The 143,522-nt window shown below is 32.4% G+C and overlaps 15 protein-coding genes, 1 long non-coding RNA gene and 1 pseudogene across 20 annotated transcripts in view; 8 read left to right on the top strand and 9 right to left on the bottom strand.

Annotated features, from left to right (window-relative positions):
* Positions 1-4,303: 4,303 nt before the first annotated feature.
* LOC130811267 (uncharacterized) lies at positions 4,304-5,997 on the bottom strand. Its single transcript, XM_057677494.1, has one exon. It carries the CDS (start codon positions 5,447-5,449, stop codon positions 4,910-4,912), a length of 540 nt encoding a protein of 179 aa, XP_057533477.1. The 5' UTR covers positions 5,450-5,997; the 3' UTR covers positions 4,304-4,909.
* Positions 5,998-16,750: 10,753 nt separating this feature from the next.
* On the top strand, positions 16,751-18,725 carry LOC130811266 (uncharacterized). Its single transcript, XR_009041148.1, has 2 exons — positions 16,751-17,050; positions 18,387-18,725. It is a non-coding gene; the product is annotated as an uncharacterized LOC130811266 (long non-coding RNA).
* A 9,868-nt stretch (positions 18,726-28,593) lies between these two features.
* On the top strand, positions 28,594-39,120 carry LOC130811265 (E3 ubiquitin-protein ligase BRE1-like 2). Of its 4 annotated transcripts, none has more exons than XM_057677491.1 (20): positions 28,594-29,002; positions 29,106-29,370; positions 31,214-31,375; positions 31,472-31,559; positions 31,688-31,918; positions 32,075-32,242; positions 32,378-32,571; positions 32,689-32,772; positions 34,143-34,262; positions 34,331-34,517; positions 34,593-34,753; positions 35,083-35,154; positions 35,294-35,370; positions 36,622-36,816; positions 37,489-37,561; positions 37,681-37,767; positions 37,870-38,007; positions 38,082-38,284; positions 38,474-38,636; positions 38,729-39,120. In XM_057677491.1, the coding sequence occupies exons 2-20, from the start codon at positions 29,266-29,268 to the stop codon at positions 38,858-38,860; spliced, it is 2,640 nt and encodes an 879-aa protein (XP_057533474.1). In that variant the 5' UTR covers positions 28,594-29,002; positions 29,106-29,265; the 3' UTR covers positions 38,861-39,120. The 4 variants fall into 4 exon arrangements, with proteins under 4 accessions (XP_057533474.1, XP_057533475.1, XP_057533473.1 ...); XM_057677492.1 differs by having other exon boundaries at positions 28,810-29,002; positions 32,117-32,242; XM_057677490.1 differs by having other exon boundaries at positions 28,810-29,002; positions 32,066-32,242.
* Positions 39,121-39,457: 337 nt separating this feature from the next.
* Positions 39,458-40,162, bottom strand: LOC130810922 (uncharacterized). The gene has a single exon (XM_057677043.1). It carries the CDS (start codon positions 40,160-40,162, stop codon positions 39,458-39,460), a length of 705 nt encoding a protein of 234 aa, XP_057533026.1.
* On the bottom strand, positions 40,159-40,752 carry LOC130810921 (uncharacterized). Its single transcript, XM_057677042.1, has one exon. The coding sequence runs from the start codon at positions 40,750-40,752 to the stop codon at positions 40,159-40,161; it is 594 nt and encodes a 197-aa protein (XP_057533025.1).
* A 21,344-nt stretch (positions 40,753-62,096) lies between these two features.
* Positions 62,097-66,898, top strand: LOC130811264 (O-fucosyltransferase 7). 2 transcript variants are annotated; one of them, XM_057677489.1, is made up of 12 exons: positions 62,097-62,553; positions 62,921-63,016; positions 63,441-63,540; positions 63,633-63,703; positions 64,197-64,285; positions 64,401-64,581; positions 64,686-64,814; positions 64,905-65,038; positions 65,140-65,353; positions 65,975-66,159; positions 66,244-66,339; positions 66,729-66,898. In XM_057677489.1, the coding sequence occupies exons 1-12, from the start codon at positions 62,347-62,349 to the stop codon at positions 66,877-66,879; spliced, it is 1,653 nt and encodes a 550-aa protein (XP_057533472.1). In that variant the 5' UTR covers positions 62,097-62,346; the 3' UTR covers positions 66,880-66,898. The 2 variants fall into 2 exon arrangements, with proteins under 2 accessions (XP_057533472.1, XP_057533471.1); XM_057677488.1 differs by having other exon boundaries at positions 62,918-63,016.
* A 2,762-nt stretch (positions 66,899-69,660) lies between these two features.
* Positions 69,661-70,095, top strand: LOC130810920 (uncharacterized). The gene has a single exon (XM_057677041.1). It carries the CDS (start codon positions 69,661-69,663, stop codon positions 70,093-70,095), a length of 435 nt encoding a protein of 144 aa, XP_057533024.1.
* Positions 70,096-72,696: 2,601 nt separating this feature from the next.
* LOC130811263 (thylakoid lumenal 29 kDa protein, chloroplastic) lies at positions 72,697-80,896 on the top strand. The gene is made up of 10 exons (XM_057677487.1): positions 72,697-73,004; positions 76,431-76,515; positions 76,594-76,628; positions 76,768-76,833; positions 76,963-77,003; positions 77,269-77,399; positions 78,306-78,412; positions 78,551-78,688; positions 80,005-80,139; positions 80,506-80,896. Exons 1-10 carry the CDS (start codon positions 72,789-72,791, stop codon positions 80,614-80,616), a joined length of 1,065 nt encoding a protein of 354 aa, XP_057533470.1. The 5' UTR covers positions 72,697-72,788; the 3' UTR covers positions 80,617-80,896.
* A 674-nt stretch (positions 80,897-81,570) lies between these two features.
* Positions 81,571-83,326, bottom strand: LOC130810918 (probable galacturan 1,4-alpha-galacturonidase SALK6). Its single transcript, XM_057677040.1, has 4 exons — positions 83,180-83,326; positions 82,747-83,067; positions 82,149-82,664; positions 81,571-81,840 (listed from the first exon to the last, which is right to left on the bottom strand). The coding sequence occupies exons 1-4, from the start codon at positions 83,324-83,326 to the stop codon at positions 81,571-81,573; spliced, it is 1,254 nt and encodes a 417-aa protein (XP_057533023.1).
* Positions 83,327-85,828: 2,502 nt separating this feature from the next.
* Positions 85,829-87,467, bottom strand: LOC130810917 (probable galacturan 1,4-alpha-galacturonidase SALK6). The gene is made up of 4 exons (XM_057677039.1): positions 87,321-87,467; positions 86,897-87,217; positions 86,287-86,802; positions 85,829-86,083 (listed from the first exon to the last, which is right to left on the bottom strand). The coding sequence occupies exons 1-4, from the start codon at positions 87,465-87,467 to the stop codon at positions 85,829-85,831; spliced, it is 1,239 nt and encodes a 412-aa protein (XP_057533022.1).
* A 5,497-nt stretch (positions 87,468-92,964) lies between these two features.
* LOC130811262 (probable galacturan 1,4-alpha-galacturonidase SALK6) lies at positions 92,965-94,803 on the top strand. Its single transcript, XM_057677486.1, has 4 exons — positions 92,965-93,137; positions 93,344-93,664; positions 93,746-94,261; positions 94,512-94,803. The coding sequence occupies exons 1-4, from the start codon at positions 93,000-93,002 to the stop codon at positions 94,749-94,751; spliced, it is 1,215 nt and encodes a 404-aa protein (XP_057533469.1). The 5' UTR covers positions 92,965-92,999; the 3' UTR covers positions 94,752-94,803.
* Positions 94,804-95,472: 669 nt separating this feature from the next.
* LOC130811261 (serine--tRNA ligase, chloroplastic/mitochondrial) lies at positions 95,473-101,071 on the bottom strand. The gene is made up of 10 exons (XM_057677485.1): positions 100,570-101,071; positions 100,218-100,366; positions 98,540-98,633; positions 98,305-98,453; positions 97,873-97,965; positions 97,105-97,284; positions 96,755-96,921; positions 96,432-96,566; positions 96,248-96,341; positions 95,473-95,920 (listed from the first exon to the last, which is right to left on the bottom strand). Exons 1-10 carry the CDS (start codon positions 100,799-100,801, stop codon positions 95,654-95,656), a joined length of 1,560 nt encoding a protein of 519 aa, XP_057533468.1. The 5' UTR covers positions 100,802-101,071; the 3' UTR covers positions 95,473-95,653.
* A 1,371-nt stretch (positions 101,072-102,442) lies between these two features.
* On the bottom strand, positions 102,443-110,177 carry LOC130811260 (cytochrome c oxidase subunit 6b-1). Its single transcript, XM_057677484.1, has 5 exons — positions 109,921-110,177; positions 103,981-104,295; positions 103,778-103,860; positions 103,612-103,693; positions 102,443-102,864 (listed from the first exon to the last, which is right to left on the bottom strand). The coding sequence occupies exons 1-5, from the start codon at positions 109,945-109,947 to the stop codon at positions 102,811-102,813; spliced, it is 561 nt and encodes a 186-aa protein (XP_057533467.1). The 5' UTR covers positions 109,948-110,177; the 3' UTR covers positions 102,443-102,810.
* Positions 110,178-113,149: 2,972 nt separating this feature from the next.
* On the bottom strand, positions 113,150-115,668 carry LOC130810916 (probable galacturan 1,4-alpha-galacturonidase SALK6; annotated as a pseudogene).
* Positions 115,669-130,373: 14,705 nt separating this feature from the next.
* LOC130811259 (serine--tRNA ligase, chloroplastic/mitochondrial-like) lies at positions 130,374-132,409 on the top strand. The gene is made up of 5 exons (XM_057677482.1): positions 130,374-130,790; positions 130,974-131,140; positions 131,329-131,463; positions 131,554-131,647; positions 131,975-132,409. Exons 1-5 carry the CDS (start codon positions 130,662-130,664, stop codon positions 132,239-132,241), a joined length of 792 nt encoding a protein of 263 aa, XP_057533465.1. The 5' UTR covers positions 130,374-130,661; the 3' UTR covers positions 132,242-132,409.
* A 711-nt stretch (positions 132,410-133,120) lies between these two features.
* On the bottom strand, positions 133,121-134,954 carry LOC130811258 (probable galacturan 1,4-alpha-galacturonidase SALK6). Its single transcript, XM_057677481.1, has 4 exons — positions 134,769-134,954; positions 134,240-134,560; positions 133,643-134,158; positions 133,121-133,383 (listed from the first exon to the last, which is right to left on the bottom strand). The coding sequence occupies exons 1-4, from the start codon at positions 134,904-134,906 to the stop codon at positions 133,144-133,146; spliced, it is 1,215 nt and encodes a 404-aa protein (XP_057533464.1). The 5' UTR covers positions 134,907-134,954; the 3' UTR covers positions 133,121-133,143.
* A 7,499-nt stretch (positions 134,955-142,453) lies between these two features.
* LOC130811257 (VQ motif-containing protein 9) overlaps positions 142,454-143,522 on the top strand; it is a 5,460-nt gene continuing 4,391 nt past the window's right edge. Inside the window, exon 1 of the mRNA XM_057677480.1 lies at positions 142,454-143,418. Coding sequence (XP_057533463.1) covers positions 142,656-143,408 — 753 coding nt within the window. The 5' untranslated portion in view covers positions 142,454-142,655 and the 3' untranslated portion in view covers positions 143,409-143,418. The remainder of the gene's footprint in view (positions 143,419-143,522) is intronic.

Genomic DNA, 143,522 nt, shown 5'->3' with positions numbered 1-143,522 from the left:
TGCAAATATTTAAGTTTCTACTTTATTAACCATAATTTTTAGACGAATGTACTACTTTATATCAATTTTGCATATTTTTAATAGAACTATTAACAAAAAATTAATGATAGGAGTATTAATTTATTGCGTTGTATCTTGTATGGTTTAAATAAATTAGATGTACAATTAAATTTATAAGGATTTATGAATTATATAACATGGACATATAGCGAAAGTGAGGCGGATATAAAATGTGTATAACCCATGATGGGTATACACAATTGATCATAATGAGTGAGGATGAGTTTAAATACATACCAAGTGAACAAACGTGATATGAAAATTTTACCTGCCACGAATAATAAGTATGAAAATTTTGGATGTATGAGTATGGGGAAGAATATATCACATCTAGTGCATCTACAGACCTATTTTACCATTCTTAGTCATTATATTTAACCTTTTTATATTCATGCCAAAAACAAATTAAAAAATAATTGGAATGAAATACATTACCATCACCACTACGAAGTCTAATTTGACCAAATGACAACCTGTCCTGTGTCTTAAATTTTTCCTGGCTGTCTATGTTAGACATATTCTTATTTACAACTTGTGTACCATTTCCCTAACCCCTCTTTTACTTCCTACTTCTTAATTCCTACACACATCCATGTCACATACTACACAAAAGTTCTTTCACCATTTCCATTCTTTAGTCCTCCCACATATTCTCAAAAATTTCCTTGTTAGTATCTACGTTTTATTTAGCTTGTCATATTTGTAAATAGTACAGAAATAAAAAACTTCAGTGTAATACATTAAAATAATAAACTATTTAATATATATATATATATATATATATATATATATATATATATATATATATATATAATAAGAGAGAAAATATAAAGAGTAAAAGTAGTTGATTATATTCAAAAATAAAAATTAAGCTCGTTCAAATTCTAAAACGTATAAATTATTTTATCTATGTAGCATAATTTATACTGACATATAATTTTCTTTTAATATGCAAATAATAATAAATAAATAGAATTATTCACTCTCTCGTTTCATTATACATCTTTTATATTTTTTAAACAAGATTTAGGAGTTAGCTAGGCTGATGGTTGGCGACGAATTACTTGTTTCATCATACATCTTTTATATTTTGACTTGTAAGTTTCATTTTACAAAATAGTGAAATTTTAGTTTTAGTTATTTGAACATTAAAAAGAAAACATTAAACAAAATAAATATAATCCCTAAACATATAGGAGTACTTATTTATTTATGCTTTTTTATTCGGATTAATCCCTACGGGCTATAAGTAAAGGAAAAAATTAATTTTTTTGTAAATAACGATAATTAAATTATTATTATAGTGAAGAAAGAGAAAACAAACATGTAATTATATTCGTTTAAAAAAATGAAAAAAAAAAAATTGTAATTATATAACTCATGAATAACTCACTTTTTTGAGAGGAAAAGGCAAACATGAAACACCATTACAAATTACTTAACGCATGAATTGTTACTTTAATTTGTTTACTAACGTTGTGAACACTTGACTTTATCAATATTGGAGTATTACATTTCTCAAGTTTGTCATTTTAATTTTTGCGACTATCTTTATATGCAAACATTTTTTGTTTATGATGATATTTCTAATTGTCTTATTTACTTTTTATGTACTTTTTAAATCTAAACATCTCTAATTATAAAATTATAAAAAAATATTATTAATAAAATTTACATTGAGCCGAAACAAAAAATTTCACTTGAATATATTTTAACTTTTAGTTTAAAACACTACAAAAAAAGACAAATTTCCGACTACCCAAAACAGTTAGAAATTAGTCGGTATAGCTCTATACCGACTGAATTGTTTATAGTATTAGTATGATTAGTCGTCTTAGTGTAGTATTAGTATGTAATTAGTCGTATTAGTGTTTTATTAGTATTATTAATATTTCGTATCAGTGTAGTATTTGTATTAGTATATATACAGTGACAAAAAATATCCTTCTTATTTGATTATATATATATATATATATATATATATATATATATATATATATATATTACTACTCGTATTAGTACATTTTTAGTACTTTATCAGTTATTTAGTCGTATTAGTGTTGCATTAGTCGTATTATTGTATGATTAGTATTTAATTAGTCGTATTAGTGTAGTATTAGTATGTAATTAATCGTATTAGTGGTATTATTATTATTATTATTATTAGTTTAGTACTAATATATTATTAGTATGTAATTAGTCGTATTTATTATTATTATTAATATTATTATTAATATTATCATTAGTATTATTATTAGTAGTCGTTTGAGTGTATTATTATTATAATATTAGTTGTATTAGTATATGATTAGTATATTATTACTTGTATTAGGCATCTAATTTATAATAATAATAATAATAATAATAATAATAATAATAATAATAAAATAGTCGTACTATTAAGAATTACATTAAAATTCTTAACACAGAAAGTTTTAGGCACCTACATCTCATCATTTAGGCACCTAAATCTCATCATCTCAAATAGTATTGTTTTACCTTAGTCGGAAAATTTCGACTCAAATTCAGTCGAAAATTAGTCGGAAAATAATTATTGATAAATTTCTCTTTTTTTCTAATTTTAAATTCCAACCAAAAACCAATTCAATAGCAATTTAATCGGAAATTCCGACTAATGCCTGTCAGTCGGAAAGTCAGTCGGTAATTTTCAACTGTTTGGAGTTAGTCTGTGATTTTAGTCGGAAAGTTGTCTTTTTTTATGGAGAAAATAAAGTACTAATTAAGAGTGATCGTGAATAATGTTAAAAAATTAAATAGTACAATTATTTTGAATTGGAGAAATTACTATTCAATATCTATTAATACAAATTTAAGGGTTTTATATAAATACCTACCTCATCAACCGAGGTTTAATTAACATAAGTTTGAACTTGTAAATTTAAATTTGAACAATCAACTTAAACTAAATAAATAAATTTGAATTCATAAAAAAAAAATAATGTCCAACTCATCCAACTCAAATACACCTCCTAATGACATTTTAATTACTTTTTTTGACCAAGCATGCGTAGCGCCATTAAATCATGGTGAGTGCTTATCAATTGAAAAATTGCATTAAAATGTATATATTTGGAACTCGTAAAATATTGGCAACATTTTATCATTATTATTATTATTATCAGCAACTCTTGTATGAGATTGTCTTATACAAAGTTAAGCTTACATAGTAGTTACCTAAATAAAACAGTTTTTTCATTAAATTTAAAAAAAAATTAAAAATTGAACCACCTATATTAAACTATCTCACGGTAACAGGCTTGATAAAAAAAATTTCTATTATTATTATTATCCGCTTCATTGGAATACTACTGTATTATTATTAATTAAATAATTTAACATACGTATACTTTTATGAATTATGGTAGTATTAACATAAACAAAGTTCATGATATCGTAGTCATTTTCAAGATTTTTAATTTTATTATAAATACATTCCTTTCGTTTCTTCTTAAATATTTTAACTATATTAAATCCAGCTAACTTACACCAATATAATATTAGAAAAATTATCCAGAATAATCTCATTTATTGTCTATATGCTGTAAATAATCTCTACTATTGATTATTTTTAAATAACACAACCTTTGTATATTATTTGCTGACAGCACCCCTTTTTATATTTTAACCGCTTACTGTAGGTTTTACCCTACTAGCCGTTACACTCACTTCTTCTTCTTCCCTTTATACTTTTTAGTTGGTCTTACCCAACTCCTCTTTGGTGGTAGATACTTATATTAGCCGGTTAAAATGTGAAAAGGAGTGTTGTCAGCAAATAATATACAAAGATTGAATTATTTAAATATAATCAATACTAGAGATTATTTACAACAAATGGACAATAATTGAATGTTCATGGAGGTAGAGTTTGGTAGGTTGAAGTTACTATATTAATCAAGCTTATTAGTATTTTTATATATAATAAATTAATTATAATACAATTAAGGTGAAGGAATTATAGAACTGCTATAAGTTATTTAGAAGTAAGAGACCACTTGAATTATTTTTATATCTTAAATTAGATATAAAATAAGTTTACCTGGCTAAAGTCATTTCTTAAAAAATTATCATATTTAATTAAATTGAAAATATAAACAAAGTTTTGTATAGGCATTGAATGAATTACAAAATTCAATTACAAATCTCTACCCAAAAATTATTATTATTACTATTATTATAAAAAAATAAAATAATTAATTTACGGATAAAGAAAATAACCAAATTATCTACAAACATGACATCCCTTCATTAATTTAAGCAACCAAAATTTTTTGAGAAACTTGTATAATGTATGATAATTTACAAGTATACCGTATACCGTATACATTGAAGTACAAGTACATAAAATTAAAATAGTAGTGAGATAGTATCTCCTTTTCCCTGTAATTAATTAACCGTAGATTTCCCCCTCCTTTTTGGTATTTTTATACACAAAATGAACAAATAAAAAGATGAAAAGAGCACTAATGTTGACCATTAAACTAAGGAATAGAAGAAGAAAGATTATGAAGTATATATTAACTAAAAACTAATTAATCTAGCTAGCACCATAATTATAATTATTAAATTCTAATTTAACAAACTGATTTTATCACTAATTTAACAAATAGTTGAGCTTAATTATTTAAGTGATTGATTTGGTGAACTAATTTTATCAGCTGATTTGACCGGCTAATTTTGAATATTATGTTGATTCTTGTTGTAAATTACTTCTAGTTGATCCATAGTCAATAACAGCTACTCCATTTAAGAAACATTAGCATTAGATGATTTGACCACCTAACTATAAATTTGTTTGAACAATTTATTTTGCCAAAAACACCTTCAATAATTAATAAACAACCATGGTGCTAGAGCTAGCATTAATCTTTTGATCATTTCTTCCAAACCGAAAAAAATTATCCCAAATTTTACTAACATTATTCTTCTTCTTTTTCATCATTTTCTTATCATCAGGAAATGATTTAAACTTATCATTCTCAGCCGCCATTGATTTACTCTTACTAAAGAACAACCTTCCATTATCCTGATCTTTATTCTTGGCGGTTCGCAAGTCGGATACTATCCGTCTATGGCGAGCCGCCTCGTGTAAAGGAGAAGCTGCTTTAGAAGAAGCGTAAGAAGATTCATAGCTAGAAGAAGATAGTGAGGAAGAAGAAGATGAATGATAATAAACTCGAGCTCGAGCTTTGATCATGGCGGCTCGAGATCGAGAATTATTATTATTTGATGAAATTTTAGAGAGCTTTTCTGATAGACAAAGGGAACAAACACCAGGACATTGACGATGTTTTGGGTGTTTTTTACATTGTTGTTTTCCCATACTTTTTGCTTTTGTTATGGGTTTTAAGGATAGAGATCTTCCCATCATATTGTTCAAGCTTTTTTAATGGGGTTTAGGGGGAAATTTTTTGATTACTGTGTAGGCTGAAGACGTGAGAATTAAATTTAAGACCTTACCTGATATAATATTTGTTTCAGTTGAAATAAGGCTCGATTCTCGAGTTTAGTAAAATTTGATCATGGAGCTGGAAAAGATTAAAGGTTTTTGGAGATAGGAAGGTGAGGTATATATAAGAGAATTAAACTCAGATTTTATCTAGTAAAATTAATATTTGCTCTAACAGAGATAAAATTTAGATTTTGAAATTTAGGAAAATTTGATAATGGAGGAAAAGGGTAAGGTTTGTGGAGATAGGAAGGTGAGGTATATTTATAAGGAGTAGTAGGTAATAGGCATGTAAATTTCTAAGAGTGTTCAAGTGTGTTTCTAAGTAGTTTCATAATATAAAGAAATAGACTCCTTTTCCACTTTTACTTATTCCTTTGTTGTTTCCTTCTACCCTACTTTTTGTGTGGTGTTGGTGTTGATGTGGTGTGGATTTCTTTTTGGTAGGACATTTTGATTTGTATTTTTGGGGGTTTGAGGATTTGAAAGATTGGTAGGTCAAGTGGCCGTAGTTAGAAGGTAAGTCTATATAGTCCTTTTCCTCTAAAAGTATTCTAAATCAAAAAGTTTGACATCGGATTCAAAAAGTATACTAACAACAACTTGTAAAAAATTATTCACATATAGATCTAATATTAGTTTTTGATTATTTTTTTAATGTATTTTGAGAAAGCTATATAAAAAATTTATTTAGCTTCAAGTAACTTATAATCCTTGTCGATAATTTTAAAAAATATATATATATACAATCATACTTATAAAAGCTGCATATAAGATTTTAAATATGAATAAATTAAATATTAAATAGACGTTTATTATGTGAGTATTTGACAAACATAAATTATTCTAGTTGAATCACCTAATTTATTAATTTTTGAAATTTGTAGGATATGATTAGTATAAGATCAAGATTTTGCAGCATTGATTATTTGATGGGTAGATATTTAGAGTTAGGGGACATTATGAAAATAAAGAAGATTAACATTTTATGCTTATAAGAAATTATATCAGTTTAAAGTACTCTCTAATTTACTATTTAAATTGATTTATATACTTATGAATTTTGTTAACTACTCACAAATACTCTTTTCCAAACACTACAACATAATTTATTTTTAGTGATATATATTTAGTGACATTTAATTTAAATGTCACTACTTTATATTTCTATTGGTATATATGGTGGATTTAACGACATTTATTAGACTATTTAGCAGCATAATAAAAAATCATACTAAAGCTTTTTGCGAGATAGTATCTAGTGATATTTCTCATAAATGCCAGTATAACTTATAGTAACAATTACATATGTCACTAAAGAGAAAATAGAGTGTCACTAAATTACTTTATAGTTGAACTTAAAATAAAAACCAATAATTATTACACTAAAAACATAAATTAGTCGAGAAAAATTAATTTTGTTGTAGTGAAATTCATTTTAAAAACCTTTAACTTAACGCAAATATAATTAAAAAAACGTTTAATATGAAAGAGGAGGGAGATCTCTGCTTAACTAATTGTATTAGATGTTTTAATTTTTTTTTTTTTTTTGAACTTCTTAAAAATAAGGATTGAAACTTTTAATTTTAAATAAAATATTAGTTGGATATATAGAATAAAATGAATGGCAGATGTCAGAAACGATATGGAGTGATTTGTTTGTGTATGATTAAACAAATTCTTGAGGAAAGCGTTGCGGCTTGACTAGTAAACCAAATCAATACTCCTATTAAGGTCGGTGTTAATATTCCGATACGTGTACATAGTACATACTTACTAGACTACTCCATAGTCTTCATCTGTTTTTTAATAAAATTCTTAGGGAAATTAAGAAAAATAAATATTTTATTTATTAGATTTATTATTTTATCGAATAATAAATTTGATAGTAAATAAGTGAAAATCATAAATATTAAAAAATATTAAAAGAAAACTAGTGAAAAACATATAAGTACGACAACTCCACAATCAATAAAAAATGTTTTTATGAAGTTAGGGGATGTTTGGTTTGCTAAAATTTCAAGTAGGTAACGAAAACAATTAATGAATACCCTTTTTAGTTGTTTGTTTGATATGGAAAGTAATGGAATCGGTTATCATAGGGTATTGGTATCTGTTACTTTGTTGCTCCTCATGAGCTAGTGGAAACAAAAACTCATCATCTCCCTTAATTGAAAAAGCTTATGAATACCCTTTCTACAACAATAACTAGAAGGATTTGTACATTACTTATCTAAGCTAAATAACTTTTTAAAGTAACACAATTAGTTTCCTTTCCACTCTCTTATTGAATTCCTTTCCCTTTCCACTCTCTTATTGAATTCCTTTCCCTTTCCACTTTAATAAATATACCAAACACTTGGGGACCTAAGCAATATAAAAATGCAAAATAAAGTTAGTAAAAGATATATAAGGACCATAAGCATTATTAAAATATTCAAATAAGTATGTATAAAGTTATTTTTGTCCAAAGTTTGTGATATGAATAGAAAGAGTTTTTGTAGGAACAAAAAATGAAACACTCTAAAAAAACAATGGGAATTTCTTTAAGGAACGGAAAAGAGTATATAATACTTCCTCCTCCTATTCAGACCAATTGTACATTTGATTTTTACATTCTATCTAAAGCACAAATTCAATCTTAATTAAATATCTCTAAGTGTGTATATTTAAAATATTGATAAAATTTACATTGAGGCAAATCAGATAAAATACTACTTAACTATATTTCGACATCTAAATTAAGAATAAAATACAAATAAAGAGTGATCGATGAATAAGTCAAAAAATCAAATGAAACATTTGCTTAGAATTGGAGAGAGTAATATGTTAGTACTCTATTGCCTCTATGACTCTATAGAATAGTAGCAAAGAGAATTTGTTTTAAAGAAAATGTAAAGATTAGACAAATAATTAAAGAAAGAGAATAAATTGTGTGAATAAAATTAAAAAATTTAAAATATATAAATTACTCCTACATTAAATAAAGGTGATGAACCATTATCAAAATAAAAAATAATATAAATTTAATGTAAAATGAAAAATAGAATGTTTCATGGCTCTTGCTAAGTCTATTATTTTTGTTCAAAATCGAGATGTTGAGCACATCTCTAGACATGTAATTTAACAACTTGTCACGTCCCAACTTCCAACGCCTTCGTAATTGATACAAGTAACAGTAGCCAGTTCGTCCCCAAGAATAAGTATATTAAAAATCATTTTTTATAAAAAAAATAATTGTTGGGTGATAATAAATAAAGTAAGAGATTAATACAAGTAATATTACTGCGAATTAGTATTAAAGAGAATATGAAATCGTTTTCTAAAAGTATAAATATTTGATAATAATTAAAGAGATGAATTCTTATAATTGAAGTCACGTTGTAATTGTTGACCATAAAAATAAGTATTAACGTGGAAACTCAAAAATAGTTCGAGTTCTTTATATTTATTCCCACCTTTTCAATGAATTTGCTCTGTTTTTTATTTTAATATGTTCTAAAATTCTAATAAATTTGTGTTATTTTCATTTTGTAATATGACCCAACTACTTTTATTATAATCATATATCTTATCTTTTTTATTTCTAAATATCTCTACGGACCATCACTTTAACCCACCAAATCCGACTTTTTAATTTTTGTGATATTTATAAATAAAACAACTTTATTAGAACATATTAAGGAGTGAGTAAGCGGATAAAATGGCCACCACTCTTAATAAAAAAAAAATGAAAGGAAGAAATATAAATTGTTGATAAGGTGTATCAAGCTAAAAAAATAAAGATCGACAAGTTAGAGATAATATAGCATATACAATGAAATCCAAGCTAAAAAGGAGGGCAAATACTAAGTATTGGAGTTAGTAACGTGAATCTCCATAAAAAATGCTCCTCTAGACAAAAAGGGAGGCTCACCTGCCTATAGATTACAATAATTCTTTTGCAAGCTTAAGCAATTAAATTATTATGTAGATAAACCTAAAAAAAAAATTCAATTTGAACAAATTTGTTGATTTGAAGTTTAAATTATATATAACAAATAAATAGCAAACCTATTGAATTGATAAATAACATTTACTCTATATCAATTCAAATAGTATTCGTAATTTACGTGTTTTGATATATGAATTCATAACTGAAAACGTTGCTATATTAGAGTTTAAGCAACGTGTTGCAAACTCTAATACCACCAAAATCGAGTGTATGAAGTTTTGTGATGAATCAATTACACTTTCAATTAAATCGATATTTGTAAGAGAAAATAATGCAATAAAATGACACATAAATTTAACGAGGTTCACTCAATTAAGGCTATGTCTTCCGGTGTGTAGTATTTCACTTATATTATCACAAAGGAGTTCAAAGAACTCTCAAATTGGAGAATTACAATAGAGAAGAGATACGGCTTTGTGTTTAGGCTTGAGGTAATTTTGTAGATGTATTATAATGGCATATGAGACATCTATTTATAGAGATTTGTACATTAATGAGTATTACATAATTAAGGCTAAGGATTAATGCACAATAAACAACTTCAAGGAGCATCAAGAGTCAAAAACCGAATCTAATGTTCGATCAAGGTGAGGCTTCATTACTTGGATGTCTCGTACAAGAATCTTCACCCTTTAGTCTCTCATTAACTATCATTCATCAAGTCATAATTCATCTTTATTACACCCATGTTTAAGTCTCTTGTTAAATGCTTCATAACTTTATGCATTCAACACCCACTTAAACTCCACATTCATCACACAAATTAAGACTCACACTAAATTACCCTTAGAATTCCTCTTCTATGCAACCACACTAATGCATAGAATTTATTTGGTGCACTCAAGTCACCAATTACATAATAGTAACGTAACTGAATTTTCACTAAATCTATAAAATAATAAATAAGTTTTAATTATTTTATTATTATTGCTAAAAATATTCAAAATATCTACTCTATATCAATTCAATTATTGCTATAAATTATCAATTCAATTAGTTTTCATAGGTTACGTGTTTTGATATATGAATTCATATTATGTAGTTGTATATTCACTAAATCTGTTAAAATGATAAATACGTTTTTATGATAAATACGTTTTTATCATTTACTATTATCGCTAAATATTCAATATAAAACATAAATTTTTTAAATATATTTAAAAAAATATAGTAATTCATATGAAATATTATCTCAAATTCTTAAAATTTTCAATAACTAATGAGTTAACTCAAAATATATAGAGAAATAAATTCCAATGGGAATTTCCTTGGTAGTTACTTACATTCTTTGTCAACTTCTTAGAAATTATTAACCTTATTTGGTTCACAAGAAACTGCAATTGACACATAAATAATTTAGAGTACAATTACTGATACCCCATTGGTGATTAACTTTTTACACTTTTATAAATTGAATATATGTTTTTATTTCATTCAAACAATTCTTTTTACTTTCTCACAAAATAAATCTTTGTTACCAAATTTACTCATTTTTCTTGATTTTCACCTTACTTATACTTGAGATTAATGTTTTGACTTGAGGAAATATGTTTGTGTATTAAGATATTTATTTATAAAGGAAATAACTCAACCAAAAGCTTAAGCTGATGGTTGACCCCAGGATATGTTATATACTCTAACACGCCCCCTCACATAAGAGCCCTTTGGGCTAGAAGTATGGATGCAACACAGGCCCTCCTCATAGCTGGCACTAAATATTCCACTTTAAATGAGGGGTGGTTGAGACTCGAACCCGTGACCTCTTGTCACATTGGCTTCTGATACCATGTCAAGGAACCAACTCAACCAAAAGCTTAAGCTGATGGTTGAGGCCCCAGGATATGTTATATACTCTAACATTATTCGAGTCATTTAGGACAATTTTGAATCAGGTTTTCTCGGTTAACTTAAAATTGACTCTTATATTTATATATTTTTTACATAATTTTAAATTTCTTTTAAAATCAAATTGGAGTTAAATTCTGTTAAATATCAAATGGTTAACTCTATTTTAACACCTAGTTGGTAGAAGCGTCACAGATCACAGTAGCGACTAAGAGTTAGGACGACAGAGCCAACTCAAAAGCAAGCTTTATTGAGACACACCATGCATGCTTAGTTATGCCAATCCATTCAGACAGTTTCCCGACAACTTAAGCACTTTCTTAGAACCTGCTAAAGTACCAACTTCCTCCCTTCATCTCATAAAATTTGTCCTGTACACATTTAATTGGGACAAATTTTATTGCCACCCTTTTGTGCGACTTGTATTTTTTTAAAATTTTTTTTTATTATTATTATTATTAATATTGTGGTTGTTATTATTATTATTATTAAATTATTATTTTTGTTTTAATTATTATTGTTATAATTGATGTAAGAAAGAAAGCATAAAGTTTTATTATTAAAGGAAACCCAAAATACAAATATTGGCTAGATTATAGAAATTAGGAGTTTATAAATTACTCCAATACAGAAAACCTTAGCCAAAATAAATTTTTTTGGGATGATGCAAAACTAATGCCCAAGACTCCTTTTATAAGGAGAAGAATAACAAGCCTTTGTTATTCTTCCGATGTGGGATAATGATAAACATTAATCTTCCAATGTGGGATAATGAAAAACATTAATCTTTCAAGGTGGGATAATGACAAACATCAATCTTCCAATGTGGGATTCAAGACATAACCTTACATTGGAAGATTGATGTTTGTCATTATCCCACATTGGAAGATTAATGTTTTTCATTATCCCACATTGGAAGATTAATGTTTATCATTATCCCACATCGGAAGAATAACAAAGGCTTGTTATTCTTCTCCTTATAAAAGGAGTCTTGGGCATTAGTTTTGCATCATCCCAAAAAAATCTATTTTGGCTAAGGTTTTATGTATTAGAGTAATTTATAAACTCTTATTTTCTATAATCTAGCCAATATTTGTATTTTGAGTTTTTTCTAGTAATAAAATTTTTCTCTCCTCTGCATGTGGACTTAGTCAACACATTGTTGATGAACCACGTAAATTCTGTGTGTTTTGTGTTTGTTAATTTTTATGCTTTCTTTCTTACATCAATTATAACAATAATAATTAAAACAAAAATAATAATTTAATAATAATAATAACAACAACAATATTACTAATAATAATAATAATAATAAAATTAATAATAATAACCATAATAATAATAATAATAATAATAAAATTAATAATAATAATAAAAAAAAAAATATCAGTCGCACAAAACGTGCGACTGCTTTGTGCGACTGTCAGTCGCACGTTTTGTGCGACTGATATTTTTTTTTTTAATTTTTTTTTATTATTATTATTTTTATTATTAATGTTATTATTATTATTAGTATTATTATTATTATTATTATTATTATTAACCGTAATAATAATAACCGTTATAATAATAATAATAACCGTAATAATAATAATAATAATAATAATAATAACTGTAATAATAATAATAATAATAATAATAATAATAATAATAATAATAACTATGATAATAATAATAACAAAAATAATATAAATAAAAATAATTAAAAAAATTAAAAAAAAATGAAAATAAAAATTTATTAACTCAATGGCAAATTTGTAAATTTTTAAAAATCAGGGGCAAATTCGTAATTTCATTAGGAGGGAGGGTGGCGATAAAATGAAAAGGGTGGCGATAAATAATAATGCCCATAAAATAAGTGTATGATTATACTTAGTCCGTTTTAAATTATTTGCAATTTTAATATTGCACTATTTATTTATTATTTTTAATTTTTAATTAATTTTTAATCTAGATATAAGTTAAAATATATTTAAGTGAGGTCTTATTTAATTCGTCTTAATATAAAGATTATTAATATCAATTTTTTTTATTACTTTTATTATACATAATTAGAAATATTAAGAATTAAATTAGTTCATTAAATTGCGTAAATAGTCAAATGTTGAAAGTATTTTGGAACGGAGGAAGTAGTACCCCCTCCAATTCATTTGAGTTGTACTGTTTATTTTTTCACACTTGTCGAGGTAACATTTTGACTTTTAATATCTCTAATTATCCTTAATTAAAATTATGAAAAATTAATATTAATTATCCTTGCATTGAGACGAATAAAAAGAACATCCTATTTGACTATATTTTAACTTATAAATTAAGAATGAATGCAAATTAAAAGGGATTGATAAATAGTAACAAAAAGCAAATGAGCCAACATAAAAGAATTGGAGGGAGTATTTTATATTAAAGTGGAAAAATATTTAGATGAGATGAAAATGTAAATTAAATGTGTAAATAAAATTATAAAAAATGTAGGTTATAATCAAATATAAAAATACGCAAATTTAATTGACTAGAGTAAGATAAAACAGGGTCAATGTTATTTGGAGTAGATCAAGAATAAGAACTCCTATTTCTTCAATCTAAACTTGCATGCACAAACTCAGGCGGTGATATTCAAAATAGAATTAATGACTTGATATTTACTTGAATATCGGATCTTGTAATCAAATTTGATTAGCATTAACTTTAAAAATAAATATAAAATATATATTATATTAATACACACTTTTAAAGCTAGGTGCACTAATTTAATTAGGTGAAATTATGAGCAATCCACCGCACTAGTAGGAGTATCTTTTTATATCAATTGATGATTGTAGTCGATCTGCATTCAGTAGTAGTATAACTAGTTAATAGGAGTATCTGAACTTTGTTTATGTACGGAATAAACAACCTACCTAAGATAGTAGTGACCTAGTGCCTTCGTTTTTTAAAGAAATTCACACAATGAGTATTCATGAGAGTTAAGAAAATAAAATTTTTAGATGATAAGTATATTATTTTATTGAATAATAAATTTAAATGGGAAAATTGAGACCATAAACATTAAAAGAATATTAAAAGAATGTTGGTTGAAAAAATATAAGGATCACAACTATTAAAAGAATATTTTTATAGGGTTAATGGGAAATATATAGCGACCATAACAATATAAAAATGTTTAAAAAATAGTGAAAGAAGACTATAAATATTATTAAAATATTACATTAATGATGAATAATATTAATTTTGTCGATATAAATATAAATGTTTTTAATAAAAACAACAAATAAAACAATTCAAAATGACAAATAAGAACAACTTTAGCATATATTTATTATTCAACAACTACCCATCAAAAAAAATTTAATTAATTTTTTTTAAAAATTAATTATTTATCAATCAATTTATCAATTATCATCTCACGCGGATAACCTGGAAGGATAGATATAGCTTTTGGACATATTGTAGTCTGTAGTGTGTACATTCATAGTACTTTCCCGTAGCTATGGCCTACGCCACTAACCCTACAACTGTCCCACCACCCTCTTAACAGTTTCAAGCAAATTATACTCCCAATTGATTGTTGCATTCTACGTACTGTTTTATTTTGTAGTAGTAGTAGTTTGAAAAGTATATTCATGGCCAACCACTTACAAGTTACAACTAAGAGGGACTATTTTCTTTGTATAAAAAAACTATTATTAGAGCCCCACTTTGATGGGATAAGAAAATGATTATTTTCCTTAGTCCCATTGAAAATACAATATGTATGTTAAAGTCTAACAAAAGTTAATTGAATATTTTAATTTAATCTGAACCTAACTTAAAATAAAGAGGTTTAAGTTGAGATTTTTAACCAATTAATCAAATGGGTCAACCCAATTGGATTGTTTATTAAAAGAATTAGGTTAACGTCAATATTTTAAACCCGAAACTAACTTGTATAACTCATTTAATTAAACGAGTTAATTTCGAGTTAAATCAATAAATATAACCAAAACTTAATTCATTTAATAACATCCTATTTTTCATAATATATACAAAAAAAACAACTCATCAACGAAAAAAATTGGTGCCTAAAAAAAAGATGCAGTAAAGCGAAAAACCGTAAAATGAAAATAAAAAATTTAAATAGCTTAAGGTGCTCAAAATCAGATTGATTAGATTTGTTGTAGATCAAGTCTGGATAGTGATCTTTAACCCAATTAATTAAACATGTGATATTTCGAATAGGACGGGCAACGTCGTAGACCGGAAGTTGCTCTAGGATTAGCTCTCCCATGTGTATTACATCAAACTTATATAACACTCTGGCGACTTGGACTGGACGAGCAACGACATGAGTTAGAGAATTTAAAAGTCATATTAGAGCTTTCGTATGCCATGATGAACTCATTGCTTGCTATTCAACCTTTACGTTGCTTTGTATTATTTCTCTTACGTGTCCTGGTTGTTGTATTTTTTTTGGAACCTGCAATGAAGTTGTCACATTGACAACTAGCAGATTAATTGCAGGTGGGCATAAAAGTGTGAGAGGTGGACCTCTAGGAACCTATTGATATGATACATCAATTTTATTTTTGTCATGAACTTTTGTTATTGTTTAATTTTATTTTAATAAGTACGTTGAATTTTAGATTTCTTTAGTCATAAGTTGTACGTGAAGTTATCGAAGTGTGAATTATGGTTAGAAAAAGTGTTATTTTTGAGACATTTTGTATCTAAAGAGGGCGTTTCAGCAGACCCTACAAAGATGGAAGTTGTACGGAGTTGGTCGACACTTATAAATGTTACAGAAGTGATGAGTTTTTTTTAGCTTGACTGGGTATTACTAGCGATTTGTTGAAGACTTATTTGGCATCGCTCGACATATGACTTCTTCAATGAAAATGGAGAAGAAATTTGAGTGGTCAGAGGACTGTGAACAAGCTTTCACGACTTTGAAAGAACGGTTAACTATGACCTTTGTTCTCATTCTACCTGATTTCAAATTAGATTACTAGTGACGCATCAAAGAAGGATTTAGGATGTGTGCTTATGCAGGACCGCATATCGCATATGCTTCACAACAGTTGAAGACGAACGAGGTCAACTATCCCACTCATAATTTTGAGTTGTTTGCTATAAAGCTTGCTCTCAAGATTTGGCGTCTTTATTTGTACGAAGTACAGAGTAAGAACTATATCGATCATCAAAGATTGAAGTACTTATACACCCAGAGCAATCTGTAACACCCCAAAATTATTAAGGAATATAACTAATGTTATTTTATTTAATTCCAATTTATATTGGATATTATATAAAATATTAATAATAAAAATGATGATAATAATAATAATAATTTAAGTAATATAGATAAAGAGTAAATAGTTAGTTTTATATTTAAAAAAAAAGGAAAAAAAAGAAAAAGATAAATCAAACAAAACAAAAACAAATGAAACACAGTTATATGATATCTCCTTCTCCGCCATTTTCTTATTTCCTCTTCCTACACAGTTATCTTCTCTTATTCTGTTCCTTCTTCATTTTACATCTTCAATCTTTATCTTTTATGATTAGTTTTGTGATCTTACTAGTATAATACTTCACATCTTCAAAGAGGCTAGAAAAAGTTTCTAAACTTTCAATCTTGGTGCGTTTGGGGCTACTTCAAGTGACGATTTTTCCCAAAATTTGATAGTTTTTAATCATCTTTGGTGTGGGTAAGTTTAATCTTCCATTCAATTTCGATTTTGTTAAGTTTTACAAATTAAGATTTATGTTATGAAATTGAATTGGGGCTTTTTGATTAAGGTTCTATGGATGAATTAGTTGTAATGAAGAGTTGGTTATGTGTTTATTAGTAATCTAGATTATTAATTTTCTATCATTTATCTTGAATTAGAATGTAGAAGAAATTTATAAGAAATTTATAAGAATTTCTGGCAATTTCAAAAAATAGGATTTTAAGCAGCTTCTGGGCATTTTTAGCAAAAGTGCTATTTCATAAAAGTTATCGAAATTTTTATCCAAGATAGGCTCGAGAAATGTATAATTTAAATCTTTATGGAAGAAGTTATGCCCATTTTAAGTTTTTGCTGAAATTTCAATATTATACCAGAGTTTTAGTATTAATTAATAAATGAGAGTTGTTTTTATATGGTGAATATTACTTTAGTTATTAAAAATACTTGGTGGTTTAACTAAATTAATTATACAAATAAGTTATGTTAAATTCAAATAAAAAGGTGACATTTCATAAAAATAAAATTAAATAAAGCTCGTTAGTTAGTCAAGTCAAATCTATCATCAATTATTAAACACATACATGTTTATATTGTAGATACCGATTTCATTTTGGAGTCGTATTGATTGTGCAAGTTGGTTTGCTTTAATTTAAAAGGTTAAATTTTTTTTACTCAAATCTTTAATAGTTACGAGAAAAGAGTACAAAGGTTTGTATTTTTCTCTTTTGTTGAGATTGGTTTAAATACTGGGAGATGTTATCCCTCATATAGAAAATGGTTTTTCGAACTTTGAAATCATAGAATAGTTGTAGAAAAGTTATAGATTGTTTAATGTCTTAAAACGGTTGGGATTACCTTTGTGGTCTCTCAAGGAATTGGAACCTTGTCGGGATTATCTTGACGCTACATAATAGTTGGGGTACGTTGATCAGTATTTCGGACTTAGATCTTCTGCTACGATTTGGCCGTTTGTGGGGGTGTGCACACTAAGGATCTTTGTGTAATAGTTATCCAGAGGGCCTAGCTAGCCCAATGGAAATAAAGTTCGTTGCATTCCATAGATTTGACTGGTGATTTTAAGATTTTGAAAGAAGATGATTTTAGCAAAGAAAAAGGAATAGTGTTTGATTTATGAAAATAGAAAATGAAGGAAATGTGTTTTTATAACTTATTAATTTTTATAATATTGTGTTTGCAAAAGTAAATTATTTGTAGGATATATTTAATGTATCCTATTTGCATATATGTTTGGATTCACAGTACGGAATCTAGCTTAGCCTGCTTGGCTGATATTATATGTCGTTATATGCAGGTACCTGAAGGTTAGAGTCGGGGTACGGGCAGAGAGCTACGTCCACTCATTTTGTGTATATAGTTATAATATTTCTTTCCGCCTTAGTTTTATGTATAATTACTATTAAGACTTAAAGGTGTAAATATTAATCTGCGCTAAATCTTTTTGATTAGGTTGTAATAGTTTAACTTAAGTTATGATTTAGATGTTGGTTGGATAGTTTTCTTAGCGATTATTCTTAAAATAATTGTGGAATAACATGCCTGAAATTTCGAGTTAGGAGATGTGTTGGCGATTGAGCTATGTGGGGCTGAAAACATGGAATATGGAATGGATTTTTTTGTTGAAACAAGTTTATATTTTTGACGTCGATGCTAAATTAATATTTTAGGCAGTCCATATTTCAAACGGAACTCTGCCGAAATTTCGGTAGAATTATTATGCAATATAATATAGTTTAGTTACTCGAAATTTAGGGGTATTATACGATCTCATTATCTCAATATGCATCAGCGGCGATGGTTAGAATCACTGATTGATTACGATCTGAGTTCAACTACCATGAGGGACATGCTAACTTGGTTGCTGATGCTTTAAGTAGGAAGTCTAGTCATTCTTTAGCAGCTTTGAATGGTGTGGGAAATTTGAATCGAGAATTTGCTAGATTAAATTTGGAGGTGATACGTGAAGGTGTATTGAAACATCGGCTGAGTGCCTTAGCTATCCAACCTTCGTTATTTGAGGAAAATTTAAGTTCACAAGATAAGGATCCCAAGTAAGTGAAGTTGAAGGAACAGACCCGTGAAGGGAAAGCTGAAGAATTCTGTATTCATGAGAATGGTGGATTGAGGTTTATAGGACGCTGGTGTTTATCGATGGAAAACCGACTTTGAAGGAACGTATACTGGATGAAGCTCACAAATTGAAGTATTTTGTTCACCCTGGGGGAGATAAGATGTATCAAGACCTACAACTTATGTTTTGGTGGTCTAGGATGAAGAAAGATATTGCCGAATTTGTCTCTCGTTGTTTGACTTGTCAGACGCTTAAAAGTGAACATAAACAATTGGGCGGCTTACTTCAACCTTAAGAAATTCAGTGTGAAAGTGGGACGATATATCGATAAATTTCATTAATGGGATTGCCTCGGACGAAGTCGGGTATTGATGCATTGTGGGTAATAGTGGATCGTTTCACAAATTTTGCACGTTTCTTTCCCAAGAACTGTAGGTGGGAGATGAATCAATTAGCAAGGGTTAATGTAAACACATTGTCCGGTTACATTTTGTGCCCCATACGATCACGTGGGATCGGAATACGAGTTATTTGTCACATTTTTGGACATCATTACAACATGCTATGGGAACTATTCTAGAGTAGTATGTAGTTTCACCCACATAGAGATAAGCAGACAGAGAGAGCGAATAAAATCTTAGAGGACATGCTACGAGTTGTTGCCATGGAATGACAAGGGCCTTGGGATGAACATTTAAATCCACACATCTCGAAAAACGAGAAGGCTTGGATAACAACTTTGAAAAAAAATTAATATGTGGACGGGTAATTATGTTTCGCCTAAGATCCAATTCTTATATCTACAAATAATTGTTTCTCTAAATACAAATTAAGAAAAATGTGTATATATATACTCTCAAATTCAAAGTTAATGTTTCATTTGCTTTTTGAACGTTTGTCAATTTGTTAATTCAATCCATAATATCTCTAATTGTGTATAATTAAAAAATTCTAAAAATTTGATGTTAATAACCTTCACACTAAGACGAATCGAACAAGATCTTACTTGATTATATTTGAATTTATAGAATGATTAAGAGTTAAATATAAATTAGGAGTAAAGTGTAAATAGTGTTCAAAAAACAAATGAAATATTATCTTTGAATTGGAGGGATTAAATTACCTTTAAGGAATTGCTTGGATTAAGTATAAATATTTAAGGGTAAAAAAAATCAAACTAGTAAAATAAAGATGTTGATAGCAAAAATCACTTAATAATCCTTGAATTCGCAAAGCCTAAATGTTGAAGAATAGTTATACTTCCGACTAGTGATGGCTACGGAGCGGGTTACCCGGAACCAAACCGCTTGAAACCGTTCCAGAACTGGAACAGTTCGCGACAGGTTTCGAACCGACTCGAACCGTGAAACCGCCGGAAAAAAGTTGCCAGAACCGTGAAACCACCGAAAAAAACTGCTTGAATCGCGGGCCGGTTCACCCGAACCACCGGTCCCTTGGAACCGGAACTGGAACCGGGTGAACTGGCCCAACGATTCCTTGGAACCGGAACCGGAACCGGTCCGGGTGAACCGGCCCAACGGTTCCTTGGAACTAAAACCGGCTCGGCGATTCTTTGGAACCGTCCAAAAAGTAGCCGTTAACTAGCCGTTGTGATTTTTACTATAAATACACATCACTTTCAATCATTTTCATTCATAACTCATCTCTTCTCTTACTCTCTCTACTTACTCTCTCTACTTAATTATTTAATTACGCAATTAGTCTTTTAATTATTTTTTAATTTAGTTAATTACATAATTAGTCTATTAATTATTTAATTATTTCTTAATTCCATTATTATTTCAATATTATCATGTATTCTTTTTTGAAAAAAGCCTCTAAAAAAGTTACTAAAATGGCAAAATCATTGGGAGGTTCTAGCTCCAAAAGAAAGACCACTTCAACTCCGTCGGAACCAACGACCCCTATTGGGATACATAGATCTCGACAGTTATCAACAAGATCACATGAAGAACAACAACAACAACAACAACAACAAAGACAAGCTCGTGCTAAACGAGTCAATTTTCAAACTATCGGTTAGTTTTATAATTTTATTCTTCAAATTGATCAAATTTTAAATTATTATTTATTTATATATTGTGGATTTGTGGTATTTGAGTATGTCTTTATATTTAAATTTAGGTGAAGATGAACCAGTAAGACAACCTTTTCCGGCAATGCCACCTCCTAGTGGTAGAGCTGTTTCACATGTGTGGTCGTATTTTACAAAAGAACCAACCGACAATCCAGATGTTTTCTTATGCACTTGTCAAATTTGTGAAAGTCAAGGAGTAAATCCCTTAGTTTCATATAATTTCACCAGAGATAAATACTTTTTAAGTTTTTATACATATATGATATTCATATTTTATAAATCAAGAATGTATTAAAAATTCATTTATTGTGTTTTGTGAGTACGTGTTAGGTGGTGGTACAGGATCTTTTAACAAACATTTGGCAAAGAAGCATGGAATCAAAAAAGAAACTCATGTAGCAAGCGGCAGCGGGACCACAAGTGGAAGCCGACAGTGGGACATTCCCAGCGGAGGTATGCCTTTTAAATGTAATCGTAATGATATGATTGATGAATTTTCTAAATATGTAATTTGTGATAAATTGCCATTTAACCATGGTGAAAGTAGGGCATACGAGCATTACAATAGAAAAACTTTGCAACAACAATATAGAGCAATCTCTAGAAACACTCTTAAACGACGCACAATTAAGTTATATGAATCAATGCGCTATGAATTAGTAGAAATGTTTAAATCTTTTAATGGTAGGGTTAGCATAACAACTGATATTTGGTCTGCTCCCCCACATTTAGAAGCTTATATGTGTGTAACAGCACATTGGATAGATCAAAATTGGATTATTCAAAAAAGAATAATTGCTTTTGAGGTAATGCTCGAAAGACATACGGGTGAAAACATAAAATACAAATTAATAGAGATATGTAAAGAATGGAACTTGTTAGTTAAGATATTTTGTTGTTCTACCGATAATGCAACCACCAACATTAAATGCATCGAACTTTTGTATAACGAACCTGCCTTTAGAATTATCCTTGGGGGTAGATTATTACACGTACATTGTTGTGCTCATATAGTAAACTTATCTTGCCAAGCAGGTATTAAATTTACATAGTGATGTGGCTTAGAGTTGGACAGGTAAAGAGAAGATATAAGCAATTATGTGACCAATATCAACTAAAAAAAGTGTATTGGTCATTAGATACTCCTACACGTTGGGGCTCAACCCACAATTTATTAAAAAAAGCGATTGATTATCGTCCAGTTATAACACAACTTTATAGTGAGTGTACAGATAGCTATATAAGTGATGACACATGGGAACTAGCTATAGGTGTACAGAAAATATCAGAAGCGTATGAGCACGCAACTAAGATTTTTTCATATGTTTACGAACCAAACGTCCACTTAGTAATAAGTGAATGTATTACTATTTTTTATCATCTTCTTAAACATTCGCATGATGATACTAATACATATTTAAAGCCGATTCTTGCAGATATGATGGACAAGTGGAAGATATATTTTACTGATTTTCCTTTTATTTATGGAATTGCGACAATTTTAGACCCATGTTTTAAGACAAAACTCCTTACTAAAGTAATTAGATTTTACTACCAATCATTAGATCGCCCGCCTAGTGATGTACATAATTATGTTTCAACTTGTAAAAAACTTTTAGCAGAACTTTATGATTACTATACTAGTGTATATAACCCAAGTCGCGATACGTCTAGGCGTGCTAGCGTCTCGACACGTCCCACTTATTATAATTCCGTAATAGCTAACATAATAAGCCAAGATGATAGTTTTGTAGGATCATCTTCTTTTTCACCCTCCACTTCATATTTAGAATTAGATAATTATCTTAAACATGAAATTGACCAAGGTAGCTATAATATTTTAGAATGGTGGAAAGAAAAATCCATAAAATTTCCCATATTATCGAGAATTGCAAAAGATATCCTTGCAAATCCTGCTTCTACGATTGCGTCGGAGTCTGCTTTTAGTGTAGGTAGAAGAGTTTTAGACGAAAAGAGATCTCTTCTTGCTCCACATAGTATTCAAATATGTGTTTGCAAGAAAGATTGGGATCAAGCGGAGCTTTAAAAACAAGGACTAAAGAACGATGATGATCAAGGCGATGATGATCCATGGATGATGATGGATACATCTGCATTATCATTAGGGGGAGAGTCAGCGGAAGCATCTAACCAACCAGATGATGATGACGAAGACAAAAAGGATCAATCGGACAACGATCAATCAACATTCAATAACTACAAATAAAAGGTATGACAAAAAACTACGTAGGCTTTGATTCTTTCGGGATATATAGGCAACTTAGTATTCCTTCGGGTACTAGGTTCAAGTCCATTTTCTCACTCTTTTTTTATTAATCATCTTTATCGTTTAGTAAATATTTTAATAACGATGACAAGCAATGAATTTTGCTAATAATCAAGTAATCATCAAAGGTACGTCCGCATTATTATAGTATTTTTATATTATATTTCGAATTGATGATTAAAATTCAGAAGCGTCGCAAAGAAAGATCATTCAAACATGAGAACACATAGAAAACCATTTAAATTATTTATGTAAGATTTAATTTTTAACACCATTGTTTAAATTTTTTTTGTATTATATGGAAAATTTGATTATAATTGCAGATCACAAAGTTAGAAAACGGAAAAGACCACAAGATCTATCTAAAAGAATTATACGTAATAGATCCATGAATCGATTGTAATTAACTTATAAGACAATTTAATTCCTCATGTTTAAGGTCACCTACAAAGTATTTAAGTTTATTACACAAATAAATAATGTCATATTACATATCTTTAAAAATTATATGTAACCGCCTCGAATTATGAAGGCAAACACTAACTGGAATTTAATATTAATCAAGCGGAAGTTTACTTTTACCAACACAATTAAGGGGTTACTTAAAGGTCAAACCAATATCCTAGTATAATACTTGAACCAAACCAACTCAATATAATGGAAGTCTTAACTGTCCAAAATATAAGAAAATTACAACCAAATCGAAATAAGTCCAAAGTTCAAATTACATCCTTAAAATAGTCTAAATCTAAACTAATAGTCTCTCAAATACAATAAAGAGATCTAAACAAAAGGGGAGTCATACTCCAATTCGGGTTCATCTTCCACTCGCATATCCATTCTCCGTCGAGGTGCCATAGGGGTTTACTCTAAAAACAAAACCATTGGAAAAACATACAAAGCATAGTATCAACAAAAAGGCAGAGTATGAACACACTAGTGTTCGTCAAACAAGTTATTAAAACCTTTTTTATTTGAGTAAATTCATTTCGAAATATGTCTTTTCATTTGATAAATATATTATTATTCAAACCCAGTTCAATGGCTCTATAGTCATTTCAAATTCTCATTTTTCATCATAAATCATAAGATCTCAATGGATCCAAATCAATTTCAAACTCATATCATAAGTTTACATGGGTACTCTGTGAGTCATCCCGTGACTCGTTTGGTAGTCGTTCTACCGTCTGCGACATGTCCGGCAAGTGTAACATAATGGTATTGTGAACAATACGCGCTCAGCATTGGTGAGCCGTTTAATCATGCACACAACATTTGCTGTGGCATATGTACCCGCCATTTAGGTGAAAATATTTTTGTATATAATATATATCTTGTAATTTTTGATAGCATTTGAAAGTCAAAAATATTAACTTTTTCCATATAATAAACATCTTTTATTTGCACATAGCAAAACATACTTTAGTTGCGACTTAGCAAAATCAAATCATAATATTTCCCACATGGGTAAAACATGCTTAGCATAATCATATCATCAAACATAATCTTTGTATTATATTGGGGCACCACTAGCATGTATGGAAATGCATCATAACAAAAAGTGATTAAAGTTCAATACGATTTTTCAAGGAAACCACTAAAATGTTTCGTCTCAATCCTTCTTAAAGTAAATATAACTTAAAAGGGTTTTGAAATTCATTCAAAACAACTAGAATATGATTCATAAGTCTATAAAATCATTATGACAGAAGATTTCATAAAACACTATTTTCTTAAATACGAGATAGTTTTGCCGGTAATAAAATCGATAATTGATTTACAAAATACATATTAATTCTCCAACAAAGCCCAAATTAATCAAGTTATTATAATAGCTTATTTAAAATGAATTTAAGGTTGTCCCATCAGATTATAATTGGTTATGCAAATTTACAACGATCTAACGATTATTTTCGATAATTTAGGTATTTACCATTATTTAAGTGGTGTCTTAAATCCGTAAAATTTATAAACCATCTAAGTTAAACTTATTTTATACTATGAGGCAGTAGGTTATTAATATAATTATAAATTTTTGATATAGGTCTATTTCTACCAAAATTTAATTAACAATATTACACCTTTTAATAAATAAACATTTTCTATTAATTTGATAAATTAGTAAAGAATTAATAATTTATTTTATAAAGTTATACCAAAGTTTCAGAGGTCATATAACATGTTTATTAGGCCATTTGAACTTATAAAAGTCATGTATGATGTTTTATTATTTTGTATAGACATTTTATCGATAAATAGAATAAAATAGGTTTAAAATTATTGAGTCCGAATAAAATATTATAAAAATTATATGATGTTTCAGAAGCTATTTTAAGGGGTATAAAATTTTAAATAACCATTAAAAAAAATCATGTGGGGTATTTTAATAATTGATATTGTTATTTTACCGATAAACCGAATAAAATTTAATTAAGTATATATATGGTCACGAAAAGCCATATAAATATTTGAACATGTATCTACTGTTTATATAAGTGTCTCATAAAAGTTTCATGTCCAAAAAACGTCATTTAGTATTTATTTTATATTTTACCGTTTTCAAACTTACTGATTATTAATAACCGAGTAAAAATTATTAAGGTCCTTAAATGTCAACGAAACCTTCCCAAACTTTTTAATTTTACCTACTGTCCATATGAGTATGTGATAAAAATTTCAAGTCCATATGTCTTTGTTTGATAATTATTTTATATTATAATATTTTACAATTTACCGTTAAACAATTTAACGATTATTCAAAAATCATGAAAAAATTCCAAACTAAATATATTCTGGCCAAATCTTATTGGAGACATTATAATATGTTTTTATTAATTATTTTTGATGATGAAGAGTTCATCTAATACCATGTTTTATAATAAGAGTATTTAACACCTTAAAATCCATTAAAATATCAATTTAACGAATAATCTCAACAAAAAGTATCCAAGAAATTTTCTTAACATATAGCTACGGGAAATTTCAAATATAATCATTTCTTTTAAAATGAATTTCAAATATTTTCAAATTCATATAATCATTTTTATAACAATAATTTCACAAAGTAGTGTTAAACATGTCTTTAACATACAATAATTTATAAGATCAACATGCATGATGCCCGCAATAATAATACATGTAATAAATTATTCCATACTCAGATTTATCATTTTGACATCATTTTTTCAAGATTTAAGAACTTCTCTTTGGGAATTTTCTTGTTCTTAAATCCTTTAAAAATCACCCCATGTGACATACCTCGACTCCAAACCTATATAATTATTCCGTAAGCTCCAACGCGTTCTTAGAAGTGGATCTAACTTCGGGTCTTTGCCCTTCAAGTCTCAACTCCAACTCTTCAACTAAACATATTGCATTCATCCAAAAATCAAAAATAATTTTGGATTTCTAACATGTACTTAACTTTCCCTAGTTAGAGTTGTTAAACTAATACTTGTGATGATTTTAACATATTTGGAGTATACTTATTATGTTGAGCAACATATTTAGTTAAGTCCCATAATTTTACTTGAATCTTTTAAGTAACAAAATTTATATGTTTGTGGAAATACATCTTCTTACTTTCTATTATAGCCGATTTTTATAGATTTATAAGTGATGATTTTCTTAGTTTAGAGATAAAATATTCATTTTATAATGATCTTAGTTTATAGAAAGATTCATGTAAAAAAAATGTTTACATGAACAAGTTTTAAGAAAAACTAGTGGAATAAAGAAATGAACATAACTTACTCTATACTTGGTGGATTTCTTCAAATTTGGTGTCTATGGAAAGCTCTTAAAATGAAGATTATTTTAATGGGAGATTTGAGTTTATAAACATAAATTTTTAGAAGTTTTAGATGGATTTTTAAAGAAGATTTGATGAGAAAAGAATGTGTTTTTGCTAGGAATTGTAAGATTGAACTTCTATTGTGCTTATGGATGAATTTAGGAGTAAAATGAAGAGTGAAAGAAGGTTGATGAAGCTGAAAATCTGGACAGCAAATATGTCTTGATTTATCATGTTTGCATGCTTGTTATGATGGTGTTTTTGGGTAAGAATAAAAGGGGCTTTGGGTAAGAATAAAAGGGGCTTTGGGTAGAGAATTTGGTGGAGTGTGTAAGTGGGTTTTGGGGCTAAAAGAGGGCTAGTATGGCAGCTAGGGGCTGCTGTTTGGGGCTGATTTGAGGTGATTTCTATCCTCAATTTGGTCTAATATGGTATAAGAAAGGTTTATCTAAGATAGTTTAAGGTTTGGGTAAAAATTGTTGTACATGTAACAAGTTATGTAACATGTACTTCATGTTTAAAAATCACATGTATATGTATGAAATATTTAATTTATTCTCAACATGGGTAAATAATGTTTTCCGGTAAGTATTATAATTATCCCGAAATGTTATGGGTAGTTGCTTAACTTTAAGTTTTACCTCCAAAGTTTACGTTATTTGTTACACTTCATAACTACGTTACGAGTTGACAAGTTTTTAATCATCATAGTAATTTTTCAAATTACTACCACCACTAATTAAATTTTAATTAGTAATGAACAAATATATAAAAAAAATTAGGCGCTAAAAACGACTAATGAAATCTCATTAATAATACGACTGTTTCATTATATTTATATATAACTTTATACAAAATACTCCGTGCATTGTATGTGTTCTTATACTAGTAATTTATATTACCTTTTTGGAGTGAATATTTAGAGAAGAACATATAAGGATGGAGAAAACCAAAATCACTTAATAGATGCTAAATTCACACAGCCTAAGTAGAAGGGAGATAAAATTTGTTTTGCTACCCAACGCTACAACACAACGTGATCATCTTCTGATCGGAAAAAAGCAGATGAAGATTGTTTCTATTATGACTTTAGACTTACTATAACACAATATAATGAATATACTCGAGTAATCAAAATAACAATATAGATTCTTGTGTGTTATGTTTCTAAATAGTCCAACTAATATAATTATTAGCCGAAAGTAATCTCTCATAAAAGTAACTCTTACTTATTAACCATTATACAAGAAGTGTTCTATTTCTCCCTCAAAATGAATAACATTAATGTTCGAATAAAACAAGTTAAAAATGCTTAACTCAAACATTAACGCATTATCAAAAATCTAAATAAATCAATTAACCCATTTCATTAATAATTAATATAATCATGCTATATTCTCGAAAAATTAATCAACACATTTAATTAATGGTTACTTAAATGAGTTTTAGGCAAGTTTTACGTGCCCTAGTTAATTGTTCTATCTTTCACTCACTCCTACATTTCTCAATTCTCCCTGCACAACGGATACCCTGCAATTCTCTTCCTTCCTTCCTTCCTCATCCTTCATTCTTCACTCACTTTCATCAATCTCTCATTAGTCTCTTTCTACTTTCCCAATTTCCTCATCTCTATAATTCGAATAAACTGAATTAGAAAAAGGGTTAGTTCTTAAATTCAATTACGTCATCTTAGGTTGCACGAATATAATTTTTCAAGTTTCAATTTTTGATGATTTCTAACCTTTTAATGTGTGCATGCTTCAGGTTTTTCAGATTCAATCTGGGCTGGTCTTATTTTGTTCTTTCTTCTTCAAAATTTATATTGAATTTATTGTTTAATTTGGGTTTTGAGGGGGTTTAGCGTTAGGGTTAGGGTTTTTGGGAGTAGGCTAATGGTGGTGGAGGTTCAAGAGCAGGAAAGGTAATGGAAAACGCAGAATTAGATGAACCAGATAAGAAAAGACCTCATTTGAGCATTAATTCTCCTCCAATGGCTCGCAACTCCATTCTCTCCCCTGATAGCAAATCGGTATTTCTTTCTCTTTTTATCCATGTTCGATTAATATTGATTGAATTGCTTAAAGCTTTCAGTTGTTGGTAATTTGGTTATGAAATAAAAATTAAGAGTTTTCATTGATTATTAGTTGTATGCAATTGTTATGATTTTATGAAGGTTTTTACTTTTTATGCTATGGTAGTCTATATTGTATTGTTTCTTAAACTAGGTTGCACGGAGTTGGGTTCGGTGACGAAAATGGCAAAAATTGAAAATTATAATGAAGCAGGCATATACCACTTAATAAGTGAAAGTACCAAGTATTTTCTGGGGTGGGGGGAGGAATGTCAAGTAAAGTACACTATTTTTTTTTATATAACTTGTTGGTGGGTAGGCAGGCGCTTCCCCAAGAAATCCAATTTTAATGAATGATTTAAAATGGATGCTGTAGTTTATATAAGAGGTGTTATAATGTAGCTGAGTGTATGTGAAATTGAGACTTGAGTTGCAAGGATTGTTTGGCATTTAGATACTGCTACTATATTTTGCTCTGGTCGTGGTATACTATTCCCCAAGATTTGGCTATTGATGTTTGCTTATAAAGAGTTTGATGTTTACCAAGTCACCTGAATCAAAATGGTTGGTTATATTTTGAATCAGGCAGGAGTCTTTTGTTAATCGAAATAAGGCAGATCACCTTTTTAATCTTTGGTATTTTTAGAAGCAAATTTCAGGCTTTGGCTAGTGAATTTTCTTGTTTGATCTGAAAGACAAAATTTTTATTGATTTCCTTTTCCGGAAAATTGTCCTTCTGTGATTTGTTTTCTTGTTTTTATTGCGTTAGAAGGGGTTGTGGTGAGGATTGCGAATGTAAAAGACTAAAAGCAAGATCTTGCACCGTTGCATGTGCCATGTCATGCTTTGCGGGAACAATAATGGGTACTACATAATTATTTACCAAATATAGTGTTTTTCCCTTTCTGATTAGTGAACACTCGCGTGATTTCGCATTGTTTGTGAACATTTGTGTGGTACATGTTATTGCTCACTTTGTGGCCATTGTTGTGTGGTATGATAAATTAAAATAAATGTAGTATTCATTGTAATTCAAGATCTTTAGAATACTTTCTTAATTTATAGTTTAAATTGTGTGGTACTTTTTACATAATTGTTATAAGATTTCAATATGGAAATAGAGTTTAAATGGCTGATATGTAAAATGAAAGACTAACTCCTTTTAATCACATGTGATACCATGCCATTTCAAAGAATGACAAGTTCTTGGCCCATTGCAGAATGGCATTTAAGTAGACGTTTTGTACCTACCTTATTATAGACCAGCCTTTTCCCATCTTTTTTTTCTTTGTATCCCTATTTTCTTGTGATTATACGTCCTGGCTCCCTTGTCTTTCCTGGTGTTTATCTATATGAACTAGATACCCCTATATTTCTTTTACCTGAACTAGACTATGGATTACATGAGCAATGCATGGAATGTATATTTGTTGATTAACTAAAATTATATGTTGATTAAGATCTTCTCGTCACCTTCCAACCTATCTCTCCTTTATGGAGGTTGACTCCAGTGTGGTGCTACCGTTGGTTCTCGTTTATCTGAACTGCTTGCAGCATCCTTCTTGTCCCAATACTTAAATCAATAATCACATAATTACAGCTTCCCAATCATTGGTTTTCTGTTCACAATGCTCCTAATCTTAAGTACCTTAGTAAATGAGGTTGTGAAAATTACTATATGCCAATTAATGCTTAAACTCATTGTCATAGAATTTTGAGATTCTTAGTTGCGACAAGCTTGTCTTTGAGGATGGGAATTTGTCTTAGATGGCATCTATGAATAGCTCTTTGTCTATTGCAGGTTGATGCAGCTGTCCTCCAATACCAAAATCAAAAACTTGTACAGCAACTAGATGCCCAAAAACAGGAATTGCATGATCTAGAAGTTAAAATTCAAGAATTAAAAGAGAGACAATCTTCTTACGATGATATGATAACAACTGTGAAGCACTTATGGAACCAGGTTACATACTAAATTCTGTTAGTTTATATCTTTTTGGATTGGTGTCTCTGCTTTTACTTCTATTTGCTTACGTGGTTTGATGTTCTTGTGATGTAGTTGGTTGATGATTTAGTGTTCCTTGGGGCTAAAGCTGGTGGAGGCCTTGATGTTTTGCAAACTTTAGACTCTGAAGACTTTTCTTATGGTTGTCTTAGCTAAGCCTTGAATCTGTGATCCAACTGAGATTTTTTTGATTCTCACATTGACAATAATTTGAATTCTGCTTAGATTTAATGTTTGCTTTAATTGAAGATTGACTCAAATTCCTTTTAGGTTCAATTGCTTCATGTCCTGCAGAGGAAACTTTTCTCTGCAGTCTTCTAAAAGTTGAATCTATTGGGTGCACCGGGGAAGATAGTGGTGTTGAATTTATTGAAGGTATCCTCGCCCAGCGCCAATCTTCAATTGAAAAGTTACTTAAATGGCTTGAAGACTTTGTTGATGTTCAGAAAAAGAATATTATGACTGTTTCTCAGGAATTACATGAAAGCTTTTCTACAGAAGGTATTAAAGTTAAATTTTGGATATTAATTACTATACAGTCTGTACTTCGGTAGCTGCTATAGTTATTGTTGCATTTGATACCATGAACATTTTCCAATCAAGCACTGTCCTTTTCTTTTTTTTTTTCTTTTTTTTTTACTGTTGTAGATAATGCAGATGCTATCTTTAAGTTGAATAAAGTTGAAGAGATGATGGCAGATGAGGCTAGAAGTCTTAAAGCTGTCATTGATGGTCTACATCAAAAACATTCAATGTATGCTGATAAAATCCAGAGCTACATTCAGAACCAGCCAGCTGATGAAGCTGAGATTAAACATATCAGTGGTCAGTAGGGCTCTCTTCATTTTTGGCCTTTAGGAATGTTCGTGGATGTTGAAATTAGGAGTAGTATGTACTGTTATTTGTTTTATTGCTCTGTTTAACTCTTCTTGTTTCTTCTCCTTCTCAATGTGTTATAAGGTGAGGTAGAAGAATACATGGCTGAGCTTGAAGATAGCAGACGAAAGCTTGTGAATCTGAGAATGCAGAAGAATTTGGTATCTGGGACTTACAACCCGACCTCTGTGGTTGTAAATGGAGCCATGTCTTTTTTGAAGCCACCTGATAGATCAATGGGTCTGCAGGATCTGAAAGACTCAATTGAAGAAGCTGAGGTACGTGGCCTTTAAGTGCATCCTTGTTTTGACATAAAAAGGTGTACACATGTGGCCTGTCTTGAAATTGTAATGTGTATTCATATCAGTTTGTAATAACATATAGCAGTGGTGCAGATATTGGCAGCTGACCGTCTTGCTGAGCTTGAGGATGCACGTGAAGACATTTCAATCCTGTCGAAACAGATGGAAGATGTGGAGGTCTGTTAAATCAAACAATGACTTGTGTGCATAATCAACTTGTTCATACACTGTTCTTGCTAGGTGACTCCTTAAAAATTGTTATATAGAATATTTTCCAAGTGCAACCTAAGTTCATATTTATGGAAAGTACCAAATTTTTTTTTAAAAATCAATATGTATTTATTATTATTATTATTATTAAAACTAGTATTATATATATATTTTCAATTTGCATCCTTTTTCTGCTGAATTGCTTTGGTATTTCCATTTTAATGACCTCTCATAATTGCTGGTTTGACTTCCATTCCTTTTTTGCATTTAACTTAAAAAACATTTATTTGCATTGAGTTAGTGAACCAATTGCTTAAATTCCCCAAATTAACAAAAACCCTAACAAGAACTTTTCTCGCCGCAATCTTCTCTTTTGTCTTACAGCCTAAAAGCTCCCTATCTTAAGCACAGCTAAAAACTCTTCCAGGGGTTAAATCAACTCCATTATTTCATCCGTTTTTCATGTTATCTTCTTTTCCGTAGTTCTTCCCTTTCTTCGTATACCTCTTTCTCTCTCTCTCTCTCTCTCTCTCAACTTTTCGTTCGAGTTTTTCCTTATGTGCTGAATTCCCATTATATCTTTGAATGTCTATTGATATTTGTAAGTTTTCGTGTAGTAAGATGTTGTTTCCCTCATAAATCACTATCTAGTGCGATATTCGAAATCTTAACCATTATTCAATTCAAATAATTGAATTATATGCAACGATTGTTTTTCATGCAACCTTTGATTTTTTTTGATGCCATTAATGATTATCCTAATATGCTATAATTTGCTGGTTTTTAAAAATATAGTTTTATTAATGTAGATGATATTCTCTACAATGAGTAAATTGCTCGAATATATTTTAATCGTTTTGTTTGACCGAAGTTGCTACGCTACAAATCACTACGAATAGGACTTAGGGAGGGAGATTTAGGAGAGATAAATGTTTGCTGTTTTGGGTTGAGTATATTTATATGGGGAGGGGTGTTAATGAATTGGTATTCAAGGTTAATTGGAAAAACTAGTTTATAGAATATTTTTGCAGATACAGGTCAAAATTGGGGTAGTGGTGGTCAAACCACCTTACAGTTAGTTTTGTCCCTAATTATTGATCAAGGTAATAAATTTTAAGTAGTTGATTCTTAAAACTCTCGAGAATTTCTTATGCTAAAAAAACATAAAAAGGCTGTAGTTGCCAACTACCACAGCAATAGCAGAAACTCAAGATGGCTTTAGTTGACAAATGTTTATTTTGTTTAATCTTATCCCGTAAGTATTTGGAATGGACTGTATTTTGTACTTCATATGGATTAAAATGTAATATTGTAATTCATTTGTACATTCATTGCAGAGCGAAATAAAAGATGATAAATATGTTTACAGTTCTCGAATGTACACTTTACTGAATGATCAACTCCACCATTGGAAAGCTGAATTCATGCGCTACAAAACTTTGACAGAATCTTTGCAGGTGATGTCTACTGTTTTTGTAATTGTTTATCTATACGTGTTCACTTGTTCTGATAAGGTATGCTTCAGGCAGAAAGGTCTTACCTTATTAGAAGAGAGAAGGAACTTGAATCAAAAACAGAATCAGCAGAGAATGCAAAAGTTGCTATTAATAAGGCTGAGGCCAGAGTTGAGGAGCTAGAGCTGATGTTACGAAATTCTGTTATTGAGAAAAATGAGCTTGAGGCTAAAATGGAGGAAGCTGTTCAAGATTCTGGTAAGTTTGGCTTATTTGATCGTGGATGTACAACTTTATATCTGTTCACGCTCTAACACCTGAAAGTTTTCACAGGAAGGTCAGATATCAAAGCTGAGTTTAGTGTGATGACCTCTGCTCTGTCAAAAGAAATGGAAATGGTGGAGGCTCAATTAAGTCGATGGAAAGATATTGCCGAGGAAGCTTTGTCCTTGCATGAAGGAGCAGAATCACAGAAGGCTTTGTTAGTTCAAAAGGTGCAGCCCCACAATCTTCTGAAAATATGACACTTTTTGCACATTACTTGGTTGTCAGCCAAGATGTCACTCACTCTTTACTCTTAAGTGCTTCGCTTTCCACATATATAGAAGAGAAACAAAATTATTTGTTTAAGGCTGTAGGAAATACGTGCACATGGAGTTTCAGTGATACTTATGGATCTTAATTTATTAAGTACTACACAGGACAAAATCTTTGTCAAAGAGACTAGGTTCCTATGGATCTATTCCTTTTAAAATAGTGACTAGTATCTTGTACAATTTCTTGAAGACAGGATCTAATGTGTTGTATTTTCCTTGGTTTTTAGACAAGTGAAGTGAAAGCCGTAGGAGATAAATGTGCTCAACAGATGGCAGAAATTAAATCTCTTAAGGAATTGGTGAGTCTTTGTGCGAGTAATGTTTTCTATCATTTTATTGGTTGGGGTGGGTTAAAATGAATTGATGTAGTGATTATGATCATGCACTTTGGTTTTATTTAATGCTTAGTTTAACTTACAAATTTGGTGAACATTGCAGATTGAGAAGCTGCAAAAAGAAAAGTTGGAATTGCAAATATTTGTTGATATGCTTGGTCAGGGAAGTTACGACAATAGGTATGTTGGTGAGAACTTTCGAATTTTTGAAATGCTATATAATTTTATGTGGGATAACTTATTATGATCCGTTTTAGTTTATAATTGTGATCTATGTGATTCATCCTTACAATTAGAAGCGTGCCTAAGGATTGTATAGTTTGTACACCCATCTACATCCGACAACCTTAGGTGCGTGCAACAACTTTCAGTCTAGTACGATGCGAATCCAAAAAAATACCGAACTTGTAAAAATAGATCTTACCTTGAAACAATGCGTTTACAAGGGAGCCCCTTTTTGGCTTGATTTATTGAAGGTCAAGTTTGTTGTTGAGGCTAAGGGGATATTGCAAGAACAATGGAAACACGGTAATATACGTTTACCCTACATAAGTTCTATTAAACTCTGACATTGTTGTGTTACATAGTTTGAGACAATTGCTAGTACATGAATTTCTGGTGTAAAGAGGAAGGCAAGCCTAATGAATTAATAAAGGCTAGTTTGCTCTAGATACGTCTGATTAGTCGAATTCCTATGTTACTTGAACTCGGTTACTGATGTCGGATACTGGTATGTGTTCGGGTGTCGGATATGTCTAAATATTTAATTTTACGCCTAAAATGAAATGTCCAAGTGCCATACTAATGTCTGAGCATAAAGGTTTGGACATGGGTACGTGAAGCAAAATGAAGAGTTCGAGTAATATAGTCCGGTGAAGAAAACCTTTTACTTATTCTGGACACTATTATGATGCTTATGAATATAGAGCTATACAAAGGATACCATGCAAAGGCCTTTTTCTAAAAAGATGGTGTTTGAGTGTTTCCTTCAACAACATTCCATTATCCTTTTGCCACCAAGTGCTTGTCCATTACCCCAAGATGGTGTCTCTTACGTCAACCATAGTTTCAGCACTTGTGCGCATCCTTAAAGATTCTCTTCGTCTATTCTCTTTTTTTGAAGGGTTGTCAATTGGAAATGCTGTTGAAGGATTAGGTTCAAAACAGTAACAATGCCAAATCCTTATTCCAAAAGATTGGGGTTTGATACATGAACCAATTTATCATTCTTAATGGTCGTCCAAATGTTTTCTTCTTCAATATGTTGATGTGAATATGTGATCGATATTATGTGACACTGATTTTTATTTTTTGTTGTGAAGTTGGAAATTAACTCTTACCTCTTGTCTGTTATGTTTTCTCCTGTTCTACTTCACGTGCATATGATATACTTGTTTTTTTTTATGAAGAGTCTGAATTCTAACGTTGTAGAGATCTGATGGAAATCCAAGAATCTGAACGAAGGGCTTGCACTCAAGCTGAGATGTTGAAACATGCTCTTGATGAGCATAATCTAGAGCTCCGTATAAAGGCTGCTAATGAAGCAGAGGCTGCCTGCCAGCTCCGTCTCTCTGCTGCAGAAGCTGAAATTGCTGATTTAAGAGCCAAATTGGATGCTACTGAAAGGTTTGAACTATATACAATTTTAATTCAGGATCTAGTTTGGTAAATTTTGGATTTATATATTAATGAGTTCGAACAATTAGCGGGAAGAATTTAGCAGGTAGAGGTAGAGGTTTTCCCCGATGGAGGGGATGAAGGAGTTTGTACCATCTCAGAGAATGGTATGTAGGTGTAAATTTTGCAGTTGTAACCACCCTCGTCCAAATTCTGAGCCCGATAGTTAGATATTGTAAGATTCTGATGGTAATGGATAGTTAGATGCTATAAAATAGTATTGCATACCTAGAACCAGTGTCACATGATTCACTAATCTCATTGCAAAATGCAACAAAGAAAAGCAAATTATGTTGGTTTTGGGATTTTTTTGGTCATTTTGAGCAAATTGCGAATTATAAAGCAAATCAGCTGTGCATAGCACCCATATGAAGTTTTGTATGGTGAACAGGTGTAGTATTTTGAAAGATTTTGAAGGATGGAGCCTTGCTTCAGATTTCAAAAACAGTTTATCTTGACTTCAATTGACAGAGGCATACTGCAGGCTAAGATGGTACAAAGCAGACTACAAAAATTGAGACTTCCGCATCTAACTTAACGTTGTTTAATTGCCAAGTACTGAATGATTAACTAGTTTAAATATTTTTATCCTCTTGGAATTTACAAGTTGTCTATCTGCAGGGATGTCTGTGAACTGACAGAAGCAATAAAAATAAAAGATGCAGAGGCAGAAGCTTATATTTCTGAAATTGAGGTTCTCATGTCTTTCCTCTTTATCTCTAAAAATTCCAGTAATCAAAGTATTGCATTTGTAGTTAGCTTCCTTGGAAAATGACTTATTTCCCGCCCTCTCTAATTGCTTCTTTTTTTCAGATCATTGGTCAAGCTTATGAAGATATGCAAACACAAAATCAACATCTTTTGCAGCAGATCACTGAAAGAGATGACTATAATATCAAGGCATAATGCTAGTCTTGTCCCTTCATGACTGAATTCAATTCTTTTTTTTTGGTAATTTAATGCATTGACTAACATGCTATTGTGCTGCATTTTATTTATCAGCTGGTATCCGAAAGTGTGAAGACAAAACAATCTGTGAATACACTCTTGTCTGAGAAGCAAGCCTTGGTTAAGCAATTTGAGTTGGTTAATGCGTCGCTGGAATCTCTTAGGGGAAGGATTTCACGGAGCGAAGAGGAGGTTTGCGTCTGTTGTTTTTTATTGTGAATTTTTTTTAGGTTATTGTAATTAAGAAATCATTTAATTATTTGCAGATGAAAACTATTATGTGTGAGGCCTTGAACCATTGTCAGGAAGACAGACACCTTATTGTTAGTCTAGAGAGAGCAAAATGGGAATTGTTGGATGTCGAGAAGGAGTTGAAATGGGCGAAATCTGCTCTTACTTCATCGGAGAAGGAATATGAGCACATTCAAAGGAAGACTGCTGAAGTCCAAAGGGAATTGGACATCGAAAGGTAATAGCATGGTTTCTTAATCCTATGTTGCACATGGTATCTTAATACAAATTTTCGGAAGTATCCTCTCTTTTTGTTAAAAAACCTATCTTTAAAATTTTTTAAAATTCATATACACAAAGAAAGTATATTTGTAGTGATTAATTCATGAATTAATCAAGGAAACGTTTATTTGTTGTGGAAAATTAGTCTTGAAACAAAGAAGCTCGAGGAGGAGCTCAGAGAGTGGAACGAAAAGGTTGCTCAGATGACTGCTGAAACAGGGGAGGCTGCAATTCAGAAACTTCACGAGGAAATAAAGGAGTGCAAATCTATCCTCAAATGCGGCGTCTGCTTTGATCGGCCAAAAGAGGTAGGCTTCTCATTATTGACCCGTCATTTTCTTTTTCTTAATATTTAGTATATATTATATCATTTTGGTGAACGAGAAACTATTTCATGTAGGTGGTCATTGTGAAATGCTACCATCTTTTCTGCAACGCATGTATACAACGAAACCTAGAAATTCGTCATAGAAAGTGCCCTGCCTGTGGTACCCCATTCGGGCAGAGTGATGTTCGATTTGTAAAGATATAAAATAAAAAAAAGCTCATAAATTTCCAAATGGTTTTTTTTGGGTTACAAATAATCGGATGTTTTATATGATAAAAGTACACCACATAATTGTACTTGGCTGCTCAAGTAGCTATGCTCCCGAACCCACATTGTAAATAGCAATTAGCTTAGCAAACCCGGCATTAGAAACTACAATGATATTTCCTACAATGTACCATAGGATGATTGTACTTTATGCCCTAAATTATGTAAGAGTAAAAGAATATTAAATTTTTAGTTCATTCTTTTCCATAGTTCATAAGATCGGAAATTTCTCAATGGCGACATCTCTTCTCGGGAAATCTGTTCAAGTTCATTCTATCTCTGATTTCATGAATGTTTTCGGGAAATCCTGCATTCATGCTGTCACAAGTTATGGGTATAAGCAGTGGCGGACGCAGCAATTTCAAACTGGGGGTACAAAATACGAACGTCATGTCGTTCGGATAATCGAATAAATTTTTTTTAAAAAATAAAAAAATTACAACATATAATAGAATCAATAGTTAAAGTCTTACAATCTAAAATAACAATAAAAATCTTACAATACTTAAAGTCTTACACTAATATACTTTAAAATTACAAATTCATCCTTCGAGTCTTCATACTTTTAAAACGATTAATAATCATTTCATCGGAAACTTGTAGAAACACTTCCTTCTCAATAAAAGTAACCAAACAATCATTCATAAGTTGATGACCGATGCTATTTCTCAACTTACTTTTGACATATGTCATTGCGGAAAACACTCTTTCTACACTTACCGTAGCAATAGGAAGAATCAACATCAACTTGATTAGCAAATGTATAAGAGGAAATGTCTCATGTCTCTTTGTTTCAACAAGCATCATGGAAAGAGAATTGATATCTTTCAAATCATGAAATCTTTCATCGTTTAACATAGCATCCAAGAACACATCGAGTTGAAGATCAAGAGCCGTTAAATCATTACATGAAAACTCCTCGGGATATAAAGAAGCAAGTTTAAGTATCTTTTCTTTATCAAAAGAAGAAAAGTTACCTTGAGGACTTAGAGAGACCATGCATGTAAGTAACTCCATGTTAACCTCATTAAAACGGTTATCAAGCTCTTGAAGATGCAAATCAATTACTTCCAAAAAGATTCCAACCCGAAAATGATGTAGATTTGTAGCTTGTTGAACAAAACGTCTTCCTCTTCCTTGAGGCACATAATGAGCATCCATAGATGGAACATCAATCTCGTGTTTAGTACAAAATGTAATAACTTTTTTTAAGAGATTATCCCATCCTTCATCTCTCATCTTTTTGCAACACATTTTTTTGTAGTACTAACAAGTCTAATGGCATTAACAATATCTTGTTCCTTTCTTTGTAAAGCAATACATAAATCATTAGTGTAGCCAAAGATAATCAACATCAAATGAGCCACAAAAACAAAATCGAATGACTCCAAAAATCCCGAAACAATTTGAGCTTTGAACTTATCGTCCGAAGTGCCATGTTTTCCAATCCACTCAAGTACTTCAATAATTGATGGAAACAAGTTCGTGATATTTATTAGACACTTGTAATGAGATCCCCAACGTGTATCTCCCGGCCTACTCAAACCACGTTCTTGATTTAAACCCGATCCACTTTCAATTTCCCCCACTTTCAATGCTTGAGCCACTACTTGAGCTTGCTTTTTTCGAATCATGTCTCTTCTCTTACAAGAAGCTCCAACCACATTCATCAAGTTTGCAAGTACTTCAAAAAGCCAACTACAACTATCATTCTTTTTAGCAACCGCAACTAGAGCTAGTTGTAGTTGATGAGCAAAACAATGAATGTAGTAGGCTCTTGGAGTATCATTCATAATCAAAGTCTTAAGGCCATTGATTTCACCTCTCATGTTACTAAAAGGTTTTAATTGATCATTTTAAGATTGTAATCACTAAAAGGTTTTTTAAGTGGTTATTTTAAAACTATAAAAAAATAATCATTTTAAGATTATAATTGGTCATTTAAAAATATATGGTTTTACTAGGTTATAAGTGATCGATTAAAGACTAAAAGTGTACATTTGGTCAACCCTATAGAGACCATCTCATTTACACATTCTTGTAAGAGACCATCTCTAAATGGACTGATCCGTTATATATATTTTAAAATATTGTAAGTAAAGATTAAGAATGATGTAAGTAGACATTTAAAATATTAAAAATAGGCATCAAGGATACGGAAAGTAAGCATTAAGGATAATGCAAGTAAGTATTACGAATATGATAAGTAGATATTAATCTTTAATGGGCTGGGCTTTAGATACGTCTCTTAAGAAACTAGCTGTCTCATTCAAGAATTTGTGTTCTTTTTAATCCATTTCATCAAATTTGCCTAATTTATATTTTTGGCCATACTTGCACTTCAACTATAATTCTCATTCATATTAAAAGAGTATTTTATTTACTTTTCTTAATTTTTTACAAATTGCTAATGGTGCAATTTTCATGAGATAGAAGGACTAAATGTATTCATTATGCTTATAAGTCTTTTATTAACATAACAATTCTTTAAATCTTATTATTTCTATTAAGTTAAAGTCTAAATACGTTTATTTTCATTGTAATAATCGCATACAAGCTTTAATAAATTGCGATAAGTTTTAAAAATTGTATAGAGGGTTATCAAGTTTAATTTATAACAATTATGTTTTACATCATGTTTACGATAGAAACCCTAATCAAAAAGTTTACATGCCTAAGTACATTTCAAACCATGTAATTGACACGTTGACATGCCCATTTGGCTTTTTATATATGAAATGTTCCATCACATTTAATTATTTAAAAATTAAATGCAATTTGGTCATCACATTCCTAAGTTTGGTATAGTCGAGAAATGCAATAAAACAAAATTTTTTAATAAAAAAATTATCAAAGTAAGCTTTGAAACATTATAACAACGAATAACAGAAAAATAATTTACCACGATTTTGTTCGTTGTTACTAATAATGAATAAAAAGAAGACAATATTATAACATTCAAAGGGACAAAAAAAAACAATGTTTGTTCGCTGTTGATAATGACGATTGACGAGCATACTATTTGGTTTTTTCCATTAAATGTTATGATATTGTCTTATTCACTGCTAGTAACAGCAAACAAAGGCGTGATGAATTTTTTTTTCTCTTAATAGCAAATAACCTTAACTTTAGACTCGGATATAAAATACGTTTATTTTAAAACTTAAAATTTCATAAAACTTATTTTGAAAACTTTTTTTAAAAAAGTTTATTTTAGTCCTTATTTCGGTATAGTCCACCTAAACATGTTTTTCAGTTTGTGGAATATTGTGGTAGTAGATGTGGATATTATTGATTATCAAGTGCGCTTTCCACTTATTATTGTGGGGTGCCCACTTTCTTATAAGCTAAAAGGTTCAATTATTTTATGAAGTATCATTTTTAAGGAATTTAATTTTCAATAGGTTAGCCCAATATATTATGACCAATTCCTAGAATATAGATAAAATTATTTTTTTTATACGATACAGTTAAGTTTTACATAGAACAAACAAATTCTTAAAAATTCAATTGAAAACAAGTTGTGAAAGATGATATTTTATGCTCCACAAATTTTTATTAGAGACGCTCTATTTGAGAGACCATCTTTAATTGGGCCGGCTTATTATGTATTTTTTAATTTATTGTAAGTAGTTATTAAGACTGATGTAAATAGACATTTAAGATATTAAAAGTAGGCCTTAAGAATACGGCAAATAAGCATAAAAGATAATGTAAATAGGCATTAAATACGATAAATAAGTATTAATCTTTATTAGGTTGAGCTTAAAATACGTCTCTTAAAGCAACAGTTTCTCAAAAGATTAACTGTTTACGCTCGCTCAGATGTTTCATTATTATATTATTCAAACAAAAGAATTAAGAGGCCTAAGGTTGAAATCCTTGACCTCTAGCACAAAAAGTATATTTCAACCATTATGCATTTTTAATACCCAATCTTTAAACATCGCCACCCCCAATAAAATGACAAATTTGCCCCTAGACTTTAAAAAATTACGAATTTTCCATCGAATCGTATTATTTTAAATTAAAAAAAATTAAAAAAAATTAAAAAATGGGCTAGTCGCACGAAATCCACGAGCCCACCGCAGGTCAGCCGCACGAAATGTACACTTTCAGTCTTTAATCGATCATTTATAACCTAGTAAAACCATCTATTTTAAAATGACCAATTATAATCTTAAAATGATTATTTTTTTATAGTTTTAAAATAACCACTTATAAAACCTTTTAGTGATTACTACAATCTTAAAATGATCAATTAAAAAAACAAACTAATTAAATGCATATCTTATGGCGATACAATCTTATTCTAAACAGTCTGTTAAAAAAAAGTTTTATAAATTTCGTAGAATAGTAGGAGTATATAAAGGTTAAGAATGGAAAAGAAGGGTTTGGAGCAATGAGGTCCCGTTGGGTGGTCCTAGTCCGAGTGAAGTCGGTCATAATTAAAGCCATCAAAACTGAAAGGCACCAGTAACAGTTTTTGGTTATACCATATCAAAATGTACGGACTTCACAAAAATTAGGGTTCAAATATACCCAAGCAGGATATTAGAGAAACATCTATTTACAATGTGGGTTCGGGAGCATAGCTACTTAAGCAGCCAAGTACAATTATGTGGTGTACTTTTATCATATAAAACATCCGATTATTTGTAACCCAAAAAAAACCATTTGGAAATTTATGAGCTTTTTTTTTATTTTATATCTTTACAAATCGAACATCACTCTGCCCGAATGGGGTACCAAAGGCAGGGCACTTTCTATGACGAATTTCCAGGTTTCGTTGTATACATGCGTTGCAGAAAAGATGGTAGCATTTCACAATGACCACCTACATGAAATAGTTTCTCGTTCACCAAAATGATATAATATATACTAAATATTAAGAAAAAGAAAATGACGGGTCAATGATGAGAAGCCTACCTCTTTTGGCCGATCAAAGCAGACGCCGCATTTGAGGATAGATTTGCACTCCTTTATTTCCTCGTGAAGTCTCTGGATTGCAGCCTCCCCTGTTTCAGCAGTCATCTGAGTAACCTTTTCGTTCCACTCTCTGAGCTCCTCCTCGAGCTTCTTTGTTTCAAGACTAATTTTCCACAACAAATATTATTTTTATTATTTTTGTTAGTGATGTTGTTGTTGTTATTGTTATTGTTAGTAAATTTTTCTTTAATTTTATTTTTAAATATTTTTTTTGTTATTATTGTTATGATTATTATTATTGTTTGTGTTATTATTGTTATGATTATTATTAATTTTATTATTTTGTTAATATAATTATTATTATTATGATTATTGTCAATTTAGAAAATTAATTACAATAATATTAATAATAATAATAATAATAATAAATATGTTCTTACATTATATTTGTTGATAATGATTAGTTAAATATTGTTGTTGCTAATTAATTATTGTCTTTTGTTCATGTGGTTAATTTAACGTAACGTTTGATTATGTTTATTTATTAATAATAGTTAATTAAATTATTAAAAATTGTAGTAAACGACTGGTAATCAAGGAAAAGGAAAGGGTTTTTTTAGAAACTTGTTGAGCGGTAATAGTTCTAGGCCTACCCTACTCAGAGGGGACCCTCATGAGAGGGAGGTGACAGGTTCTACTAGGAGGGCTATGCAGGAAGAGGCTGCCAAACACAGTGAGGCCCAACGGTCGAGTACACTGAACCAAGTGCGTACTCGTTTTGATGACCAGGCTAGCAGCCTCCAGAGTAGTTGGGGGGTTTCTTGTGATGATGATAATGATGCTGATGATGTTCAATACCAAGGTCCTGATCTTCGCCCAGTGGACTGGACTGCTGTCCGGGGGCCCGACGGGAGATTCGCACGTGCCGGCCCTAGTTCTTCAGGCGCATTTGAGCGTGCCGGACATAGTCTCGTTGGTAATGAGCCGCCATGGGGGAGCAGACGCTCACAGTCCGCTGGAACGGACTGGTTAGTCACATCGCCCCAGCCCGGGGGGCCCACAGATACGCGCCTAATACCCAGCTATGGCGGGCACATAACTAAACTTATTTTTGACGGCTCTGAGCGTACGCCTCTGGTTCTGGAATGTCGTAGTAGAAAGAAGCTGTTGGAGGCGATCATCGGACTGCGGGATATGACCGACACGCTTTACGATGTTCTACCTGCTACTCCCCTCGGCCAGCTACCGTACGTTATGCACCAGAACATCGACTGTGCTTTGATATCGGCCTTCGTGGAGAGGTGGCAGCCGGATACGAACACCTTCCACATGCCATGGGGGGAGATGACGATTATGTTGCACGACGTGCAACGTATATTGGGCATAGGTATTGAGGGTTCTCTACCGGCTGAGTCTTCTGAGGGGGAGTGGCAGGTTGGTATTACTAATCTGTTTGGAGAGCCCATGTCCGAGCTACGACGAAAAGGGATATTCACCAGCGATTGTGTCAACGTTGCTGAAGTGATGTAGTTGTGTCATCGGTGCCAGGCTATGGAGACCCAGTCGACAGCCTACTACATGGCTATTGTCGGCTCTACCCTGCTGGCGGATAAGACCAGAACCAGTATGCGACCTCACCCGATACTTGCCGTCAACGTTGATCAGGATGAGATCGCCTTGGGTGCGGTGACACTGGCCTACATGTATCGCCAACTGGTAATGGCATCTAGGGCTGGTTGCAAGACCATTACAGGTTGCCTCACATTGCTCCAGACATGGATTTACGAGTACTTTGCCGCCTTTCGCCCTCATCCTCTCCGAGCAAATGTGCCTAATAAGACTAGGGCGGAGATGTGGTCCACGCCCAAGCTAGGTCGTGAGATCAACAAGCTGAGGGACTGCATGACGGAGACTTAGGTATTGTACATCACATCACACTTTAGTTTTTTGAATTTATTTGTTTTCTATTATGTCGTTGTGTTATTTAGATGTTGTTTAATATTTATTCACACTCTTTTTTCTTTTCTTTTTTTTCCAGTTTCTGGATGAATGGCCGAGTCGAATCGCTCCATTGGCGAGATTGCCTGCTGTTGCGGAAATGACCCCCGGGGAAAGACATGCTTTAGATGTATACCTTGGTGATGTTAAAGATTTATTTGACGAATGGCAAGCTTTTAAGGGGCATGGCCCTTCATAGTCTGTATTTAAACTAATTTACATTAATGCGTTTATTTATTTACATCAACGCTTTTTACATTAAATTTATTTCATGTTTACATCAATGCTTTTATTAATTTACAACATTACTATACATATTGAATTTCATCTATAATTCTATAGTAATGACGTACATAATAGTAAAACTATGGACCATCTACAAATTGAATCCCATCTACAATTTCTATAGTAAAACTGAATAATGATTTACACATCACGTTACACTATGGACTATCTAAATTTACAGCATCTTCAGCGGTGTTATTACGTTGTGGTGGTCGTGGCCCGCATAGTTTATTCCAAAGCATAATCCTACTAGTAAAATGTGTTTCTATATGTCTGAAAAATTGTCAACTGCTTCTCTCCAACGTTGATGGACTGGCGGCAGTGGAGATGAATCGTCGTACATTAATAGTTGAACAAAATGATTTCTATTCACCCAACATATATGTATAACTTTATTTACACTATGCACGTCCGATGCTTTCCTTAACGGAAGAACCAAACAGTTGTACAGCGGATTACCGTCAGCAGAACCATAATAAGCAATGCCAATGTTAAGAAACGTTGCTGCAGAGTACAATGCCATCGGTGCATCCATCCAGTGAATATAAGGAGCAGGTCCATTGCTGTGTGAACCAATTCTGAATATAGCATCGTCTAACGACTCCTGCGATAGATACAAACTTAGGTATTGGTCTCTGTTCATTTGCATTTTCATACACATAGCACGTCTTAAAATTGGCCATGCCTCCTCGCCTCCCAACTCTGTGGCGGCGATAGCTCTAAATCCATAGTTACCATCACCTAAGACATCAATCCAATCAAACAAGTAAGGAGGAAGAATGTGCGGGATGTGATTAGGTCATGGAAACATTGAAAAATCACGACCTCCTGGATTATCCGAGGTTTGTGTACCGGATAAGTTGAAGCTAAAATTAATTCCAACTGAGGCTTGTGTTTCCCGACCACTAGATCTACCACTTGATCTCCAGCGAGATGAAGATCTAGACCCTCGACCACGAGAAGATGATCTACTATATTCAAACGCGCTTTTATTTCTTCTAAGGGTTTTGCTTGTGGTTGGTCTTCCCTTTCTAGGTGGACTTGCGTAAGGCTCAGGTGTATCGGCTCTATCAGGGTGTAGTTCATACTCAAGTACCTGAGACAAGCATCGTACAACTGCGGGATCAGATTTTAAGACTTCAAAGATTGAAAGTACTCTTTGTCATCGGCGTTCGCGTATCGTACTTCTTCGTTGGTGTCATCTTCTACCTCTGTGTACGTCAAAGTACTCCACAATGGATGAATGTCATCTAAATACAAAGCACCTTGTGAACCGATGAACATATATAAATAACAAGCACAGGCAATCCATGGGTGCGTTGAAGTACACAACCGCATTTGTTAAGTACATAATCACCCAAATCCAACATACGGTTATGCTCAAGCTGCAGCTGCTCCAAGGCGATATAAATACATGGCGATATAAAGGTCTAAAGAAATGTTGTCGCAACGACCTCGCTACAGAATTTATGGATTCCTGTAGGGCTTGTCGAATCCTGGCTTGCTGGTTTGTAATCTGTGCGTGTGCCCTTTTAAACAGGGTATCAAATGAGCTATTATCGCTACCATACCAAGATAATACTTGAAAGACGAGTGTTGTCTTTCAACTCTGCTGGTAGTCTGGTTACCCATGTGTAAACATTCATTCGTCCACGCATGCACAAATTTCTCTCTAAGTGGAATCCATGTTCCAGCCAAATACCGAACGTCCTTTTTGTTCCTAACCAACCAGGTAGTCACGATCGATTGCCATCTCTGTTCAAATTCGTCGATTGTAGAACTTTCAACCAAGGGGTTCCATCTACTTTTCCTGAATACTTGCCCTTGTTGATTTCTTTTTCCGCCACACAACTTGTCCACCATGTTCTCAACGTCGTTTGCAACATGCCAAATGCATAACAAATGCCGCACATCTACATTAAACACAACATTGAACGTAATTAAGACATATTCAATAAATAGAACGACAACAATTAATCAACAAAACCTTTTTACCTGGGAAGACGTCACGAATAGCTGCAGATAAACCTTCGTCTCAATCAGTTACAATGACGCTAGGAGTATGAGCTGTGCCAAAAATATCTCTCAATGCCTGCAACACCCACGAATATGACACAACCGCCTCATCTCGCATCAAACAGAATGCAACCAAGAAGTTGTGATTGGTTGGCGTCATTCCGATTACTTCACACAGTGGCCACTTTTGTTTGTTTATTTTGTACGTTGTATCTATCAATACAACATACGGCCACGTATGTATGATTTGGATAGAGGTAGGATTTGCAACTAATAATCTGCTCAATCCCCTTCATTATCCAAGTCTGTCCAGACCACGTAATTAAGTTCTATGGCCATATAAAGACAGTATTGAAGGGGAGTTCTACCCTCCATCTCTTCCCTCCTTATTGATTGCCTAGCATTATAAATCTTATTAATACTAGTAAAAAAACCAGAAAAATTTTCTCTATGATAAAGGCCGGTTGCACTAAGCTGTCGTATCTGCTCCCGAATATCTACATTGATCCTATTTGCCTTTTACATGACCATTTCTGTACACTAAGAACGGGTGGTTATGTCTTTCTTTTTCACCAGGATACACCCTTACCGTCCAAGGTCTTTCTCCTTGTTTACGACTACTCGCTACAATCAAAAATTTACACCTACAACTTCTACTTTTAAAACCAGGTCGGGCAGCATTATCTAGATTATGTAAATCACCCCTAATATTACTGTAGAAATACCAAAAGATGGACAAATGCAACAAGAGGGGGGTGAATTGTTGTATATCGAGTTTAAGATTTTAGCCCAAATTTTTGCGGAATTATAACAAGAAAATAAACTTAAATTTAAAATGAAAAAGATAAAAGGAGACAACGATTTTACGTGGAAACCTTCTTGGCCTAATAAGAAGGAAAAACCACGACCCCCCTGGGATTTCAATAATTCTCTTACTATGTTTTAGGCAATCAATTACAATTACATAAAACAATTTGCTTCACTTGAAGCTTCTCTACTGTAGGCCTACTTCTCTTTCTCCTTCTCTTTCTCTTCTATTTCTCACGCTTCACTTGAAGCTTCTATTCTCCCCTAGACTTCCCTTAAGTCTAGTTACAACAAATCACTTAAATACCTTTACAAGGCCATATTCTCAAAAAGGATAAAAATTAAATAGTTGCAAAAGAAAAATATAATAAATTAATTGGCAATTATGGATGAGATATTTTTCTTATTTTGATCTCACCTTTTAGGACACTGTTGGATATATTCGGTTCAATTAAGAAGCACTTCTATTTATAGAGCAAAATACCGTAACATAATGAGTATGATAACTCCCAATTATACCTTGATCCTAAAATAAAGGAGGAGTTACTTGGAATATTTGAATATGCTGCCACGGTTACTATACTCTAAAAATAGAGTTGCGGTTCCCTCATACTAAAAATAGTATTGGAGCCAATATTGAGATCCTTATTAAGTGGAGACTTTTTCTCATCAAAGAATAAGTCTTAGGTTATTTATAGATGACTAAAAATAGTTTTGCCAACCAACTTATTAATTAAATTAAGCAACTAATTTAGCTTTTAACCGTTACATCAACTTAAAAACAGAAAATAAATTATTTGCAGTTTTCCTGCCGATGTCTTCTCCAGACTTGCAATCATAGGAACAGTGTACTGTCTCTATCTACAACTTCCGTCAGATTGTCAACTTTGGGAACAGTAGACCCTCTGTCTACTTTTGACTTCCTAAGCGATTTTCTAACTTCTTGGATATTTATGACACGTATAACTTCCACGAACCAAGTCATAGGCTTCATCAACGACTTTAACAAAATCGGATATTTACCTACAAAACAATCTCTAAAACATATTTGTTTATTTAAAAGTGAAGTCATCATCAAAACCTAAGAGGCCAACAATTACCATAGTGGTGACATCTTAAATACACACTAACTCTAGAGCGTCCTTCTTTTTGTTTATAAGAAGCACGTGTAAATTGAAAACCAATTGTTATTGCTATCGCATCGGCCCAACTATGTAATTTATCTAAGGAATCAAATTCTCTATCCGTAACAAATCTACCGGAGTAATCTACGTTGTCTCTTAAGTTTTCAAAGTCCTGCAAATTTGAAATATGAAACAAACCATACATTAGGTCATTAAAAAATTATACATACAAACATTAATAATAAAAACATTCAATAATAAATAAAAATTATAAATTACTTTAATAATTAATATTAAAATATTAGTAATACTAATTAATATTAATTAAAAATTATAATTTACTTAAATAATTAATATTAAAATAATAACAATACAAAAAATATAATAAAATAATTGTAATAATAATAAGACAAATTAATATTAAATAATAAGAAAATAATAATAATAACATATAATTATAAATTATTTGAATAAATAATAACAAAATAATAGTAATGTTAATAATATAAATTACTTACATTAATAATAATAATAATAATAATAATAATAATAATAATAATAATAATAATAATAATAATAATAATAATAATAATAATAATAATTAATAATAATAATAATAATAATAACAATAATAAAAAAAATACAAATAATATTATTAATAATAATAATATTATAATAATATTAATAATAATAATTTACTAAGACATATAATAGTTTAAATAATAATGTAAATAATAAAAAAAAAAGAAAAAAAAAATCGCACAAAAACTGCGAGCAGACCACGGTGTAGTCGCTTTAAAAAAAATACACCGATTCAAATCGATTAAAGTACGTACCGGATCCAATTCATAGTCGTTTTCGTTAGCCATAGTTAATCGATTCCAACTAACAACTTGTTTAAAATCGAAGAACGTTTTTAGAGAGTTTTTAGAGAGATAGTACCGTGTTTGAATTCGTATATCATACAAGGGCGCGTCTGAAAATTCAATATATATAGGGTCGCGATAAAAATGTTCGGGATTACGTTTAAACTTTAAATTTAATGTTTTTAAAGTGATAATAGTGTTATTAAGTGCAATTTACATTTGTTAAACAAGTTTTAAGTCCAGGGGCAAATTTATAATTTCATTAAAAGGGGTGGCGATAAAATAAAAAGGATGACGATATATAACGATCTCCTTTTAATAATGGCTATAAAATATTTTACTTTTATAATGACCACGGAAATTTTAGGATGGTGTGACACCGTGACATCTTTCAGCCTACATGAAGATTTGTCGTTATTTCTTAGTGTTTACCCCTTGACCATTTTATAAATATATTTTTAATTAAATGGGGTAAATTTTAAAGTGCGCATTTCATTAGTAGAATTGAACTAAAACTTCTATCATTTCCAACTGTAGAGGAGCTAGCTAGGGAGTGGCGGGGTCGGCTACTCTGCCCCCGTTAATTTTGAATTTTTCTTTTATAATATTAGCTATAAGCTATTTTATGAATTTTTATCTCTTGAAGATTTATAATATGGTTTTTTAAGATTTATAATATGGTTTTTTAGCCCACCCTCATTTTAATAGTTGGTGTTGTCATTAACCTTATCTCAATAAAAAAATTACTTCCAGCAGCATAAAATTTTTAGAAATACAATACGTAGAGAAATTATGATTTGAAACATTGCCATTAAGATTAAGGAAAATAAAAATTAAGTGTTATCTCAGTTAGAGAAAGTATATATTGTCTTTTCTAGACAAGATCCTACGATCAAAGTTTACATAGTCATTCTCTTTCTTAGCTTACCCTATAATTTTATGTTCTTCTATAGTTCATTGTTAGTAACAATGAAGACTAACTATAATGACACTTATTTTGAGAATTATTTTGAGACCAAACTTATTCTTAAAACTTTTATTAAAAACACCTATCCATTTCAATTATTCGAAAATCTGGAAATAAACTAAAAAATAAGCTTTTTTTTTAAAAATAATCTCTTATATAAGCTTTGGAAAATTTTTATTTCATAATAAGCTTTTTCGTGCTCGAATCTAAGGTCATGATTTTTCGCTGCTACTAACAGCGAACAAGAGGGAAAAATTTTATTTTGTTCGCTGTTAGTAACAACGAACAAAGAGGAATAATATCATAACATTTAAAGGGACAAAAAAATATTAAATAGTTTATTCGAGAACAAACTTAGTTTTTAATTTTTTTTCGTCCCTTTAAACTTTATGACATTGTCCCTTTTTGTTTGCTGTTACTGATATCGAACAAAGTAATTTTTTTCTCTTGTTCGCCGTTATTAACAGTGAACAAACCCTAACCTTTAACTCGTATATGAAAACACTTATTTTAGAATTAAATCTTTTGAAGCTTATTTTGGAGTTTTTTTTTGTTTAAAAAGCTTATTTTTTAATCTATTTCCCATTTCTGACATAGTAAATCCAACTCAGTACTCTGTGTTCATGTATGGGACCCACTGTTTCTTCCTCCAAAATTTTTTTGCTACGGCTGCTGTACCATCTCATCTTTTATATGTGGTACAACCTGCTAATTAAATTAAGCCAAATAAGCATACATTAAGCCATGACATTAAGGGAAGATTAAGAGTCATTGCTCTAAAGAAGCCTCCTTTTATAGTATTAAAAAAAAAGTGAGAAATGTTCCCGCCTTTATCACCCAGTTGAAGTCAGAAAGTTTATTCTTCTCTTCAGTACTTCAAGTAAAGAACCATTTATGAAGAACTAGGTATGAATCTCCTCTAATTATCTTTGTTATTATGTATTTTGATTCGTTCATGAACATTTAACTAGTTCTACATTTGTATCTTATCATTCTACATTCAGCTCGATAATCTCATGATGTGTTTCTACCATTTTTTGCTTCTTGTGTTGTTGGTAGTTCTGCCAATTCTATATACGGCTCGATAATGTCGATAATTATCTTGTGTTGTTGGTAGTTCTTTTGGATGTACTTTATGATCGTATCTTGTGTGATAATAAATAGAGAAGATTGAAAAGATATTTTTTTACAGATTGATGTCTGAAATAAGTGATAGTGATACTCATGAAATGGAAGTGCAACCTACCATTCTTGATCGAGATGTAGCTAATAATCTCAAAATTGGCATTTTATTTAGCACCGAAAAAGAAGCTTATGATTACTACAATGCATATGCAATTGACAAGGGATTTAGCGTGCATAAGGATATTTTACGTCGAAATAAGAATGAAAAAATCATTGGACGCACATATGTTCAAAAGCAGGTCGATCATATGCCAAATCTGAAAATAGTTTAATCATTCGTACCGATTGTAAACAGTTTGGTTATTTCATCTATGATTGATGCTGGGATTGGAGTTACACAAACGTTTTCTTACTTGACAAATGAAATGGGTGGTGAAAAGAATTATCAATTGACATTAGAAGATTTAAATAATCATATCCACTCCAAAAGGATAACTCAATTAGAAGCAGGAGATGCACAAAGTCTTGTAAATCATTTTAGGATGGAGCATGAGAAGGACCCTATTATGTTTTCATACACAGTGCAATTAGATAATGAAGGTCACATGATAAACTTTTTTGGCGAGATGGTAAGTCATCGATAGATTACGAGTCTTTTGGGGATGTGATTATTTTTGACACTACATATGTACGAACAAGTGGGGTTTATCATGTGCTCTCTTTACTGGCATCAATCATCATAAGAAAAATGTGATTTTGTGCTTGTGCTTTTATGTTGGATGAGACTACTAAGAGCTTTGTTTGGCTTTCTAAAACCTTTTTAAAAGAGATGGACGATCGACTTCCAATCACAATTTTTACAAATCAAGCCCTTGCCATATCCAATGCCATTCAACAAGAATTCCCGAATACCAAACATCGCTTGTGTATGTAGCATTTATCTGAAAATGTTGGGGAACATCTTAGCCATGAATATTTTATTGAAGGGTTCAAGAAAAATTTTACAACATGTGTTTATGGTTGTCGTTCAGTGATTGAGTTTGAGGAAAATTGGGCAAAATGATATAATCTTACAATCTTGTTGAGCATAAATGGTTATCTCGTTTGTATGATATTCGTCACAAATGGTGCCCCGCATTTAGTCTTGACTCATTTTCAGTCGGAGTAAGATTCACTCAAAGGAGTGAAAGTACTAATAGTGTCTTTCATAGACTTTCATGTAAGACTATGTCTTTGACACGTCTTGACTCATGTAGAATGCTATGCATATATGTGGAATACAATTACTTTTCACAATGGATATATAAACATAAACAATTAAAAAAGTACACCAATTTTGTGGGATATTTGGTTTGCAAAAGCACTAAGCAATTGGAATTTACTACAAATTAATGATGGGAATATATATTTATTCACAAATATCTATTATACAGTATTAAAATCTGAAATTATAAAAACAACTTACATTAGAGAATCAATGACATTCTCTGCTAATGTTGTCAATGACCAAAAACACACAATTCATAAAACACTTTAATTTTACACACTTTACAAACAAATTGGAAATAAACTACAATTTTTATCATTAATCCAAACAAAACCTACGATTTTAATCACTAATTGGACAAAATTTTCTGAAAAATTGATGCAAAAAGCTATAAATTGATACCGAAATAAAGAAAAGAGAAAAAAAAATAGAAGTAAGAACTTACATCTTCTTCATTACTCAGATGCTAAATGTAGTAATATTAAAATTTGACTCAAAATTTTTTATATTGATTGCAGTTATCAAAGCATGTAAATTTTTTTGGGTAGTTTTTGTTTGGTTAGGTTAGGAATTATGAGTTTTGGGGGATTTAAGGGAGAAGAAGAGTGTTAAGAAAAGAGATAAAACTTTAAATTTAACAAGTTTTTAGAATTATCTAATAGACAATATCTTATTATGTGACATAAAATTAATAGAATGATATACCACATAATACATGTGACTTGGTATACCAGTTGTATAAAAATTCTCTCTTCTTCCTCAATTCTGTCGGGCGAACGTTTCATGACACATGATTTGCACACTAGTAATTCATGGACAATTTAACATGTGATGCATAATCATTAGTTTCCCCACTAATAATTATAATCTACTCTTTAAACTTGATCTATTAGATTTTTTATTAAGCCAAATGTCCCCTTTATTGTTTGATTTCATTCAAAATTTTTTTTAATAAATTCTGATTCATTAATTAATAAAGAGATATACGACACAAAAATTAGCAAGTACATAACAACTTTAATCCAAGATAATTCAAAATTAACAAAACTACAATTGTTGCATATGAAATATGACAATTCTGAATATCCTCTTCCACATCGCTGTTTGACACAACCTCTACGAGGATGTCTTTCGATCTGTTGTAGTCTTGAGATAGAATTGAATTTGATGTAGTTGATAGTAATTGCAATTTTGGTGTCTCCTGCTTTATCGCATTAATCTCTACCAACAAATCAATTACAAACCAAACTTCATAACTCCAAACTCTCACGGAGAGAAAAACCTAATATATGGGTAGAATCACCCAATGAATGGGTAGAACAACTCTCTTAAAGGGAGAGGACAAATATTTATTCTAATCATATTCAAAAAGCTTAAAACGAACAAATTTTGTGGTTTACCATCAACCAAAAGATTCATAATAGCCCCAAACCAACTATGGGAATTAGGATTTTTTAGAGAGAGAAGAGAGAAAAGGAAAAAGAGGTGGTTGGTTTTTAGAATTCCATTTCATTCAAAATTTAAGTCTCTTGTTATCCTTTGATTTTAGACATTGAACAATTTTAATTATCTTTAATGATTTTTAGCTAAATATTATAAAAGTTTGATATTAATAAAATTATACTAAGACGAGTCAAATAACATTTCGCTTGATCATGTTTTAACAAAAAATTGAAAATAAAATACAAATTAAGAGTGTTCAGCAAGTCGTGTATGAGACCGTCTGATCGTGAGACAGACCCATACAAACAGCTCAAATTATTTATTAAAAAAATTATGACTACCTCTAAATTTTTTTTTAATAAATTAGAATTGGGTCAGCCTATATTAAATTGTCTAATGGTAAGATAATTTTAATTAAAAATTTATCAAGAGTGATTGGTGAATACTGTCAAACAAAAAATTGAGAGATTTAATCAAAATAGAAGGGACTAATAAATTCTTATATTCTATTCTATTGGTCCTTTTATCTGTTTTATTTAAAATATTTTTATAAAATAAAAGTGATCATAATCTTATATGAACTCATATGGACTCATAAAAGTGATCATAATCTATGTCACATGTTATTAAGTTCATCTTGATATATAATTTTTTACTATATTTTTTTAATAATTTGTTATGCTTATAATATATTTGTAAAGATAAAATAATGTTCAAAACCTTAATTATAAAAGATTAAAGTTAAACTAATAGATTAGTTCTTCACTATTCATTTCATTCTGCCATCTTAATATGTAATTCTAAGTCTTCTAAAAATTTTTTCAATTGTCATTTTTAATCTTTCTTATCCCCTAAATTTCAAATTTATTGCTTCTTTATAAATTCACTAATATTCTATCTTTGCACATACCTAAATCATGTTGAACAATTCTCCTTCTTTAGCATGATATTATACTTCATTTCTCCTAAAATTCTATGCGAGTAATACATTTTTTATCGCTATCTAGTTAGTCTCAGCTTTAAAAGTCATCTCTAAATCAACTTTTTTACTACTTTTCCAAAAAAAAAAAAAACTTAAATATACCCTCTTATAATCTCGACCTTCGTCTCTCTCCCCTATTTCCTTTCTTTTGTTCTTTCATGTAAGAGAATATTCAAAACAAGAAATTTGTGTTTATAACTTTCAACTTATGATTCACCACAATTACTTTCTCCCTCCTTTGACCATGTTTAACATAAAGGTAGACCACTATAAATTAGATTACATCAAAATTTACTCAATATTAACCAATAAGTGTTGTTAATATTATACCAAAATAACATATCTAATTAATATTTGTACGTGTAAACCTAGTAGAGATAGTCTTTTTTTTTCTCTTATGTGCCACAAGTCATAACATTAAAGATTATGGCTTCATTCTAAAGTAGTTAGGTTCATCAAAAGAAAAATTAGTGGCAAGAAAAATTAAAAGAGGGGTTTTAATGGTGTTGGTGGTGGTGATGGTGGGAGAATGGTGGGGATTGGATAGGGGTAGATTGAGATTGAGAAAGAGGGTTTAATTAGAGTTAACTGGGTAATTAGGTTAAATTAATAAATTTAATTGAAAGTCAAAGATAATTTAGCATAGTCAACGGTCATTTAGCAGGTCATCCGATGAAGTGGTTGTAATGATATCGTGTTTGGTAATTTGAAGGTTGTTGTTTGTAAAAAAAATGTTCGAGGCTGTTTATTCTAAAATGACTAAACTTTAACGCTGTAGTTTGTAGATGATCCTTATTTATTTGAGTTAAGATTAGAGAATTTTTATATGCAAGAAAGAAAACAGTTAAACTTGTTTGTAGGCAAAAAAAAGTTCGAGACTGTTTATTCTAAAATGACTAAACTTTAATGCTGTAGTTTGTAAATGATTCTTATTTATTTGAGTTAAGATTAGAGAATTTTTATATGCAAGAAAGAAAACAGTTAAACTTGTTTGTAGGCTGTGAAAATCAACTCTTATCATAAAAATGAACAAAACACTTAAATTATTGATGTTTGCTTTAGCTTTTTGCATTAATAAATTTTTTGTATTTGTTATGAAATGTAATGTTAAAGCTTAGAATAAATTTTGGTATATTAGAAGCTAAGGAAAACTAAAATTAAGGAAGCACATGCAAAGTGATTCATAGTAGAGAAAAAAATGTCTTGAGATCTACAAAATAGTAACGGCTTGGTATTAATTCCAACTGTTTACTCCAATTTCAATCAAGTTTAATTGGTCTTCAATTCATTCCAAAAAAAGCTAGCTGGTCACTCCAACTTAGCTATATCTATTTACTTGGTAGTTTATATTTATCTACGAAGTATTTATCAAATAAACTACTCACTACTAATAAATATTAAGACGTAGTGGAATCCAACTGACTAAATAACAAGTATTTACTCTATATTTTATTTATTTATTTATTAATAATTGATAATTATCTTAAGAAATCAACTCAACCATTTGGTTGAGTCTCATAATATGTTATATATTCTAACACGTTCTCTCACAAGAGATTCCTATGAGATAGAAATGTGGATACAACAGAGGCAATCCTCGTACCTAGTATGAAATATTCTACTTGAATTTGAAGGGTGGTTGAGATTTGAACTTGTGACCTCTTATCATATTGACTCTGATGCCAAATTAAATAATCAACTCAAGCAAAAACTTAAACTGATAATTAAAACATAAAATATGTTATATACTCTAATAAGTTTACTTACCATCTCACCTAAAATTTTCCTAATTATGGCCAGACAAGAAGACTTTTTTACAGTTGGAGTTGATGCCATTAATTATAAAGAGAATTAATTGGTATAGGAGTGACACTAGGATTAGTACTTTCCTGTAAAGCAAGGCATATGAAGTACTTTCAAGTTTCATTCATCACTCTTCATTTAATTCCTTCACACTATATTCCTTCTACGAATCTTTTATATACACGTCATCGTGGAGAACAAGCCACATTTTGATTACTCCATTGTGATTTAGTAACTAGTAACACAAACAATTAACACACCTACTAAGTAATTAATAGGTACCGTTGTGTGAGTATAATTAAAAGTAAAAAAAATAAGAAAAAAATCTGAATAATAATTAAAGATTATAGTATAAATATTACCTAAAAAGATATTATAAAGTTATAGAGACATATTAAAATAGAAAATATAATTATTTCTTAAAAAAAAAGAACCTTATAAAGGTGAGCAATAAGGATCAAATCCATATCCTGAAAAAAATAATATGTGTTCCTACTGAAAAAACTCAAATGTCGCTGTTATTTTGAAGTTATTACCCATTTTTAAGGGCAATAAGAATCTCACAAATTTCCAAACTTTAAACTATCCATCATCAACTATCAAAATAATAAATTACCAAAAAAGTCTTAGAGGTCATTTTGTAAATCATTAAAATTAACATAATATATAAAATAATACTAATTATTTTAGTTTTAAACAATACTTATATAAGTTATAAGAGTAAGTATGACTTTCTCAAGTAATAAAGAAAAAACAGTAAAATGTATGATGGGAACTTAACTCTTATTTGAGATTTTCTAAACACGACTTGGTATAATCTAAACCCCAACTTAGCATGTAAATCCCTACTGAACATGTTAATATATTTTTAATCTCTACTTCATACACTTAATTACTACTTGAGGAGCCACAAAATCGTACTTGAGGTACTCTAAATCCCTATTTAACACTTCCTAAACCTCTACTTGAGTTACATTAAACTGCTACTTGAATGGCTTGATGGAGAAGAGCAATGAATAAAGAAGAAAAAAGGTATCCATAAATTATAAAATGTCGTGATAGCGTGTATCAATTAGACACGTTTTCTCACAACAATTTGTGAAGAAAATTTAACTATAATTTTAGTTAATACTCCCTCCAATTCACTACTAATGTCCCATTTACTTTTTGAACACTATTCATCTCTTACTCTTAATTCGTATTTTATTATTAATCTATAAGTTAAAATATAGTCAAATGGATCTTGTTTGATTCGTCTCAATGTAAGGATTATTTATATCAACTTTTCATAATTTTTAATTATGCACAATTAAAGATATTATGGATTGAATGAGTGCACTGGTTATAGTGCATAAAGTAAATAGGACATTATTAATGAATTGAAAAGAATAATTAAAATTTTTTTTATTTTTATTTTTATGTCTGAACTAATATTCATAATTAAATAATTGTAATAACTCCCGTTAAATTTAGTACTCTTATATATAAAAATTACTTGTTTGAATTAAAATTTTAATTTATATAAAAGTTTGAGGTTGTTAGTTTACACGCAAATCGTTTAACAAATAACATGAAATTAGCTAACATTTTAACTTGCTCAACTTTCATTTCAAATTTAAAATGATAACTCGTATATCCTTCATGTTTTTTTTTTTTTTTTTTTTTTTTTTTTTTTTTTGAATCGATACATCCTTCATGTTTTATGTAGCTATTACAATTGGAAAAATACATACAAAAATATAATGATAACTATAACTTACATTTTATTAATATTTTGTAAATCATTTTTATTTAATACAAACTTGGATCCTTTATGTTTTATATAGTTATTTTTTTTTGAAATATAATAACCGTTTTGCTATTATTAAGGCTGCTCAATATACACAAAGTCATCATTTTGAGTTTTTTGATATACTCCAATAAATATACCAAATTTCAATGCCTTTTTGTCCTATAATTTATCAAATATCAACTAATTTTACCATTTTTTAATATAATTCAAAGCTAGTCATATTCATAATTAAATACTACTAACTACCTAGAACATTAACTAATTTAACATTCTAAAGCTAAAATATTTTACCTAACTACCAAACATAGTTCAATAAGTTCAATGAAAATTTTTATTTTATATTTGGAGAAAAAGTTCTAATAGATTGATATATATAAGATATTGTTATGATTTTTGCATTTTGAAAATTCACCTAATGACGTCGAGATAATAAAATATTGTATATTTATGAACGTTACTACTTTTAAGTGCCCCTTAAAATCGAAAAACAGACTTGTTTGATATGACAATCTAATGTATACATTTAAATTATTAGAGCGGAAAAATTTGACTAAATACAATGATTGAGATGGAGTATATATATCTCTAATTAAATGAGTTACTTAAGCTAGCATCGTGAGAACTACTACTATTATCTATTGTCAAACTATTGTTGGCAAACTTATTTGATGAATATTCTAAACTACATTAAGTTAGTTAATTTAGCTAGCTAGAGAATATTCATAGTACATCGACACAATTGTTGCAACTTGCAAGTATATATGATTAAGGGATTCTAATTAGCTGCCCTTCAATTATGAGCACAACAACCTAATACAACAAGAGAACAATTATTCATAGTTAACATACCTTAAGCAAAATTATCTACTATTTATTATGTAATTTGAAATTTAATTTTTAATTACCTATTAGTATGTGTAACTAAATTATTACATTTGGTCTGAAAATTGAAAAATAAAATATAAACACAAATACATAATATGAAAAATTTTGAAACGCTATTTTTAATTCTTAAAATGTTACAAGTTTTAACTTTTCAAAACAGTTACATACACCACTAAAAACTACTTTTAAGTTTTACCGAACAATAATATTAAACCATCAACAACAACTTAAATCGCTACGTGAAACATACACACAAATGCGAGTTTTAGAAAATAACCACCCAATGATGAAAGTTTTCTTTTAAAATTTTATATTTTTTATTTTGGCAAAAGATTTTTTTTTTCATTCATTCGAAAAAGAGAAATATACAATAAAAAAATTAAAGACCTATCCAACCTAATTGCATTAGTACGAAAACGAGGCCCACCTTCTATTCTTTATTTCTTTTGTTGGATTTTTTTTTAAAATAAAATTAATAGTTAATTATTAATTAATTCTAAAATTAAAACCTATATTATATTATCGAAATTTTTTAAAAATAATAATTAAAAACAACAAAATTAAGAATATATCTATATCCCATAGAAAGATAAGATATTGGATATATAATATTTAAAAAATATATCTCTAACACTCAATTCTATGTAATTAGTTACAAAAACAAAATTAAATATTAAAATTCCGATTTCTTAGTTATGGGCTATATGAGCTAATGGTAGTTCAAGGAAAAGAGGAAGGAATGAAAAAGATAATGACAAATTAGGGCTTAAATTTCGGCTTAATAATTTATCAAAATTAATCATCATAATAATCGTAAATAATAACTAATACAATAATTAATTATAATTATAAATACCATTATGAATAAATCCTAACCCCCCATCTCCACTTCTCTCTTCCTCCTTCCCACGTTACCCAGAATCTCAACCCCCTCCTCCTTCATTAATAGTAATAATATTGATTTATTAATTAAAGCTGAACCGTTAAGCTCAGAATTCGACGTTTTCTCAATTGAGCCGGAAAATACATACAATCTGACAAGAGTTTCAGCGTCAATAATCATAAAAGCGTCAACCGACAAAACGTTGATAAAATAAATCAATATCAACGCTTTTACATTCTGTGATCATTTGAATGGTTTGGTTAGAAAAAAAAAGGTTTCCTGTAAAATTTAGTGTTTCTAGAGAGAGAAAGATTATGACGCAGAAGAAAAAATTGATTACACTTAAAGTTACGCGGAAGTTGCTAATTTCCGCTGTTAGTATGATAGGGTTATTGGCTCTTTTCATTATTCATATACCCAGAGTTCCTAGTTTGCCTGATCCCTACAAACTTCCTACGGTTTTTTTCTGTCTCTCCTCTTTAATTTTTTTTATTTGATTTCTGATAATGGGTTTTTTATTTTTTGATTTAATTTGATGGGTTATTGAGAAATTACCATTATTGGGTATTTAAGGTTGAAAAAATTTATTACTGGGTAAATTGTTTTTCTGCATATATAATGATGGGTAGCTTGCAGAATGCTTTTTTGTGCTGATTGTTTTAATATGATTGTTTTAATGGGCAATTGGGCATTGTTCTGTTTTTTTTTTTTTAATTTTTTTTTTGGAAATATTATTATTGTGGTTATACTGTTTAGTGTTGTTGTTTGAGTGGAATTAGTCCTGAATTGATTGCTGATTATTGGGTGTGTTTCTATATGCAGCAGCATGAAGCTAATTTCCAGAAATTTAATGCCGAGAAAGAGCATGTACTGGAAAATGCACCTCCAAATGTTACAAAACCTTCACATACTCCAGAGAAGGTTGTCACTTCTTACATTTTACTTTACAAGTTTCAATTTTTTCATATAATTTGCATGTTTTTTGGTTTGATTCAATTTTAAGGGTCTAGAGAATTAGGATTACACTGAATTAGAACGAATTGCGGGGTTTTGTAAGTGTATTTCTAATGCAAAGATTCAAAGACTATATGTTATGAACATATATCATCATCATCAACCCGATTCCCCGCTAGAAAACAGGGTCCGGGTGAGGAAAGGTAACGGACAATCTATACCCATACCCTCTCAATAAAGAGGGCAAAGGAATGCGGTCAATTTTACCCCAAACAGTAAGAGCCCTGTATAGAGAAAAATATGAGTGACATTGCTGCCATTAACATATATATGATGCAATAAAATTTATGCATATTTTTTGATCAAATTTTCACTCGTTTATATTTGACAGTTGGTTGGTGCCACTGGGGTATCAGACTATGCTAAATTGTGGAAGAAGCCTCCTAATCGTGATCTTATGCCTTGTGTAGAGCCTAGTGATTCATATACACGTAAGGAATTGATCGTTGGTTTTCTTTGATTTAAGAATTTCTTGAATTTGTCATATATGCTCATCATACTGTTATGGTTCATGCATTTTCAGCTCCTTCAGAGTCGTCACAAGGTTACCTGCTTGTTAATACTAATGGTGGTCTTAATCAAATGAGAACTGGGGTTCGTTCTCTCTCTATTCTTTCCCTTCCTTTAGACACTTATTAATAGTATCTCTTTATTGTTTTGAGTTTATTTTCAAGGATGAGTTTTTGATTTAGCATAAAATTGAAACCTTGGTTTATGTAGCCAACCCCATCTGCTTGTGATTATACTTTTGGCATTGTTGTTAATCTTTGTGAAAACACATTGTGGTGACCAGAGTTAGTGACCCTTTAATTTCATTTGATGGTATCACCGTCACATGATTCACTAATCTCCTAGCGAGTCACGAATAAAAAAAAGCGAACTATGGTTGGTTTAGGGCTATTTTAGGGTCATTTTCAGTGAATCGCGAATTTAAAAAGCGAATTATATTACGCTGGATGGTGTTCGAAAGATTGAAATTAGTTGAATAGCCTGTAAACACACCGGAGGTTCTATTAGCAAGCAGATGGGTACATTATGAATCTATGCAAGAAGAAAAATCATAATTACTTTTGTACTTGCATTCCAGATATGTGATATGGTGGCTGTGGCACGGATCATCAATGCAACGCTCGTAATCCCAGAACTTGATAAGAGGTCATTTTGGCAAGACTCAAGGTATACATTGTATTTCTATTGCTCTTGACATGGCCTCTACTCTCTAGTGACTGGTGCAGATGATTTGAATGCTTTTCATCTCGCTTTTGCTAATGTCTCCATAAATTTATTGCAGCAACTTTGGGGATGTTTTTGATCAAGATCATTTCATTACTTCTTTGGCTGGTGATATCAAAGTAGTAGAAAAGCTACCCAAGGAGCTTTCGACTGCTCCTAGAGCGGTGAAGCATTTTCGAAGTTGGTCTGGGTTAGACTACTACCAAAATGAAATTGCTGGCATGTGGAGCAACTTTCAAGTATGTGTTACTATTTTCTTGTTAAATGCCGTTTAGCGAATTTCCGAAGAAGTAATATCTGCATTTTGATGGGTGATTCTAAACTTCTAGTTTTTTTCGCGTAGGTGATCCGAGCAGCCAAATCTGATTCTCGATTAGCAAATAATAATCTTCCCCTCGACATTCAAAAGTTACGCTGCCGTGCCTGTTATGAAGCCCTTCGCTTTTCTCCTAGGATTGAAGCAATGGGAAAAGTATAACCTCACTGAATACATATATAAATGCTTAATTATATAAGCTTTGAATTGACGTATTGAGGTTAAATGTTACTCTCTTTTGTGTAGTTGCTAGTTCAGAGAATGAGGAATTATGGCCGTTATATTGCTTTGCACTTACGGTATGAGAAAGATATGCTTGCATTCAGTGGATGCTCCCATGGGTTATCACCTGAAGAGGCCGACGAGTTGACAATGATTAGGTAAGTCGATATGTTGCAAACGTGCGATGTGTTTTAGACTGTTTCTGAGTCCTAGTTTTGCTAACGTAATGAAGCTATGTTATGCTGTTATGAAATTGAAGGGAAAATACCACACATTGGAAAGTGAAGGATATTAATGCGACAGAACAAAGAAATAAAGGGTTTTGTCCCTTAACGCCAAAGGAGGTTGGCCTTTTTCTTTCAGCTCTTGGATTTCCATCGGACACTCCCATCTATATTGCTGCTGGAGAGATATATGGTGGTGAATCTCGTATAGCTGATTTGCGGTCTCGTTATTCAATCTTATTGAACAAGGTATACCCTCTATGTTCTGCTCCTATACATCACTTGGAACTTTTAGCCTAGATAACTGGTTGCACATATTAATCGGCCAATGCCAGGATGAGATTTTAATTAGGTAGAAATAAGGAAAATAAGAAATAAAGCCATTTGGTGCAGGAACCTTAGAGTGTCAGGATCAAAGCACCGGTATCATATATGCTATGTTACTCGGACTCTTCATTTTACTTCACGTACTCGTGTCCGATCTTTGATGCTCAAACATTGGTATGACACTTAGACACTTTATTTTAGGCTCAAAATTGAATATTTAGACGTATCCGACACTTGGACACGTAACAGTGCCGACATTAGTCAAGTCCAAGTAACATAGCATATATGTTGTTCAACTAGAAAGTTTTATTTTATGGAACTTAGAACACTCCTCCTGAATAGACTATAATTACGTTTTATTCTTACAATGTTTAATACTACCCTTTCTACTTTGTTATTCCTTTGCATTTTCTGATTACCTCATGGCCATGGCCGACCTAGGTCATAAAATGTCGATCTTTTAAAATGTGGTCGTTAGTCTTAGGAAAGCTTAAAACTTGGACTTGTAATATGTCATTAACTCTACCTCTTGTTTGTTTTTAGGATAAAATAGCATCTGCAGAAGAACTTGAACCTTTTATTAATCATGCCTCTCAAATGGCTGCGCTGGATTATATTGTTTCTGTTGAAAGCGATGTATTCATTCCTACGCACACAGGGAATATGGCAAAAGCAGTTGAAGGTCATCGTCGATATTTAGGTCATAGAAAAACAATCATTCCTGATAGGTGATTTCTTTTCCGAAGCTGGCTTTTGTGATTAATGAATGTTTTTCAACGTTGTGAAATTAAATTGTTTTGTCACGATACCAGGAGGGCCCTTGTTCGCTTGTTTGACAAGGTTGAGAGAGGTTCATTAAAAGAAGGGAAGAAATTGTCAGAACGAATAATTGAAATCCACCGAAGATGGTAAGTTCAAGGATTAACTTGCCATTTTAAATATAATTTTGAAACTTAATCTTTGTCTGAGGATCTTTTTCGAGCCGAGGGACTCTTTGGCTGCATCCTCTTTTATGGGTATGGGCTGCCGGCTTGTCTTTTTATCCCCAAACCCTGATCATAATTCCTATAGGCGTGATACATCGAGTACAATGATGATTACCCAAATACCAACCTACCAAAAAATGATAACTTACCCTAAAACGGGATCAAATGATGAATCACCGAATGATGTCCTAAAATGAATTGAGCTGACGTTTGATTAAATGATCTGTTTTCGACCTCCCATGATATATGACGCGTACACGCTTAGGAATTAACATCATAGACATACATTGATGGATTTTTTTTCTACACAGGCAAGGGTCACCGAGAAAGCGAAAAGGTCCAGTATCAGGAACAAAGGGCATGGACAGATTTCGCTCCGAAGAAGTATTTTACGAAAATCCTCTGCCAGAATGTTTGTGTCAGAGGTCATCCTTTGAGCTGAATACTTCCACCATCAAATAACTAACCTGCAGGAATGATTTCATAGTTAACACACAATTTTGCTTCATATAAAAGACTTCTCTAACACCATTTCACCCACTTGAAAGTCGAGCTGAAAATTCTGACGACATCCTCTGATTCGATGCACACGCTAAAGTGTACATTCTTGAAGCCTGGCTCAAAACATGATGTGAACCTTTTCGGTTCAATTCCATCGAGACGACCATGATTTTGGCTAAATGAGAGGCGAGTTTATTATTCTTAAATCTTAAATATGACCCCATTTTTTGGTTGGGAGGCAAAATTTGTACATTTTCTTTAAGTAGATTGCAGAAGGCGAAACACACGACTTTTTTTGGGCTAGAGCGGAGGAGAATCGTCTTAATGTTCCTCACCCGGGTTTCTACTTTTCTATGTTTTGTTTTCTTCGATTTTTGGTTCCTCCCTTTACATAGGAATACCTTGCTGCTGTTGCAGTTTTTATTCTTTAGTGGGTAGATAACGATTTGGTAATTAACATGTATAGTTTGAACAAGATTTATTCATTTATTTGTTCATCAAATGCCAATAAAAATGATTTATTTTTTGACCGAATAATGGATATTATTTAATCTTCATGTTCAACATCTTTTTTGTGGTGCCTTACCTTTCCTTTACGAAGACAAAAAGTACCATAAATTATTGTAAAGGAGAAAGCAAAGCGGGAGTGGACAAAAAAAAAATCACATTATATTAATTTAATTTTCATAAATCATAATATTAATATAGGTTCTCTCCCGAATTTGCTTACGACAAACCTTATTGAAGGGTTGGAGGGTTCATGTTTCGACTAGTAGTAGTTTGTAAATGTGCTTCAAATGCATTTCAAATGCATTTTATATTACGGATATTTTATAATATACCACCGAGTTTTTTCGAAATTCACCATATACCACACGAAATGTTTTAATTCATCATATACCATTGAGTTTACGTCCGTTAGCACAGAATACCATTAATGACAACAGCTGTCAGTGTGCCATTTGTGATAAATTACCAGTATGCCCTTACGCATTCAACTGGCACCATTGTTAGGCTTGACTTTCCCAAATACAAAGCATTACTTCAAAAAATTGATCCTCCATCTTTCTTCTTCTCCATTCAAGAGACTTTGTATTCGTCTTCATTGATCTAGAACCCTTAAAATCCATCAAAAATCCTTAAAATCGATTTGTGTAAAGTGAATTGCAAGCTTGTGAAGTGATTTAGAACCCAAACACAAGTGGTCGTGACTGAATTTCGCACAAAGTTCGCTAATTCGGTGGATTAAGCATACGCAAGGTATTACTATCCTTATCCATTTGCATTTCGAGTTCTGATTTTGTATTTTTTTGCAAAATAGAGTTAGGGTTAGGGTTAAGTGTGATAAGTTGCATGCAAATTTGAATTATACTAAAGTGATGTGTTTTTGTTTTGTATGCGATTTATAATTTGGATTGTGATGTAATGTGTTGTTGGTAAATGTTGTTGTTAGGATGAGTACAATGTGGTTGTTAGTTCGTGCTCCAGGGGTACTTTTGATGTGAGGGTGGATGACACTGATAAGACCAATTTGATGGAGTTGATTGAGTATATGTTTGAGGATTCAGTGAAACAGAATGTATCTTCCTAAATACTTCACCCTGTATGTCACTAAACCTAGAACAAATCGTAAGTTAGAGTTAGTTGATGATGGGGCAATGTTAAAAATGTGGGAGTGGAATGAAGGGAATAGTGAAATTGAAGTGTTTATAGAAGAGACAGAAACACCATCCCTTGTGTTTCAGTCTGCAGAAGCTAGTTAGGCAAAAACTTTGAAGAACAAGGCTTAAAATATTAGGCTAATGGAGGAAGAGAATAGAAGGATGGCAGAGGAAGCAGAAGCTGAGGAGCAGCTTTTGGTCCAGCAAGCATATACTGTGGCTGTAGAGGTCCCTGTTTTGAATGTTGATGATGGTGAGATTGAATATGTAACAGTGTTTGCTACCCCAGTAGCAGATGAGGTTCTTCCAGGAGATTCACAACTTCAACCCTCACAATCTCAACCCTCACAACCTCAATCCTCACAACCTCAACCATCACAACCTCCATGCTCACAAACATCTCAACCAAATAATCCTCCAAGAAGGAAAAAGCTTACTCCTAAGAAGAAGAAAATACCCCCTGCATAGTCAACCCAACAGCAGCCTAGGCAACCAACCCAGCCCAAAGAACAAACCAAGCTTAAACCCAAAGAGTGGAGGGTGCCTAGAAGCACTGCTGTTAAGTTTGGCCTTAATGTTGGCAAGAAAACTGCAGCAAGAAGACATATCAACACTAGGGGCAAGAAAATCCAAAGAGTGGTTGAAGAAATTGATGTTAAGTCTGATGCTTGGCCTTCTGATGATAGTGAAGATGGTGATTATGAAGCTTCTAATGTTGAGGCTGATTTTGATATAGAGTTGGACAGTGAGGATGAGTACATTGTGAGAGAAGAAGATGTTCGTGATAATATACATGAGAAGACCTTTGAGGATTACTTAGATGGGTCTCATGTGTTAGACAAAATGTACAAAAATGGTAAAATCTGGTCTCAATTACCATTTGGATCCATTGTTCTTGAGGAGTGATTGATATTTGAAACCAAAACACAGTTTCTAGATGTATTCAGAGATTACTGCATACAAGAGGGCTTCTTGTTTCCGTTGACCATGTTGACAGTAAGAGGTACATGTCAATGCAGCTGGTGGTGGAGAGTTTGAGGTGAGGGATGGCCATGTCAAGTTCCATGTCACCCTTGGAAATATGACTTGCGGGTGTGGGAAATGGCAAGGATCAGAGATCCCTTGCAAGCATGGTCTAAGGGTCATTTACAACCAGAGACTTGACCCTAGGGACTTTGTCTCACCTTTCTACAAGGGGGCTGCATACAAACTCACTTATGGAGACCACATCCACCCCACGGCTGATCCAACTCACTGGCCTTCACTAGATGTGCCAGAAATTGCACCACCCCAAGGGAAAAGAAATGCTAGCAGACCACCTAAGCAAAGGAGAAGAGCTACTCATGAAGCAAAAAAAGGAAAGAGGCATAAGAATAACAAATGCAGCCTATGCAAAGAACTAGGCCATAATGCAGTGACATGCAAGGCAAAAAAGGCATCATCAAAGAAGGAAGCACATGCAGCTTCCTCTTCACAGCAAGGCAACACAAAGGGGAAGAGAAAGGCTGCTACTTAGCGTTGTTTAGTGTCATTTTTTGGTGAATAGTGTTTATTGTCAAGTTGTTTTTGAACAAAATGTTAACTACTTGGTTTGTATGACACTTCTTTTGTTTATCATAATTCCAACGACTATATTTTTTTAAAAAAAAATGGTGTTTGACGCAAATAAAAAAAGTAAATGGTATATGGTGAATTATTAATTTACCACAAACGGCATACTGACGGCAGTTGTCATTAATGGTATTTTGTGCTAACGGACGAAAACTCAATGGTATATGGTGAATTAGAACATTTTGTGTGGTATATGGCGAATTTCGAAGAAACTCAGTGGTATATCATGAAATATCCATTTATATTACCTACGTGGCTCTGTTTTTTTTTATTATTATTTTTTTTATTTTTTACTTACAACACTTTTAAAACAATACATGTTAATGTACTTTTTGACTTGTTATTTATTGAAATTGAAATAATTTGTCAAGATCGTTACGACACTAAGAACTTAGATGAACGATACAAACAACAATGAACAAAACAATGTTTGATAATGTAAACTAAGTAAAAAGACACAAAGATTTAAGGAGGTTCACCCAATGATGGCTACGTCCTCCGTCGTGTGTAGTTTTTGTTTATATTATATCAATGGAGTACAAAATACTTTTACGAATAAAGTATTACAATTGTGTAAGAGATAAGAAACAAATGGCTACGTGTTTGGCTTAGGGGTTGTGTTTGATGTATCTAGAGTGAGTATGAGAGCTCAATATATATAGTACCAAGTACATTAATGTCAATTGCTCACTGAATACATGATTAATATTGAATAATGAATGATATGAAATAACTCCATGAACTCCAAAGGTCGAAAAATAGCATCTTAGGCACATTAGAGGATTCGCTCGACCAAACAGAGAGCTCGCTCGGTCGAGCGAGCTACAGACACCTTCTGGATGCATTCTGTCTGACCGCTCGACCAACCAAGAAAACTCACTCGATCGAGCGGCTCGGTCAAGCGACCATTAGGCTTCCTCTGTCAGAATTCTGTTCGAGCAAGCATCTATCAAAGCCCTTTGCACTTCTTCATTAATCATCATTAACACCAATAATTCCCATGAATACTCTTCTATAATAAATCACACTTAAACACTACAATGTTAACAATTTAATCTCCCACATTATCATACCCATTGGATTCCAAACCCAAGAGTCATACATGAATGTACTCATCAAATGTGCACTCAAGTCATATAATTCATAACAAAAATAATATTAAGATGTATTTAATAATATTCCACGTGACTATATTTTTCTTAAACTTTATTAATAAGCAAAGTTAAAGTTAAACTGTCATAAGTATAGTATTTTTTTAATGGAATATTCATTATATATATAAATATATATGTACATCTACTTGAAAGTTTAAACACTCAATAATAATCATTTTGCCACTATTAAGCATCCACAAAAGAGAATGGCATCGTATCCCATCTAGTCTTTTGCCATGTCTTAAGCCAAGACTTTCAGTAAAAATCTCAATGGACATGTATTAAAATGTGAAGTTTGAGCAAGACTCTAGGGAAGGAGAGTGGAGGATGCTTTATATATATATATATATTGGTGATATCTGTCTTAACATTCCTTTATTTGATGGATTCAGTGGAGGAGGATTTCACGAAGGATTAATTTTTTTTCTTTCAACTAAGAATTTTTTAGCCTAACTACGAATAAAAAAACAAACTCATCCGTTTATCTATATGTTTTTCTATTTCAAATCATTTAGTGCCATTTTATTTTGACATGGAGACTAATAAATTATGTATAATAGTTTAAAGACTTACTCGCAACATATAAAATACGCTTGAATGATAAACAATGTCAAAAACCATAATGTACTCCCTCTGTTTCTTTTTGTTCTTTCCATTTGCTTTTTGCACAATTTTCAATATAAAATTTAAAATCTTAATATTTATAAATATACATAATAAAAAATTATAAAAAATACATAATTAAAATTTATAAATTAGGACGAATCTAACCAAATCTCTCATAGATATATTTTATTTTCTAAATATGTGTCAAAAACAATAATTAAAATTTCTCTCCCCTTAAGGTGAAATATTCTAAATGAGAAGAACAATGGTGAATGAAATATTCTAAATGAAAAGAACAATAATGAATGAAATATTCTAAATGAGAAGAACATTGGTGAACAAAAAGAGTAATATATCTCGTGATGGAGGAAGTATACATTCACTTCACTGGTATTTAATACCAACAATGAAACCAACCATAATCTTGGAGCACTAATAGTAGAGGAGTTTATTCGAATTATCAGGTCAATTTTGAATCAGATGTTTCGGATTGATTTAAAATCGAATTTTGTATCTACATTGAATTTTACATTATTAAATTTATTTTAAAGTCAAATTATATCGGATTTAATTTCAAAGTCAAGTAAATATCAGATTTTCGAGTTTATTTTGAATACCTTACCAGTAGTTCATGGTATTGATTTTGTTGAAATAAATGAAATTAGCGGAAATCAAAATCAGCCAATTGGATAACGCATGGATACGATGGTAATCTAAAGAGACGCATTCCCGCCTTCCATTCTCCACATAAAATGTACTCTTATCTCAGAGTATCAATCATGCTTCTCTTTTGGCTCCATTTCCATCTCCATCTCTCTCTTTCTCTCTCCTCAAAAAAATGGCGTCACTCTCTCTCTCCATCCTCTCAACTCTCCCTTCACTTTCTCTTTCTTCTTCCGCCATTGTTAATAACTCTGCTACTTCCACCAGATATTCATATTCTCCTCTCCAAAGTACAATTCGCTGTAATAGTACTACTAATAAAGTGGAACCAGATGAGGATGGATTTCGACGAAGGGATTTCCTTAACTGCGTTACATTGTCGGCTGGACTCGTGAGTCAATTTTCTCGTCTTTATAACCTATTGTGCACATTTTCTGTAATTTTCTTGTAATGTAATAAATAATTATGCTTTAATTTTGCATTTTTGCTCCATATTTTCTTGATGATTTTAGTATATTCTGTCTTTTTCACTGCTATTAGGAATATTATGTTTTCCAGAAATTGTTTTGTCTGTAGTTCTGTACCATTTAGATTTTTTATTGAGAGGATGGTCCTTAATTATAGAAAGGAACGGATGACCGATGACGGCTACTGAATATTGATTGTGGGACTGATAAGCCGAACTAGGGGGTGCCGGGTCGGCCGTGCCCCCTCAATTTTTCAATTTTGACTTCTATATAATAGGAGTAGCTATAAGGAATTTTTTTCAATTTTGGCACTAGGATAATTATAATTTGGTTTTTTATCTTCACCCTAAACCAATGGCGGATCTAAAACTCAAAATTAGGGATAACACCAATGTATTAAAGTAAATTAATACAAAAATTCGGTAGAGTTTTTTTTTTAAATTTTTTATTTTTAATGAACAACCAAAAATTTTATATTACTCCAAAATCCAAATTGACTTGTAATTTAAGTATTACAACTTACAACGAGATTAAAGATTGACTTAGTAAAATACTTCATCCGTTCTGATATACTTGTTGCTTTACGGTTATTGACCCTATTCATCGGCCAAGCTTATTTTATATATTACGGTTTCTATATAAGAAAAAATATATGCAAGTGAGATCTTGTTTGAAACGTTTGATCGCAAACTTTCATAAAATAAACTTTTTATAATTTTTAGATGCGCATATTTTAATATATAAATAATTAAAATAATTTATTGAATTGCCAAGTTATATGTAACAAATATAGTGAAATGGAGGAAGTACAAGGTAACAAAAAAATTACTTATTTAAAAAAGATCATGGGTAGCCTATGCTACCCATTGTTACAATGTATGTCTGCCAATGCCCTCAACTTAAGTTTTGGCTTCGCCAATCGCCATGTGACATGATAATGCTGATAACACCTGGGTCTTTTTTTTTTTTTTTTTTTTCTTTGAAAGATAGAGATTTTATTACTTCCAAAGAACTTGTTACAACCTAAAGCTATAACAAGACACTTCCCTATCACACCAAGGGAAGCACAACACAAGGCACGGCCAACACAAAAACAACCCAAATCAGAAGAACTACAAAGAAGCTAATTAATTGACAAAATACACTTATGAGCATCATCTAATCTGGCTGCAACATTAAAAATGATCAAATTTGCAAGCTGCTCCGCTGACCTTTGAACGCCCCCAAAAATTTTGAAATTCCTCTGGCACCAAACATTGTATATCATCTCAGTCCAGCACATAATGACGATATGAGCCTTAACATTCTTTCTCTTGCTAACTCTGCACATATATTCAATCTCATTAGCAAAAGAGTTTTGCCAACGAATGCCTGTGAAGAAACGACTTATGTGAACTCGGACCTCCTTGGTATACTTACACCCATGAAAAAGATGGTCTCTATGTTCATCTTCTACCTTACATAGACTGCAAATAGCATTGCACTCTACACCCCGCTTCCTTAACCTGTCGACAGTAGGGAGTCTATTCTGAATAGCCTGCCACATACAAATTTGGCTTCTAGGAGTTGGTTTACTCCCTAGCTCCAAAAGATCCTGATAAGCTTGAGAGATGCTAAATTTACCACCCTTGACTTTGTTGTCAACATTATCATATTCGGCACTAAATTTCTGTTCTCCAAAATCTTTCTTAACATCTAGGACACCGTACTAGGAATAGAGTAATGAAACACGTCCACACCCTTCAAATAGTAGTCATTCACCCATTCATACATTCATGCATAATTGCTTTTTAATGTGTTGTTTGGTTGGAATATAATTCTCCCGGATGTTCCATTTGTTTTATGTTACTATTCATCAGTTAATTTGTATTTTATTTTCAATGTATAAGTTAAAACACGGTCAAGTGAGATCATTAAAGGAGGGAGCTTTGAGCTTGATAGTGTGAGATCAAGCATTGTAAGAGGTTCATTGATATATTGTTGAATCCTTAATGAAATATAATCCCATTTGAGAGGGAGGTGTCTAAGACACTGTTTATGTTGTTGTGTGTGTTTTGTTCATCAAAGCATTGATCTTTTTACTTGTGTGTGTCCATACTATATTTTTCTAACTTCTACACCTCTTCTCATCATTGAGGGTCCGAGATCCTCTACTTTTAAATGTAAAAGTATGTATGTTATCCATAAGTAGGGGTAAACACTTGCTTCCCCTTGCTACAACGTAGCACTACAATGAATCCTTATATTAATTAAATAATGACATATGTACACACTAGATCGGAATGGAGTCGACATGAACCCATGCTGCCCTTACATCCGAAGGTGTACCTCATGTTATTTGGCAAAACCCTTGTATCTCTTATAAGGCGTGCTTAGTTCTGTGTGCCAATGTTCAAGCTCTGGCTTTCTTTATGATCTTTACTCTTGAATAGTAATGTCTACTTGTTAATCACTGAGTCTCAAAATGGTTCTTGCAAAGTGGAATTTTAAATTGATGACGCTGCTTCCCTGCTTTAACGCTACCCCAACGAGACTCCTATCTAGGGCGGTTGCATATTTAGGAATTGGAAGAGGGATAGTGTAAAATGTCACATACACTACTTTTTAAAATGGGTTCACACCTCACCTAATATATTTTGGGACATATATATCAACTTAGTAGTTATAAAACTGCTTCCTAAAAAGAAAAGAAAAATATTTAAACGCATTAATTGACAAAATAACTAATATATAATGGATTTGGAACGTGTACCCTTGCAATACCAAACAAGTTATTCACTAATCCAAAACATGAAGGTTCTACTTAACAACAATTTAAAACTAGTGGAAGTTGAATAACAACATTATAATATCCTAGTGCCATTAAGTGACTTTCATGTAGGCAGAGTTTAGGGGCCGGATTTACGCAGATTTATTACTCTTATTTGTATAACAAAGAGATTTTTTTTTTCGACTGACCCTTCGTTGCAAACATCATCGAAACCAAAGAACTATAGGTTTTTGACCCCATCAATAGACAAAGTTGAATACTTGTATCAATTGACGAGTTTAATAATTCTCTAAGGTTGTTTGACCAACTTATCGAAAATTGACGTGGGATTGTCACTCATAACTTATATGTGTGATTGTTGCTAAGGGGCATGCTTTACAAACTATTACTACTACAACTTTTAGTTCGTTAACAATCTGCTCTGGTTTTGTTGATCTTCTGATGGTTTTTGTATTTAACCCACCCAGCGGTTGCTAAAACATACAGTAACCTGACTTTAAATGCTTTTGTCTGCATATTTGTGCATTAATACTTTTTATAATTTGATGATGATTTTCTGCCAGCATTAATACCTTCACAGGAAGTAATAGCTAGTTCTGGAACATTTTGTGGAGATGCCTATGCCGCTGATCTAATTCAGAGAAGACAGCGCTCTGAGTTCCAATGTAGGTCTCTGATATACGTGTCATTTATTGACTTGATTAGTTTAACGTGCTGAATGTCTTTATTATATTACTTTGCAGCTGATATTAAAGGGATGCTTTACAAAGCCCTAAAGGTATGAACTATGAAGCAATTGTTTTGATCTGTTGTTTATATGAAGTGTAGAAACTTTTTCATTAGATCACTTTCTGCTTTTGTTTTTTATTAATTTTGTTTCTAAATTGGATTAACACATCCTGCTTTTTTAATTTTAGGAAAATCCAGACCTTGTTCCATCCATTCTAACTCTTTCTCTGAATGATATAATGACCTACGACAAGGTGAGATTTCAGAATCCTATGCATTTAATATTGCGTGGCTTGATAAGTTGATATGCATCTCAATTCTTCATTGCTTATAGTAAAGTGATAAATAAATGAGAGATAGATTTCTTCTGCTTAAATTTGTAGGCTACGAAATCTGGAGGTCCAAATGGTTCAATCCGCTTCAGGTACTTTCTGGAAATAGTATTTGGCTATTTACTCAGTCAAAAGTCAAATAAAATGAACTTTCCATGGTGGTAGAAGAGTCTGAGATCAATTTTCAATGATTCTTGATTCTCCTAATTTGGATGTATTTGCATCTGCCACTTATGTGTCTCAGAAGCTTGATAAATAATTGTTAATGCATCAGAAGTTATGGTGTCAAAGTAATATTTCTTCTTTTTTTTTCTAGAGATTACAGTTGCTATCTTCTTTTGAACTTTTTCCTTGAAGCTCAGAGATAAGCAGACCTGAAAACAAAGGGCTTTCAGGTGCTTTGGATCTTTTGGTGGAAGCAAAAAAAGAAATTGATTCATACTCCAAGGGTGGGCCAATTGCTTTTGCCGACCTCATCCAATTTGCAGGTTAGAAATATAGCAGCTACGTATTGTAATAAATTTCTACATATGCATGTGAGTTGTGACCTATGTTGGGCTTTTCATTTTACCTCAAGCACTCATGTTCGATCCTCAATACTTAAACATGGTTAGTATGCCTAGACACTTTATTTTGGGTAAAAATATGGTTTTTCTTAGACAATTAGCAGAGTCAGACTCGTGGACATGTACCTGTGTTGGGTGAGGTCACGAGTCTGAGTAGCATAGTGCATATCTGCCCTTGATTCTTGTTAATGGATAGCATTTTGGCAATTTGTTTTGTTGTAGCTGAATGCTTTGTGTTGTCTATTCCTTAGGCTGATGGATTAAAAAAGCTAAACAATAATGATGGAAAAGTTAAGCGTGAAAACTTCATACGATGAAATAGTTATCCTTCTTAATTTCCTTTACAATAAATAATGCTGCATTTGTCCCGAATAATTGAAACCATACTCTAGCGCACTTATTTATCAAAAAATTTCCTTGATTGTGCTGATGTAGTCAGTGCTGCATTCCACTATACTTAGAAAGGTGACAATCTATTGTGATAGCATAAAATAGAACAGTTTATGTGCATTCTTGGTGCAAGAGACTAACATGAGGGGTAAAATGATGATTTATGCATGTCTACTCTCAAATCTCATGATATGAAAAAGTAGATTTTTATGTTCCTTGCAATTAGGAGTCAACTGGAAGCAACATCTTTGATGGTCTTTGCAATCAGGGGTTAACTGGAAATGACCTCTTTGCTATTACAAGATTAGAGTTGTATACTTCCAATCCACTAGCTCCTGCTAGACGGGAGCCAGTTTAGTGGTATTTGGGCATGTATGTTATGTATGATGAAGCGGCAAAAATGTAAATACCCTGAACATGTTTTGTTTATGAATGCAGCACAGGCAGCTATGAAGAGTACTTTCTTGGCATCTGCTATCCGTAAATGTGGTGGGAATGAAGAGAAAGGAGCTCTATTATATTCTGCGTATGGCTCTAGTGGACAGGTGTGTTGCGTTTTTTTGGAAACTCTTGGACAACTTCAACAGACATGCTTTTTATCCTGGGTGTTTAGAAAAGAAATCCATTAGATGATCAGTTATCACTTGTGCTTTGCATGTGATGCTCAAATTGAACTCCAACAGTGGAGCCTTTTTGACAAGCAATTTGGGAGGACAGATGCCGATGAACCGGATCCAGAAGGGAGAGTTCCCCTATGGGATAAAGCTAGTGTCCAGGAAATGAAGGATAAGTTCAAATATGTGGGATTTGGCCCTCGCCAGGTATCCATTTCTGTTCTCATTGCTTCACTTTTATCCTTGTAAGCTTAAAGTGCACTTTATAAAATGTTGGCTGTAATTTCTACTATCTTTGCAATCTTACATAGCTGCTGCAAACTTTGTGGTGGCATGCTTCCATGCAATCATGAAACCCGGAACTTCGAGAATTTTCAGATACATTTTTTTTTTTACTGATGTGAACTGTGAACTATGGATGGAAAACCAAATATTGGTGGTTTGCATATAGTTCTTGTACCTATGTTCTTCTAGATGGTTCTAAGGAAAGCTTTTTGCTTTCTTTGGTAAATGACGATGGCTAGTAGATGGTAGTTGATTACAGTAGTTGTTTGATCATTTGTGTGTAGTTGATTTGACTAATTGATGTTTGTAACTCTTAATATAAAACTGCGGTACACTTAGCAAATGGCATTTAGGTGATAAACATCAAATGTTGAATATGGGCATGTCACAGCTTATTGTCAAACATTCATGCGGTGATAAAACTAGTAATTTTATCAAACTTTGTATCAAATAATCGATTGTGACCTGACACAATATAATCAACTCTTGAAAAGCTTGCTAAATGGTAATAATTGCACTTTGAAGATATTGGGATAAGCTTTGCCAAACCTTCATTTTGCAAAACACTTAAAATAAATTTGACCACTCAAACTTCCAAAATAACGCAAATAAAGTCTTAGTATAAACAGCCACATTGACAAACACCTCATTGTTTTACATTATTGAGTTTTCGCGAAGCTGCCTGCCTATCTGCTACTGTAAATGACCATTATGATAATCGTTTTTTACAAAGGACGTTGTTTACGAAACATACTCATAAGATGCACAAGTTACAAAGGCCTTGAACGATGCACCTTCAGCACAGGAGACGCATAAAAAATTAATAGGAACGTTATTGAAAAACCATCAATTGCACTTTGTCTGTGTCTTAACCTGCTCCTCTGTGTCACTTGCCCCCAGAGCATCTTGCGCCTATTGTCATTGCCTCAACTCACCTGTTTGAAGTTTCTGCCCAGCACCTCAAGTTATGCTTTGCATGCTTGTTAGAACTAAACTCTCATAATTCTATTCTTGGTTAAGGTGTGCGACTTAACATAGGATATCACTGGCTACCTTTTTCTATGTTTGCAATTTAAGATTGCGTTTCAGTTGATAAAGATCTTGATTGTTGAATTTTCCATATTCATCAAATCCTTAGCAGTGTTGATGATTTTTACTTTATCATCTACGTAAAACACCTAACTGGGGAAAGTGATTGACATTATAGTCTTTTCCTTGGTGCCTTATGTTGCTTTCAGCTGGCTGTCATGTCTGCATTTCTTGGCCCTGATCAACAAGCAACTGAAGATTTGTTGGCTAAAGATCCTGAAGTTGCTCCATGGGTTGATAAATACCAGCGTAGCCGAGAAACAGTTTCTCAGACCGACTATGAGGTGAGTAATATCTTTTACTTTTAGACTAAAAATGAATGATAGTAAACCATGCCACTATTATCTTCTGTAGAAGCAGTTCACTTTGATACAACCAACTCCCATAGATTTATTAGAAGATCACTTGTTTGCTCCCGTTTCTCCCTCTTCCCTCCATAAGCCTTGTATTGGTTCAGTTTCTTTTTATTATTCAATGTTTAGAAATTGGGATGGAGTTTTCCTGAGAGAATGAATTTGCTGATTCCTTTATGAATTCTAAAGCAGTTTTTCTACACTTTAGATTGCACTCTTTTTGTTTGGAATCCTTCATTCTCTTTTGCATGAATTTCCTAGCAATACACTTAAAACTTCCTCTTGCTCTCTTATTAGGTTGACTTGATAACGACTCTTACAAAGCTAAGCTGCTTGGGGCAAAAATTTAATTATGAAGCATATACATATCCCGTCAAAAAGATTGAGTTGAGCAAACTCAAGTTATAAAAAATGTGGGAAAAAAAGGAACTGCAAGTTACTTTTCTGGCTAAATGTCTAATCACAAAAGAGAGATTTGACATAAACGGGAAGACCTCTGCAACAACCTCTTAGTAAGTTCTTGTATGCTAGATGTTTACATATGTGCTTAACCTTGTAAACCTGCATTTATTCCCATTTTTAGCAGTTGCTATCTACAGCTGTACTATTATCATATAAAACACTATTTGTGATTATTAAAATATAATCTCTTAGAAGGTGGTGGTTACTTGTGCAGCATCCGATTCAATGATGCGACTACTTGCATGACTCCTTATTTTTATTTTTTCTTAAGATGTATGCCATTGGGGTGATGTAATGTTGTATATGTTGCAATTGAAATCTCAAAATTTTCCTGGAGAGAATGTTTCATATCTTTCCGAAATTCTTTGTGAAAATATTCTTCTGAGTCAGATTATCTCCCAAGTCTAGACGGTTGATAGCATGCGTTCAATACAAGGAAATGCATAAGAGGAGACATGGATTCAGTGGTTCTCCTCTTAGGACTTGCTCAGGCTCTGCATAGTATATGCATATCCTACTAGGCTACTAGTCATAGTAGTACTGTTATAATACAAGTATACAGCTATAGGAAATAGAACGGTAGTTGTATGTGTTATTCTACTACTAGTATTTAATGATTTCTCAAGTAATTAATCTGATTTTGGCTAATGCATAATTCTTGTTTGTAGCAAATTGAACTGCTAAGTTGTTTTGTTGAGCTTCGTTGTTTTCACATTTACACCCTGTTGAGGCTTATACTCAAGAATGATGGAGGTTTTTGTCACTCACAAATCACAATCTTTATACACATAGTAAATTGACATATAGGATACACCTACTCTATCAAATTCACATCTCTTTTTCTTGCGAGTTAAAATAATGAAGAACTATTGCAAAATTACCAATGGCAATCTTAAAAATTTAGGAATGGGAGTTTATAGTAATCTTTGCTAGGGTAGCAGGTGCATCACAAGCAGGTGGGTTTTGCTTTCCTGTTATGATAGGTTTCACATTTTTACACATAGAGACCGCAGGACCATCTTTGCCACTGTATTTCAAGTCAATGTCTGTGAGCTGTATCTTATCACATGGCACACCACTGCTACAAACCACCTTCACAGCTTCCTTTGTGGCCGATGTACCCCTCACATTCTTGAATCTGATGTCACTAAGCTTCACTTTGGATGGTGTCTACAAACAAATAATTAAGACCAAGACGGAAAAAATCAGTACAAGTTGCTCAATTTAATTTTATTGCTGCTGCTCCTTTCAACTTTGATGGGTGCGCGCAGAGGTAATTTGGAGACCTACGGATGGCTTTAGGAGATTTGTGTAGGGGTGATTCTATGGGTTATTTGAGACTATGATATGCTAATTTCGAACTTTTCTTATCATTAATATATAATTTGTCGGGTTCAGGGCATGAAAGTTGCTAATTTAGATATTTTACCAACTAAATTGACTACCTCTATCATAGCAATTAGCTATACAAGTCTTACCTTTTGTTTGCAATGATTGTAGGGGCAATATTCTTGATCAACAATGATAGGATTCAATACATTTTCAACCTTGATGTCCTCAAAATGTAGGCCAGTCACTTTTCCTGTGTAAGAGTTATGCCATGTCTTTACCCTAACACCATTGTCTGTGTTTTTGAGGACACAACCCTTTACAGTGACACCCTGTACTGGTTCCTCATTAGGGTACCTTCCTAGACTTCCTACACTGATACCATGTCCCGGCCCACAAATAATCTGCTCGATATGGACGTTCTTAGCACCGTCTCCAATGGAAACACAGTCATCCCCTGTGCTAATATGTGCACCTGTTATATTCACTCCATCTGAACGTCCTATGTGAATTCCATCGGTGTTTAGACTTTCTTTTGGTGCTATTGCTGTAATGCTGTTCATTTTTAGTTGTTTGCACCCTAAAATTGCCATGTGAAATAACTTGCTGTTCAGAGAGGTTATGCCGTTAATAGTTGTATTTGTCAAGAAATTGAACCTAAAATTCTGCATTTCCGGAAAAAAAACCATGTTAAAAAAATGAAAACCATCATTTGATTGTAGAATCCTTCATTTTCGGTTTGCTTACATAAGGAAGTTTATCACATTTTCCAGTTTTGGAGCAATCATTTGTTTTCCAGGCTACTTGTCCTTGACCATCAAAAATTCCAGCACCGTTAGGAGCTGTGATAGTCAAACCATCAATACGTTCGATCTTAACCCATGTATCTTCACCCTTAAATTGAGCTGGATCTGCAGGGGCCTTGAAGTTTCCCAAGATTTCTATAGTAACTCTCGACTTGCATGGACCCTCAAGCTTAAGTGCATGTAAGTCATATGTACCTTTAGGAACCAACACTTTGCTTGGAGTTGTCGATGCACAAGCCGCATTCCAAGCAGCCATAAATCCCTAAAAATCAAGAAATGAGAGAAAATTGATGTCATTTCTCATAGTTATAACCGAAAAATCTGGGTACAATGATGTTATGTTCACCCTTCAAGGATTTTATCCATTTACTTACCTTTGTTGGATTAGCTTTAGGCTTCGCTCCATGCTTGGTTATATCAAATACAGAGCCACCACCGGGGGCTGTCTCGGCACCATTAATTGCTACGATAAGCAAATGAAATAGGATGAAAAACATAGGAAGGTTTGGTTTGGGTGCCATTTTTTTCTGTTAGATATAAAGTCTGTCAGAAAAATATTTATTGTTTATTCGTCTTGCTCAGGTCTGTTTATATACATATATTTTTATAATTTCTGAATGCTTAAACGTACCTTAAATCTAAAATTAGTACCTTTATCTAAGATGGGAAAGAGGTTTTCTTTAAGTTCTATAATTATTATATTAATTAGTTGAATCATGTTCATTTTGCTCTCTACGACTGGTCTTTTAAGAGTACCTTTCTCTTTAAACATGATATAAAGTTAAATGCACAGCCAAGAAACAGAAAATGCTCTTTTGCATACTAATAATATACTCCTACAAGCTTTTTATTTCATCAATATTCAGGATGTGATCTTTCTACTTGTAAACTTTTACGTGGACTCTGCTACTGTTTCTTATCATGAGTATTAATATTTTTATACTTATGGTTTTTGAGGAGAAAAAAATAATTGCAACTTTTGTGAAAAGATTAAGTGCTAGACCGAAGCGAAAGAAAGAAAGTTGAGTAAAAGAAGGGTAGTTTAGAAGTAAACAATATGCAATTGGAAGATGATCATTGCAATAAGAAAGCATAAACAATAATACAAAGGATTACGTTGTCCACCCAACTTGGCCTACACCCACACTTAGTTAGAGTTGTATTATTAATGTGTTTAAAAGAAAAAGATTCAAACTTGATAGGAAATACTGTTAGAGTATATAGTATATTATGGTGCCTCAATCATCAGTTTAAACTTTTGGTTGAGTTGGTTTTTTGGCATGCTATCAGAAGTCAACGTGACAAATCACAGTTTTAAATCTCAATTACCTCTCATTTTAAATGAAATATTATATTTTATTAATTACTGTGAAGAAGTAATTTTAGTTAAGAGATGCCAATACATCATTTAGGGAGAATTAAAAGCAAGGTAGGTTTTTAAAGAGACTTTGGCTTACTAAACTATCCTATATATGCAGCTATTTGTTGGGAAAACAAGGTTAGCTGGGTAAGCTATGATAATACAAAGACATTCACAAAAGGAGACATAAACTTGTGGGCTTGTGTTCGTTCCAGCACTGGAAGGGCACTGCTCTCATCTTCGATTTTGCTTCATCTAATTAATGTTATTGTTTCTAAAGGCTCCTATTATCTCCGTCCACTTGTTCTAGGTTGATTGAAGCCTTACTCCCAAGTTGTAAATCATCCAATGATTGCATTTTGATGTATATCATGATAGTTCTTCCAAGACCAATCCTAAGACCCACTTGCTAAAATTAATTATACTTATTATTATGGGATATTCTATATGGTAAGCACCAACTATTGCAAAAGGCGAGTGTTAGTAATTTTTAAAATTTTTTCCACAAAATAGCACTCAACTCTTGGAAAATTAACTATAGTAACATTATGGAGGTAAAACGTTTAATTTCTGTTAAGTTTTGGTAAAAGTCATAAATACCCTTAATAAATCCCAAATGTAAAGCCCAACTTAACGAAAACTAAACTTAACGGAAATGTTACTATAGTTAATTTTCCAAGAGTTGAGTATTATTTTGTGGAAAAAATTTGGAGTTTATTGGGGGCATTTATGACTTTTACCAAAACTTAACGGAAATTAAACGTTTTTACCTCCATGATGTTACTGTAGTTAATTTTCCAAGAGTTGAGTACTATTTTGTGGAAAAATTTTAAGAATTGCTACCACTCGCCGTTTGCCATAGTTGGTACTTAGTATATAGAATATCCCTATAATTAAAGTTCTAATACTTGGTGAACTAACGTCACAAATTAACCTAACAATGTGTAATTCAGAATAACGCATTTAGTATAGATAGATCCTTGCAATCAAAATCTCAAAATTGTCCAGGAGAGAATGGTTTAAATCTTTCCAAAATTCATAATGAAAAATATTTCTTTTGACTCATACATCTCCCAACTCCAGACTGTTGATAACATGCATGCAATATAAGCCAATGCATAAGAGGAGATGCAAAAAGAGTGGTTCTCCTTCTAGGAATTGTTCGAGCACTGCAAAGTATATGCATGAACTCAACAAGGGGAAAATAGAACGGTAGTTGTATGTGTTACTGTTAAGTTTAGCTGGATGACTTATTGTCAATGCCAGCATATAATCGGGAGAACACGAGGTGCACACCATCTTTTAATCCATCGATGTGGGACAAACAATCCCAACAGTTACACCACTATTTAATGACTTCTCAAGTAATTAATCTGATTTGGGCTATGTATATGTAATGTATTGATTAATCCTGTATATTCCTTGTTTGAAACAAAATAAACTGCATGATGTTTTGTTGAATTTCAGTGTTTCACATGTACAGAAACTCTTGCCCTGTTCAGGCTAATATTCAAGAATGATGGAGGTACACAATTTCTTGTCACTGGCAATCGTTATACATGTTACTATTTGACAATAGGATTACGCCTACCCTATTAAACTTGCACCTCTTATTTAAGCGAGATTACAAATGTTAATTTTTACATTTCAGGAACATGAGTCTTTAGAGATCTTTGCTAGGGGTAGCAGGTGCATCACAAGCAGGTGGGTTCTGCTTTCCTGTTAAGATAGGCTTGACGTTTTTACACATAGAGACTGCAGGACCGTCAGCACCACTGTATTTCAAGTCTATATCTGAGAGCTGTACTTTATCACATGGCACACCACTGCTACAAACCACCTTAACGGCTTCCTTGGTGGCTGATGTACCCCTCACATTCTTGAATCGGATGTCACTAAGCTTCACTTTGGATGGTGTCTGTTAACAAATAATTTAGACCATGACAGAATTAATCAGTACAAGTTGCTCAAAGTTTGTTTTTATTGCTGCAGCTCCTATTACCTCTTTTGGGTGTGAGCCGAGGTAATGGATAGGCATATTAGGTTATGAGTTTCGAATTTGTCGGGTTTAGGGCATGAACGTTGCTAGTTTAGAGATTTTACGAACAACACAAGTCTTACCTTTTGTTTGCAGTGATTGTAGGGGCAATATTCCTGATCAACAATGATTGGGTTCAAAACATTTTCGACCTTGATGTCCTCAAAATGCAGACCGGTCACTTTTCCTGCGTAAGAGTTATGCCATGTCTTTACCCTAACACCATTGTCTGTGTTCTTGAGGACACATCCCTTTATGGTGACACCCTGAACTGGTTCCTCATTAGGGTATCTTCCTAGACTTCCTACACTGATACCATGTCCTGGCCCACAAGTGATCTGCTCGATATGGACGTTCTTAGCACCATCTCCAATGGAAACACAGTCATCCCCTGTTTGAATATGTGCACCTGTTAGATTCACCCCATCTGAACGTCCTATGTGAATTCCGTCGGTGTTAAGACTATCTTTTGGTGCTGTTACTGTAATGCTGTTCATTTTTAGTTGCTTGCATCCTAAGATTGCCATGTGAAACAACTTGCTGTTTAGAGATGTTATGCCGTTGATTGCTGAATCTGTTAAGTAATTGAACCTGAAATTCTGCATTTCCAAAAAATAAACCATGTTAAAAAATCGAAAACCAGCATTTAATTGTAGAATCCTTCGTTTTCGAGCAAATGATTTGTTTGCTTACATAAGGAAGGCTATCACATTTTCCGGTTTTGGAGCAATCATTCTTTTTCCAGGCTACTTGTCCTTGACCATCAAAAACTCCAGCACCTTTATGAGCTGTGATCGTCAAACCATCAATACGTTCTGCCTTAAACCAGGCATCTTCGCCCTTAAATTGAGCTGGATCGGAAGAGGCCTTGAAGTTTCCTAAGAGTTCGATAGTAACTTTTGACTTGCATGGACCGATAAGCTTAACTGCACGTAAGTTGTATGTACCTTTAGGAACCAACACTTTGCTTGGAGTTGGCGATGCACAAGCCGCTTTCCAAGCAGCCATAAATCCCTATAAACCAAGTAATTAGGGTAAAACTATGTTATTTCTTTTAATTATAACCAAAAAATCTGTACAATGAAGTTTATATTGCTGTTATGACCCATTAACTTACCTGTGTTGCATCAGCGTTAGGCTTCGCTCCATGCTTGGTTATATCAAACACGGTGCCACCACCGGGGGCTGGCTTGGCACCATTAATTGCTACAATAAGCAAATGAAATAAGACGAAAAACATAGAAATTTTAGTTTTGGGTGCCATTTTTTTTTCTTATATGTATATATCGTTGGAAAGCTTATTTATTTACTGTTTATTCTTCCTGTTCTTATCTATATATATATATATATATATATATATATAAATATTTAAATTTCTCAATGTTTAAAAATACCTTTTATATCTAAATTTAGAACCTTAATCTAAGGTGGGAAAGTTGTTTTCTTTTTGTTCATATATTTATTGCAATGTTTAGTTGAATCATGTCGATTTGCTCCCCACCTTAGGTTTTGTAGGAGTACTAAATATACCTGTAAAATAACCATAAAACTGGTTTTTTCAAAAACATTCTATTAAAAGCACAGCATGACACGAAAGAAACAGAAAATGCTCTTAAGTCATTAGCATACTAATAATATACTCTTACAGGACCTACAACTACAAGCTTTCTATTTTAAGTCGTGCTACTTCTAAACTTTTGCGCGGTCTGTGGAGTCGTGCTGCTGCCGTGCTGTGTCTTCTCTTTAATGGTTTCCTTAAATGATTCAATACATACAAGACGTTGAAGCTTTGAGTCTTGGGTAGAGGTGCTCAATGGGTCGGATAAATGTCTCCAATTTTTTACTCATTACTTAATAGTTAATTAACAAATATTACATATTTTAATGAATTAATTATTTTCTAACATATAAATTCAAATATCAAAAGTTTCTATATCAACAACGAAATAAATGCAGAATAATTTTTAATGAGAATGTAACAGGTGCGTCCAATGTTTAAACATTAAGTAGATTGTATTGTACTCTTTTTCAGTGTTAGTGTTTTCGGTAATGAAACTAAGAAGTACAAAAGACACTTAAAATACTTGAATATAAGGTGTAATCGGGGACAACTGTCAATAGCTGAAAGTGCTTATGATCTTTCCGTTGACGAGACCTTAAATTCTACAATACAACGTTAGCATTGCCCGAGAGTGATTTTCTAGAAAACCTCTCTGACGCTCAAGTCAGATCGGAAAACAAAAATCAATGAATCTATGATAATCGAATAAATGCAAGATTAACGGATTGTAAAATGAGTTCAGCTCAGTTGAAGGAATATTTGGTTAAGTATAGAATGTACGTAAGATGGTTGTATATGATATGAAAGTTTCGTCGTAAATGAATTATTGCCGAAAGTATTTATAATAATTGTTAGAGGGATAAAAAGGTAATTCAATAGATGAGATCATGGGCCTTATATAGAGTAGTGGAGAGTACTTGACTAAATAAGTTATGGATTTAATCCCATAACAATTAGCTTATCTCCATCAACATTATGCTTTCAACTCTTTCGCAAGTTGTCCATTGTTTATTATATTTGTTGTCAAGTCAATTACTAATATAATCTAATGCATTATTGTCTTCTATGGGAAGGTCAAATTATTAAAGAGTTTTCTTTAGTTTGATTCAAATTATCAAAGTAAATCTAACTAGATAAATATTTGTTCGATTTATGAATGTGTTAATTTTTTTAATTCATATAAATTGTATGGTAAGGTAAATGTTGAAAAATAGCTATAGAATATTAAAAATTTACATTTCCATGTAATATAAATAATTTTTTTTAATCTAGCTTAGTTTAAAGTTAATCTGAATCAGTAAAAAACATAAACAAATTAATTAATTTCGCATAATTTAAGATAATTCAATTCGTATATAATGGAAAAAATTATGTCCTATTATTTAAAAATAATCTCAATCAATACAAAATAGGAACAAATTAATTAATTGCATCGAATTTAAGTTATTCTCCAATTCGTTCAAAATAGACGCAAATCAATTAAAAGATATCATCACGGTAAATTATATTTTAGTAACAAGTGAAACAATATAAAAACAATTTTTTTAAGCCAATAAGATACAATAAAAACAAATTAATTAACGCCTGATACAAGCTAATCTCAATTTAATGTATTATTACAAATTTACAATTACCCCATCATCATTCATCAAGAGACAAAATTTTACATGTAGGATTTTTTTTTTTTTTTTTTTTTTTTTTTTTTTTTTTAATGTCATTTGACATTATTGTTTGTTTGTTAGTATAATTTATGATAAAGATCGTTTATAAAACATAAATACATTTATTTAAGAGAAATAGTTAAACAATAAAAGCAATGTCTTTCCTAATATTTTATAGGCCCTAGACAAAATAATTGATATGGATCATCTTTTCATTACTATAGAAGATCGATTCCAATCTTTAATAAGTACTTAAAAAAAATAATAGAGATGAATTTATTATCATTATAACAGTAGATATGTCATATAAAACTTAATTGATAATATTAGGATAAACAAAATATCACGTAAATGTCAAATTCATCAGTGATTTATATTTATGGCATATGGTCTCTCTAGAACAAATACTCGTCTCATTCTCTTCTTATTCTTACTTTAATGAAAATTATTTTGTAAATGTCTTCCATATTTGCTTGGTTTAACAAATATTGTACTTGGTTAAGTATATATAGCTTAGGTCTCCCTAAAATAATATTTTTACTTTACACAACAAAATAAATGAAATCTAAAAGATTCATTTGAAAAGAGTTTATAAAGATTTAATTTGATTCGTTTCAAAGCTACATTCAAATTAATTGCTATATTTGTCGATTCACACTTATGGTTAACCTTTATTCCATTTGTAGCCTTATTTTTTAAGCCTAATAATCAACCACTTAGATGATTACTTTTGTGAATTCACACTTAGTCATTTATTGAAATAAATTGTTTTCTCCAAGATTACTTATCTTCCTTCTCTCGAACATGTCTTCCTCCAAAAAAACGTCTATTGTAAATACATGAATTACATTAAAATTAGGCCCCTATGCATATACTCGGTCCTGGGCGGTGGTACTCCTTACCTACCTTTAGGGACAACCCTGACTAAAAGAAAGAAAATCAATTTTTCTTCGGTTACATAATGACAACACATAAAAAAATATTACTCATAATTTGAAGGGTAAATTGTTAATAATAAATTAACATTTACTTAATCCACTGAAAATAAATCCACCTATTATTTTTTTAAATAAATTCACCAATTATGTATATTTGCTAAAAATAAACCGGCCTATTGTTTATAACAATCTTGAAAGCATTTTTGTAAGTCAAGAATTAGAAATAAGAAATAGTTCGATTTATTTTCAACAATTGTACCTAATATGTGAGTTTATTTAAAAATAAATAGTAATTGGATTTATTTGGAGAGGATGAGCAACGATTGATTTGATTTTACAATTTCCTTTTCGAATTACTTGAACTTAACTTTCGTGAATATATTCAAAAATACATATAAATAAGAGTATATATTGTAAAAATATTACCTTTTCATTTCATTAATTTTCCAACTACTCATTTTGCTGCACTCTCATATGAAACTATACACATGGGAATAAACAGAATAAGTAGAATTTTTTTTTATTTTTTTATTTTTTTTATTTTTTTATTTTTTTTTTATTTTGACCTTTACAAAAAGAAACCGGATAGATTATATCATAATTTGACAACAAATTTAAAACGAATTTAGATCAAATCTAAAAGTATTTTACCATTTAGATCATAAAACATTTCCTCCATTATAAAATATTTGCTTTGTAATTATCATTGGCATTATTTATTATTCAAACTAATTTTATATATTGCAGTTAATATGTAAGAAAAAATATAGTCAAGTGGAATCTTTTTTGACTCGTATAATCGCATATTTTCATAATATTATCTTTTATAATTTTTAAATATGCATATAGTTTAAAATGTGTGTGTGTGTGTGTGTATATATATATATATATATATATATATATATATATATATATATATATATATATATATATATATATATATATATATATATATATATATATATATATATATATATATATATATATATATATATATATATATATATAACATTGAATTGTGTAAAAATTCAAATATAGCAAGTATAATGAACTGAAAGAAGTATGAAACATTTGATGGTCAACCGACTTGTTGAAACAGATTGTATTTGATTTAGAAAATGCATTCGAAAATAAAGAGAAAGAGTTTAGGAGTAGAATATTATTAATGATCTGAATATCATTCTCTTGATTTACAGGAGGAGGAGAAGCAATCTATTTATACAACAAGATTGATAGCTAATTCCAGTTGTACCTATTTGTTGCAAGCTGTAACAAACATAACAGAATAATAACAAACTAACTAACTAATTGCTTAGATTAGCTAACTAACTGTTCTAGGTAGAGCATTCTGTTTTCTTTGAGGTCTATAATAACCAATACGAGTAAATGACTATTGGTTATAAAAAAAGTCTAGTATGGACTTGGTCCATAGTAATATTAGTGTGGACCAAGTCTTACACTTCACTTCACTCCACTCCCCACTCTTTTCACTCCACATACTTTTACTTTATTTCACTCTACTCTTATACTCTAACACTTCATCCATTCTACTCTTATACTTAAAAAAATTGAAAAAAATTAAAACAATAAAAAAAAATTAAAAATTAAAAAATTAAAAATTAAAAAATTAAAAAATTAAAAAATTAAAAAATTAAAAAATTAAAATTTAAAAAATTAAAATTTTAAAAATAAAAATTTAAAAAATCAAAAATTTAAAAAAATAAAAACAATTAAAAATTTTGAAAAGCATTAAAATTATAAATTAAAAATTACAAACAAACAAACAAACAAAATTAAAAAATTAAAAATTAAAAAAATTAAAATTATTTGTTTCAAAAAGTTTTTTTCCATTCACTTTGGAGTATGTAATGAAGAGTGAAGAGGGAAGGAGTAAGAGTAAGAGTAGGAGTAGGAGTAGGAGTAGGAGTCTTAAAACTTAGTCCACGCTATTTTAATATGGACCAAGTCAACACAAGAGATTCTCATTGGTTATATTATAACTAAACTAGTGAACCACTTAGACTATAAACAATTTTAACAAGAATATTGTGATTAAAAAAAGTTTATTAGAATTTTCAGTAATAAATAAATTGTAAATATATATAAAAAAAACATCCCGACCGTACTCTTTGCTTTTCTTTTTTTTTTTCTTTTTACTTTCTTTGTAAGTCCAATTGTCAATCCTAATTGACTTTTATCTGAAAAACATCCTTCCCATATTTTATTTCTAACGTTATCTAAAATAAAGATACGTTAGCCTCTTGTATTTTTTTAGTTAATTTTTTCTTTATTTTTTTATGTCCATTTTTAAATCCATTAATGTATCTGAACATTATTTTTCACATTGTTTACTTTTATTATCATCTAAAATGATGCTACAAATCTAGATTTTTATGTTATATTTAGTTTATAGTTAAAAAGATGTATAATTATGAATGAAATGACATTTTTATAGGAGAAAATTATTTGTAACTACAAACTTAGCTGAATATTAGCTTTTACCTTAATTTAGAATATAAATTAGTGGTTTAAAATTATAACGAATACTTTATATAAAGATAAGGTGAGTAGCAACCAATAAAAATTCATCAAAAGATATTTTTTAATAACCCCTTTTTTTAAAAAAACAAAAAAAAATGAAAACATTTAACCCTATATTCATTTCATTTTTCTATTTGTTTGTATCTATAGTAAGATCACAAACTCCTGTTCCCGCATCTGTTCCCATTGACATATCAAATCTTGGTGCGAAGCCCGATGGAGATGCAACACAGGTATATATGATTACTTACTTTTTAAAAAATATATTAAGTTCTCTTTTTCCTCCCCTCTATATTTCGTTCATAATAGTAATTTCTATATCAATTTCAAAGAAATAATTATATTATTGATGGATAAGTTTTAAATGCGAGGTGACGTTATTAAAATTCCAAAAAAATTTTTTTAACTAAAAAATATATATGAATTATTGAGATGACAGGCTATGATGGCTGCATGGAAGGAAGCATGCGCAGCAATAGCACCAGCAAAAATTATAGTCCCAGTAGGAACATATACACTAACTGCGTTGAAGCTTCTTGGTCCATGCAAAGCCCCAATTACTATTGAAATTGCCGGAAACTTCAAAGCCCCACCAGAAGTAGCTGTATTCAAAGGCGAAGATAGTTGGGTTAAATTCGAACATGTGGAAGGCCTTACCGTCACCACTCTCCCCGGTGGAGGAACTTTTGACGGTCAAGGACAAGTAGCATGGAAGCAAAACAATTGTGCAGCAACTGGCACTTGCGACAATCTTCGCTATGTAAGTCTTTGTTTCCATTTTTAGGTTTAACAATAATCTTTTCTTTTGATGTTGTGTGTTTGACTAATATGATTTTTGCAGAATTTTAGGTTCAACTTCCTTACAAACACTAAGATAGATGGGATTAGCTCGTTGAACAGTAAGTTGTATCATATGGCAGTTTTGGAGTGCAAAAACTTAACACTATCTGGGATTAAAATTGACGCACCAGCCGATAGTCTTAACACGGATGGCATTCACATTGGACGCTCAAAAGAGATTACAGTGAGCAATGCAAAGATCGGTACAGGGGACGATTGTATTTCCATGGGTGATGGGGCTGTTAACGTTAACCTTGAAGGAATCGTTTGTGGGCCTGGCCACGGTATTAGCATTGGAAGTCTTGGTAGGTACGCTAATGAAGCTCCCGTCACAGGCGTCCATGTTAAGAATTGTACCATCAGCAACACTGATAATGGTATTAGAATTAAGTCTTGGCTCAACTCATTTGAAACTAGTGCTTCCGATCTCCACTTTGAAGACATTACTGTTGACAATGTCCTTACTCCTGTGTTGATCGATCAAGAATATTGCCCTTACAATCACTGCAAGGAAAAGGTTTATTTACAAGATCACTCTTAATCATTCTACTAGTTATTGAACAAAAATCCATACCCAATTCATTAATTATCAGTTTTTGTCGAGTTAAATTAAAATAGTTTTATATTGCATAATTGTTAGTTGTATGAGTTGGTTTATATCGGGTTGGGTCCGTATTGATATGTTTAAATTAGTAACTGACCTGATAACTTATGCTCTAACATTTGATGGTTTTTCCTGTTTTTCTTTTGGTGATTGGGTATTATAGACACCATCTAAAGTTAAGCTTAGTAACATCAGTTTCAAGAATATCAAGGGGACAGCAGGAGCAAAGGAGGCGGTGAAGCTATTGTGCAGTAGTGGAGTTCCTTGTGACAAGGTGGAGCTAGCTGACATCGACTTGACATTTGCTGGTGGTGCTGTTTCAATGTGTAAAAATGTTAAGCCTATCACAACTGGCACACAAAACCCAATTGCTTGTGGTGCACCTGCCCCTGCTAGCCTGTAATTAGTTTTCTAATTCGCTTTCTGAAATTTTGTAATAACTTTACTTAAATTTTGATTATTTTATATGTTAAAACTTGAGATAAATTCTAATAAATTTATGAAAGAAAATTTTGGTTAATTGAACTTGCTTTTATAAGAATGATTGATTTAGAATGAATCATTGATCTTGAATGATCTTCATTCATAAAAACATTATTGCTAAATCCTTACATCTTGGTATAGAACTTTTTACGAACTTTGAATTTCAATTGAGTTTTTGTAAGAACTTTGAGATAAATTTAAATAATTTCATAAAAGACAATTTTGATGAATTAAACTCTGCGTTCACCTCTCTCATGAATCATCATAATTGTATGATTTTAACTCATCAACAACAAAAAACGTCGAAGCCTTAACTCAAAAGTTAAGATCAACTAAATGGACGATATATTAGTCTCTATGTCCCATAAATGTTCCCACTTATTGTTTCCGATTACCCACCATTCCAACCTATAAATTTAGGTTTTTCATATGTTTTTTGTATCCTTTCCTCTAGGTCATTTTTGATTTTCCTTTAGTTTCCAAAATTTCAACTTTTTATATTTCTTCTCAGCTCACCAACACTTCGTACCTTCAACAATTTTACTTCATCTTATTTTCAATACATGCAGCAGCGATCAGCCTTTTTACATGTTTAATTCAATTGCGACATAAAAAAAATGATAAAATCAAAATTGGTATGATTTACCACAAAAATAACCAAAAGTGGCTAATAAGACATCTTTGAACTATGACAAATATTATTTCATTGCAAACCGTATCAAGATAAAAAATAGCAAATATATATCATTCATAAATCGAAAAATAAACTAACTTGATAACTTCAAAAGAAGTATTTTCTCAAGAAAAAGTATGCTCGTACTCCTATCGAAATTTATAAGCTATGTGATCAATCCCCCCCATGAAGGGTCTCAATGGCTCAGGAATAAGAACAGAGCCATCTTCTTGTTGGTAATTCTCCAGTAAACACACAATCATGCGTGGTACTGCACATGCTGTTGCATTTAGTGTGTGTACATACTGCGTTGGAGCATTCTTAGATTTCTTCTGATTCACAGACGCCGATTCTGGACGGTATCGGATCCCTAAGCGCCGACTTTGGTAGTCCGTACAGTTTGAAGCACTTGAAATCTACACACAAAATATACATCAATGTCCGTTGCATCATTGCAAAATGGATAACATAACAATGAGTTTTGATTGACAAAATCTTGAGATTGCAACCAGAGGTATTCAAAACAGACCCGAAGACCCATAATTTACTGACCTTGTAACACAATTCGATTTGACCCGACTTTAAAAATGATTTACAATTATGTAAAAAACAATATGGACACAACCCGATTTTAAACCGATCCGAAACACCTAATCCGAAATCAACCCGATGACAACACTTCTAATTGCAACATATATGAATTATGATATAACATTATATCCACAAGGCGAGAGCCAACCTACCTCACCATAACGTCCCAATCCCGGCATCCATGCTTCCACATCAAATTTACGGAAAGCAGGAGCACCTAGATCTGAAGATGCCATATCCAGGATTCTGCCAAAATTTAAAAAAATAACAGATATTTACAACGGAAAAGAGGGGGGAACTTGTGCAGTAATTGAACGGTAATATGGTTCGTCATACTTGTAGTGTAAACCCAAGGATGAAAAGAGATGATCTTCGATTCCTATTAGCTCTTCAAGATATTTATCACTGTCCTCTGGTTTACACAGTATGAACATTTCAATCTTGCTAAATTGATGCACTCGGTAAAGGCCTCTATAAAATCAAAAAAAAAAACTTGTCAGATGACAGGATTCCGTTTTTAGAAGTTCAAGCCGAGTATAAAATGCAAAATTATTGTTTTAGAAACTTGAGAAATGAAAATTTCACAGAAATGAACCAATAATGTTAGAGAAAACAGAGAAAATTCAAAAGAAAGTTAATACTATAAAAGGAAATGTCACCTTGTTGCTGCACCAGCAGCCCCGGCCTCAGTTCGGAAGCAATGTGAATAAGCAACATACTTCAACGGTAATGATGATTCCGAAAGAATTGAATCCATATGAAGTCCTCCGATCGGTATTTCAGCAGTGCCAATGAGGCACTGATCAGAACCTGCAATAGTATAAACCTGTAGAGGTTTGAATAAAGTAAAGTAAGCTTAAGCGGTCCATGAAGTTATTTAGCGTCTAGAATTACCGACTTCAAAAGCTATGTGGGTATCATTAAATATGCTCGTCAAAATTATTTTTTGATAACTACAACATTAAGATTAAATATCACCAAAATGGCAAAAGAAAATTATCTTGTAAACCTGTGTATTCTCTGCCCGAGGTTGAAACCCACATTTTTCAAGAACAGGAGCCCTCACAATTTCCGGGGTTGTCAAAGGGATAAAACCTCTTTTTGTAACTTCAGAGAGAGTCCAGTTAATAAGAGCCATTTCTAGCAGGACGGCTTCATTTTTCAGGTAGTAAAATTTGGATCCACTGACCTAAGAAAGTCCAAACAGAAGAATTCTGTCAAAAACAAATTGACATGGAAACAGAGAACGAGCAATCTAACAGTTGTCTCGAGTTTAAGATATTTGTAACTAGGAATTTCAAACATCAAGTTAAGAATTGCACATTGCACCAATGACAAACAAATTATTTTTCTTCCAAACGAGAAACCAAAAAAGGCAGAATTATAAATGGAATATGAATAACCAATTCTGATTCATCTTGAATGATAACCCTATAAAGAAACACAAAAAAGAAAAAATATACCCATAATCAAAAAGATGCTCATCATTCACAAGAGCTGTTGAGAAGGGATCTAAGAAAGTTGTCGGTTTAATATAATTCGCCGGTTAATTCGCTTTTTAAATTTGCGATTCGCTCAAAATGATCCTAAAATAACCCAAAACCGACTATAATTTGCTTTATTGATTCGCAATTCGCAAGGAGATTAGTGAATCATGTGACAATTTGTGTTCTGCTAAACCATATAACCATAAGGTGTTCACTTGGACACATGTCAAGGGGGTATTTGACAAAATGAACATATTCACAGAATTACTCTTACCCAAACAGAAAATTACCTCTGCTGCAGCATCAAAATCAAAAAGGCCAAGCTCTTTGCCGAGATCAATGTGATCCTTGATGGGAAAGCCAAAGTCACGAGAGCTGCCAACCTATAAGACAACAAATTTATAAATATAACAAAAGAAACTGTACACTAAGCAATAATCATCAAGATTTTCAGCCTATTTTACTTGAACTCTTCATTTTACCTCATGTATCTATTCCCGATCCTCATCACTTGGACATGGTATGAGTACTAGAACACTTCATATTAAACTTAAATTATGAATATTTTTCATAAAATTGCCTAGTCCGATACTTGGACATGTACCATGTCCGAATTTTAAACCAAACTCTGAGTATTAAAGGACTTTCAACATCTATCTTCACATTATTGTGGAAGATAACAAGAGATAAACATTAAAAAAAAAAAAGATGAGTAAAATTACCATTTTTCTCAATGCGGAACAATCTTCATCTCCTATAGGCACATCCGGATGAGTCATGTTTGGAATACATTGTGCTTCCTGTTGAAGCTCATCTGTTAGTCTGATGAGATCTTCCTCCAGGAAGGCAAGTTTTTCCTTCAAGTTCTTACCTAATTGCAAATCATTATTGAACTATTTGTCTAACATAAACACATAAACGAGGTTTATTTGAGTAAAAGCATAAAACTCATAGTACCTTCTTCTACTAGCTTCTGACGTTCAGATGGTTCCATTTTTCCTTTCATTTTGTTTGCCACTGTATTTCTTTCTCCTCGAAGTTGCTCAACCTCCTGCTCTCTGTTAGCGACAATTAGCTAAAAATTCAGCTCAAACCTATCCTAGTGCATTTATTCTAAGTGACGAAAAACTAATTCTTACTTCTTAGGGAACTCACTTTCAGCTAAAAAGTTTATTCTGATCTCTCCTTACAAAAGTTGTACTAAAAAGAGAACACTTCTGAAAATTTTGTTAAGGAAAAGGTCCAAAAGATATTTCATAATTTCACCCATTCAAGCATAACATTCAACAAGTTTTAGTAGGTAGGAAAATAATTTTAAAAGTTGCAAAGTGCACTCTGTAAACCTTATCAGTTAAATTCTGATGTTAGCACCTATGACCTTCAAATTTTAAAAATTCTAAAATTGTACTAGCATCACTTCATCAAGACATTCACAAACCAGTGGGGTCATAGAATGGTTACTTTCCATGATTTGCACATTGAAGGCCTGTTATATGAGCTAACTAATACTTCATGATAATACCCTAAGGCTATGATTCCCCCATCCATCCTTTTCGTACACATCACCCTAACTTATACTCCTTATTCCCATAGAGATCGCTACAATTCACTATTTTATGTAGCAATCTCAATGGGAAAGCCCTTCCCCTTCACTATCATCTTTACTTGCCTTCAAATTCCTTAATTACACTTCTATACCTCCATGGAAAAATCGTCGGTCGTGGATGCATAAGCGGAAACAGTCGTGGCATCGCGGAAAACGCCTATAATTGGATTTTTGTTGTTGAACTAATATTATTATGCAATAATATGCAACTAGCCATCATATTTGCAATATTGGAGATTCTTTTAGTGTATAATTAATTAACTTATTAGTTATTAGTTAATTATTTTGTTTATCAACTAAAATTATGAGTAACTATAATTTAAGTAATCGTAATACTTAAAGTTAATGGGTATTAATAAAAATTTAACGGGAAGACAAATAACGTTGTAACGGTGAAATATTATTATAACGGTAAAATAATGGGCGTCACACGTTATATAACGGTCAACGTAACGCTTTGACCATGAAATTTCATGGACTGTTATATAACAGGATTTAACGTCGTGACAACTTTCAAACAGGTCATATAACGCGCGTTACGTAATGTAACGGGGGAGTTTTGTATTCCATAATACCTCCTTAATGCACTAGCCAAACTCATGAATACCATTAATCTCTGCTCTTCACCTCACCACAATAGAGCAAATCATATCAATGCTCAACAAGTAACTTGATTGAAAACGGAGCCTCATCTAACAATAACACACCTCCAATAGCTATACAACCCACCATTTTCACCTTTTTGCCAATAGAGTTGTGTTAACAATTTTCACAAATTATTCTGAATAAGCTGTCAAATACACAAATATATACTCTACTTTATAATGGGGGAATGTTGAATTGAAATTAGCAATTGTTTAGCCATTCTCCAAACAATCATTTTGGAAGCAGAACAGTAAATTGAAATAAACTTATAATTGCTGAGCAAATTCAAGTTTTTTTATCCCTAGAATTCTCTACTGACACTAGCACAAAGTAACTTGATAGTCCAGCAAATAAACATCCACTACAAAAAACAAGAATCTTAACCTTCTGAAGAGTAAGCATATTTTCATAAAGCTCAAGAACCAAGTCCAAATTAGCAGTAGAATTCCTGTTCTTTATATTAGCAGCAACTGAATCTTTGTTATCTCTAATCCACTTAAAATCAATAGCTGCTTTCCATTTTGTCTTCACCCCTACAATCAAAAAACCAATATTTTCAAAATTGATTTGCTTCAAAGAACCTAAAGTTGGCATATTAAAATTGCTCATCAAATCTGTGCATTTTGATGTTTACCGACCCGTAACAAGCCCCAAATACCATATAGGTAGGAGGTATTGAATGTGATGAGGTTCAAATAAGAAACCCAGAAATAATTATAAAGAAAAAATGAGTTACCTGTTTCGGAAGGGTCGGCAATGGTGGGAATTGCTTGGGTGGAAAAAGAGGAAAGAGAAAAGGTTTTAAAGAGCAAAGAGAGTTGAAGATGAGAGTGTTTCAAAGGGCGAGAAAGAAGAAGAGGGTTAAGAGATGGGGTATTGAAAAGGGGTCTGAAAAGAGAAGGGGAAGGTAAGGCCGCCATTTTCAGAGTGTAGAAGGTTGCTCCACTTAAACATTGCGGCAACACCATTGATGTTTCTTAGAGATGTTCTGGGTATGGAAGATAAGAACCAGGAAGAGAGAGGAAAAAGAGATGAAGATTGAAGAGAAGACAACGGACAAGGGTGTTTAAGCTAATGCTCCTACAAAGATAAGGGTTGTATTTGTGCTTTCTCAATTTGTAATGAATAATATACTATTAACTATACTACTTCTGTTTTTAAAATCGACCGATTTTCTCTAATTTTTCCTGTGAAGTGAATACAGATATGGATTGTCCGTTACCTTCTCTCATTCAAACTCTTCTTTCAAACGGAATAATGGATAAAATAATGACAATATTACTTTCGTTTTTAATTACTTGCACCTTTTAATGTTGGCTCAAGAATTAAAGAAAAATTACTTTCAATATATTATTATATATTTTATATTTTTAAATGGTAAGTGAAACAATCAAAATAAAAAATAAGTGCAAACATTATAAAACAGAGGAAATATAACTATATGAGAGTTGAAGCTAGTAATAAAAACTATTGCTATTATATTTATATCTTCTATTAAATGAATTAAAATAAAATTTTATCATTATGATTGATCTATATTAGAAGTATTATTTTGATGGAAAATTAACCTTACTTAGTTCTTAATGTAATAATAAAATAATATATGCCGAGAAAATCATATTATCAAGCCCTTGATATATTTGTGAAAAATTTTTATTTCTTGAAACACAAACTCTTAGGATTTGTTGGATTGAGGGTCCAAAAAACTGGTCCAAACTTATATGCTTAGCATATATTTTATCATAATTTATAATTTATATACCGACTTTATATAATATTTGAATTGTCTGTTATTCTGGCTCAAACTCTTTTTTATCATGTGAATTCAATTCAAAATTTAAGTCTATCGGAACTTAAATCATTGAACTCGTATCCATAAATTATGTTCAATTCTAATAGGATTCAATGTAACAACCTAACTTACCGTTGACTGGGTAAACAGGGTCATCACAGAGTTTATTTCCAAAGAAACTTAAATCTCAATTAGAATTTTAAACTTGTGCTCATCCTTAATTTGAACAATTAAGAGGGCTAACTATAAAAAATCAAAGTTAAATGTTAATTTCATAATTGGTGACAATACATTTGTGAACTAAACACTCATTAATTTCAATTTATATTTTAGGATAGGATTACCCTTAAAAGCTAAAATTATCTTCTTACATTTATTTACAATTTATGAAAAGTCTGTATTTAGAATTTTCATTGTATAACAAAATAACTATAAAATCATAAAAAATTTGAATTTCCTAGAATGTTCGAATTTTGAGTTTTCATTGTCAATGGAATTTAGAATATAAAAAGAAATACGTAGTACTTACAATAGTTATTTGAAATTCACATGTCATTACCATAACTTTGGTTATCAGAAATTCTTCTAGTATTAAAATTTCTTTAGTGTTAAACAAACTTAAGACCACAACATAGTACTAATATATTTCAATGAAATTGCTATATGTGTGATTATTTTGAAGGAAATGTAGAAATTCTACGTCTTGTACGAGATCATCTCATCATGAGAAGAATTCATATAATTAGTTCATTTCTGTAATTGATCACTTTAAAATTATAACTGATCATTTTAACAAACTAAATGTACATATATCAGCTCAATAGAAATAGTCTTACCAGGAAACCATATCATTTAAGAATTTGTGATAATTTGAGAGGGGAGGTAATCCAAACACAATGATGAAATCATGAATGGGCCGCATTATTCTCACTCTATCAGTAGTTTGTAAAAAAGGAGAGCGTTGGAGCTGACTACAATAACTGAGTGTCATGACTTAGATAACACTTAAAAGGATGAATACACAAAATTATTATGTGACCAAAAAAGTACATATTTTTTGGACTCAAATTAGTTCCAAAGGACAAGAGCCTAAGTTTATGAAATTTCATTTTGGCAGCAGTTCCCCTCTCAGAAAATGGACAACATCAGTGTAACCACATGAATACAACTTAGCATCAACTCGTTTTACAGAGGGCCGGGAAAGGTGCCGTTTTCCCTTTGCTCATTCCACCTGTCAATCTGCAATCGTAAACATTGTAAATTATACAGCATATAATAACATCGAGTTTTCCCGATTGTTAAACCAGTACAATGAAAACAACTTCTAGCCTTAATCTCAATGGGTTTGAGGGAGTCGAAGATACGCAACCTTACCTTTGTTAGTAATAACAAAGAGTTTCAAGTTCTAGCCAAACAAATATCTCTTTATCACTTCTTCTCATAGTCATCAAACCCATATAATGGAAGCTCTAATTTCTTTGTAGTTTTTCCTTCCCTCTTTTACAATCAATTCATAAAAAACCATATAAGATGCCAAAGAATAATTATTTTCCTTCCCTACTTTGCAATCCACTTTAAACTAAATAAGATACCAAATTTTATTTTCCCTTCCTTTTTCATCCTCTTCAAACACTAACATACAAACAATAACCCAATATGAAAAGAGCTTTGCATCTACATGTCTCAAAGAGAATGAGGAAGATAGGAAGTTTGATCTTAGAGAATTCCAAAGAAGGCGAAAAAGACCAAATATGACTTAAAATATGACTTAAAGGGAAAGAGACAAAAAAGCTATGAATAAGTTTAGATTTTCATGTTGAAACTTGAAAGGGAAAGAGATGATTCATGTAGACGACCTAATCTTTTGGGATTAAGATTTTGGCATTGTTGTATGATCCACATGTGTCAAACATCTAATATACTCATCAAAAAAATGGCGAGTTGTAAGAAATCATAGGCAGCCAGCAAGAAACTAGATGTACTTACCCATTCACCAGGGCAGAGGGAACGATAGTACTTTGCAAATTTATCACACTCAGGCGCATCTTCACCCTTGGCAGCTACACACCTAGAAAACACATAATACTTGTCAGTTGCAGAAACAGGAGCTTAGTAAAACATAGATTAACCAATGGACCAAGTCATGACTTACCGGTGATACTCAATGTACCGGGTAAAACAATGCCTTGTTTGATTCGTGGTTGGGAATCGAAAATCTGCAGGTGCAGTCTCAAGCTGCAGCATTTACAAGATAGAAAAGCAAGATGAACAAGAGATATGAGGAGGTAGTGCAAACGATACACAGACAGCTAACTGATAAAAGGATGTTTATCTCATTCAAATCGGTAAGCAAACCTTTACTTCAGGAGCCTCTTCACTTCCAGATTCTTCTTGCTCGGGAGCTTCACTGCTTTCATCAGCTGTTGGAGCAGAATCCTCAGTGCTCATTTCAGCAGCCTCAGCTACAGCTTCACTGCTCTCAACAGCTACAGCAGAAGGTGCCTCACTATTTTCTTCAACAACTGGAGCGGAGGGCGCTTCACTACTCTCTTCAACAGCAGCAGGTGCTTCTTCAGTTTTCTCGGGAACTACTTCCACTGGATTCTCAATCTTTACTTCCTCAACAGGTTTTGCTTCAACAGGCTTCTCATCATTTGGCAAGGAATATTGCTGAGTTCACCAACATCAGCAAGCGTATTTAGATCAATCGTGCAAGTAATCAAAAGTATCAGCAAATTTCGTTTCCAGACAAACAAAACGCATGGCCAATAAACTCCAGAATTCGACTTACAAACACGGCAAATTTGGTCCAAGAGCAACCAAAAAGGTGTTTATGTGATACCCTGAACATTCTAAAGGATATGTAATAGTCAGTGAACACCCCAACAGTGGCATGACTAAAATGGATTCTTGAAATGTCGACTTCCTCAAAGATCAGTTTCCCGATAAAATTGAAGTTAAAATAACTAAGAGTTGTATGAGTTTCCACATGAATTGCAACAAACTCTAGGTAAAGAGGGAATGAGTCCTTTTTCAGTCACCAAGAGTAATACAATTCCACTAAGTGAAAGAACAAATAAATAGGTCTGATAGTTTCTAATAATTCACCTAACAACAAAATACGAGAGGCATTACAACTTCCTCACTTATCAATGTGAATCGCTCTCTTGATCAGGTCACTGAGTTTAAATTAGTTTGCAAATGTATGTCTCAAATCTAGATAGTGGGGGTTGTCCTTCGTCCCCACATGAAAATAACCAAGGTCCTATGATTAGGAGGATTGAACGTGGAAGAATCCCTCGATGTTATTTTAGTATCGAAGAGAATGTTTTCTTTTGCACGCCTTTGAAAATCGAAGAACCTACCTCTTATCAAGAAGGACTTCACCTAATAAAGAGGAATGGATTAATGCAATGAAGGAAGAGATAAACTCGATGTCTAAGAATAAGGTTTGGGAACTTGTTGATCTTTCACCCAAAAGAAAATAAATTAGATGCAAGTGGGTATTCAAGATTGAGCGCGTGAGGTAGGTGTGTTAATAGACAAGTTTAAGGTTGGCCTTGTAGCAACGGGGTTTACCCAAATCGAAGGGGTGGACTATGATGAGATTTTTTCTCCAGTGGTGAGATTAGTCTCTATTTGCCTTCTTCTAGCTCTAATTGCTCATTTAGATCTTGAATTATTTCAAATGGACGTTACCTTTCTAAATGGTTCCCTTGAGGAAGAAATGCATATGGATCAACCTATCGGATTTGTTTCAAAAGGAAAAAATGATAAAATGTGTTATCTTTAAAAGGTCAATATATAGTCTCAAGTAATCTTCTAGATCGTAGTATTTTAGATTCCATGAAGCTATTACTTTTTTTTGGCTTATCTATAATAGATAAAGATAACTAAGGAAGGAATTATGTTCTTATCTCAATATGGAATTATGTTCTTATCTCAATATGACTTTCGCTAAAAATATTTTGGAAATGATCAATGCCACTAAAAAGTGGCTGTCTTCTCTCTTTGAGATGAAAGACATGGGTGAGGTTAGGTTTGTCCTAAGGGTGGAAATTGTACGAGATCGTTCAAAGAGATAATTGGGTTTGTTCCAAAAAGTATATATCATAAATTATAAGAAAGTTTTCATATGAAAAATTCTAAACTCGTTGAGCCTTGAGGATTACCCTTAATAAAGAAAAGAGAAAATTGGGTACAGTTTCATATGATAGTGTCGTTGTGAGTTTGATGAATGTCATATTATGTACAAGGCCTGACATAAGCTTTTCACAAGCTTTTCACAGTTGGCTTGATAAGTCATGGAAAGTTGTCTAAAGAATCTTGCGATACCTTCGTGGTACAATCAATCACAACCTATGTTATCATGGTGGTGATTTAAGGTTAAAAGGTTGTTCGTATGCTGATTACGGGAGTGCATTAGAAGAGTCTAAATCAACCTCAAGATATACGTTCATTCTTGGTGGAGGAGTTGTATCATGGTGTAGTAAGACGCAAGACTGTAAAGCTTTGTCAACCATAAAAGTTAAGTATGCCACATGTAGTTTGGTTGTTCAAGAGGTTATGTGGCTTATATATTTTCTACAAGATTTTATCTCACCACGAGACCTAATGTTCTCGTGGCAATGTATTACAACACTACTAGAGCTATTGACTTCTTTAAAGATCCTAAATTCCATAGAAAGACAAAGAACATTAAAAGGCACTATCATTTTGTTCATGATGCTATTAAAAACAAGGAAATTCCATTGAGTACAATATCTACGCAGAATAATTGGTGATCCTCCGACTAAGCCTATTCCTACATGTCAACTTAAGGTCGCCATCTTTATCTCCCGTATAAAAATGAGAAAATTTTGTTTAGATTTAAGTTTATGTGGTTAGCGCGGCTTATGTGGCCAAGTGCGAGTTGTTGGCAGTTGGTCTTGATCAGAAGACCACATTGAAACATTCAGCCTATGTCCCCTCATAATGAGTAGCAGGAAATTTGCTTCTTAAGTTGTAGCTCTATGACTAATTCAGTTTTGGTAACTGAATAGGTTTTAGGGATAATATAAATAGGGGACTACGAACACAAAAAGTCGAAGCACAACACTGAGCAAAAAAATATAAATGTACACCATCGTGAAAGAGAAAGGGACTTGAAATTCAAGGGGTGAAAACACAGAAAACTCTACCGAAAGAATGTGAATATACATCAATATAGAGAGTAGGCTCTTGCTATCACTGTATATAGATATAAGAGGACTAACCGATATTGTGGAAGCAAATTGATCTTTCTCTGATCAATGTATCCACATTTCTCCAAGCTTTTAGAATTTTCGGTGTTTTCACCCCTTGAATCCCAAGTCCTTTTCTAGATGGTAAATAGAATGCCAATAATATTTTTTTTCTCAGTGTTGTGCGTTAGGTTTCTATGTTCCTATACCCCTATTTATATTATCTCTATGACTTATTCAGTTACTAAAACTTAATTAGTCATAGAGCTACTATTTAGGAAGCAGTTTTCCAATTACCCATTATAAGAGGAAATACGCTAATTGTTTCGATGTGGTTGTTTGACCAAGACCAACTGCCAATAACATCTTCACTAGAAATTACAATTCCTGTAAGTAAAAAAATCTCACAACAGTGAAAATAAAAAGGAAAAATTGATATTAATAATCCAATATTTAACCAATCTATTGTGAATAATCCCAACTTTGAATTATTTTTTGATAAACCAACATTTGCCCTTAGTTTGCTGTCGCATACTTCTAGAGCATACTGATAGCAAACTAAGAGCAAAGGTTGAATTATTATAAAATAAAATGTTATGCTGATAGCAAACTAACGGCAAAGGTTAGATTATTAAAAAATAATCCAAAATTGGGATAATTCAGAGCGGATGGGTAAACGGTTTGATTATTAATATCAATTTTTCCGAATAAAATTTTGTACTTTATTGTTCAATAGGAGCAAGTATCATTTTTCCATATAAGTAGCACCCTTCTTCCCTTACAACTCAGCCTAACTTGTAATCAAAAAAATAACCTTCACCAGCAATGATAATTCTTACGTCAAACAATCCCAAAACAAAAAGACAAAAAAATAACCATATTACACTAACTTTCTTTCTTCCAGATTATTCTTTCATCGAACGATTTAATCTTTAGAGATCAAAATTCAGCATCCAATTTTAAATAATTTTAAGAAAACAATTATAGTTTCAATAGATTTAAACCGGAGGCTATCAAAACCATATATCTTGATCAAAGAAAACAGAAAAAAGTGGGCAATAAACTTTATAGTTCAGATAGATACAACAGAAATCAATCATCACAGGAAAATTACAAACTTTATCTAGGGTAATCAAGTCTAAATAGATCTAATTGATAATTATTAGCAAATTGTTATAGGTACATTTGGTAGTAAGATTGTAATTAGTTATAAGTGGGTATTAGTGATAGTCTTACTAGTTAGTACTATAAAAGGGAATATAAGGGTGCATTAGATTTTATGAAATAAAATGAAATAAAACAATCTTCTTCTTCTCTTCTAAATTTCTTGTCTTCTCACTCTCTTTCTATTTACATGGTTGCTTGAGATTCAACAACCATAACATTGGTATTAAGAGACATTCTTTCCTTGGCACCAATATTTCTCTTCCATTCTTTTTCTTTCTTTATCCTATTGAAACATTTATTTCTTAACATTAAATACTACAATCAAATTGCACACAACCTATTTGTGAAAAGGCATTACCATGGTCATTTGAATTCTTGGAGTTTTTCCCCAAACTAGAGATTTGTTTTCGTTGTTGTAAAGATGAGGAGTGAAGAGTTTTACAAAACCATACAATTTGAAGAACCAATTATCCCACAACTTGAAGTCAAATAAAAGAAGGTTATTAAATCTTTTTAAAAACTTTTAAAAGATGAATGTTTTGATAGTTGGGATAAAGGATTGTGTGAATGGTGTAATGAACCAATTCTTGACCATAATTTCCAACATAATAGTGATAATTGGGGATTTATTGTGGTATATGACGAAGCAAATGATTATGTGATTGCATTAGAGATGTTCGATAGCATGATTGAAGTAAATACCATTCAAGAATTAGCAATGTGTGATTTAAAAATTGATATTCACGAATCTTTAAATGTTGATCATATGAATTCATGTGCAAAAAGTAAGTTGGGTTCTAAAGGCTTTGTTCATATGGATGGTGATTTGGTTAATTGTGTGATTGATGACATGAGTGAACATGATTTAGATAAAAATCATGAATGTTTTGTGTGGCAATTGAACCTGAAAATTTATTTTCAACATATGGGGAAATTCTTGAAGTTCATCCAATTGAAAGTTCTATTCTCCAAACTAAGAATCTGCTAAAAGAAACTCATCAATGGGGTACTTTGTCAAGGGTGCAATCAAGCTCTAAGAAGGTTAAAAGAAGATATGAGATGTAAAAGAAATAGAGAAAAGTTTGGGCAGAATATACTAAAGTAGTTTTTGACCCAACTTGGTTGTTAAAAATGAAGAAACAGAATATTTCTATGCATGTTTTTAGTTTTATTCATGAAGTAATGAATAAGTACAATAAAGATGCCTTGTTACTTGATCATTATCAACAATTCGAGTCTCAATATCAGTGTTACTCTTAAAATTCAAGCAAGTGTTTTGAAAAATGGAAGTATTATAGCAAAATTTTCAACGCAAATGATGTTGCTTGCTCATTTATTGGCAAAGAAGATTCGACTAATAATGAGTTTCAAATCTAGTGCACAAACTCATTTGGCATGGAATCAGAAATTACCAATATTGATCTTACTTTATTTCTCACTATTTTGGGTATTTTTTGTAGTGTTTAGTTACAGTTAAAAGTTGACTAGTATTTTTGTTTAGATTTCTTATCATAGACTTGAGGACAAGTCTTTTGAAGGGAAAGTATGTTATAGGTACATTTGGTATTAAGATTGTAATCAGTTATAGTGGGTATTAGTTAAAATCTTAATAGTTAGTACTATAAAATGTATATAAGGATGTATTAGATTTTAGGAAATACAATGAAACAAAACAATAATTTTCTCCTCTTCTAAATTTCTTCTCTTCTCCTTCTCTTCCCTATTCACATGGTTACTTGACATTCAACGACCATAACACAAATTTATAAATACCCAATTCAATAAACAAACTAAATGAAGCAGAAAATTAATCAGATCGAGATGAACCCAGAAAATGAAGGGCATAATCAGATGTATCAGAAAAAAGCACGATGCGTGAAGATAGAGAAAGAGAGAGAAAGTATACCTCAGCCAGAGAAGGGGAAGCAGCCATTGAAGGAAGATACAAAGGTTGGTGGATGGCGTACGAAGTTCAGAAGAGTCAGAGTACGAGAAAAGGGGAAAGTTTAGGGTAGTTGTTTCTAGAGAGGTGAAAGGATTGATGGGTGCGGGGCAAAGGTGAAGATCAGGAAAAATACTATCCATTTGCTACTTTACATGTCTGTAATACACCCGGCCCATCGGAATCAGAGGAAAAAGTCTAATCACATATGACGAACAGCTAAGTCTCATGAGGGACTGTTTTTTGAAAAAGCCTTTTAAGACTAATTTATTGAAACTTAATTACACTAAAAAAATAATAATGGATTGATTAAATTAGGGATGTTCATTTAAAGAGACCGTCCCTTATAAAGATTTGTGTATGACGGATTGTAAGACAAAAGACTCTTTCTAATTGGATTGGCTTATTATATTTTTTAAAAATAAAAAACGAAAAGTATAGTATAACTGCATGCTTACTCGATAGAGTTTTTGGATACATCAAGTAGTGAAGTAGGCGTTAACAGTATTCAAGTAGGTTTTTTAGCAAGTTGAAGTTGTCAAGTAAGTGTTTTTAATCGTTGGATTCTTGCAAACTTCAAACACTTACTTGGTATATCTCAAAACACTCATTTGACATACCTCAAATACCTACTTTACATATCTAAACCCATACTTATTACACACTCAAACACCTACTTGACAACCCTAAATACCTATTTGTTGTAGGTATATCTCAAATTCCTACCTAACATACCTCAAACGCCTAATGAGTATATTTAACTTACCTAATTGATATATCTCAAATACCTAATTGTTATACCTTAAACACCTATGTAACTACCCCAACTACCTACTTACTACTTATTATATCTCAAATACCCGTTTGGTATATCTCAAATGCCTACTTGATATATCTCAACTTGACAACCCCAATACTTACTAGTATACCTCAAATTCCTACTTGATATACCCAAATACCTAATATATATCAAATTCCTAATTGGTATACCCTAAATTCTCGCCATAATGATGTTTAAAATAAATTAATTGGTATATTTTTATTAATCAGTTTTTGTGGGTTGGGCTTAGGGTGTAAGTAATTTGGTGAAAAACCGAACACCAAACCAAACCAAATCGAATAAGTAATTTGGTTTGACTAAATTTTAAATTTGGTTTGGTTTGGACTGAATTTAAATTATAATTTGGTGTTCGATTTGGACTCAGTCTAGGGTCCAACAAAACCGAAAAAACCGAAATGTTAAAGGCATGTTATATCTTACATTTGATTTGTTTGAATTTTTGCCTTTGTTTTTAGATTTTTTGTTAAAGTTTTTTACTTGTTCAAATTATAAACCCTAAAATTATTAATATCTATTTAGGAGCTTTAGAAAGAATAATTTTGAAACAATACATGCAAATTTGATTTTCGGTGCAAAATATACAAATCGGTGCAATTCGGTCTATTCGGTTCAATTTGGATTGGTATTTTAAAATTCGCTTTGATTCAATTTGGATTATAAATATTATGATTTGGATTTGAACTGAAAATATAAATACCATATTTTATTCGGTTTGATTTGAATTTGTATCAAATTCAAACCAAAAACCAAACTTTCACTCCTAGTTGGGCCTCCTATGAACCGTCTGGCAGAGAGATGATTTCTTAGGAGAGTTTCTAAAGTCTAATTTAATAACACAAATTATTGACTCTTTCTTATATTAACCCATATAATTAGCCCTTATTTCTAATTGATCATTTTAAGATTATAAATAATCATTATAAGTTTATAAGGACTCACTTTAAGACCATAAAAATAAGTAAATAACCATTTAAAAATTGTAATTGATCACTTTAAAGTTATAAGTGATTACTTTAAGATACTAAATATACATTCGATGTCGGTCAACCCAATAAAGATCGTCTCACTATGAGATAGTCTTATTTAGAATTTGTGATGATAGTCTCATGGTAAAACCATTTCTATTGAGTCGCTCACGTACATTTATAGAGCGTTAAAGTGATTTGTTATAATTATAAAGGAATTAATTAGAAAAATAAACTAATTATATGAGTGTGTCTCATGATGAGACATTTTCATAGAAGACAAAAATTAAATTATTTATTGAAAAATAGACATTAATAATTCCATTTATTGTCATGCACTAAAAATAAATCAACCTTGCCTTTCTATTGTTATAAATTAACTCACGTAGTACATATTTTCGTTGAAAATGAATTCAAATCTAAATAACTCATCTTATAATTAACCTTATTTTAGTTATTAAAGCACCTTAACTCCTTATTCTTTTTCCATAAATATTTATATTTTTCAAACAAAGCTTCTAAATCATTTGAACACCGGTTTTTATTTAGCTTAGGTACATTTTCTGTACATACGTGTAATAGGTTGGATTATTCGAGAATAATAAAAAGGTGAATTTATTTTCAACGGATGAATAAAAAATTGGATTAATAATGTCAACTATTGAACTTTTTCTCCTAACTCTGTCTATTCCAATTGATTTTTGTCCCTTAAAAGCATATGTTCTCTATTTTTTCCTTAGAAATTTTAAAAGCAAAAAATATAAAGCAAATTAAATCAGATCAGACAGTTCTTATAAGTAAAGTAAAATACGTTTGTTTTTTAAATCTGAATGATATACTTCATATACACTAATTTCATGATTCTATGTTCTGCAATAATAATAATAATAATAATAATAATAATAATAATAATAATCAAATAAATGAGTTACTTTTTGCTGTAATTTTAAGCAATTTTAGTTATGCAATGGAATGCTTAAAAATGTTGCTAATATAATGATTCATACTAGAGCCAAGAGCTAATAAAATCAAGTACAATTTGTCTAAATTTTTCTTTCATAAATTTCTTTGAATTTATGTAAAGACTTAAAAAAAATTAATTAGAATTTATGTGAAGTAAAAATAAAATCTTACATTAAGACTATATTATTTTTAATATATTCGATTTTAACTTTTTGATTTAAGGCTCTTGCAATGATGTTGTTGATCAATTAAGAACATACTAAATCAATGATTCATGAGAGAGGCTTAAACTAATGAAAGCGAGTTCAATTAACCAAAACTTTCGTTCATAAATTTATTAGAATTTATCTCAAGTTTTAACATATAAAATAATCAAAATTTAAGTAAAGTTTTACAAAATTTTCGTATACAATTGAAAAACTAATTACAGGCTAGCAGGGGCAGGTACACCACAAGCAATTGGGTTTTGTGTACCAGTTGTGATAGGCTTAACATTTTTACACATTGAAATAGCACCACCAGCAAATGTCAAGTCGATGTCAGCTAGCTCCACCTTGTCACAAGGAACTCCACTACTGCACAATAGCTTCACCGCCTCCTTTACTACTGTTGTCCCCTTGATATTCTTGAAAGTGATGTTACTGAGCTTAACCTTAGATGGTGTCTATAATACCCAATCACCAAAAGAAAAACAGAAAAACTCATCAAATGTTAGAGCATAATTTATCATGTCAGTTACTAATTTAAACATATCAATAATGACCCAATCCCATATAATCCAGCTCGTACATCTAGCATATATATAATGTAGAATTGTTTTTGACCCGACCGAAATTGAAATTAATAAATCAAGAATTGATTTGTGTTCGACAACTAGTAGAATGATTAATAACGTTAAGAGTGATCTTGTAAACAAACCTTTTCCTTGCAGTGATTGTAAGGGCAATATTCTTGATCGATCAACACAGGAGTAAGGACATTGTCAACAGGTAATGTCTTCAAAGTGGAGATCGGAAGCACTAGTTTCAAATGAGTTGAGCCAAGACTTAATTCTAATACCATTATCAGTGTTGCTAATGGTACAATTCTTAACATGGACGCCTGTGACAGGAGCTTTATTAGCGTACCTACAAAGACTTCCAATGCTAATACCGTGGCCAGGCCCACAATCGATTCCTTCAAGGTTAACGTTAACAGCCCCATCACCCATGGAAATACAATCGTCCCCTGTACCGATCTTTGCATTGCTCACTGTAATCCCTTCTGAGCGCCCAATGTGAATGCCATCCGTGTTAAGACTGTTAGCTGGTGCGTCAATTTTAATGCCAGATAGTGTTAAGTTTTTGCACTCCAGAACCGCCATATGATACAACTTACTGTTCAACGAGCTAATCCCATCTATCTTAGTGTTTGTAAGGAAGTTGAACCTAAAGTTCTGCAAAAATTATAGTAGTATTAGTCAAACACACAACATCAAAAAAAAAGATTATTGTTAAACCTAAAAATGAAAACACAGACTTACGTAGGGAAGATTGTCGCAAGTGCCAGTTGTTGCACAATTGTTTTGCTTCCATGCTACTTGTCCTTGACCGTCAAAAGTTCCTCCACCGGGGAGAGTGGTGACGGTAAGGCCTTCTACATGTTCGAATTTAACCCAACTATCTTCGCCTTTGACTACAGCTACTTCTGGTGGGGTTTTGAAGTTTCCGGCAATTTCAATAGTAATTGGGGATTTGCATGGACCAAGAAGCTTCACAGAAGTATATATTTTTTAGTTAAAAAAATTTATTTGGAATTTTAATAACGTCACCTCGCATTTAAAACTTATCCATCAATAATATAAGTTATTTCTTTGAAATTGATATAGAAATTACTATTATGAATGAAATATAGAGGGGAGGAAAAAGAGAACTTAATATATTTTTTGAAAAGTAAGTAATCATACCTGTGTTGTATCTCCATTGGGCTTCGCACCAAGATTTGTTATGTCAATGGAATGGATGCGGGAATAGGAGTTTGTGATCTTACTATAGATACAAACAAATAGAAAAATGAAATGAATATAGGATTAAATATTTTCCTTTTTTTTCCTCTTTTTTTTGTTTATTAAAAAAGGGGTTTTAAAAATCTTTTTTGATGAATTTTTATTGGTTGCTACTCACCTTATCTTTATATAAAGTGTCCGTTATAATTTTACTCCACTAATTTATATTCTAAATTAAGGTAAAAGCTAATATTCAGCTAAGTTTGTATTACAAATAATTTTTCCTATAAAAATGTCATTTCATTCATAAGTATACATCTTTTTAACTATAAACTAAATATAAGATAAAAATCTAGATTTGTAGCATCATTTTAGATGATAATAAAAGTAAACAATGTGAAGAATAATGTTCAGATACATTAATGAATTTTACATAACGTAACGCCTATTATATGACCTGTTTGAAAGTTGTCACGACGTTAAATCCCGTTATATAACAGAGCATGAAATTTCATGGTCAAAGTGCAGCGTTGACCGTTATATAACGTGTAACGCCCATTATTTTACCGTTATAACAATATTTCATAATTACACGTTATTTGTCTTCCCGTTAAAATTTTATTAATATCCATTCACTTTAATTATTACGATTACTTAAATTATAGTTACTCATAATTTTAGTTGATAAACAAAATAATTAACTAATAACTAATAAGTTAATTAATTATACACTAAAAGAATCTCCAATATTGCAAATATGATGGCTAGTTGCATATTATTGCATAATAATATTAGTTCAACAACAAAAATGCAATTATAAGTTCAAAACCCCTTATGTGATTTTTTTAAGAAAAATCACACCACTTCGGCTGCAATTTGCGATACTTCTCTGTTATAGGCGTTTTCCACGGCACCACGACCGTTTCCACTTGTGCATCCGTGACCGGCAATTTTTCCATGGAGGTATAGAAGTGTAATTAAAGAATTTGAAGGCAAGTAAAGATGATAGTGAAGGGGAAGGGCTTTCCCATTGAGATTGCTACATAAAATAGAGAATTGTAGCGATCTCTATGGGAATAAGGAGTATTTAGGGTGGTGTGTCCGAAAAGGATGGATCGGGGAATCATAGGTTTAGGAAAGGGGGGTATAAGAAGTAGTTTAGGATTTGGAGACCATGTCTTAACCTTGTTTTCCATATGTTTTTACCTTGTTTTGCTCGAGGACGAGCAAAGGTTAAGCATGGGAGTTCGATAAGTGCAATTATTTGCACTTATTCATATCATTTTATACTCCTTAATGATGATTATTGTTAGTAATTTCGTGCTTATTTTGAAGATTTATGCTACTCTACCCATTTTGGTTATTCATGTTGATTTTGAGCAGTTTTGATCGTTTTTAAGCATAATTCTTATGGTTTTAATGTTGACGGAGTTTCCTAAGGAGATTATTTCTCGTTTGAAGATGTTTTACGATGAAGATGGGCAAAACAGTTGAAAAGCGTTTAAGATACAAAAGTTTTGAGGTGAAATTTGATATATGCTCACTCCTTTGATCATAACTTTTGATAGAAAGATTGCATTAATGCAAGGTTTGTGGCATTAGAAAGTAGACTTTAAGAGCTTTCCAACAGTATATTATATGTTCAATTCCTACAACTGAGCAACAAATGGCGACTGTTTAAAATTTGCCATCCAGAAGCAAAGCGACGTGTAACACCCCGTAATTTATCGGGTTTAAGAAATAATATAATAAAATAAAATAAATACGTATTATTAAATTATATTATTCCACATAGATAATTTTAAGAAATAAAGTGAGTTAAATTTTAACGGTAACGAGTTTTATCGCGTACGAGGCTATCGCGTAACGGTTCTTTCTATTTTAACAATAATATAATAATGACTTAATTAATTAATTAAATTAAATAAAAAAATAAATAAATAAAAATTGAGAGGGGAGTGAAGGGGTGGCCGGTTGTGGTAAGGAGGAATGGGAGGAGTTTGTAACTCCTCTCATAAGTGAGTATTATGGCACATTAAGCTCACCTCTTAAGTGCCTATTAATCCTTAAGCATCATTTGAGTTTCCTCACTTTTCCTAAGCTTTCAAAGTGAACAAAATTCAGAAAATTTTCCTCTTTTCTTGCTCTTGTTTCGGTATTCAAGAAAAAAAAAAAAAAAAACTTTGTTCAATCCAATCTTCAAATCAAAGGGTAAGTAAGTTGAGTTGTTATTTATAAATTTTATTTATAAGAAATTCTAGTATGAGATTATATAATATTTCTTTCAATATGATGATATCCTATGACTTATTAGGAGGATTGAGTATTTTATATAAGTTTTCTTTAATAATCCTTTGATAAAATTGATTTGTTAAAAGGGTTAAATCATATTTCTGTTATGCAAAATTTTCCTTGATTTACATTCTTTAACAAAGTTTAAATTTGTTATAAGAATAAAGTCTATTCAAATGTTAAATTGAATTTATTTTACGATTTATATTTCTCTAACAAGATTTTAGTTTGTTAGATGAAATTTTAAGTGTGTGGATTAAGTGATGTAAGTATCCATGAGTTTACAAATCCTTTAACAAAATTTGATTTGTTTAAAGGATTGTCCTTATATATATATGTTCGGTTTAAAATAAAAAAAAATGTTGGTTTATGATTCTCTACAAAATTTAAATTTGATAAGAGGATCAAATATTTAATTTAATTATCATGGTTATGAAATTTTAAATGTTCTTGAAGATCTTGAGGATGAGTATGACTAAAGTTGTTAGTTTTATGTTTTGATGATGGTTTAGATTGTTGATGGGATTTGATGTATTGTTAGATGTGTGGAAATATCAAGTGGATTGTGTGATAGGAGATTTGGTTTTATTTGTTTTATCTTAGTAAAATGTAAATTCGATTTTTGGTTAGGTGTATTTTGGTATGGAGATTTAAAAAGGATTAAATAATTTAAATAGAAAAAAATATATATAAAATAAAAATAATTTAAGTAGAAGGAGTTTCGGACAGCAGCTGCTGCCTCGGTAGTGGCGCCCCGATCCGAGTGTTGGGTGTGTTTCGTTGTTGTTTTATCTAATCGATGCGCTTTAAAACTCGTTAAAACGCTTAAAATAATTAAAAATAGTAATCGGATGCTAGAAATTATGAAAATTGGTACCCAAGGTAATTGATGCGTTCCGGACGCAGCGGTGAAGTCGGATTTTTAATTTGAATTTTCTAAACTGTCCGATTTGGCCATAAAAGTTTCTGGTCAGAATGGGAATTTTGGAGCAATCATGAGTTGGATGAAAACATTTGAAATTATCAAGTTTTTGTGATATTTTAGTAGTATGGAGTGGATTGTGTGTGTAAACCCGTTATTAAACGTGGTCGTTCTGTGTGTTTGTTAATTAGGACCTCGATTCATAAGAGGGTGAAATTCCTGTCGTGCTTAAACGTCGTTTGGATTTGCAGTGTTTAAAGGTACACGCTTAGACCATACTGTTTATATGGTTGTGCAAGTAATGTTGTTTTATTCCTAATCAAGGCATTGTAATCACATAAGGTTTAGACACCTCAAATAATATGAAATGATTATGTGGAAATTGAGAATTTATGGATATGTTACCCAGAAGGGTTAACAAATAAATTGGAAAACTATCAACTATTTTTCCCATGGCATTCAGGGATCTTTATGGTCACCATGGGGGTATGCATACTTAGCCTTTGGCGACCCGAACAGGACGGGCAACGTCTTAGGTAGGTGGTTGCCTTGGGATTTGCTCTCCCAAGTGTATTCCACCAAAACAAATTTGGAATATGACTTGTACGACCCGAACAGGACGAGCAACGTTACAAGGTTTGGAAATAATGAATAAAGATTACATAATAGAGCCTTTGCATGCTAGGGTAAACACAATGCTTGTATTCAACCTGTTTTGTATATGTATGAAGTCTCTGACATGTATTGGTTGTTCTTTGGAACCTGCTACGTGTTATCATATGACGTGCAGCAGGTTAACTGCAGGAGGGGGCTGGAGTGAGGATTCAGCTTAGAACCCGTAACTATCAAGTCTAGACTTACTTTGTAATGAGTCTAAATACCTCAGTTTATGTAAACAAAGTTTATGATGTTTTCTTTTTATTTCGTACAACTTTTAGCTAGTCTAGAGGCCGGTGGGCTCTCGAGTTGTATGTAAAGACTTCCGCTGTTTTGTTTGGTTTTGTTTTGTTTGGCGCTGTTTTCTTTGTTGACCATATTCCTTTACCGTTGGAACGTTGACGATCCGAGTAAGGATGTGTTTATTTGTGTCCGTAAGTGAACCGGATTCATGTTTTCACATGATTTTCCGGGTCACTTTAACCGGGCCGTTACAATTGGTATCAGAGCCAACGTTCCCTAGGAGATAAAGGAATATCAGACCTTAGGAATGAGAGACGGGGAATGGTCGAATGTGATAAAAAAAAAAAAAAAAAAAAAAAAAAAAAAAAAAAAAAAAACATTGAATGTGTTTGTTGTGATGTAGCTGGCTTTGGACCATTAGGGTTATAAAGTGTCTAGGTGTCCTTAGTTAACAATTTTCTTACTTGATTCCTTTTCGTTATGTGTATGTGTTCAGGATTATGTATACGGGAAAGACACCTATGGACCCACGCACCCCCAGTGAATCAAGAGAGGTACCGAGGTTTGACCCTGAATCTGTCTGGAGGGAAGTTTCCAACGCTGACATATGGAAAATAAGGAGTGGTGAAAGTATCCAAGATTATAGGGAAAGGATGCTTATGGTTAAGGAAAAAGCCGATAGAGTATGTTACGACTTAGATTTGGACCTAAATAGGTTACACCATTTGTCTGAATCTAGGAAGAGTGTAACCCCTGAGAGGAAGGGCGAGCCTCCAATATCGGGCGGCACCGATGGGACCATGGAACCACTAAGAGAGCGGGTCCTTCCTGATTCCCCACTGGTGGAAACCGAGGCTCAGACAGAGAGTGATATTGAGATGTGGGAGCCTAGTCGTGAACCGCCTATTTATATAGAAATTTCCAGCGATGATGATGAGAGAGAGAACTGGGGATCGCATTACGACTTATATGGCTTTGAGGTTGGGTTTGATAGGGGGTGGTCTGATGAGGAAGATCCTGAGGAAGAGGTAGAAGATTTACAATTAAGCAGCCCTAGAGATAGTGGTAGTGAATCAGAAGAATCGTATTCGGATTCCAGCTCTGATTCTGGAGAAGACGGGGATGATGAGGACTTCGATATAGCAAGTTACGATGAGGGTGCTGACACTTGGGATGCTTGGCGCTAGATGTTCTATTCCTTTTGTTTTGTTTTCGCATCTTTCCTTGAGTTATTTTTTTTAGTTGTATCTTTTTAATCAAATAAACGATAAGGTAATAATGTAAACTCTTGTATGAGACAACTTTTGATGTATCAACAGATATCTATAAAATATTGAGGTGTGTTTGCTGTTTCTTTTGGTGTTGTAAGTTCGTGTATTATACATGTAATTCTCCTTTTGTAAGCAATTCAACTCAAAAAAAAAATAATAATAATAATATTAATAACAATAACAGTAAAAATAACGAATAATGAAAATAACAATACCTATATATATATGTATATATATTTAGGGATAAACAAACAAGTAAGCGACTGTTAGGTTTACCCAGCAAACCTTGTTCTTTCTCCAAAGGTTATGAATCTTAGGACTTTCTTTTGATTTGTACCTTTCTTTCGCTTGCAGAAGATGCCTCCAATTTCTAGGAAGAGACTGTCTCGAAGTGATGCTAACCGTACGATAAGAAATCTGGTGAAAGCGTTAACAAATGTAAATGCACCCCGAGAGAAGTCTTTGTCGGAGTTAGCCTCTGAAATGAGCAAAAGGATTAGTCAGAGCAAACCCTCGACCTTTGATGGTAAGGGAGAACCGTCAGAACTGGAACTTTGGTTAAGAGAATTTGACAAACTTTTCGATGTCGTTGAGTGCCCAGAAGAATTAAAAGTCAATCAAGCTGCCTTTTATTGGTGGGGGAAGCCGACTACTGGTGGGCAAACAGTAGATCGGGGTTATTAGAGCAAGCTGAGGGAGACTTTGATTGGGATTTGTTCAAAAGAGCTATGCGAGAGAAATTTTATCCGCTGCATGTTAGAAAGGATAAATCGAACGAGTTTGCGCGATTGGAAATGGGTAGTATGACGGTAGACGAATATTATCACAAATTTATGGAATACCTCAAGTATTGTCCTGATGATGTACCCACTGAGGAGAAAAAGATGCAACGTTTTGAGCTAGGTTTATCTTTCGATATTCAAAAGCATATTGAGAGTGACCGATATAACACACTGGAGCAGATGTATAAGCGAGCGTCACAAATAGGAAATATTTTGAGGAAAGAAAAGGAAAAAGAGAAGGGTAATGTCCCTGAGAAAAGGAAAGAAGTTTCTGGCCAGGCTTTAGAGAATGTGTCGGGCTTTTATCAGAAGAAAGCAAGGAATTTTGGAAATTTTCAGGGAGGCGGGTCTAATTCGATTCAGGAATTAGGAACAACGTGAAGCTTACTAAGCCATTATTGGACAGAGATGGCAATGAGAGGAAGTATTTTTGTAAGAGGTGCAAGAAAAATCATCCGGCAAAAGATTGCGAAGGAAATCTGATCGAATGTAACTTTTGCCACAAAAGAGGGCATAGAGAGTTTGAATGCTACATAAAGAAGGGGGGAGAAGTCAACATCCGAGTGGTCAAAACCGGCAACAAAATTTAAACAACGCTGGTAGTCAAGCCAGTCAACAGCACGGGAATGGAAATCGTGGTAATGCTGATCAGAGATTCCAGCGACCTTTTTATGGCGGGCAAGGCCGGGTAGATGGAAATCGAGTAAAAGGGTCAGAAATGCAGCGCGGGGGAAATCACGTGGGAGGAAATAATGTACAGCCGGCGAGCGGAAGGGTATCTGCGGTCAGTGCAAGAGAAGCTGACCAGGCAGCAGATGTGGTTACAGGTACGTTCGCCATTCATTCTATAGCTGTGAATGTATTGTTTGATTCGGGAGCTACATGCTCATTTCTTGCAAAGAGTAAGGTGAACGAGTTGAATTTGGAGACCTTTGAAAAAGTTTCTTATACGGTGGCTGTACCATCGGGAAAATTGTACAGTTGTGAAAAACTGTATAGGGATGTACCCTTAAGGATAGGAAAGGTTGTCTTTCCTAGCGACTTGTATGTGTTAGATATGGAAGGTTTAGAAGTAATTTTGGGGATGGATTGGCTGGGAAGGTATAAGGCCACTATTGAATGCAGAGAGCAGAGAGTTTTGTTGGAAGGACCAAGAGGTGAAAGCGTTAGATACAGGAAGTTTCCCAAGGGACCCAGGACGAATTTGGTGTCGACCTTAGAGTTGCAAAGGCTTGTGAGGCAAGGACACCCTTTGTATTTATGTCATATCAGCCAGGGGGATAAGAAAGAGGGGAATCCCCAGGATATTGCTGTGGTGAATGAATTTTTGGATGTTTTTCCTGACGAGATTCCCGGAATGCCACCACAACGGGAAATTGATTTCACGATCGACTTGGTACCGGGGACTGGACCGATTTCTAAGGCCCCTTATCGTATGGCTCCAAAGGAGATGGAGGAATTGAAGTCTCAACTTGAAGAATTGTTGGATAAAGGTTATATTCGACCTAGTGTTTCACCTTGGGGCGCTCCAGTTCTGTTTGTGAGAAAGAAAGATGGTAGTTTAAGGTTATGCATTGATTACAGAGAGTTAAACAAGGTAACAGTTAAGAATAAATACCCGTTGCCCCGGATAGATGACTTGTTTGATCAATTGAGAGGAGCCGGGATCTTTTCGAAGATTGACTTAAGATCAGGTTATCATCAGCTAAGAATAGCTGAAGGGGATATACATAAAACCGCTTTCAGAACACGATATGGGCATTATAAGTTCACAGTGATGCCGTTTGGGTTGACAAATGCTCCAGCCGCGTTCATGTGCTTAATGAACCAAGTGTTTAGTGCATACTTGGATAAATTCGTCGTTATCTTTATCGATGATATATTGGTCTATTCGAAAGACCGAGAAGAACATCAGGAACATCTACGATTTGTCCTGCAAACCCTGCGAGAAAATAAGTTGTACGCGAAGTTGTCAAAGTGTGAATTTTGGTTGGATAAGGTATCGTTTTTGGGTCATTTTGTCTCTAAGGAAGGTATTTCGGTGGATCCGGTAAAGGTGGAGGCAGTTCGAAGTTGGCCGTCACCTAAGAACGTCACCGAGGTACGAAGTTTCCTAGGTTTGGCCAGGTATTACCGTCGTTTTGTTAAGGATTTCTCGCGTATTGCTCGGCCCATGACCTCGTTAATGAAGAAAGAGAAGAAGTTCGAATGGACGGATGAATGTGAACAGGCCTTCATGACTTTGAAGGAAAGGTTAACTACGGCCCCTGTTCTTACTCTACCTGACCCTAAGTTGGATTATACTGTTTACAGTGACGCATCAAAGAAAGGGTTGGGTTGTGTTCTGATGCAGGACCGTAAGGTGATTGCTTATGCATCACGACAACTGAAGGTACATGAAGTTAATTATCCGACCCATGATCTGGAATTAGCCGCTATAGTTTTCGCTCTCAAGATATGGCGGCATTACTTGTATGGCGTTAAGTGTAGGATTTACACTGATCATCAGAGTCTGAAATATCTCTATACACAACCTGACTTAAACATGCGACAACGTCGGTGGTTAGAGTTGATGACAGATTATGATCTATATCATGAGGGGCGGGCGAATTTGGTGGCCGATGCTTTAAGTAGCAAGTCTAGTCACTCGCTGTCTGCCTTGGACGGAGTAGAAGAGTTGCATCGGGATTTTGCTAGGCTGAACTTGGAAGTAGTACGTAAAGGCGAACTACAGGGATGTTTGAATGCCTTGGCTATACGACCTTCGTTCTTTGAGGAAATTTTGAATTCTCAGGATAAAGACCCGAAACTCTTGAAATTAAAGGACCAAGCACGGGAAGGAACATCAGAGGGATTCCTTGTCCATGAAGATGGAAGCTTGAGGTTCAAGGGTCGTTGGTGTTTACCGACAGGGGAGGAATCTTTGAAGGAACGTATCCTGGATGAAGCCCATTGTACGAAATTTTCAGTACACCCGGGTGGTGACAAGATGTACCAAGACCTCAAGTTAATGTTTTGGTGGTCGGGGATGAAGAAGGATATTGCAGAATATGTCTCACGCTGCCTGACCTGTCAGAAAGTTAAAAGTGAACATAAGATACCAGGAGGATTATTACAACCGTTAGAGATACCAGTATGGAAGTGGGATGATATCTCTATGGATTTCGTTGTGGGTTTACCTCGAACAAAAGCAGGTAATGATGCGTTATGGGTTATAGTTGATCGTTTAACTAAATCGGCACGTTTCATCCCTATGAATTGTCGCTGGGAGATGGAACAATTGGCACAAGCCTACATTAAGTATGTTGTACGATTCCACGGTGTACCCCGTACTATTGTGTCAGATAGAGACACACGATATCTGTCACAGTTTTGGCAAACCTTGCAACAGGCCATGGGTACAACGTTGCTCTATAGTACGTCGTTTCATCCGCAGACGGATGGACAGACAGAACGAACGAATCAGGTATTGGAGGATATGTTACGTGCTATTGCCATGGAGTGGCAAGGGTCATGGGATGAACATTTGGATCTAGTTGAGTTTTCTTATAACAACAGTTATCAAGCTTCTATACAGATGGCTCCATTCGAGGCTTTGTATGGGCGTCGTTGTCGTAGTCCGGTTTATTGGGACGATTTTACTGAAGCGGTGACCTTAGGACCTGAATTGTTGTTTCAGATGAGTGAGAAGGTACGATTGATAAGGGATCGTTTGAAAGCGGCAAAGGATCGCCAAAAGTCGTATGCTGATTTGAAACGACGACCAGAGGAGTTCACCGTGGGAGAACAGGTATTACTTCGCGTATCACCCATGCGCGGAGTAGTACGTTTTGGTGCTCGGGGAAAGTTGAGCCCTCGGTTCATTGGGCCATATGAAGTTTTGGAACGTGTGGGTAAAGTGGCTTATCGGTTAGCTCTTCCAAACTCTTTAGAAAAGGTACATGATGTATTTCATGTGTCTCAGTTAAAGCGGTATCATGCCGCAGCCACTCATGTATTAGACCCTGAACCTTTAGATTTGGATGCATCTTTGTCGTACCCTGAACAACCGGTTCGAATCTTGGATAAAAAGGTCCGTAGCACTCGACGGAAGGATATAATTATGGTAAAAGTCCTGTGGTCAAATCACGAGCGTGAAGCGGCTACTTGGGAAACAGAAGACGCTATGCGAGAAAAGTACCCTCACCTTTTTCAGGTTAGTAGCGTTACGGGGACGTAACTTCTTAAGGGGGGTAGAGGGCGATAGGAATTTCGCGCGAGGAATGTTAAATCTTTGTTTTGGTAGTCGTGTTTTACTCATGAGTTATGATGTGGAGTTAATTGTGATAGCATGTGTGTTCTATGTTTTCCGTTGTCACATAAGTTACGAGGACGTAACTTCTTTTAAGGGGGGTAGTCTGTAACACCCCGTAATTTATCAGGTTTAAGAAATAATATAATAAAATAAAATAAATACGTATTATTAAATTATATCATTCCACATAGATAATTTTAAGAAATAAAGTGAGTTAAATTTTAACGGTAACGAGTTTTATCGCGTACGAGGCTATCGCGTAACGGTTCTTTCTATTTTAACAATAATATAATAATGACTTAATTAATTAATTAAATTAAATAAAAAAAATAAATAAATAAAAATTGAGAGGGGAGTGAAGGGGTGGCCGGTTGTGGTGAGGAGGAATGGGAGGAGTTTGTAACTCCTCTCATAAGTGAGTATTATGGCACATTAAGCTCACCTCTTAAGTGCCTATTAATCCTTAAGCATCATTTGAGTTTCCTCACTTTTCCTAAGCTTTCAAAGTGAACAAAATTCAGAAAATTTTCCTCTTTTCTTGCTCTTGTTTCGGTATTCAAGAAAAAAAAAAAAAAAAAAACTTTGTTCAATCCAATCTTCAAATCAAAGGGTAAGTAAGTTGAGTTGTTATTTATAAATTTTATTTATAAGAAATTCTAGTATGAGATTATATAATATTTCTTTCAATATGATGATATCCTATGACTTATTAGGAGGATTGAGTATTTTATATAAGTTTTCTTTAATAATCCTTTGATAAAATTGATTTGTTAAAAGGGTTAGATCATATTTCTGTTATGCAAAATTTTCCTTGATTTACATTCTTTAACAAAGTTTAAATTTGTTATAAGAATAAAGTCTATTCAAATGTTAAATTGAATTTATTTTACGATTTATATTTCTCTAACAAGATTTTAGTTTGTTAGATGAAATTTTAAGTGTGTGGATTAAGTGATGTAAGTATCCATGAGTTTACAAATCCTTTAACAAAATTTGATTTGTTTAAAGGATTGTCCTTATATATATATGTTCGGTTTAAAATAAAAAAAAATGTTGGTTTATGATTCTCTACAAAATTTAAATTTGATAAGAGGATCAAATATTTAATTTAATTATCATGGTTATGAAATTTTAAATGTTCTTGAAGATCTTGAGGATGAGTATGACTAAAGTTGTTAGTTTTATGTTTTGATGATGGTTTAGATTGTTGATGGGATTTGATGTATTGTTAGATGTGTGGAAATATCAAGTGGATTGTGTGATAGGAGATTTGGTTTTATTTGTTTTATCTTAGTAAAATGTAAATTCGATTTTTGGTTAGGTGTATTTTGGTATGGAGATTTAAAAAGGATTAAATAATTTAAATAGAAAAAAATATATATAAAATAAAAATAATTTAAGTAGAAGGAGTTTCGGACAGCAGCTGCTGCCTCGGTAGTGGCGCCCCGATCCGAGTGTTGGGTGTGTTTCGTTGTTGTTTTATCTAATCGATGCGCTTTAAAACTCGTTAAAACGCTTAAAATAATTAAAAATAGTAATCGGATGCTAGAAATTATGAAAATTGGTACCCAAGGTAATTGATGCGTTCCGGACGCAGCGGTGAAGTCGGATTTTTAATTTGAATTTTCTAAACTGTCCGATTTGGCCATAAAAGTTTCTGGTCAGAATGGGAATTTTGGAGCAATCATGAGTTGGATGAAAACATTTGAAATTATCAAGTTTTTGTGATATTTTAGTAGTATGGAGTGGATTGTGTGTGTAAACCCGTTATTAAACGTGGTCGTTCTGTGTGTTTGTTAATTAGGACCTCGATTCATAAGAGGGTGAAATTCCTGTCGTGCTTAAACGTCGTTTGGATTTGCAGTGTTTAAAGGTACACGCTTAGACCATACTGTTTATATGGTTGTGCAAGTAATGTTGTTTTATTCCTAATCAAGGCATTGTAATCACATAAGGTTTAGACACCTCAAATAATATGAAATGATTATGTGGAAATTGAGAATTTATGGATATGTTACCCAGAAGGGTTAACAAATAAATTGGAAAACTATCAACTATTTTTCCCATGGCATTCAGGGATCTTTATGGTCACCATGGGGGTATGCATACTTAGCCTTTGGCGACCCGAACAGGACGGGCAACGTCTTAGGTAGGTGGTTGCCTTGGGATTTGCTCTCCCAAGTGTATTCCACCAAAACAAATTTGGAATATGACTTGTACGACCCGAACAGGACGAGCAACGTTACAAGGTTTGGAAATAATGAATAAAGATTACATAATAGAGCCTTTGCATGCTAGGGTAAACACAATGCTTGTATTCAACCTGTTTTGTATATGTATGAAGTCTCTGACGTGTATTGGTTGTTCTTTGGAACCTGCTACGTGTTATCATATGACGTGCAGCAGGTTAACTGCAGGAGGGGGCTGGAGTGAGGATTCAGCTTAGAACCCGTAACTATCAAGTCTAGACTTACTTTGTAATGAGTCTAAATACCTCAGTTTATGTAAACAAAGTTTATGATGTTTTCTTTTTATTTCGTACAACTTTTAGCTAGTCTAGAGGCCGGTGGGCTCTCGAGTTGTATGTAAAGACTTCCGCTGTTTTGTTTGGTTTTGTTTTGTTTGGCGCTGTTTTCTTTGTTGACCATATTCCTTTACCGTTGGAACGTTGACGATCCGAGTAAGGATGTGTTTATTTGTGTCCGTAAGTGAACCGGATTCATGTTTTCACATGATTTTCCGGGTCACTTTAACCGGGCCGTTACACGACGACTCATCTCCGCGTGCAACGAATCGTCGCTTCTTCACTGAACTCTTATATCCCAGGCAGAAACAAAGCAACGACTCGTCGCTGCTGATGTCATGAGTCATTGCATGTCTGTCAGAGCCGGTTTATTTTCGGAACCACTATATAAAGTGGCGGTTACCTTTTCAAAGGGGGAGTTTTTATCAGTTTAATAGTAGTTTTAGTTAATTATCTGGAGATTAATTTTGGTTCTTTAAGCTTTTGTTGCAAAACTTCGTTGTTACATTAATTCCTCTTGCAATTTACATTATCGTTTTTCGTAATTAGTAAGTTTTCTTTGTTAATTGCTTTATTATTTATCTCTTGCATTGAAATTATTCATCATTTTATGTTTAGTATTTCTATTAATTCATCATTTATTATGAATTACATATTTACCATCATGTTTAGTGAGTAATCTTCTTCTTTAGGGTTAGGGTATAATCCCTAATTCGAAGTATGGAATGACATTTTATCGACTAATTGTGTAAATTTGGGTTTATAATTAAATCTACGCTTAATGAATCTCGGTTTAAACATCTTTTTTAACCTTTTCAATAAAACGGAAGTTTGAGATTAGGACTAAATTAGGATTGAGATATATTTAAGTTAAATTCCTACTAGTTTAGCCAATAAAACGGAAGTTTGAGGATTAATACTAGTTTGGTCTTAAATCGATATTAATCAATAGAGCGAAAGTTTGAGATTAATTAGATCACATTTAATTATGCTAATGACTCAATTTCATACAATCATGGGAGTGATCGATTCCCGTGATAGAGTTAGGTGATGCTTGACACCCTAGAGCTTGTCATATCATATTCATCTTCATATTGATCATTGTTTAGTTTTAGTTTTTGCATCGTAGTACTAGCTTCTCGACCACATTATTTCTTGATCTGTATCTTCTAGTCATGAAACAAACAAATTGATTAACTCGTCTCCTTGTGTTCGACCCGCGACTACACGTCAACCGTGCGCTTGCGGTTATTAAAATTTGCACCTATCAAGTTTTTAGCGCCGTTGCCAGGGAGGCGACGAATAATCCTTTTGTTTTGTTGATTGATCTACTTGTCACTTGCTTGTTGCCCCCTCTCCTAGACCCCTTTGTGTTTGAATTCTTTGAATACATAGAAGAGCTCGATCTCTAGAGCGATTCGACCCAGAGATCGAAGCTACTGCCGTAGACTGAACGTCGAACGCCTTAGGCAGTTAAGGCGACAACAAGACCAAATGGCCAACAATGCTAACCAGCCCTTTGACCAATTGGGTGCGCCCACGCTCACCCAAACTTCCATACCATGTATCGTCAAACCCGATTTCGGTACAAAAAATTTTGAATTGAAGCCTCACCTCATCCAAATGATTGAGAGGAACCAATTCGGCGGTCACCCTAGTGAGAGTCCTCATGATCATATCGCTGACTTCATAGAAAGGTGTGACACCATTACCGCCGAGGACTTGTCCATGGAAGCGGTACGTATGAGGCTTTTCCCTTTCAGTTTGAAGGATAAAGCAAGTCCTGGCTCAAATCCGAGCCGGCCGGTATATATAGGACCTGGGAGGAACCAGCCAATGGCTTTTTGGCTAAGTTCTATCCCCCACGAAAGACTTCTCAAATCCGGACACAGCTGCAGACCTTCAAGCAGCGACCTTTTGAATCCTTCTACGAGGCATGGGAGAGGTTTAAAGACCTTCAACTTAGTTGTCCTCACCATCAGATACCCAACTGGTTGCTCGCCTAATCCTTTTATGGAGGATTGTTTTATGAGCACAAGTCGTCGATTAACGCCGCATGTGGCGGCGACATGCACTCCAAGCTCCCAGATGACCTTTTGAGACTTTTCGAGACCATGGCCAAAAATGGGTTCTCATGGAGCAATGAAAGAGGCCCAGTGTCCCAGAGTAATAATGCTGAATCCGAGACCATCAAGGCACTCACCAAACAGATAGCCAATCTCACTGAACAGAAGGCTAAGGTAAGCATGGTAAGCTCCTCCTCAAGTTTTAATAATGCTGCTAATTTATGTGATACTTGTAGCGTCCCGGGCCACTGTTCGAGTACTTGCCCCCAAGTTTACGAGGAGGCAAACGCCTTGTACAATTAACCTCTTGGTGAACCACACTCTAACAGATATAATGCAGGTTATAAGCACCCTAATTTGTCCTACTCAAGTTTAATTGTCACATGATTCACTAATCTCCTTGCGAATTGCGAATCAATAAAGCAAATTATAGTCGGTTTTGGGTTATTTTAGGATCATTTTGAGCGAATCGCAAATTTAAAAAGCGAATTAACCGGCGAATTATATTACACCGACAACTTTCTTAGATCCCTTCTCAACAGCTCTTGTGAATGATGAGCATCTTTTTGATTATGGGTATATTTTTTCTTTTTTGTGTTTCTTTATAGGGTTATCATTCAAGATGAATCAGAATTGGTTATTCATATTCCATTTATAATTCTGCCTTTTTTGGTTTCTCGTTTGGAAGAAAAATAATTTGTTTGTCATTGGTGCAATGTGCAATTCTTAACTTGATGTTTGAAATTCCTAGTTACAAATATCTTAAACTCGAGACAACTGTTAGATTGCTCGTTCTCTGTTTCCATGTCAATTTGTTTTTGACAGAATTCTTCTGTTTGGACTTTCTTAGGTCAGTGGATCCAAATTTTACTACCTGAAAAATGAAGCCGTCCTGCTAGAAATGGCTCTTATTAACTGGACTCTCTCTGAAGTTACAAAAAGAGGTTTTATCCCTTTGACAACCCCGGAAATTGTGAGGGCTCCTGTTCTTGAAAAATGTGGGTTTCAACCTCGGGCAGAGAATACACAGGTTTACAAGATAATTTTCTTTTGCCATTTTGGTGATATTTAATCTTAATGTTGTAGTTATCAAAAAATAATTTTGACGAGCATATTTAATGATACCCACATAGCTTTTGAAGTCGGTAATTCTAGACGCTAAATAACTTCATGGACCGCTTAAGCTTACTTTACTTTATTCAAACCTCTACAGGTTTATACTATTGCAGGTTCTGATCAGTGCCTCATTGGCACTGCTGAAATACCGATCGGAGGACTTCATATGGATTCAATTCTTTCGGAATCATCATTACCGTTGAAGTATGTTGCTTATTCACATTGCTTCCGAACTGAGGCCGGGGCTGCTGGTGCAGCAACAAGGTGACATTTCCTTTTATAGTATTAACTTTCTTTTGAATTTTCTCTGTTTTCTCTAACATTATTGGTTCATTTCTGTGAAATTTTCATTTCTCAAGTTTCTAAAACAATAATTTTGCATTTTATACTCGGCTTGAACTTCTAAAAACGGAATCCTGTCATCTGACAAGTTTTTTTTTTTGATTTTATAGAGGCCTTTACCGAGTGCATCAATTTAGCAAGATTGAAATGTTCATACTGTGTAAACCAGAGGACAGTGATAAATATCTTGAAGAGCTAATAGGAATCGAAGATCATCTCTTTTCATCCTTGGGTTTACACTACAAGTATGACGAACCATATTACCGTTCAATTACTGCACAAGTTCCCCCCTCTTTTCCGTTGTAAATATCTGTTATTTTTTTAAATTTTGGCAGAATCCTGGATATGGCATCTTCAGATCTAGGTGCTCCTGCTTTCCGTAAATTTGATGTGGAAGCATGGATGCCGGGATTGGGACGTTATGGTGAGGTAGGTTGGCTCTCGCCTTGTGGATATAATGTTATATCATAATTCATATATGTTGCAATTAGAAGTGTTGTCATCGGGTTGATTTCGAATTAGGTGTTTCGGATCGGTTTAAAATCGGGTTGTGTCCATATTGTTTTTTACATAATTGTAAATCATTTTTAAAGTCGGGTCAAATCGAATTGTGTTACAAGGTCAGTAAATTATGGGTCTTCGGGTCTGTTTTGAATACCTCTGGTTGCAATCTCAAGATTTTGTCAATCAAAACTCATTGTTATGTTATCCATTTTGCAATGATGCAACGGACATTGATGTATATTTTGTGTGTAGATTTCAAGTGCTTCAAACTGTACGGACTACCAAAGTCGGCGCTTAGGGATCCGATACCGTCCAGAATCGGCGTCTGTGAATCAGAAGAAATCTAAGAATGCTCCAACGCAGTATGTACACACACTAAATGCAACAGCATGTGCAGTACCACGCATGATTGTGTGTTTACTGGAGAATTACCAACAAGAAGATGGCTCTGTTCTTATTCCTGAGCCATTGAGACCCTTCATGGGGGGGATTGATCACATAGCTTATAAATTTCGATAGGAGTACGAGCATACTTTTTCTTGAGAAAATACTTCTTTTGAAGTTATCAAGTTAGTTTATTTTTCGATTTATGAATGATATATATTTGCTATTTTTTATCTTGATACGGTTTGCAATGAAATAATATTTGTCATAGTTCAAAGATGTCTTATTAGCCACTTTTGGTTATTTTTGTGGCAAATCATACCAATTTTGATTTCATCATTTTTTTTATGTCGCAATTGAATTAAACATGTAAAAAGGCTGATCGCTGCTGCATGTATTGAAAATAAGATGAAGTAAAATTGTTGAAGGTACGAAGTGTTGGTGAGCTGAGAAGAAATATAAAAAGTTGAAATTTTGAAAACTAAAGGAAAATCAAAAATGACCTAGAGGAAAGGATACAAAAAACATATGAAAAACCTAAATTTATAGGTTGGAATGGTGGGTAATCGGAAACAATAAGTGGGAACATTTATGGGACATAGAGACTAATATATCGTCCATTTAGTTGATCTTAACTTTTGAGTTAAGGCTTCGACGTTTTTTGTTGTTGATGAGTTAAAATCATACAATTATGATGATTCATGAGAGAGGTGAACGCAGAGTTTAATTCATCAAAATTGTCTTTTATGAAATTATTTAAATTTATCTCAAAGTTCTTACAAAAACTCAATTGAAATTCAAAGTTCGTAAAAAGTTCTATACCAAGATGTAAGGATTTAGCAATAATGTTTTTATGAATGAAGATCATTCAAGATCAATGATTCATTCTAAATCAATCATTCTTATAAAAGCAAGTTCAATTAACCAAAATTTTCTTTCATAAATTTATTAGAATTTATCTCAAGTTTTAACATATAAAATAATCAAAATTTAAGTAAAGTTATTACAAAATTTCAGAAAGCGAATTGGAAAACTAATTACAGGCTAGCAGGGGCAGGTGCACCACAAGCAATTGGGTTTTGTGTGCCAGTTGTGATAGGCTTAACATTTTTACACATTGAAACAGCACCACCAGCAAATGTCAAGTCGATGTCAGCTAGCTCCACCTTGTCACAAGGAACTCCACTACTGCACAATAGCTTCACCGCCTCCTTTGCTCCTGCTGTCCCCTTGATATTCTTGAAACTGATGTTACTGAGCTTAACCTTAGATGGTGTCTATAATACCCAATCACCAAAAGAAAAACAGGAAAAACCATCAAATGTTAGAGCATAAGTTATCAGGTCGGTTACTAATTTAAACATATCAATACGGACCCAACCCGATATAAACCAACTCATACAACTAACAATTATGCAATATAAAACTATTTAATTTTAACTCGACAAAAACTGATAATTAATGAATTGAGATTGGATTTTTGTTCAATAACTAGTAGAATGATTAATAATGTTAAGAGTGATCTTGTAAATAAACCTTTTCCTTGCAGTGGTTGTAGGGGCAATATTCTTGATCAATAAGTACAGGAGTGAGGACATTGTCAACAGTGATGTCTTCAAAGTGGAGGTCGGAAGCACTAGTTTCAAATGAGTTGAGCCAAGACTTAATCCTAATACCATTATCAGTGTTGCTGATGGTGCAGTTCTTAACATGGACACCTGTGACGGGAGCTTCATTAGCGTACCTACCAAGACTTCCAATGCTAATACCGTGGCCAGGCCCACAAACGATTCCTTCAAGGTTAACGTTAACAGCCCCATCACCCATGGAAATACAATCGTCCCCTGTACCGATCTTTGCATTGCTCACTGTAATCCCTTCTGAGCGCCCAATGTGAATGCCATCCGTGTTAAGACTATCGGCTGGTGCGTCAATTTTAATCCCAGATAGTGTTAAGTTTTTGCACTCCAAAACTGCCATATGATACAACTTACTGTTCAACGAGCTAATCCCATCTATCTTAGTGTTCGTAAGGAAGTTGAACCTAAAATTCTGCAAAAATCATATTAGTCAAACACACAACATCAAAAGAAAAGATTATTGTTAAACCTAAAAATGGAAACAAAGACTTACATAGGGAAGATTGTCGCAAGTGCCAGTTGCTGCACAATTGTTTTGCTTCCATGCTACTTGTCCTTGACCGTCAAACGTTCCTCCACCGGGGAGAGTGGTAACGGTAAGGCCTTCCACATGTTCGAATTTAACCCAACTATCTTCGCCTTTGAATACAGCTACTTCTGGTGGGGCTTTGAAGTTTCCGGCAATTTCAATAGTAATTGGGGCTTTGCATGGACCAAGAAGCTTCAAAGCAGTTAGTGTATATGTTCCTACTGGGATTATAATTTTTGCTGGTGCTATTGCTGCGCATGCTTCCTTCCATGCAGCCATCATAGCCTGTCATCTCAATAATTCATATATATTTTTTAGTTAAAAAAATTTATTTGAAATTTTAATAACGTCACCTCGCATTTAAAAATTATCCATCAATAATACTCCATAAGTTATTTCTTTGAAATTGATATAGAAATTACTATTATGAATGAAATATAGAGGGGAGGAAAAAGAGAACTTAATATATTTTTTGAAAAGTAAGTAATCATACCTGTGTTGCATCTCCATCGGGCTTCGCACCAAGATTTGATATGTCAATGAGAACAGATGCGGGAACAGGAGTTTGTGATCTTACTATAGATACAAACAAATAGAAAAATGAAATGAATATAGGATTAAATGTTTTCATTTTTTCTCTGTTTTTTTTTTGTTTTTTAAAAAAGGGGCTATTAAAAAATATTTTTTGATGAATTTTTATTGGTTGCTACTCACCTTATCTTTATATAAAGTATCCGTTATAATTTTACACCACTAATTTATATTCTAAATTAAGGTAAAAGCTAATATTCAGCTAAGTTTGTAATTACAAATAATTTTCTCCTATAAAAATGTCATTTCATTCATAATTATACATCTTTTTAACTATAAACTAAATATAAGATAAAAATCTAGATTTGTAGCATCATTTTAGATGATAATAAAAGTAAACAATGTGAAGAATAATGTTCAGATACATTAATGGATTTAAAAATGGACATAAAAAAATAAAGAAAAAATTAACTAAACAAATACAAGAGGCTAACATATCTTTATTTTTGTTAGCAAAAATGGTATGTTATTTATTATTAAAAAAACACATAATTTTGTACGAATTATTTTCCCTTTTATTCAAAATTTAAAATATAAGTATAAATATAATTATATTAAATATTCAATCAAATTTTTTTATCTTTTGTTCTGATTTATTTATCATGAACCAAATTTTCATAATCACATGCACACACTATGGAAAATATGATACAATGTACGTAATGTATACAGCTGCTCAGATTGAAATGAATGATATATTTAATAAAGTAGTGCATCACACATGCACTATATTGTTTGATAATATACTTAGTATGATTTAATATTTTATTTTAAAATTTAATAAAAAGCAGATGTTTAGCACTTATACAATGCTCAATTATGAGTTTTTTTTAAGTAAAATAAAAGACTTGTTAGTTTTCGTTAATAAAATTAAATATTTATTTATTTTATTTATATAAATGTTTCTAACTGTTAAGAATACACTTAAAAAACAAATATTAAAACATTATAACATTGTAAGAATATAATAAAGACGTTTATGGAGTAAAAGATTAACTTTATTTTCTCACAAATAATATTATTAGTGACTTATTAAAAAATAGTCACTACCTAATTAAATGTAAATATTTATTTACCAATAATTTTAAACATTAGGAAAATAAGAGTATATTACTAACCAAAGCAAATTCAAAAAAGTATATTATATGTAAAGCATTTGTACTTGTTTTCTAATGTCCTAAAAATTATTCTAAACAATATAGATCATAATAGTTATAATAATGATGTCAACAATATTTTATTTTAGTAATAATTATTATAAAATAAATATATAGATTTCTTGTCTAGAGGAATAAGTCAGCTATTAAATTGTTTTATTTAAAATTCTAACCTTAATATAGAAGGATATATAATTCTTACTTAATATATTTTCATATGTGAAGGCTTTTGTTTCTATTAACTGAATGGTTTGCCTATGTAGAGTTAAGAAAGAAAAAAATTCCTGTATTGGTGCTCATTAAACTAAAATAATTGTGAGAATAATTTGTTTACGAATTGAAGCATATTTGAAAGTATCTTCAATTTTCAATGAAAAAAGTAATGACCATTCTCTTGCAAATGAGGCTTGGAGTTGAATAAACTAACAATGAAAAACTAAAGTTGAAAAGCTATGATGAACATTCGAATATAATTCTTGTTGAATGTTTATTTATTTTGTGGAAAATTTGTTAATAATAAATTTAACTCTGACTCATCAACTTAAAATAATTCTTAATATTTATCCTTATAATTAACGCATTCTTCTCATAATGACCCAGATTTTTTATACATCTTATCAAAATAATTTCGACTGTTATAATTGAAAAATAATTTAGATAATTTTGACATTATCATTCCAATAATATAGATTACTTAATTACTATACGATGTGTATACCAATTATTTTTCGGGTCTCATTTCTAGGTTTGAAGCCTCTTAATTAAATTAAGATAAAGTGGTTATATTCCCTCCCTATATAAAAACTATTTTAGAAAATTAATTTTTAGTAAGCACTAGAGAATTTATTGTTTTCTTTTCTAATTTTACTTAGGCCTACTAATTTTTTGGTTCACAATAGGCTTTAAGGCTCCAAACCAAAAGTTCAATAACTTAGTGACATGTCTCACATGCATGAACACTACATTGAACAATATTTTTAAGATTCACAATAATTATTTTCAAATCTGTGAATTACCTGAATTTCCTTTATCGATGTAAAGGTATGCTATCTTAATTCTCTTTCGTGTTGATAGTTTCCCTTACTATGAAAGGTTCATGAAATTGCGTTTTGCCTTTATGTTTTTGAAAAGAATTTTTTTTAGGAAAAATTATCCTAAATAATCTCATTTATTTATCTATTGTAAATAATCTCTTCTATGATTATTTCTAAAATTCAAACTTTTTATATTTTTTGCTAACATTATCCCTTGTTACATTTACACTGATTACTAAAAATACCTACTACAAAAGTGTAAAAGGGGTAGACCAACGAAGAAGCATAAGGATGAAGAAGAAGTGAGTGTATTAGCTAGTAGGTACCTACAATAGTCAATTTTTTATATGTTTCATAGATGTAAAATTTAAAGAAATTACAAGCACCAAACCGAGATTACAAGTCTTTGCAAACTAAGACAAAATCTAGAAATTTACAACCAAATTTAATAACTTGAAATAAAACTAACCATAAACCGAAGGTTCTTTAAGCTAATACTATCTACGAAAACTTGAAGCCAAATCGAGGTGCAATCTTGTTTTCCTCAAAGGTTATTCCACCTACTGGGTGCTTGGGTTTAAGAACTTGAAATACACTTTTGATACAACGTTTTACAATCAGTTATAAGTACTATATTACTAATCAGTGTGAAGGAAAAGAGTTTATAAAGAACAACTTAAGAATTAAAATGAAGTCTTGCTGGAAATAGGTGACGAAGAAGCTGACGGACTAACTTTCTGGATAGTATTGGTGACAAAGCCTCTGAACTTCGTGGAAAGATACCGAATACGCTTGTCATTTCCTTTGTCATCACTATCTAGAACAGTAGGAGTGGCCACTGCCTCCTCCCTCAAAATAGGACTAGAAGTAGTAGTAGTTTCCAAAGCATCAAAGTGAATGTCACTGTGGCGCAAGCTATGAGTGGGCTCATGACTAGTAGCAAACTCCATAGTAGCCTCATCCATATCATTGAGCCTTTCCCCAAATGGCTCACTCTCACTAACACCTGACCCAACTGTAGGAGAAGCAACCCCTTCATTACACACTGAACCTGTAAGGCTGTAACTATAGAGGGCTCGATGCATGGAGACGTAATAGATGCAGAGGGGGAGGAGGAATAAAAGTGTCATGATAAAAAGGGTCTTCAAAGTTTGGGGCAACAATTTGTGGAGATACAGTGGAAGAAGAAGAATGGGTAAAAGGAAATTCAGTTTTATAAAAGCGTACATCTCTAGAAACAAAATAATCTCCCATTTCAACATCATATATTTTCTAACCCTTTTTACCTTAAGGGTACCCAACAAAAATACATCTTCGACTCCTACTTGAAAAATTGTCCCTTTTTGAACGGTGTTCGTGAGCATAACATAAGCACCCAAAACCACATAATTCATTAAAGGAAGGAGGAATGCCAAATAAAACTTCATACGAAGTTTTAAAACCAAGCACGGAGGATGGGATTCTACAAATAATGTAATTAGCAGCCAAAACACAATCACCCTAAAAGTGTAGAGGTAAATTAGCTTGAAAGCGCAAAGTGCGAGCAACATTTAATATATGACGGTGTTTACGCTCAACCCTCCCATTTTGTTGCGGCGTGTCTACGCATGAGCTTTGAAACAAAATGCCATTAGTTGCAAAAAAATCACGCATACCATTAAACTCTGTACCATTGTCACTATGCACCACTTTAACTTTGGCATCAAATTGTCTCTCAATCATAGAAAAAAAGAAACGAAACATCTTAATAACTTCAGTTTTATCAAAAAGGAGGTAAACCCAAACAGCTCTGGAATAATCATCGACCAAAGTGAGGAAATAAGAGGCACCAAAAGAAGGAGTATGGTATTTTCCCCACAAATCAAAATGTATAATCTCAGAACAAGAAGTAGCTCTACTATCACTAACTGGAAAAGTGGTTCTCGAATGCTTGGCCCGATGACATACATCACAAGCTTTATTAACATTACTAGTTGATTTAACGGAAAAAGGAAGATACCGCACTACTTTATCTGAAGGATGCCCGAGCGTTGATGCCACAAATAGGAAGAATAACCAGTATTAGGCAAAGCACATATTCGAGGTATGTCATGAAAGTAATATAGTTCGTCTCTTCGTGCACCTAGTCCAATTAAAGTCCTCAAGTGTTGATTCTGAATGACACACAATGTATTTGTGAAAGTGACAATACAACGAACATCAGTAGCGAGTTGTAAATAGAGATCAAATTGCAGTTCAAAGAAGGCACATAATACACATTGTGAAGAACGATATTGGTACACAATTGCACCTTGCCTTGTAAGGTGGAGAGAACTTGTTTACCATCCGGAAGACCATTGGGATAATGGGTAATATTACAAGTGTCAACAAGTAAATCACGATTTCTCGTTGCAGATGAGATGCGCCAGAATCAAGTAACCAAGGGGTATACTCACTGCTCAAATGATCAGAAGGATGTGATAAGGTGGATTTACCAAGAAGATTCAAGATTTGTTGCCAATGAGCAGTAGTAATACCCAAAATATTATCGGTAGATGCAATAGGTTCACGGTTGTGAGCTGCTTGTTGCCCATGACCTCTACGATCCCTTCCATAAGTACCATCATGAGATCCCTTGTTTTTCCACCAATTTAGCAAACCATATTTTGCCCAACAATAGTCTACTTTATGTCCACTACGACGGCAATGAGTGCAAAATAAATGAGATTTTGAACCAGAAACCACCAGAAAGGTATCCTTTTTGGTGGTCATAACAAAAATATGGGAAAATAATGATAAGGGAAGAATGTGCAAGTATAGTGTCAATGGCAGCAAATACAACTTTAAATTGATATGAATATAAAAAAAAAAGAACTAAGAAAGAAGGATGAAATTAGAATCAAGGATATCAAATAACAAGTAATTGAATACCCACCACCATAAACAAGAAATCATAAAGCAATTGTGAAATCAACAAATTACTAATGATAGAAGAAAACAAATACCCAACGAAGACCAATCAAGAAAGACAAAGTTTGCTTTGTTTCCAATCCAATCAACCAATGAGCAATAACAAGCCCAGAATAATAAAAGAAGGGAAGAAGAAAAAAAAATTACTGCAACATGCCGAGTTTTCCAGATCCGATAGAGACAGCCGGCGATGACTCAAGGTAAACAATGTATAAGGAAGAACATGTGTTGCATCCACGGCCCAAAGGGCTCTCGTCTGAGGGGTGTCTTAGAGTATATAAAATATCCTAAAATCTCAACCATCAGCTTAGTTTTTTGATTGAATTGTTCCCTGACATTTTCTGACACACTATTTAACCGAGTTTTCTGATTCAATCTAGCCTCGTTCATTCACATTCACTTATCATCATCATCTGGTTTAGAATTGTTATTTTATAACATGGTCATTAGTTTACCCTTACTTATAAATATTGCTGAATAAGTTACTACTATCTCTCTGGACTCTGATTGAAGGATTCTCGTCATGGAAGATCGAACTGAAAATATTTAGATTGCTACGCAACGCAAAATTTTGCTACTGTAATGTTCAAAAATTTTGTTACTAATAATGTCCAGAAATTAAAGAAGTTCTTAAAATCGGGATTCTAATTAGAATTATATGAAAAGGTAGAATCTAATTGTAGGTTTGAAAGATTTTACATTTAACCTAAATTTGCTTCTTTGTTATAATATTTTCATCTTAAAAGTTTAAGTTTATCAGTTAAAATTTTGTTCAATTTATTTTTGAGAATGAAATGGAAAAATAATTAATAATTAATTTAAATCTTCATCGATGAAGAAATTTATTTTATAAAAATTATGATGTTAGATCGTTGAATCGAAAGTAAAATTATCGAAAGATGATACATAAGAAAAACTAATAAAAATTAAGAATAAATTTGTAAAATCGGATTGCTAAATCGTAGGATCGTAGAATCGTGTTATGATTCTACCTCTACAAATTGTATTGTAATTAGAATCGTAAGATTCTACCTACAATTCAAATTGCTCGGTTGTTTTTGGATCGTAAAATCGTAGAATTATAAACTACCAAGCCAAGCTATGGTTCCTTAGCAAACATCCTATAATCAATTAGCAACAATGAGGATGCAAATGTACAAGAGAACTAAAATTTAGAAAAATGTTGATGCTACACATCAGTTTGGAAATACAAAAATTGAGTGGCCATATAATGATTATTTTGGTTAATAATGCCTTCCTTTTATTTTAGTTGCCAGGATTTTTAAGCAATATGCAAATATTACAAAAATATTATATTTGTGTCAAAAAAATTATTGTAACTTCTAAAAAGATAATAGAATTTAATAGACAATTTAATAGTTATTTTTTCCCAAAAATAATAATGTAATAAGTATTTAAAGCGATTAAAATAAGAAAAATTTAATAGTAATTTAAAACGATTAAAATAAGCTAGTGTCTTTCTCTCTCAATTAATATTATTTTTTATTTTAGTTTGTCCTATTAATTTTGCATTTTTTTCCTTTTTAGCAATGATATCAGTCTCTTTTACTTTATTTATAAATTTATTCTCTCTTTATTTTCACCATTTATTTTTATCATCTACTTGTTTTTTTTTAATTTTTAATTTTTAATTTTTATCTTAGGTCATGTTTAAACCTTAAAAAAAATAATCATTAACAAAAATTAATTAGAAAATTTTGATTTTAAATAGCAAAAGTCAATTGCAATCAATTTCAAACGATAAACCCAGTTATAAATATAATTAATACTCCCTTTATTCTCTAATGTCTTCTCATTTGAAATATTTTACCTTAAAGAGAGAGAAATTTAATTAATGCTTTTGACACATATTTAGATGATAAAATATATCCATTTGAGATCTCGTTAGATTCGTCTTAATGTATGCTTTTTTATTATGTATTTTTTATAATTTCTTATTATGTGTATTTAAAGATATTGAAATTTAAAATTTGCATTGAAAACTGTGCAAAAAGTAAATTGGAAGAACAAAAAAACAAAGGGAGTAGTCAGTTTAATTAGTAAAAATTAGTTATAACTAGTAAAAATTAGGTTTCATTAGTAAAAAATAATTTTTAATCCATAAAAATTAATTGAATAAGTAGAAATCACTTGAACTAGATAAATCTTATATTCAAATTTATAAACATTTTCGCTAAGTATAACAAAAAAAAAATAAATGGTGCTAATAGAGAGGGATAAATAGTCATACTTTTCTCTGTCTTTTTATTTTGCATAAACTCAAATATTTTTTTTTTTTGAATTGTGCAAAAACTCAAATATAGATATACGAGAGTTTTTGAATTTTAGAGCATACATTCAAATTGACATAATTTGAGTAATAAATATTCTAATTTCCTAGTAAGTAGTAATAAATTAATAATAGTGTTTAGTAGGGCTATAAATAATAGACAAGAGTAGTAAATATAAGAAGGCTATTGTCTTATTGTCCCTTTACCACCGACCTCTTAATCCCCCCATAATGTTTTCCAAATCATAACACAAAATCTCACCTTCATCATCATCATTATCACCTTCTCCTTCTTCAACCACAAACACTCACTCTTTCTCCCAAACACACCCTTTCATCTTCAACCCACCCAAATCAAAATGGATAATAATAATGATATTAATAATAATAATAATAATAATAATAATAATGTCTCTGCAGATTCCTCCACTTCTTCTTCATCTACCACCATTAATCCCAACAACAAAGATCATTTCTTGAGACATCTCAATAAACTTTCTCACAAGATCTCTAAACCCACTCCCTTAAACCTCCCACCTTCTAACGTCGCCGGTTCTTCCTCTTTTATCCCCACTAGACCGCCTCTTGAACCGCCGGTTCACCCTCCACAACAACAACAACCCCCGGTTTATAACATCAACAAGAGTGATTTCCGTGATGTTGTCCAGAAACTCACCGGCTCACCTGCTCACGCCGCTCAGCCGCCGCCGATTCATGCTCCTAAGCCGGCTAGTTCTCGCCTTCAACGTATACGCCCACCACCACTAGCGCAACTTAGTACTCGTCCACCTTCTTTGCTAAACTCCGCTGTTAATGGCGTCAACCCTCTCTCTCCTCTCCCACCTTTCCCGACTTGTCACGCGGCTGCTGAGAGTCCCATCTCTGCTTACATGAGATTTCTCCATACCAGTGAGTCTTCTCTCAATCGTACAGGTCAGATTTTTCCTTCTACCTCTGCCAACTCTCCGGCGGATTTAACGGCGATGCTTCCTCCATTTGGATGTTTTCCGTCACCAAAATCGCCGTGCCCTCTCCTTTCTCCGACGGGAAATGGTACGTTAGGGTTTCCGATTTCTCCTACTGTCCCTAGCCCTAAATGGAGGGATTTGTGACCCCTTTCAGGTAATCTTTTTGTTGATTATAAGAAGTTTTATTGCTATAGATTTATGTGATCAGAAAATGTATGAATTAATAGAATTTTAGAGATGTGCATGATGTTGTTGGAT

This window comes from Amaranthus tricolor, chromosome 4, assembly GCF_026212465.1.
Source record: "Amaranthus tricolor cultivar Red isolate AtriRed21 chromosome 4, ASM2621246v1, whole genome shotgun sequence".
In the NCBI taxonomy this organism is placed as follows: domain Eukaryota; kingdom Viridiplantae; phylum Streptophyta; class Magnoliopsida; order Caryophyllales; family Amaranthaceae; genus Amaranthus; species Amaranthus tricolor.
Note: the sequence above shows the minus strand (reverse complement) of the source record. Positions and strands in the feature narration are given on the sequence as shown.

What these genes read in the sequence shown, in the direction of transcription:
- LOC130811267 (XM_057677494.1), bottom strand. Translation starts at nt 5,449, where the DNA reads ATGATGGGAAGATCTCTATCCTTAAAACCCATAACAAAAGCAAAAAGT.
- LOC130811265 (XM_057677490.1), top strand. Translation starts at nt 29,266, where the DNA reads ATGGAAAACGCAGAATTAGATGAACCAGATAAGAAAAGACCTCATTTG. An exon ending in CTCTGAAGACTTTTCTTATG is followed by an intron (nt 31,560 to 31,687) that starts GTTGTCTTAGCT and finishes AATTCCTTTTAG; the next exon opens with GTTCAATTGCTTCATGTCCT. An exon ending in GAGATGACTATAATATCAAG is followed by an intron (nt 37,768 to 37,869) that starts GCATAATGCTAG and finishes TTTATTTATCAG; the next exon opens with CTGGTATCCGAAAGTGTGAA.
- LOC130810922 (XM_057677043.1), bottom strand. Translation starts at nt 40,162, where the DNA reads ATGAGAGATGAAGGATGGGATAATCTCTTAAAAAAAGTTATTACATTT.
- LOC130810921 (XM_057677042.1), bottom strand. Translation starts at nt 40,752, where the DNA reads ATGAGAGGTGAAATCAATGGCCTTAAGACTTTGATTATGAATGATACT.
- LOC130811264 (XM_057677488.1), top strand. Translation starts at nt 62,347, where the DNA reads ATGGTTTGGTTAGAAAAAAAAAGGTTTCCTGTAAAATTTAGTGTTTCT. An exon ending in CTTCACATACTCCAGAGAAG is followed by an intron (nt 63,017 to 63,440) that starts GTTGTCACTTCT and finishes TATATTTGACAG; the next exon opens with TTGGTTGGTGCCACTGGGGT. An exon ending in GGATTGAAGCAATGGGAAAA is followed by an intron (nt 64,815 to 64,904) that starts GTATAACCTCAC and finishes TCTTTTGTGTAG; the next exon opens with TTGCTAGTTCAGAGAATGAG.
- LOC130810920 (XM_057677041.1), top strand. Translation starts at nt 69,661, where the DNA reads ATGACTTGCGGGTGTGGGAAATGGCAAGGATCAGAGATCCCTTGCAAG.
- LOC130811263 (XM_057677487.1), top strand. Translation starts at nt 72,789, where the DNA reads ATGGCGTCACTCTCTCTCTCCATCCTCTCAACTCTCCCTTCACTTTCT. An exon ending in CGTATGGCTCTAGTGGACAG is followed by an intron (nt 78,413 to 78,550) that starts GTGTGTTGCGTT and finishes GAACTCCAACAG; the next exon opens with TGGAGCCTTTTTGACAAGCA. An exon ending in TGGGATTTGGCCCTCGCCAG is followed by an intron (nt 78,689 to 80,004) that starts GTATCCATTTCT and finishes TGTTGCTTTCAG; the next exon opens with CTGGCTGTCATGTCTGCATT.
- LOC130810918 (XM_057677040.1), bottom strand. Translation starts at nt 83,326, where the DNA reads ATGGCACCCAAACCAAACCTTCCTATGTTTTTCATCCTATTTCATTTG. An exon ending in CTAAAGCTAATCCAACAAAG is followed by an intron (nt 83,068 to 83,179) that starts GTAAGTAAATGG and finishes CTTGATTTTTAG; the next exon opens with GGATTTATGGCTGCTTGGAA. An exon ending in ACAATCATTGCAAACAAAAG is followed by an intron (nt 81,841 to 82,148) that starts GTAAGACTTGTA and finishes ATTTGTTTGTAG; the next exon opens with ACACCATCCAAAGTGAAGCT.
- LOC130810917 (XM_057677039.1), bottom strand. Translation starts at nt 87,467, where the DNA reads ATGGCACCCAAAACTAAAATTTCTATGTTTTTCGTCTTATTTCATTTG. An exon ending in CTAACGCTGATGCAACACAG is followed by an intron (nt 87,218 to 87,320) that starts GTAAGTTAATGG and finishes CTTGGTTTATAG; the next exon opens with GGATTTATGGCTGCTTGGAA. An exon ending in AATGTGATAGCCTTCCTTAT is followed by an intron (nt 86,803 to 86,896) that starts GTAAGCAAACAA and finishes TTGGAAATGCAG; the next exon opens with AATTTCAGGTTCAATTACTT.
- LOC130811262 (XM_057677486.1), top strand. Translation starts at nt 93,000, where the DNA reads ATGAAAACATTTAACCCTATATTCATTTCATTTTTCTATTTGTTTGTA. An exon ending in CTTGCGACAATCTTCGCTAT is followed by an intron (nt 93,665 to 93,745) that starts GTAAGTCTTTGT and finishes TGATTTTTGCAG; the next exon opens with AATTTTAGGTTCAACTTCCT. An exon ending in ACAATCACTGCAAGGAAAAG is followed by an intron (nt 94,262 to 94,511) that starts GTTTATTTACAA and finishes TGGGTATTATAG; the next exon opens with ACACCATCTAAAGTTAAGCT.
- LOC130811261 (XM_057677485.1), bottom strand. Translation starts at nt 100,801, where the DNA reads ATGGTGTTGCCGCAATGTTTAAGTGGAGCAACCTTCTACACTCTGAAA. An exon ending in GTTCCGCATTGAGAAAAATG is followed by an intron (nt 97,966 to 98,304) that starts GTAATTTTACTC and finishes GTTGTCTTATAG; the next exon opens with GTTGGCAGCTCTCGTGACTT. An exon ending in CTCGGGCAGAGAATACACAG is followed by an intron (nt 96,922 to 97,104) that starts GTTTACAAGATA and finishes AAACCTCTACAG; the next exon opens with GTTTATACTATTGCAGGTTC.
- LOC130811260 (XM_057677484.1), bottom strand. Translation starts at nt 109,947, where the DNA reads ATGGCTGCTTCCCCTTCTCTGGCTGAG. An exon ending in CTTCCCCTTCTCTGGCTGAG is followed by an intron (nt 104,296 to 109,920) that starts GTATACTTTCTC and finishes TGGTGAACTCAG; the next exon opens with CAATATTCCTTGCCAAATGA. An exon ending in AAGAGGCTCCTGAAGTAAAG is followed by an intron (nt 103,861 to 103,980) that starts GTTTGCTTACCG and finishes TAAATGCTGCAG; the next exon opens with CTTGAGACTGCACCTGCAGA.
- LOC130811259 (XM_057677482.1), top strand. Translation starts at nt 130,662, where the DNA reads ATGGCTCTTATTAACTGGACTCTCTCTGAAGTTACAAAAAGAGGTTTT. An exon ending in GCTGCTGGTGCAGCAACAAG is followed by an intron (nt 131,141 to 131,328) that starts GTGACATTTCCT and finishes TTGATTTTATAG; the next exon opens with AGGCCTTTACCGAGTGCATC. An exon ending in GATTGGGACGTTATGGTGAG is followed by an intron (nt 131,648 to 131,974) that starts GTAGGTTGGCTC and finishes TTTTGTGTGTAG; the next exon opens with ATTTCAAGTGCTTCAAACTG.
- LOC130811258 (XM_057677481.1), bottom strand. Translation starts at nt 134,906, where the DNA reads ATGAAAACATTTAATCCTATATTCATTTCATTTTTCTATTTGTTTGTA. An exon ending in CCGATGGAGATGCAACACAG is followed by an intron (nt 134,561 to 134,768) that starts GTATGATTACTT and finishes TTGAGATGACAG; the next exon opens with GCTATGATGGCTGCATGGAA. An exon ending in ACAACCACTGCAAGGAAAAG is followed by an intron (nt 133,384 to 133,642) that starts GTTTATTTACAA and finishes TGGGTATTATAG; the next exon opens with ACACCATCTAAGGTTAAGCT.